General features: G+C 40.3%; 6 protein-coding genes across 8 annotated transcripts in view; 4 read left to right on the top strand and 2 right to left on the bottom strand.

The window, feature by feature from the left end:
* Positions 1-1813: 1813 nt before the first annotated feature.
* LOC115375210 (protein lifeguard 1) lies at positions 1814-11347 on the bottom strand. The gene is made up of 6 exons (XM_030074592.1): positions 11290-11347; positions 8694-9028; positions 7632-7832; positions 5623-5751; positions 4125-4268; positions 1814-1977 (listed from the first exon to the last, which is right to left on the bottom strand). The coding sequence occupies exons 2-6, from the start codon at positions 9015-9017 to the stop codon at positions 1843-1845; spliced, it is 933 nt and encodes a 310-aa protein (XP_029930452.1). The 5' UTR covers positions 9018-9028; positions 11290-11347; the 3' UTR covers positions 1814-1842.
* Positions 11348-12883: 1536 nt separating this feature from the next.
* On the bottom strand, positions 12884-20611 carry LOC115375268 (E3 ubiquitin-protein ligase ZNRF1). Its single transcript, XM_030074679.1, has 5 exons — positions 19784-20611; positions 18587-18682; positions 18280-18385; positions 16558-16660; positions 12884-15552 (listed from the first exon to the last, which is right to left on the bottom strand). The coding sequence occupies exons 1-4, from the start codon at positions 20301-20303 to the stop codon at positions 16603-16605; spliced, it is 780 nt and encodes a 259-aa protein (XP_029930539.1). The 5' UTR covers positions 20304-20611; the 3' UTR covers positions 12884-15552; positions 16558-16602.
* A 290-nt stretch (positions 20612-20901) lies between these two features.
* Positions 20902-60477, top strand: tep1 (telomerase-associated protein 1). Its single transcript, XM_030074973.1, has 56 exons — positions 20902-21050; positions 22078-22634; positions 22790-22978; positions 23218-23367; positions 24371-24535; positions 25795-25932; positions 26198-26269; positions 26965-27089; positions 27664-27821; positions 28543-28652; positions 28982-29060; positions 29511-29703; positions 30528-30825; positions 31614-31766; positions 32408-32482; positions 33112-33233; positions 33986-34051; positions 34239-34382; positions 34832-35123; positions 36116-36237; positions 36365-36478; positions 37010-37127; positions 37385-37573; positions 38124-38311; positions 38403-38544; positions 38799-38978; positions 39654-39746; positions 40790-40925; positions 41083-41242; positions 41772-41905; positions 42016-42104; positions 42711-42825; positions 43302-43328; positions 43478-43688; positions 43886-44006; positions 44379-44503; positions 44650-44749; positions 44909-45064; positions 45880-46092; positions 46441-46497; positions 46677-46812; positions 47462-47710; positions 47851-48008; positions 49000-49107; positions 49266-49370; positions 52203-52332; positions 52416-52501; positions 52690-52816; positions 53270-53400; positions 53525-53646; positions 55222-55365; positions 55889-55988; positions 56977-57088; positions 57625-57707; positions 58326-58430; positions 59842-60477. Exons 2-56 carry the CDS (start codon positions 22080-22082, stop codon positions 59959-59961), a joined length of 7890 nt encoding a protein of 2629 aa, XP_029930833.1. The 5' UTR covers positions 20902-21050; positions 22078-22079; the 3' UTR covers positions 59962-60477.
* Positions 60478-62521: 2044 nt separating this feature from the next.
* On the top strand, positions 62522-80321 carry apol1 (apolipoprotein L, 1). Of its 3 annotated transcripts, XM_030074456.1 has the most exons (35): positions 62522-62798; positions 62981-63034; positions 63722-63790; positions 64134-64202; positions 64319-64390; positions 64651-64719; positions 64912-64983; positions 65456-65530; positions 65639-65710; positions 65838-65906; positions 66372-66443; positions 66549-66617; positions 66703-66771; positions 67598-67663; positions 67768-67818; positions 67923-67997; positions 68406-68453; positions 68710-68769; positions 68873-68932; positions 69042-69113; positions 69875-69928; positions 70553-70618; positions 70849-70926; positions 71039-71098; positions 71563-71643; positions 71770-71823; positions 72423-72509; positions 73412-73468; positions 73735-73812; positions 73951-74001; positions 74677-74733; positions 76591-76668; positions 77459-77498; positions 77750-77801; positions 77986-80321. In XM_030074456.1, exons 1-35 carry the CDS (start codon positions 62796-62798, stop codon positions 78938-78940), a joined length of 3114 nt encoding a protein of 1037 aa, XP_029930316.1. In that variant the 5' UTR covers positions 62522-62795; the 3' UTR covers positions 78941-80321. The 3 variants fall into 3 exon arrangements, with proteins under 3 accessions (XP_029930316.1, XP_029930317.1, XP_029930318.1); XM_030074457.1 differs by lacking the exon at positions 69875-69928; XM_030074458.1 differs by lacking the exons at positions 68873-68932; positions 69042-69113.
* A 1018-nt stretch (positions 80322-81339) lies between these two features.
* Positions 81340-112761, top strand: LOC115375123 (titin homolog). Its single transcript, XM_030074455.1, has 55 exons — positions 81340-81392; positions 83565-83617; positions 84147-84173; positions 84325-84393; positions 85373-85426; positions 85594-85671; positions 85933-85992; positions 86102-86149; positions 86234-86299; positions 87524-87601; positions 88128-88178; positions 88920-89024; positions 89598-89675; positions 89831-89890; positions 90636-90701; positions 90873-90929; positions 91054-91125; positions 91945-92007; positions 92103-92177; positions 92483-92542; positions 92690-92761; positions 93605-93664; positions 93928-93996; positions 94248-94319; positions 95529-95600; positions 95839-95904; positions 95993-96046; positions 96954-97013; positions 97128-97199; positions 97290-97355; positions 97447-97515; positions 97603-97674; positions 97998-98066; positions 98154-98225; positions 98518-98586; positions 98685-98756; positions 99061-99129; positions 99217-99288; positions 99614-99682; positions 99951-100022; positions 100112-100165; positions 100506-100574; positions 100713-100781; positions 100914-100985; positions 102894-102956; positions 103339-103410; positions 103496-103555; positions 104340-104414; positions 104729-104791; positions 105428-105490; positions 106687-106761; positions 106878-106917; positions 107151-107202; positions 108632-109046; positions 110066-112761. Exons 2-55 carry the CDS (start codon positions 83570-83572, stop codon positions 111842-111844), a joined length of 5604 nt encoding a protein of 1867 aa, XP_029930315.1. The 5' UTR covers positions 81340-81392; positions 83565-83569; the 3' UTR covers positions 111845-112761.
* A 5273-nt stretch (positions 112762-118034) lies between these two features.
* The window catches only part of LOC115375918 (putative ferric-chelate reductase 1), a 7239-nt gene continuing 3377 nt past the window's right edge, over positions 118035-121896 (top strand). Inside the window, exons 1-4 of the mRNA XM_030075520.1 lie at positions 118035-118067; positions 118631-118731; positions 119605-119811; positions 121580-121687. Of these exons, the coding sequence (XP_029931380.1) occupies positions 118633-118731; positions 119605-119811; positions 121580-121687 (414 nt within the window). The 5' untranslated portion in view covers positions 118035-118067; positions 118631-118632. The remainder of the gene's footprint in view (positions 118068-118630; positions 118732-119604; positions 119812-121579; positions 121688-121896) is intronic.

The raw sequence follows: 121896 nt of genomic DNA, 5'->3' as shown, positions 1-121896 counted from the left end.
TGTGTACGATCAAAATGTCACCAGCAGTGGATGCCTTGAGGAGAGAGCCTGTTGATTTTGGACTTTTCACTGGGCAGATGATAAAAAAGCCTTATCACAAATTAAGTTTCTCAGGTGAAACAAATGCAGCTGGTAATGCAGAAATGCTGAATAATGTAACAATTTGCGAAAAATCCTTCAAAATTAGGTGAAACTGTAATACAACCAGTTCATTACTTGTTTCCCACTTAATGTAATAACTTCAGATGAATATAGTCACTGAGAATTATCAAGTTTTAATTACAGTAACATATTTTGAACTGATGATGTAAAAATAATATTGACTAAAGATACAATTTATGGATTAATTAATGGATTAATTAATTTATTACATCCTGTTATTCTTATAAAATATCACATCATTAGTCAACGTAAGTATTACATCACCAGTTAAAAATATGTTACTCTCCTATAAAGTAATAAGTGCTGGTCCATGTAACAATGTGAGGTCGTCATCAGGTATTGCATTAACATTTTATTATATTTTCAGCTCATTTATTACATTTAACAAGTTATTACACTATAACATAAAGTACCATAACTTAGCTTTCAGTATTTTGTGTGTACTTTGGTGTATAATGTATCATATGTTGTATAATATATATAGACTGTATATGGATGTTGTGGTAAATAGATGTATATAATATGGATTAAAGCCCTTTGAGACATGATGTGGTGTATAAATAATACAAATAACAACTGAATAAATAAACTCAATATTGCCTAAACATTTGTTTCTTGCCGATACAGATATACGCACATATTTTTTCCACCTGGTTGCAGAAAACAAATCAAATTTCTCCTGCAGTGGAACTAACATATTATTATGGCAACTCTTATTGTGAAGGCCTGCTAGCAGATACAGATATAAAACACAATGCTTCTCAAATATGTAAACTGGGCAAAATAAGAAAACTATTTCAGTTTAGGTGATGGAAAACCTGCCATATTCAACGATGCAACATCCCTGTGTGTGTTTGGTGTATATAGGTATACTTTTTTACATATGCTCAATTTCTTATTTCTATATTTACTGATGTCATATTTTGTAGGATTAATGCACATATTTAGACTTGATGCACATCCTTTTTTTTTTCTTTTACACATTTGTAAGGCACATATTTTTATATTTCGCATTTCTTTTTCTATGTCTTATAATTTCATTCTCTTGAGAATTGAGCAACAGCAGCTGACCCAGTTTCCCCTCAGGGATCAAGGATTTCTGATTATGATTCCATGTTATTTTTATGTAACATTTTCTTTAAAACAAAATTGTCAGATTCATCCGCCTCAAACTGGCTTGGACGATGTTCTCCCTGCGAGTAGCCACAACCAGGACAAATCTGATCTATTCCACAAGTTGCAAAATGTAATAAACAAAATATAATCTCTGTCTGCTGCACCTTTACTGTCATGTGCATTAATTAGTTTTTCTGTGGTCTAGTAATGTATTTAAATGATAATAAATGATAATGTAATTAAATGATTTATTTTTGTCAAATGTTTGCCACATCAAATACTCACGCGGCCTAACATGCAACACTCAAAATAAATAAATGAAAAAATATAAATCACAGAACCATTTTTTGTTTGTTGTTGATACATAAGCACTTTTATTAATAATGATAAAAAAAATCATTCAGAGATTGATATTCATTCATTTGCTGCATGTGAGATGAACAGGATGATGAGCGTATTTACAAAATAAAGGGTATTTTCAGTGCAGGTACTCTTTGGAGCGTGTGTGTGTGTGTGTGTGTGTGTGTGTGTGTGTGTGTGCGTGTATGTGCTGTGTGTTTGTGTTCACCTCCTCCCCAACAGGTAGAGGAAGATGAAGACAATGTCCAGGTAGATGGTGAGGGCGGCGCTCACATAGTCCTCTGGGCTTGTACGGTAGCTCATGCTGCCCGTCAGGAGCTGAACGTCTATCATCAGGAACTGAGAGAGAGAGAGAGAGAGAGAGAGAGAGAGAGAGAGAGAGAGAGAGAGAGAGAGGGCAGGATGACTTCCTACAATAACTCACCAATTTGCTAAGTTTATCCTACAATATTTTGACATGTACCCATTCAATTCAGTTCAATTTAATTCAACTTTATTGTTATTATAACGAGCAGCTGTAATGAAAAGCCGACTGTAACCTCCTGACCTCGCTCATCGAACAGCGTTACTGCGTTTGATTCTGTGGCATCGAGAAAAAAAGATGAAAATATTCCACAAATTTAGGGGAGAGTAGGAAAACTAAAATACAAATACCAGCCATCGTTCTCTAAAACTTTGTGTCCTTTGATACTAGAAACGGGTTTTTCTCTTGCCTGCCTCCACAGAGAGGTCAGAGGTCAGGTTCAGCTACAATAATCACCACATGAGCTGGTAGGGATTTGCTGTCTTGCTCGAGAGCACTTCGGCACCTGTGACATTTTTTATTCTGTTCTGGAAAGCAAAGAAGCGGCTAAAAGTTGCACTTGAGATGTTTTTATTATTCTTTTTGATTCTTTATTGTTACTCTGTGTTTTTGCATTGAAGATCAGCACTCTGATGCACTTTTCCTTGAATTTTCTGTTGATGGAGTTAGAGTTTCTGTAGGTGGCGCTCTTTCCTGCTGAAACACATAACTTCCTGTCTGTCTGAGGAGTTTTCCAAAGACCGAGCCACCAGATACTGGGTGTGTAGAACTGAAAATATAAAACCTTTTCTGAGTTAAGTATACATTAAATCACCTTTGATATGTACAGTACCAGCTGGTGATACAGAGAAGAGAAACAGACATTTATTTTGATAAAAGTTTAAGGATAATAACTTCATCACAGGGACCCTCCAGACGTTAGTTCACCACCTGGACTGAGGCTTTACGTCTCCTCTCTGATCATGTAAACTTGCTTGTAAACTTGATCACACTTTTTTTTTTTTTTTTTGGAGCTGAACAGTTCCTTGTTGTCTGATTGATTGTGGAAGTGATTCTTGGCCTCTGTTTGTCCCCCGGAATTGAAGTCACTTTGCATTTGTACCAAAACATTAAGTGAAACTGTTTTTTAAGAGAAACTGTTTTTTTTATTGTTTCCACAGCGAACCTCAGCCTGAGCTTCCCTCATCTGATGGCAGCGGAGCGACCTGTCAAGACGGTAGTGTCACACGGGCTGACGAGGAACCCACCAAACGGGAAGTAGGGGGGCATTTCACAAGATTACTTACAGTGTTATGAAATATCTTCTGAAATGTTACTATTGCCAATGATGAGTACGCATTGCTGATGCATGTTCCTAATCGTAATATGCAAGATTCAAGTCAGTGTCACTGGGATGCATATTTCTTTTTTCACTCTTTCCTCCAACTTTGTGAAATAACTTCTTGTGCTCAGAAGAGGGAAGTACTACAACACCAGCTGGTGGGCACGACTTAAAGCAAATTACAGCACCATGAGTGTACACAGTGTCAACGGGTAACCCTCAGTGACGCTCTCTACCCATTCAAGCTAATCAGGAATATAAAAATAGATAAAACTGGGATTTTGTTCCCCTATATTTCAATATTTCCGATTCTGATTCTGATTCTTGATTCTGATTCTGAGTCTGTTTCTGATTCTTAATGCTGATTCTGTTTATTTTTCTGATTTGTGATTCTGATTCTGATTTGTGATTCTGATTCTGATTCTGATTCTTGATTCTGATTCTGATTCCGATTCTGATTCTGATTGCCTAGTTCCTCTTCGAGTGGCATTTTAATAACATGCTGTGTCGCTTGACTGTGGGGGGCCACAGTCAAGCGACTTTTATCGATTCTGGTCCAAGAATTAGCAGCGGCCTCCCGCAGGATCACAGGTTAGAGGACAGTGCAGAAAAAATTTAAACATAAACTTAAAAAACTTAAAACATTCCTCTTTAACTGGGCTTTTAACTAGGATATGTTTAATTTTATCTTGTGAAACACTGTGTTGCATTGGATTTTAAGAAAAGTACTATATAATTAAATTTTGATTGATTGATTAATTGACTGATTGACGAATATGTCATCCATGTTTACAGTTTTAGCCCTCGCTGACTTCTCATACTCAGTAGTGTGATTTGTGTTATTTTTGTGTTGTGCAGTACCAGTGCAAAGAGCAGCGCTCCCAGACATCCATAGACGATATCCAACATGCGGTAGTAGTAGAAGGAGGAGAAGATGGCAAACATGAGCAGGTCGACAACCAGAACCACCAGGAGGCCGGAGCAAATGGTGAAATCATAACGATTCTGCAGGCAAAACACAGATATGGTGATGAATTCTCTGTGCTTTTACACTGAAAATGCTTTGACGAGCTATTAAGACTTGAGTCCAGAGTATTTTGACTGTACTGTAGTAACAGGAGTATCAGCAACACAATGTGGTCAAAACAATGTCCTCTCACCCACATGGAAGCTCATGTTAAAGGAATACTCCAATATTTTGGGCAGAATACCCCTTTTCCATCCTACTCAGACTGACTTCCAAGACGTGTATTTCAAATCCACATGATTTACTGTGTAAATCAGACACTTCAGAGTGGCTGTAAGGTTGTTTTTTTCACTTGGACAGAACCAGGCTAACGACTCCCATAGACTTCAAGTCTTTATGCTAAGCTAACACTGGTGAAAAGGGTGTCCAACATCTTGTCTCAGTCTGAATGAGTCAGAAAAGGGGTATTTTACCCAAAACATTGGAGAATTCCTTTAAGCAAAGCAACTGACAAGCATCACACTGAATGGTATAGTAATATGAAGTTGTAATATCAAACCAAAACTAAGTAACTCATCTGATAATCCCTGAAATATGGCAGATGTCATCAAAATTGCTAGCTCAATCTCACAATATCATAATTTCATCATAACACGATCCCATTGAAAGACACATTTTGATAACACTGAATTATGACCCAGTCTTATAGAAGATCTGGGACAGTGGACATGAGCAGCAGAGAGAACAAATGTCTAAAATTTAAATTTTCCCTCAAGATCAGATTTTGGGGTGAATCTGAGGAGTTGTCATTTTCAGTGAAGGAGGAGAAAAAGATGTTAAATCCTAACACACTATTTGTTTATGTTGCCTTTAAAGCTGGTGAAACTGTCTGAGAGTTTTGACTTGTTATATGTATGTCAGGGTTGTTATAAAGATACTTATACTGCTAATGTTAAAGAATAAATGCATTGCCATGTCCATACAATTCCCTATATCTTTCCTTTTTTGTTGTAAAAACAGTGAAGTTGATGGATGATGCAACTCACTCACAGGTTTAGTTAATTTAATCAACTAGGCTGTACTAAATTTTTTCACTTACAATGAAATACACATCAGAGAGTAAACCCAACCCAAATTTCTTGACTGTTTCTTGTAGGCTCTACTCATTTTTATCACTTGCATATGCTGAAGTTCACCTAACTCCTAAAAATGCTTGGAAAATGTTGCCTCGTTTTTTGAAAGTAACATGTTTTAGAGTGCAGAGGAGAAAGAGATTAAAAAAAGGAAGGAGGAAAATGTGAGAAAATAATCTGCCACCTCATACAAATGACCTCTCCTGCTCAAAAGTGGTTGATTGACGGTATTTTTAAATGTTAGGTGTGTGTGTCTGACCTGGATTGAGAAGCTGATGATGGCCAGGGAGATGGCCAGCGTCGCTCCCATGGTGAAGACAACGGCGGCAGTGTCATGGTAGGAGGCAATGGTCCCCACCATGTAGGACATGCTGATGTTGACCACGGCCTGTGAGCACAACACAGATCATTTTACAACCAAAATGTCACTGTGGCCGCCATTTCCTCCCTTGTTGCTTTATCACATCAGCAGATAGCATCACAGAGTCCAGTTACTGTAAGTTCTGTCATAATAATGTTTACAAAAGCACATTAGTGAGTCATATATATACATATATATATATATATATTTTTTTTTTTCCACTTCAGTGAAATTGAACTTGCAACCCTGTGCGGCGGTGTTTGAGCAGTGACACGTTTACACACCACAATACAGGAAGAGGTCTGGCCTACTTCAACATGCCGGCAGTTAGCAGGGAGTGTGAACACAGCTAAAGAGGAAACTGAGGTTTTTATTTGAAGCAATAAAAGGCACCAGCTTCTCCAAAATACAATGCAAATGTGAGATTTGAAGGTTGGCGAAGGGGAAGTACTTCCTAAAACAGCAGGTAAGGTAAAGTAAGGTGGGAAGTACAATGGCCTTTTTTTTATTGATTTCTCTGAAAATCGGATTAAGCTTTTCTGGCCAGGTTTGCTTATGCATACAAGGAACTTGACTCAGTAGCTTCTATAGCACTCAAAAACAGAGAAAAACAGGAAGACATGAATAGGAATAATAAATTAAATACTTTAAGTAAGTATTTATGTTAAGGTATGTCACATTGATACAGAGTATTGTTATGGCTGAGTGATTTATGTAGCATTTTTATTTTGTCTACAGCAGCCTTTTCTACAGCCTTTTTTTTTTTTTTTTTTTTACTCGCTCTTAATTTGGGTAATATTTCCAGAAGGTGCTCTAACATGAATAATGTTCAGCTGAGGACACATTTCACCATCTGTAAGAACAAGCTGTCTTCCCCTCACATATTTCATAACAACACTCAGATAAAAATCGACATTTTTTTCCCCATTGTGTCCCAGTTGTAGTATTTAATAAAGATCATTTTTTGTGGCAAGCAACATCGCTCATGTTTTTTAGATTTTTTGATTCTGTCCACCAGTAAATCAAGATATAGATGTGTATAATAAATCAGTTGCTGCCTGACTGCTGTTGGTTGTATGTGTGTTTCTAAAGAGAAAATATTGATTTGAAGATCTATCAGGCCAATAACGGCTTTGCATTAATGATCAGATATCCAGAAGTGCTTGACCTGATTCTAATGCATCATTTGATTTCCAAATGACCTAATATGAATTTGTAATAATAATGATGATGAAGAAGAAGAGTACAAATTATTATTGCCGTTGTTATTGTTGTTGCTGTTATAATTATTATTATTATTATTATAAATAGTAGCCACACTATTACCAAAGGCTTCTCCACCCTACCAAGAATTTGTTCCCAATTTTTTTGGTGATAAAAATGGTCACATTTAAAGATTATTATTATTTGATATCGACGCATTGTAGCTTTAGCAGAAATGTGCCAAAGACTTTTATGTTTTTTTGTTTGTTTGTTTGTTTGTCTGTTTGTTTTTTACATAAAAATAAATCAGCAGGTCTGTGTCACTGTTACTGTGTAAATCAAGTAACCCTTTCAAAATCCAGGAGCCTATACTATTCACAATAATTGTAGATTAATTATAAATTGTTTTCTGTTTTTTCCTGTAATGTTTTACTAATTGTCTGTAATTCATTTTGGTAATTTTCTGGTTATTTCCTATATTTTTTACTAATTTCCTGATCATTTTAATTTCAAAGGGTTATGATGGCTGCAGTAGGGATGAGTTGTGGGGCTTCAACAACCTCAACCCAACAACGATGAGCCAGAAAACCTAGAGCCAGTTTCAGTTTCCACCTTGTTTGTGTGAATTTGCCGCCCATCAGATTTGTCTCTCAGCGTGTGTGTCTGTATGTGTGTGTGTGTGTGTGTGTGTGTGTGTCACCCACCAGCGCCACAATGTTCCAGGGGTGCCGCCGGCTTAAGGTCTTGCAGAGGCTGAGGCTGAGGAACACCACCAGGAAGACGATGACGGAGCTGACGTAGACCCAGATGTTGCGCTGCACCGCCTTTCTGACCACTTGGGAGAAGGTGAACACACACACCACGGTGAAGGTGAAGAGCAACATGAGCGTGACGATGCAGAACACCTGCACAGGGAGAGAGACGGCCTCGATTAAAACACAGAGCCACGCTGTCAAAACCCACAGTTTCATTAGGAGAAACTAATCTGAAGCGTTCACTGTGCTGATCAGTTTGATGAGACGTTTACTCATTTGTCAGTGCAGGCTACTACCCATCATGCACTGCATTTGACTCTAACACCCAGAATCCTTCCCTACTTTGCTTAAAATAATAATCTAGACATTTTTTGTATATGTTATGTGAGTCGTATGTCTCTGATGTGATGAAAATTAAAGTTACAGCAACTGGTGTCCTTTTCAGTCTTGTTATTCAATCTGCATTTTTTTTTTTAGGTTTATAATATTTAGATCTTTGACAGGATGCACTTTCCCAGTGTTTGTTTGTGGTGCTGAACCAAAATTATTGAAGTCCCAATGTTAAATACCCAAAAGTAAAAAGGCAGCACACACACATATCTTCAGGACAAAGCTGACTAATCTCAATCTCATCAATTTACCCCGGCCATGTGAACAGACACACTAACGTTTCAAGATCTGATTATGGAGGGAAGTGTGCACCATTAATTTTTTTTATGATATTTCTTAGCTGAATTGGATTTCCTGTGTCAGACATGGTATCCATCTCATGTGCTCATAATAGATTTAGTTGGTTTACCTCTCAGAATACATGAAAATAATTTTCTGGCACATGAAAAGCTGACACTTAAAACCCTTCTAGTAAAAAAAAAAAAAAAAAAAAAAAAAAAAAAAGCACTGGAATACAGTTAATAAATTCAACATTCAACATTAAACACTGGTTTAAGTTGACTCAGCGAGCCTTAACCTGAGTAATGAAGTGAAAACTGGAGACAAAGAGAGGAGACAAACCTTTCTGATAAACGCCCTTCGCACCATCTTGTCCTCAAAAGGAGACGGGTCCTCTGGGACGTCCGGGTTGGCTTCGCTGCAGCTCTGAGGTCCCGTGCTGATTTGGGTGCAGATGACCCCGGTTTTGTCTGCAGGGTACATGACCGGGGCCTCAGAGTATGGCGGGGGCTCTTGGTCCTCGGCCGGCTGCGGTGACGTCGGTGAGGACGGGCCGGAGCCAAGGTCGATGTCCTTCTCCTCAGATGCCGGAGGGTTCTCTGACGGGCTGGAGCCGAGGTTGATGTCCTTCTCCTCAGATGCCGGAGGGTTCTCTGTATCCGCCATTGTGGAGGAGTCTGGGCCAAGGAGAAACATGTGTCAGTGACTTTTATTCTGAAATTCAGAGCCCATGGTCGTGTATCACACAAAAAAATCTCTTGTTCCATACTGGAGGCCTGGAGGATTCAAACAGAGTCCCGGTTCATATGTCAAAAAATAATGTACCAGTCCACATATGATGACCACAGACCACACTTGAATTATATATGTGACATAATGCAACTTCTACATTATCAACAATTTCAATTAGGCTAGTCATAACTCCAGGGTGACATATCCATAATGTAATCTTGACCAGTCATATGTTACCATTGACTTTTACTGTCCCTTATCTACAATTCAATTTTACTAATAAAAGTCCAATTATGGATTTGGCTGCATATTTGCTTGTTAAAATGCCAGATATCGGCGTTGTTATTTTAACAAGAAAAAATTCCAGGCCTTCATTATCAATAATTCAGTGTTGACTGGATAATGATTTGAAATATCTCTCATTTAGCTCTGACTATTTGTAAAAAACACTCAAAACGTGTACTTTCACATCTTTAATATATATACTTGTTGTGATCTGGTGTTCAGGTTTGACTAGACAGAATACACATGACTGATATGTGAAGCAGAACAACAACAAGTCAGAAGATGGCAAATGATAACTGGAATTACAGTTTCTACTAAAAATCTAATTGTAGAGACAGTATCTGTAATTGGACTTTTACAAGTAAAAATTAAAGTGTAGATATATGGACATGTTGCTCTGTAGAATTAGGACTTTCTTTATGGATTACGCAGACCTGTTACGACTGGAAAGCATTGTAGATATCTTGAATTAGAATTTCTCTTCAGTTGAAGGATTTTCTTGTAAAATGTGAGATATGGCTTGGAAAGTTCATGGTTTTTAAGGCTAAAATGGTTAACCACACTGTACGTGGGTAAGTCAAGTTTATTTATAGAGCACATTTAAACACAGCTCGGGTTAACAGCACCAAAATGCTGTGCAAAAGACCTTAAATACAAAATGAACAATGAAAAATAACCAGCTACAACTGACAACAATGGACAAATTAAAAGGTTGGGATAGGGATGGGAAACATTTTGGTCGAGGTGGATAATCATACCACACTTTAATTTAACTTGAGGTGTCCACAGATATCCAAATATGTCCTGCTGAATTACAGGGAAACGCAAAATATAATAGAAATCATGCACGAGATTTTGTGATACTTTCTATTTGATGTAATGGTGCAGCCATGAAACAACGGCATTTGAGTTTTTGCAGCTTCAATGATATGTTTTTTTTTTTTTTTTTCTAAAATTCTGAAGCAACTTTGAGGGAAAATCCAGCAGATTGAAGTCACTGCTGTTGTTTTATGTCACTGTTGTTTGTTGATGTTGTTGACCAGTCTCGGTGTAAGAGCTGTCTCAGGTTTTTGCAGATGTATTCATGATGTTTTTTTGTGTACCGAATGTGAGTCCAGGCCTTATCAGTACATAGAGTTCGAAGAGTGGACAGTGATATGACAGCTGAACTTCCTGTTGAGCTTCCTGGAAGTTGCATCAAAATGGAGTAAACGAGCAATGAAGTAAAACTGACACTTTTTTTTGAATGTAACACACACTCTGGGAAAACTGATGTTTCGTCATGGCGCTTACAGAAAATACAATAGGTAGAGTTTTGGAATAAAACTAAAAAATTTCTAATAAATTTAACAAAAAAATCTCAAGATTGACTTTGCAATATTTGTTAACACTGGATTAAAATATACTCTCACTTTCAATTGGGAAAAAAAAACAGGTGCAGAGGTCAGAAGGGCACACATGATTCAACATATCAAACATTATTTTAGTGTTATCCAATATCTTGTTCTTATGCCATCTTTAATGAGTTAACCTCTGTATAACAAATTTTAATTAGAGCATTGCTCAAACCACAAAAAAATAAATAAATAAATAAATAAAAAATAAATAAATAAATAAATAAAGGCCTCATAAAAACAGAACCCTAAACGGTCCCTAATAAGGGTCCTTTAATTTTTGCAGTGATTACTTTTCCTTAAATTGGAAGTTAAATAAGGATAATTTGTATGAACTAATCAGTGTATTCTGTTTTCCTAATAGTAAGAAATACAGGTAAAATAAATGAAATACATATAACTAGCCTAGATGTAAAAATCTGAATGAACAGTGAGATATTCCATTTGAAATTGTAGGTATAATTAATGTTCAGTTCATCATGCTGTTTAAGTTATAAGCAGAAGCACAGGACCAGTGACCTGCTTACCTTTGTTGCTGGTGTGCAGTTGAGCCAGAAAGCAGCGAGAAACGTGCAGCTCTGCAGCGGCGGCTGTCATTTATTGTGCCACGGCGCGGTGTAAGATTTCACTTCCTAACGCACCGTTTGTAGTGGGAAAAAAAACAATCCATATCACACAGTATTCAGAATGGGGAAGTCGGAAAAGTCCACAGTTGCTTCACACTGACTGTTAAATTGCTGGTTGTCAAAGTGAGGGGTGGGGACATCCGGGGGTCCTTGAGGTGATTTCGAGGAGGTCCACAGCCAAGTGAGGAGAGCTTACAATCCACTGTTGATTTACTTGATTTACTTGCAAGAATTAAATGAAGTAAAGTATGTATAGAAGGGACAGTTATTGTCATGGCTTTTACTGTGGTCACTTTGGTAATTATCCAGTTCGAGTGTTGACAGAATCATAACGAACAACCAAAATCTTCATGAAATTTCTAGAAATTTCATTAAAGTCATGGAAAAGTCTATTCCAGACAGGGAAAGCCGAATAATTTAATAAATTTTACAATCATGGAATATCAGCCTCACTTTAAAAAAAATGTAACTTGTTATTCACCAAACTTAACATTTATTTATTTTTGTTATATTTACTACCTCCACAGAATAAAACAGAGTAATCAGCTTTGATAAGACCTTGGAATCTAAAGTGTGTTTTAAGATTTTGCTCAAGGACAAGAAAAGTGATGTTATGTTTATGTAGATCATAGAAATTCAACATTTTTGACATGGAAGACTTATCAGTGAATTTTATATCTGACAGAGACTGGGACCTCCGGTGTCTGTGTGGGGTATGTGACGTGAAAAGGCTGGGGAGCCCCTGTCTCGGAGACGTTACAAAGCAGGTAAACAGCATCAGAATCAAAATCAGAGATAGCTTATTGATCCTCGAGTGGAAATTGGGCAAGGTGGAAAGGTGTGTTGTAAAATCAGATAAGGAACAGCTTGAGGAGGGGGGCTCCCTGTCTGCTGAAATGATAGTTGAGTCACTGAAGTTGAGTAACTGAAGTGATTGCTTACCTTAAAAAAAAAAAAAAAAAAAAAAAAACAGCATTTTTGATGTACAGCGCTTTGGAACGCAGGACCTTAATACTGTGCATTTCAGTAAATTCACATAGAAACTATACAGAAGCTGGAAACTACTGTAACTGCACATTACAGGATGAAACATACAACAGAAGTTTGCAAAATTGTACACCAACATGTTAAAACGTGACTCAGGGAAGATGTTTTACGGCCTGCTAGACTTTGGCATAGAAACATGTCAAAGGTCCAAGTATTTAGGGTTCTATACAAGAAATAAACAAAACAGAGTAAAATAAACCACAACATTGTGGGTTATGGAGAGAACATTACTTTAGATTCATTATCTATAAATTCATTATCTATAAATGGTGTCAAATAACCCATACATTTAAAGTGTGGTTTGTTTTGTTTGTGCTGTCATAAATCATTTAGTAATAATGTATGTCATATATTGTTGTATTTACAATGTGTGCACGGACTCACTTCTATACCCTGATGGCTGCAAATACATCATGAACAGTCAAAACACAACATCCACAAAGACAGCTGTCACACATAATATATTTATTGTAAAAAATACATATAAAAACAACTTCTGAGACATACAAAAGATCGGAGCTTAGAAACAGTATATTGAACAGACAAAGACCAAGCCATTTTTTGAATTGCATTACATATTTACAATTTAATAAATAAAACTCAATTTGTTTCTATACCAGAGTAAAGGCAGATTGTCCATATCTTGGGGATGCAGATACCGCTGTGGTGACTCTTTTTAAAAACATTCGTGTTACTCTCATCTAATGGATCGGCACCGGGCAGACGAGGGATCAAACACTCTGCGATTCGAAACCGAGGATGGAGGAGCATCATACAAAATGTCATCCTTGGTTGGAGAGGAGCTAGTTTACACAGAGTGTTTAGTTAGCATTGGTAGAAATTGAGGTATTGCACCACACAGCTCACAGGGGGGGAGAAAGAAAATGACTTGACACTCGGGACCTCAGATTGTCCATTATCTTTACTGACAACCCAACGACCCTCCCACCCCGTGCTCCCCACCCCTCCCACTCCAAGTATACAAGGTCATTACTCATTATCACAACAAATGTAACATCTAATGATCAATGTATCTGCTCATCTTCTGCACTCTCAACACACAGCTCCCAAAGTACAGACTGTCTTTTGGCATTGTTCTTGTTTTCTCAATACATAAAAAGGGAAACATGCACAGGGCTGCCCTCTAGTGGCAGGACAAGTCATAGCACCTCAGACTGCAGAACACGTGGGATTAAAAAAAAAAAAAAAACAGAAAGAAAAAAAAAAGCTTGGGGGTGGGGGTGGGGGGGACTAGCCAATGGGAGACCTTTGCACAGAGCTGACCTTTATACGGATCCACACCATGGTAGGATAGATATTTGTCATGTGGAACAGACATGGCCTTAGAGCAGGCAGCAAAAGCAATGAATTCATGATTTTTTTTTGTTTGTTTGTTTTGTTTTGTTTTTGTTTAACCCCTATCTGTGCGGCTGGTCTGTCCACAACCTAAATCAGACAGGCTCTGCGTCTCAGCAGCCTTACTGCAAGGCTAGCATCTCATCTCACCCCTAAAAACACTACAAATACTCGCTTGCACATGAACCCCTTCACCAGGCAAAGGCAATCAACACACAAAAAAAAGGCAAGAGAAGCCATTTAACACGTTTAGCGATAATCAAAATCACAATGGTGATGATACATGTCTATAAATCTTAAAAAAGGGAGGAGGGGAGGAGATAATACAATAATTAGCCATCAGCTGTCCATAGCCTCCAGTGTTGGGGAGAGTGGCAGCTGCCACATGGCGTAAACATGCCCCAAAAATACATCCCTCAATCCATCCCGCCCCTCCATCCCTCCCCGATCCGGCATTAATGTAACCAGATGGCCAAACTACCGCTCGGGGTCTGGTCCAAAAATCCGGACTACTCCCCAGAGAGAGTGTGTGAGTGAGGAGGGAGTGGGACGAGGCCCAAACCGCATTCTTTTAACAAAGTTGAATGGAACCAATGAGCCGCCATGTCGCGCAGCACTGCCACATGTGCCGAAATATGTTGCCACTGTGACTGTCGTTTAAAAACTAGCATTAAAAAATTAAAAAGGGAACCCTCTTGACCAGCAGACCTCCGGGCAATGTACTGTAAACACACACACACACACACGCACGCATTCTTGAATACATAAGTCATCATCGGGACACTTCCTGTCCCTAGTCGTCATATGAACACCCACACACGCACACTCACACAACCTTATCTGAGACCTTATTTTAGAAAAATCAGCCTTGAGGGACAAAAGTGCTCAAATTGGTACCGACACCAGCGCTACTATGGCCCTATGAAATACCTACAGCCTTCCTAAACCACCACCAAGTAGCAGCACATTAAGTTCAGCGCTAACTAACCATCTGCAAAAACTGACCTACTCAGTAAAACAATCAATCAACTCGCCCCCCCCCAAACTTCCACTGAAATGTGTACAGGTAATAACAGAAAACACCTAGTAACAGCAGCCCCCCGTTCACAAAAAAACAAGCCCTCAACCTCCAGCTATTTCAAAGTAAAGCAATACGATATTTACGTGGTAACAGTTCACTCTTTCAGCATGAGGTTGGTTCATTGGGGTTAGCCGAGGAAAGAAACATTCATCCAATGTATAACATGGAACAATACTTGCTTTTCTTTTCTTTTTTTTTTTGCAAAACGGTAGATAAAATGACTGATCCCATTTGTGGGGAAAAAATACACAGGGGAGGATGCAGAGTCACAGCTAAGACAATTTTTTTTTGCGTTCCTCCCCAAGTTCAAAAGATATTTCTAGGGGATGTTGCATCGTTCTGGGATGATAGGATTTATTTGACATGTTTCTTAACGTCCAGCGGTTTCAAGCCAAGTCCATAAAGGAGACAGAGGAACCCCCTCCTTCTGTTCCAACAATAGTCTGGACCACAAATTAATGGAGCAGCTGTTTGTATTGTTGGGAGTTTGGCTTGAAATGGTCTAGACCGAGTTCAAATGGACTGATCCAGACGGAGAGGGTCAGGTGTTACCAACCGGATCTTCTTCTTAGGACCGCCTCTCCTCCTCTCAAATACAGGCTCACGTCTGGAAGTGGGATTTTGTTTGTTCAATCAAATATACATTTTTTTTCTGCAGTATTGGGATTCAGTGTAGTCTCCTGTAAGGGGTTCAAAAAGGAGAAAATGACAATTAGACAAATTAACAATCATACTAACTAGAGAAAAGAGAAAGTCTGCACAAGTCAAAGCCAAAGTGGATTTATTGCTACCAAATGTGATGTGACGTTTCGAGCCTTAGCTCTTCATCAGATATGAAGTATAATCTACACTGAGATATAAGCACTGATGTGTATAATCTCCTGTACGCCTTGTACGGTCCCTGAGCACATCTGAGTTCTTACACTGTGTCAGTGCTGTACTGGCACTGATTAGATACAGATATGTGCGATCTGAATGTTTGTGACTGCAGTGCAGAGGAGAAAGTCATATCTAGGCAGACTTTATCATCAACACATACTGCTATTCAGATTTAGCGCTGATCATCATGTTTAAGGACGACATCAGTGACTTTGCATGTACAAAATGTATATACTTCATGTTTCTGCTAATGTTTTCCCAAAGCAAGCAGTCATATTTTATAACTCTGATATAATTTTCCTCCCTTTTATTCAGTCATTGGTTTCCATTCATTCCACTATGACATAAAAATGAACTTTCCGAGATTTCAAACTTTCTTCACACCGCTAATCCATCACAGAAATAAAGTCATCCACATTCGTTTTCCTAAAAGCAGCAGCACCGGTGTGTTTTGATGACCTGAAATTGGGCGGAGAGAATCCGAAAAATAGTCCCTGGGGAAATATTTGCCTTACACAACAAATTATTGGTCCCCCAATTTAGAAATGGTGATGACTTTGTTAGCTACAGAAGCAGAACATTATGAGGTGGGTACTTCCACTAAAAATTAAAATTTCACAATTGAGGGATTTTGATTATATGTTGTAAAATCTTTAAGATGGTTAGTTGCGATGTAAAATAGCAGTTAATTGTAGTAAACATTCATAATCACAGGTATGGTTCTTTAAAGCTAATGGAGTGTCCTTTTCATTCAGTCAATTTAATAGAACACAGACACACACACATACACAGACACACATACAAACCTGAGTCAGGTTGGTCACTGTATGGAATACATGTGACCCCTTAAGTCAATCGAAGGGATGTTCAGGACAGCAGGGCTTCACCTTGGACCAGGAATCAATACAACTGGGAAGAGAAAAAAAAAGTGTTGGGTGGGTGATGATACAGAGACAACATTAGGTTTTGATTAACTCATGTGAATGTGCCCATTGTCTGCACTAACACTCAAAGGAAGTGTGGCTGTTACTGTGGTGTCTCACACAAGGCTTAATTCACTCATTCAGCGTGAAACACAATTAAATGTGATCAGAGTGAGAGGCTGTAAATGAGGCTGAGGCCTTTCTGGCTCCTTACACGTGATGAGACCAATGTCATAACATCAAGAGTGACAGTGGAACATCTATTTTATATCATGTACTTGTAGTGCTGCAGCAGTCAATTCATTCATTAGTTCTTGATAGATGAAAAAAAATTATGTATATATATATATATATATATATATATATATATATATATATATACATACACACACACACACACACGTATACATATACATACCCACTGTATACATATGCATTTATGTATGTGTTTATCTGCATCATTAGTCTGATTTGTATTTTAATTTAATTCGATTTTTATTTTGATTTGATCATGAATTTGCTCATCTGATCATAATTAACTGTTTAGTCACTGATCAAGTGACAGCACCAAACATTTGTTAGGTACACCTTCAGAAATAGTAGGTTTTGTTTGCTTTCCTTGTTAATTTCATTATAAAATGGAAAATTTGGGTTTTTTACTGGCTACTGATCGGACTAAGGAATCAATTTTAAAACTTAATGTGAGTTTTGTGACCTTGTGATATTTATTTTGACATCTGATACACAAAATGATTCATAGATTAATCACAAAAGTAATCGGTAGAATGAGAATGATTCATTGCTGCAGCCCTTATTGGCCGTGCCCTTTCTGCATTTGTTGTTTTCCCCCTGGTTTACTGTTTGACTATAAACTGTCTTTGCTCGTCATCTTGATTTTTTTTTTTTTTTTGAAGGGGCGGGGGGTTACTGGAAAATGTTGGCATTTGTTCAAAATGTTTTATACTGAAATAGCGTAGCAGTGGCTGTCCAAAAGGCCGTACCTTCCCTTCCCTAATAATGTTGAACGTCACCGCTAGGAGGCTCCTTTAGTTAATGCCGCACCATCCCTCACAATATTTAATAATGCCACTAGGGAGCTCCACTATCTCATCAGAAAAAAAGTCAGAAATTAGTCAGTCACGCCAGCTCTAAAAATATTTTCGCATCCTATACACACACATTCAAAATCCTGTGAGTTTTTTTTTTTTTTTTTTTTTTTTAAAAAGCTCGTTTACAGCAGGAAATTAATTTCGCTTCTCAACTTGACGTGTCAAAGTTCAATCAAGCTGAACTTGTGGTTTTACATCTGGCAGTCGCCCAATTTCAAATCTGACAGGAAACCTTTATTGTTTTGGTGTAGGATGCACCCACAACCTGTTCTCCTCGGATGCACTTAATGTTCGAAGTCTCTTAACAGGAACTAAAGCCAGAGCCTTCTCTTCATGTGCAAATTACCACACTTTTCCAGAACTGAAAAGTACTGCACAGCTCCAGATCTGTAAGGAAACTGTTTATATATCACCTTGACAAATTTGTACCCCCTCCCCCTGTCATTTCACTTCTTTATTTCTGTCCATGTACTGTAAATGAACAAAACAGGTTTACCTCTTATGGTAGACACAGAGGCAAGCCAGCCTGGCGATGGTCTCTCCCTGCACCAGATCCTCCAAACAGATAGAGCACTCGCCGCTATCTTTACTGAGCACATCCGCTGTAAATAAAGCAAAATAAAATAAACACATGCACATGAGCACAGCTTGAAATAGCAGTGTGACCATAAACACAAAGGCGGGGACAATTCAAGAGATTTCTGACTAGGTTTTTCTCCGTTTATGTAAAAGGAGCTGCCAACCATGAGCATGTTCAGCGTTTCCAAAATGTTCGTGAAGGTTTTTTGAGATTTGACACTTACTATTGTATGGTAGAGGAGGAGACGTGAGGCAGCTCAACAGGTGATCCTCAATCCGACCTCCGGGGAAAGGCTTTGAGCAGAAAGGACAGCGAATATCTGCACAGAGGAGGGAGACAATAGAGCTGAGATTAACATGTCAAGTCAGAGTGGGACATAAATGATAGATGATGCGCATTACACTGAGCACAAACCCTGTGTTAGGACATCTATCTTACACTAACTTGACTCGCCCAACAAAAGAGAGGACTGAAATACAATCATCCAACACAAGGATTGTATTGTCAGTGCTAAAGATTTGCAGGATTGATAGGGTGATGGTTACCTTAGGTTGCAGTTGACCTAAAATTACTTTTTCCTGCCGGCAGCAGTATTTGACTGCATCCATCCACCATACAAAACACTGACTGGGGTCGCAGGGATAGCCAGGGCCATGGCTATCTGTAGATGGGACAGGAGGGGAGAAACAGTGCCTGGTTGCCCTACATTCTCCTCCTCTATTTATGAGCCTCTGCCAGCAGTGAGTGGGCACGTGAAGCCTTCGACCTATTTCCCTACACTTGCTAGAGGGCTGCCCTGGGAAACTCAGCCCTTTGTTGTGTTTTGGCTTGAGATGTCCTGTTTGCCACCACAACACCCCCAGAGTCGGGTGCCTTTGGTTAGGCAATGTGGAGTGATCATGTGTTTTTATTTCCTCTTAAAACTCACCTTCCCTTTTCTGTGCATTTCTGAAACAACAGACTGGCTGCATCGTGTCATGTTTTTAAAATTACACGCCTCATTATTCAACTATCCGCACTATCTGTAGGCCTTGAAACATAATAAAGCTTGTATGTCACCACCTCCTGGTTTATGCCATAGGTCTACTCCGTACAATGGGGTCTCAGAAGATTTTAGTCATCTTATAAGCACGAGAGAGGAGATTATCTGTTCAGGAATGTAAATTCCCCGAATAATCCATTTTAATTTCGCAATGGGAAGATTGAGGGTCTCGTTGTGGAATTCCGTGTAACTTTAAATCTAATTAGGCCTGTTTTGAGTTTTATCTGACATTGAGCCTGTCACAGACATATGTCCATATACACTGAACTCCTTCACAAAACATAAAAGCTGCATGCATTTTATGCGCACAAATTAAAAAAAAAAAAAAAAATGAAAGCATAAATCTCACTTTTGCTATGTAAAATTATTTTGACTTACTGCCATGACGGTTGTTGACGCGGTAGAGGCCGATCCAAGCCTCTGACACCGGCCGCTGGTGTGTGCCTCGGACCCGGGCGGATCTTGCGCTGACATTACGCCCGGAAGAGTGCCGATTCCCGGGCAGGCGCTCAGAAAAAGTGCGGTGGGGTATGCGGCCTGTCTCTTCTCCGGGTTGATGTTCCGCATTGACAGGAGCCTCGGGGCTTATATTCCCATCTTCCTCCGGTTTGTCTTCGCCGTTGTCGTCCGCTGGCGATGCTTGGCTGATGCTGGAGGGGAGGCTGTGGTGGTCGGCGGGGCTTCCGTCGGCGCTCGCTTGTTGCCCGATGTCCGAGTCGCTGCCCTCCTCCGATCGGCTCCGGTTGGCCTCTGTGTCCTCAAAACTCCCCGAGAAGTCTACCATGAGACTGGTGGGCCTGGCACAGCGGGGTCGCCGGTACGACTCTCGCTTTGTGCCATCTTTTCCGAAAGCTGAGGGAACTGGGTCTTCTTGTAGGCGACTTGCTCTTGTCCCCATCTCGGTTGGTGGGAGCCGTTAAACAGCTAGCGAGCTAGCTACCGCAGCTGGCTAGCGGACCTGCTTCCTCAAAGCGAACCGCAGAACAAGGGGACGAGTCTCAACTACGCCTGTTCACCACGAAACAACCGCTATATTCGCTAAACACTCGATCGAGACGTCCAAGTAACAAACAATATCGATCTACCAAGCTGTGGAAAGACGATGTCTGTAGTTCAGCGTTCCTTCCCCGGCCTCAATATGTCCTTTCGCCACACATTTTTCTTTCTTTGACGTTCCCGTTCTCTCTACTGCAGCGGAAATGGAGTGCTTTCGCTTCCTCTTATGCGCCACAAAACCGTTATTACGGTAGAATCCGCACGCCCCATAAACACCTGGATCCCCACACATCACGCAACAAATATGCACACACGTGTTATTATTTTGCACGTTTTGGTTCGTTATAATTTTCAGCCGGTTGCATCTTTAGCAGTCTCGGTTTTATTATAGTTAAATTTGAGATTATTTGAAGGCAGTCGCCGATAGTTGTTGTGTTACGGTAAAAAGGTACACAATAAAACTGACCAATCAGCAGTGGCCTGTCCAGCAGTGTGTCTGAATGAGGAAATTTACTGTAAATCAGGAGACACACCGCCTGAGATTAAAAATAGACGCTTACACCACATTAGGGACATATCTGACAGTATACACAGGAGGACACGGGGGGACAGAGTCACTCTGCCCACCGACGTTAAATTGAGGTTTCCGGTAAGTTTATTCGTTTCTGGCTCGGCTAACTAACTACCACGCCTATTCAAACTCTGAGTCATAGTCGTAACAAGGAACTACATCAGGTACCAGCTTGCCTCAACTCAAATTATAGTATGTAATAGTTATCTGTTTGCAGCCAAACTGAGCTACTGTCTTCATATTACAGCTCAAATGTTTTCCCCTAAAGTGTAAGCAGTGGACTGAAATCCATAAAATACAGTTGCCCTACTTAAAATAATGTCATTTTAAGATAGTTCCATATTCATGCATAATTTTATCCATGTTACCTTTGCATTATGCTGTTATTAGGGGTATAATAATAAGAGGAAACCACTTGTGTTTTTGTATATGCGCTTCAAATCTCTGTATTATTTATACATGTATTTTGCTTAGCTATGTGGTCTCATCTGTTTGTTTTTGTTTTGTATGCTTTGATATTTGCCCTTATCAGATGCCTTGTGAATCCAGGGCATGGAGACTGAAATAAAGAAAAAACTGATCACCGAAAAGTGATAAAAGCTCAAAAGTAAATTTGACTGGCAAGCTCATGATAATGGGTCTTTGGCAGTATGATTCAGCAGGTTTCCATAGTCCAGTGTGTGTATGTGTGTGTGTGTGTGTGTGTGTTTAAGGTTATCCAAAATCGCACAGTGTAATAATATCAAATTGCAATACTTGCAGAATCGCAAGCAATGCAAAAATTTTATCCATGTTACTTTTGCATTATGCTGTTGTTTGTACTGAGTGACAGTTCATCCATTCTTGTGGGAGGCTGGCTCTTTGTAAACTTTGTCCTGTTTTTATTGATGCCTTTGTCATAAAACTGACCTGCATGTGAACGACACACCTCACCTACAGCAGTATGGTGCCTGCTCACACAGTTGCAGGAATGCTGCTGAACAGCTTATCTCATTAGTTGGTACTGTCAAGGGTGGTGTAATTGTGTTTTGTGTTTATTTGAGATTAGAGGAGCAGCTCACCTTTGTTAGTGGGCTTTCATGCTGACAGATGTCTTTCTGAACAGGCATGAAGGCGCTGAGTTTGCTGCATGTGGACGTAGCAGCTGGACAGCAGCAGGCCACAACAGGGAGAAGCCTCTCGTCCAACTATGTTCCTCCAAGTCTGGAGAATAAGCTCCTGGCCCAGGCCTCGCTGTTGATGCCCCGGCTCGGCTCTCATCTGTCATCGCTGGAGCTGCAGCCCTCCTCCTGCCCCTCTCTCCAACCTTCGAGCCTGTCCTCCACCACATCCACCTTTCCTTTCTCCACCTCTTCCTCTTCCTGCTCTCCGTCACTCACCTCTCCCCTCCTTAGCACCGAGAACAGGCTCCTGAGTAGACATGCACCCGTCCTCTTTCCATCCTCCTCCTCTTCCTCCTCTGCTGCCCCTGCTTTTGCCCCCCACAGCTCTTTTCTCTCCACGACCCTGGCCAACAGCGCTCTGCTTTGCCACTCCTCTCATCTCCCTTCCTCATCCCTATTTCCTGGTCTGAGAGATGAGCAGAAAAAGGATGATGGACGAGATGAAGGAGAAGAGGAAACATCTGAGGCGATGCAGTCCTGCGGTGAAGAAACAAGCGTGGTATTTGATTATTACTTTGACCGTTTTTGTCTTCCTTTTCACAATTTGGATTGAACAAACTCATTTTTAAATGGAAACACACATTTATTGTGAATGTCTGACACACCAAGTTGCATGGCTACCGTTTTCTGCTCCATTTTTTTTTGCTCTAACAGCATTCTGAGGAGGACGGCATGGTGGCTGAGCAGGCACAGGAGGAGGCTGACCTGACTATCAAACTACCTGTCCTGGAAACAGAATTGAGCGACCAGGAGCGTGACCAAACTGTGCCAGTCAGGCAGGATGAGTTTGCTGAAGTAGAGCCAGGAAAAGATGACATTGAAGAGGAACTGAAGGATAAAAAGGTAGTAAAGAGTGTTTGCTACAATGGATATCCTGAGAGGTAGAAAGAGCCTCTTTTTCTTAGAATTGTATGTGATGTCATGTTGTCCTTGCAGCCATTATCAGCTTTTATTGTGTCGCTTTTTAAGCTGTGAGTGTCTCTGTGCCAGTGCTGCTAAGACATATTCCTGTGCTTTTATTATACTTGGTGGAAAAAGGTGATTCTGACTGACAAATTCTTCACTTGGTCACCATCCTGCAGTATCTGCTGCTGAACGCGGTGTGCTGCTCCCTGGTCAATAAGAGCACCGCTCCAGGCCAGAAGGACTGGGACTCCGAGGACAGTGTCTGGACCAGGATCACCAGCCTGGCCGAGGACATCTGTGCCAGTGACCCGCAGTTTCTCCTCAAGGTGTGTGTCGTGCATCTGTTTGTCACAGGGCGTTTTATATGTGAAAAAGTAAATCCAGGATGTGTCCAGTGAGGGTTTATTTATTGGTTTTTGTTTTCTGTGGACACCAGGAATGTAAAAGTAATGCCGTGCTGACCATGAATCGCTACTTGTCCTTATTTTAGACATTTTTATTTTTTTCAAGGTGGGAAAAATGCTGTTCAGAATGCAGCCTTTATTTCTGGGACTCTGGTGTAGCATCATGGGAATCAAACCTATCATTAATTAAAAATTGAAAAGAAAAAAGATTCATGCTGCACATCCACAGGTATAGATATTGAATGATTGATTGATTGATTGATAATACTTTATTGATAGCTGGAGGTGAATTTTTTTTGTGCATCAGCACCATTTGTAACAGCACATAGCAAAATATGAATTATCAGACAAGAAAAATGCATACATTTACATAACATTAGAATCACTGAGGATGATGCTGGGATTGGGTTCCTCCTTTTAACTTTCGGATCGACTGGTGCACAAAAGAGTGTTTCAGTCTAACCCTGTTGAAACGAGGAACCCTGTATCTGTCAACATGAGCTGTGCTGTAAACAAACTGAGCCCGGAGAAGTCAACTGATTTTGATGTAACACAACTAGAGCTGTCTGCAGCCAAAATTCACAAGATCAAATCCCCAAACCTACAGATTTGGATGCAGATTATACAGAAAATGTATTGGCTATCGTGATGGGGAGATGTGGTATAGTGATATTATGGAATACAGATGTAGAGATGAGTATAAAAACAACCAGATTCAACATTTTTTCATGTGTAAGTCCAATTGGTAATGTAGGTATAAATGAAATGAACAGCTCCATCTGAATTATTAACATGTTTTTTTTTTGTTTGTTTGTTTTTGTTAAAGAAGTGGATAAAGGAGTTCGCACTGCAAGTCCATGGCCAGTCATACACAGAGTACTTGTTTAAAATGTAAGGTGTACTTGTCATTTCCTTTACTGTTCAGGTGGCTGTGTATACCAGACAGGAGCTGAACATCCGCATCACAGCTAACTTCCTGTTGGCTCTGGCTGCCCATCAGTCTCCTACCAAGCCCCATGTCCGCAGATACTTCTGTGCAGCCGTGCAGCTGCCCTCTGATTGGCTGGAAGTGGCCAGAATCTATAGCACGGTAAGTCTTAGCCGCAGTGTGTGGTTGGATGTTGATGTCCAGCCTGAGGAGTGTCATTGTATTCAGCATTGTGTGCGAAGGCTTGAAATACAAAATGGAGGAATGGGACAGGCTCTGTGGCATCACATGTTGTCTTGGATACAGAAATGCATCCTGTCAAAAGCCCAGATGAACTTGGTTGTCTGTTTTCATCCGGATGAAAACAAAATATGGGTGCAAAATATGTTTGTTTGGAGGTGCAGACAGCTTTATACACAGCAACACTCCACTAGTAAGATAGATAGTTCCTCCAGTGTGCTGCAGACCTGCAGTGAGTATGCAAACCTGCAAATTCGGCAGATTTGCATGCTCACTGAAGGTCCTCATGGAAGGATCCAGAAGTTCACATGGGAGCTGGTAAAATACTTCCTGATTTTTGCAGTGAGGCTCAGTCTGTTCACGCATGCTCACATAGCTCCATTAATACATTTATGCACCTGGTTCTTTGTCTTGGTGCCACTAATGTTCTCCCCCTTCCTCCCCCTTCTTCGGTGTGTGTGTATGTGTGTGTGTGTGTTTCATATGCATGAGTATGCATGCCCCATGCGAGTGTGGCTGTTTTCCTCCCAGGCTCCCCCAGTCTTGTCTTCCCGTGTTGTCCTCCTTGTCATCTTCACCCCCCTCTGCCATGGCTGCTCTGTGGCTGGTCTTCGTCCTGTGTCTTCATCCTATTGTCTACCACTGTGTTTTCTTGCATTTGCTTTGTGACTGTAATGTTTGTAATTTGCTCACTGGGTCGATGCCAATTGTACACCTGCCTCCAGGAATGCGGTCTCCTCTCTCTGTGCTGCTTCTCAAGATTTCTTCCATTTTTTTCCCCAATCTAGCTGAGTTTTTTCTGGGAGTTTTTTTTTTTTGCCTGCTGTGAGGATTAAGTCAGTGGTATCGTCCTGTTTGTTGTAAAGCCCTTTGAGTCTGTAAACAGTGATACTGGGCTCTAAATAAACTTGTACTCGAACATGCGACCGGATGTTAAGATTGAACAAATCGCCCCCAGTTGATTTGTTTTTTTTGTGACCACTGATATTTCAGGCAGCCCTGCTTTTGTACGTGACACTCCTCCGCATACCACAACACCACTGTGCAACTGTCCCTGTCCTGAAACTGTTGAAGTGCATGTTTGGTGGTTGACTAACCTTTTGCAAGAGGAAGCCAGCTCATATCAGCCTGTCTCTCTCAGTTTTGTCCAGACTAAACACCGTGTTTCTCTGTGTTCTCAGTGCTTCAGTCGCTGCCTGCCAGCCTGCCTAAAGAAAGCCATGGCTGACAAGTTCAAGCAGTTCAGCGAGTACCAGCTGGCCAAATACAACACACGCAAACATCGCTGTAAACACAACCGCAACAGGCCCAAAGGCAAGGTACCGAGCAGCTTGGTCACTTTATTTTTACTGGCAGTGATAAGTGAGTTTCTTTCTTTTGAATTGTTTTGTCTATCATGAAAAAATAGCAGAAACCCACATACTATTAGATGCCTGGAATCAAAATGGATTGAAGTATTGTGTGGTTCTTGTTTTGTTGCAATAAACAGTGCAGAGACTTCTCGGTGTGGATGCACTTATTGATGTGTGTCTCCTGTCTTTTCTCCATCACTTCATGTATTACCCTCCATTATTTTCCCCCCAGAAACCAACAGATAAACAGCTGAAAGAGTGGGCAGACATGGTCAGATCAGATGCAACTATACTGAAGAAGTTTGTGAGTCCACTGTCTTAGATTATTATGTAGTCCTGGTTTGAATGTTATATAATAAATACATTTTGTATGAATAAGAAATGCAGTTTTAAATGGTCTTTGTTTGGATTTTTTGCACGTTGTTTAACTGTTCCTTGTATATTGATAGGATTGTTTACCCGTGTAGTCAAGTCATATTTATTTACAGTATAGAGCACATTGAAAAAATGACAGCTGTTAACTATAGTGCAGTACAAAACAGAGCATAAAATAAATAATAAAAGCAAGGAAGATTAAACAGAAGAAGCCAAGCAAACTTTATGTGGAATTAAAAGCAAGAGGGGGAAAGGTGGGATCTGAGTTGTGTATGTTGATTCAGCAGTGGGGCGAGTGCAGGCTGCAGTGCTAAAAGTGGTGGCGAGGGCTTTGGCTTGCTTGGCCTAAAAGTACTAAATCAGCAGTAAGATTAAAGCATTAATTCTGAGCATCAAGATAACACTCCCATGTGTTTTAGAGAAACATTTGGCTCAATTTTTCTCCAAGTTTTGTGCACTTTTATGTGAATTCCACCTTTTTTGTTGCAGTGCTGATGATGGTGTTTTATTGCTTTTGTGGTGGCACACCGCTGAAAGAAAAAATGCAGGGGAATTCAATGATTTGTTATGTTTTGTGTGTGTTTGTGTGTTAATTTGTTTATGTGTGTGTGTGTGTGTTTGCAGTTGCGTGTGGAAGGCAGTCCGGCAGTGGTGGATAAAAAGCAGAGTGAGTTTAGCATGAAGAAGATGATCAAAAAGCTTCACATTAAAGAACCAGCCGAGCATGTTATGGCCATACTGGGAAGAAAGTAAGACACACACACTCTCACACACTCACACACACACACACACACACACACACACACACACACATACTCTCACACTCAGATGACACCCAGAAAAGCTTTTTTTTCTCTCTGTATCACTTTTCTAAATCACTTCACTCAAGCAGAAATGCCAGTCAATACATTTTCTGAATATTACAAACATATCCATTGCACATCCTGTATAGTAAAATCTTTACTGTGTCATTTTCTGATCTTAGATACACAAATTTCTGGGACATTTTAATGTGCATGATGGTATGTTTATCTGTTCTTGGAAGGGAACAAACATCTCTCTGTTGTATGGCATTATTATTTGTACTTACTTGGAGTAGTTTCTTGAAAGAAAACTAAGACTCTCACTCACCGTCAGCATTTTATTCTTTAATAAGACAGAGGGAAAGTAGTGAGGGAGACACAGGAGGGAAAGCTCTGGTGGGTGGCATGCATGTCTTTTCACTGGTGGGTGAGTTTGCCTCGGTACTCTCTTTGGGCGTGTCCTACTTTCAGTTTTTTAAAGGAACTGATCTGTGTGTGTGTGTGTGTGTGTGTGTCCCAGGTATCCTGCTGACGTGAAGGCGTTCACCCACAGCGGGCTGAGCGGTGTGTGGGACAGAGAGAGAGCTGGGCGCCGCATGAAGCTGAAACAGCCCGAGACGTGGGAGCATCTGCTCAGTCAGCAGGGCAACAAGGCCGCCACCTGGGAGAAGCTCATAGGTGTGTTCAGCACATACAGACACCGGGTTGTCTGTCCGCTCTTCCGTCCGTCTGTGCATCTGTTCCATTGTCCCATCTTGAACTCAATATCTCAGGAATACCTCGGGGGTTTCTTCAAATTCTGCAGAAATGTCTGCTTGGACTCAAGGATGAACTAATTAGATTTTGGTGGTCAGAGGTCAAAGATCAAGGTCACTGTGGCCTCACAAAACAGTTTTTTGGCTGTAATTCAACAATTCATATGCTAATTATGACAGGTTCACACAAATGTCGAATAGGATAAATTAATGAAGAGATGTAAAATGATGAGGTGAATGGCCAACTTCACTGTGATGAAGTGGTCTTCAAAAAAACACTTTTCTGGCAGTTAATCAAGCCATAACTCAGCGTTACTCACTTCCTCTCCCTGGATGACAACCAGGACAGGGAGCCTCCTGTTCTTGTTCCTCTGGTCGTCACCACAAGCTCACCGGTTTTGCTGATACTTAGTTTCAGGTGATGATCGTTGCAGCATTTGACGAAGCTCTCCATCAGTCCTCTGTACTCCTCTGTAAAAAATAGTCTCTTAGTGAAGACAGCTCGTTTCTCACTGGAAATTATTCACTGAAATCATGCATGTCAATATAGACTACTACATAGAATACACTTGTCTCTAATGTGTAATACATGTGGAAAACCTCAGCGTAACACACACAGTGACAAAAATGTTTATGCCGTGCAGATGACAGGTCTCTTCCCTTCATGGCCATGCTGAGGAACCTGAGGAACATGATAACTCAGGGCATCAGCGAGAACCACCACAAGAAGATCCTCAGCAGGCTCATGAGTAAGGTGAGATTTAATCCACCAGTGTTTTATGGCTGCACCATCACACCAAATATAAAATATCTTCATGCCTCATGCATCATCTTATGAGCATTTCTCTGTAAATCAAATACAAATAAAGTGAAATTCTCCAAAAAGTGTAGAGCTGCTGTTAAAGAGTTTGAGATAGCCTCTTCCTTTAATGTTCAACTTGTGAATTTTACTTGTGTGCCATTATCCATTATTATTATATTTTTTTTAGAGTAGGAGTCACATTGTGGGAATAGTGGTTTCTTCATTTTGGAGTGAAACTTGTAACTCATCTGTCTGACCGTCTGGTTTTGATCCGGTTGCAGAAAGCAGTGATTCAGAGCCGGCAGTTTCCCTTCAGATTCCTCGCCGCCTACAAAGTCATGATGGAGCTTCACAGAATTGGTGAGCTACATACACACACACACACACACACACACACACACACACACACACACATTGTCATTCATACATGAGTAGGGTTCGACAATATGGATTTTTGAGGAGAGATAGTGATATTTTCACACTGATGTTATACAGCTGGTATTCAGCATTTTCAGTTATTTAATCATTTTCATGGTGAAATCATTCTCATGACATTTGAATTGATCAGATTTTCCTCCAGGTGGAAAGATACCTGAAACAGCAATTTGACTATAACATGACACTAAAACCCACCAGTGAAACCAGTTCAGCCCCCCCACATTTTAACAGCATTGGAAGTCTTCGGCATTCTTTTAGGTTTAAAATGAAGAATTATATTACAAACAACCACTGAAGATTAAACTGGTTGAACACTCACGTATTCATTCACAAACAAAAACTCATTTCAGCAAACCCTTCCTCTTCCTCCAGCCATGTCATCCCAGAAGGCGCTCCCCCCCTCTAAGGAGATTTTGAAGGGCATCCTGAAGAAGATTCCCCAGAGCAGACGCTACAAGCGACTGGACTGGGAGACGGCCCAGAGGAAGAGGATGAGGGTGGCGCTGGGCGTGCCCTTCGTCTATCGGATGTACACTCTGAAGAGGGCTCAGCTCCAAAAAGCCAAGTTTGTACCGTATAAACTAGAGAATATTCACTTTGGACCAAAAATCTCAACAAAATTAAAAAACAAAAATTAAAAAACAAAAACAAAACAAACAAACAAACAAACAAAAAAAAAAACAAAGCAGCAGACCACTTTAAATCACATTTTCAGGTCCAGTTTCATATTCAAGCCTTTTATTAGTTTCTGTTTTTGGTCTCTTATTTCATTTGTTGCTGTGTCTTGTGGCTGCCCTGATTTGGAAGCTCTTTTGTTTTGTATAAGTGATGCACAGTACAAATTGAGTGATGATGATGTCTGTAATTGTTATTTTTTGGGCTGCAAATGGCACCTGTTGACTACTTAATGCAGTTAGTAATTTAGTCTATAAATTACTCTTCAAATTGCTTCCCATGTCTGGAAAAAACAGCAAGGTTTTAATTATATAAGATTTTATTTTATAAGTTGTCTTTTTTAAATGGCTAAAACGATTAATCGGTTATTTGATCCATTTTCTGCCCACTGGCTACTCGACTAATTGTTTTAGATATTATATTGATTTTCAGTGTAGAAGAGCAATATCACTAATAATGTTGGCTGTTTAGTAGGAAACAGGGTGTCATATGAACTGAATTCTTATGTAAAAGAAGTAGGAGCAACAGACAGTAAGTGCTAAACTGTACAGTTACACTTTATTCAGCCGAAGGGGAATTTTCTTTAGTCATACAAAAAAGGACAGACATCTATATGGAAAAAAAGAGTAATGAAGAATGTTCTTCTGAATAACAGCTGTGTGTGTGTGTGTGTGTGTGTGTGTGTGTGTGTGTGTGTGTGTGTGTGTGTTCCAGTCAGAGGCAGTTCACCGTTGCTCTGTTGGACCGTTACCGTAAAGCTCTGGAGGCGGCGGTGCAGATCTCCTGCCGGTACAACGTGCCTCCCCTCCCTGGACGAACCGTCGTCTTCCTCTCCACTAACCTGAGGGCCGACAATGCCTGGGGCCAGAAACACGACTTCTGCTGCCCGCCCGACCCGGAGGACGAGAAGAAGGAGGGAGAAGAAGAAGAAGAGGAAGAAGAAGAAGGAGGCGAGGAAGGGAAGAGAAAGACAAAGAAAAAAGGAGACAAGGATGACAGTCTCACTCCGTCTGTAAGGACCCAGTGGCAGGAATCACAACTGTGTTCTTAAGAAATTACATAAGAAGAAATTTTTAGGAAGTTCCTACAAACATGCTGACACTCAGTTGTTCAATACAGTCTCATGTTTCCAGATTTCTTTATTTTTCCTTTTTACAAACTTCTCAAAATCTAGTCTGAATGGATTTTCTTAATAAAGTTCAGGCTGACCATCAATGAGGCTGGAAGACTGAATTTGAATTTTCACGAATGAAAAATTTTCATTTTTCATTCGATGATAATGCTGTCTATCAGTCAGTGCGAGACTTGGTTTTGATATATTTAACAACAAAACCATTGTGTTGCATCATTAAACCCATCCAACATTATAACGCTTTAATTGTTAATATTAATGTTAGATGTAGGAAAATCTAAGACTTTGACCAAGACTCCTCAGATTTTCATTGTTGAAAATTTAAGCTATGCGAAGGGTTATCTTAAAGTGTCATTTCAAGAATACCATTTATTATTTTTTTTAGGATTAAGTTATGAAAATATATAAGAATTGTTTGTGAGAACAGCATTTTTTTCCTATTTCTCCTTAAGATTAAAATTAAGGGAAAAAATGGCATTTGAGAAGATTTGTTTTCTTATGAGAAGGTTTCTTGAAACCAGCTCAGGTTTTTGTCTGAGTAGTTATGAAACCATGGAAAAAATGAGACATGAATTGTATGGATTCAGACAGGGTAAGATATTTCTCAGCTAACTCTACCGTTGATAAGATTTCCCCCTTTTTTTATAATCTGGTGTAATTCCTTTCAGATGACGGAGGTGGCGGTTTTGCTGTCATTGATGATTGGCTACAGCGCTGAGGACTTCAAGCTGTGTTTAGCTGATTGGAATCACAGTGAAGAGGCCAAGCTGAAGTCAGATGTCCTTTTGGAAAATGTCAGAAGTATAATCAAGCAGATACAGGTACATTTTTTTATTTGTTTGTTAAACTCTTGTGTGACAATTTATTTGCAGTTACTTAACATCTTTTGACAGCTCCTACTAATGGTCACTTCAGGTCATTTACACTTTGATGAAAGACAGAGGCAAAGTGCTTCTGAATCAAAGTGATGGCCTTTGACAAACATCTTACCCTCAGAGATTAAATATTCAAACAAGAAACAAGATGTCCTCGGTAGTATCTCCCACCACTGCTATGCAGATGACACCCAGCTATATGTCACCATTCAAACCAACAACCCCAGCAGCCTTGATGATCTGTTGGCCTGCTGCAGGGATGTTAAACTTTTTAAAATTAAATGTCAGTAAGTCTGAAGTCTGCTAGAAATCTTGGGAGTTATTTTTGATTCAGGCCTTTGTTGTGACACTCAAATGAAAAACATTGTCCAGTCATGCTTCTTTCTTTTTTCTCTCTGTTAATCACTTTGTAAATGTTAAGAAAAGCTATATAAATACATTTTATTATTATTAATATTTTTGTTTAAAGATGAGGAGGATCGGCAGAGGTGAACTGGCTCATTTAATTTAGAAGTTAATTTACATCAAAGATGAACAGTATGTTTTCATGCAAGTTGCTTTCACTGGTTAATAATTTTCTTTCACAGGAACGTCAATCGAGCTACGGGTCGGGGGAGCAGAGGAGCTCCTTCATCTCCCAAGTGCTCACAAAGAAAAACAAGGTGCATTGATTTCTCCATCTGTACATCCTTTTATTTTTTATATGATCATTTTCTTTACTTTTTTATATGACAAACTTCCTGTATGTCATCGTTAAAAGGTATTATATGTACATATTTTGGTGGGGGAGGGTCACAGGATAAAGCCGGATTAAAAAAATCAAAGATAGAAGTGTATTTTTTGCTTGTCAAATAATAAACATTTATTAGCTTCAGTATTTTTTTTTTAAATAACAAATTTAGATATAGAGGGAATCCCACATAGTGACAGGCACTTTTAAAAAAATCAGCATGGGAAAATTATGATAGTGGTCAGGAACAAACAGAAAGTATATCTACATGCTATTCCCAAGCTTTGTTTTGTGCTCATGTTATTTTTTGGATTCTCAGTTTGTTACTGGTATGGATTAATCTTTTATGCTTGTATTCATTGTCGGCTCAATCTCCTGCCTTGTATAACTTATTAGAAATGATTGATCAGTGAATGTTTATGGCTGAAATGGCGCTGTTTTGATTTCTGATAAGTTGAAAGTGTCTGATAGTCCCTCTAGTTTTTTCTTTGAGGTCATGTGCCAAAAAATGTGTGAACTGCTGTTTTGGAAGATTTCTTTTTTTGTGTGTGTGCTACTCAGGTGGACAACATCATTGTATTGACTGATAATTGGATTCATCCCGAAATCCAATGGGCCATCAACAACTACAGGAAGAATGTGAATGATAAGGCGCTTCTGGTGGAAATCTTCCTCTCAGAGCGGTAACAAGCTCTTTAGTCACACATACAGAATGCAGGTGCTATACATTAAAGTGACCTGAAACCAATGAATCTGTTAGTTGATTGATACAGAGAACCATACTTCTAATAATCAATTAATAGCTTTATTTGTGAGGTAAAATATCAAACATTTGACGGTTACAGCTTCATAAATGCTAAAGTTTGCTTTTTTCTGTTTGATATTGATATAAAATGACAGCTTTGGAAGTTTTCCAAAGAGAAAATCCAATTCCCACCCACTTTTTTCACCTCTGCATTGATTATTCAAGCGAGTCAGTCGATGTTTTGGTTTCAAGAATCTTTCTCAAGACATCCTGCTGGTAGTAGCTGCTATCGATGTGCAGTCGATCCAATTTATCATTTCCTCAGAGATAGGTAAATAATAACAATGATGCTAAAATCCCTGAATTCCCTTTTCGTCCCTGAAGCGTCCCAAGGGAGACGTTTGTTCGTCCCAACACATTTTTTTTTTCGCCCTGGGACGGCAGGACGCTCTTAGTCTCAAGCTCTGAGGCAAACCCGTGTCACGCTGCCATGCTGTGAGCCGAGAGTCGAAGGCTTAGACCACTTAACCATCAGGATGGCAGGGAAAAAATAACAGTGACTGCTGTTTACCTTCAGAAGTGGAAGAGGAACTTATCAGCCACAAACAAAATTTACCTATTGGATGTTTCCTTCCTTGTTGTGAACACACACATGTTGAGTTTGTTTATTCTTCTGTTTATTTGTGATAGCCCTGCAGAGTCCGCCAAAGACAGGAACCATGTGACGCTGTCGGGCTTCAGTGAGCAAATGCTCAGGTAAAATATTCAGTTGTTCATACTCTGCCAAACACATCGATCTAAATGACAGAAAGATCCAAAACACTGAGCTCAGACCTCAGGAAAGTCCATGAGAATAAACTCCCTTTGTTTTGCCGTGATGCTAAAACTTTGTGGATAAATGGCAGTGTTTTTTTTGCTCACCATTGTTTTTCTGCGTGTTCAGGTTTGTGGCAGAGCGGGGATCATCCAGACTGCTGGACCATGTGGAGCATTTAGACAAACTGCACAACATCCCCCCACCTCAGGGAGCCAACAAGCCCCAGACCACCACCACCATCACCCCGATACCAGCCAGCCCCAGTTTAAGGTAACCTTTTCTCCACGGTAAACAGTGTGCTCGTCTCATTAAGATAAGAGTATGCCACAAGGCACTTGGAAAGCACAATCTCTACCAACGCTGAACAGCCAACTTATTATTATACCCAAAGCCATCACTCCACTCACTTAACTTTTAAGAGAAGATGATTTCTTGACCCTGCAAACTTGGGATTTGGAATCAAGTCTCTTAAAAAGTCAACAATTGCTCCTAAACCAAAGACCTTCCAGCCATCAATTTAATGGAAATCCGTCGATACATTTTTGAGATATCCTGCTGAGAGAAAAACAAACTAACAGGGCAAAAACATGAACTTCTTAGCAGAGTTAATAAAATCAATGTAACGTACGAGTGCAATTTGAACTTGTTGACTCTCTGTTGACTTATAACTCGCACTCTCCACAGCTTTTATGATATTTCTCGATCCTTCCCTCCCTCAGGTGGCGAGGCGTACGTGTCTTTATCTCCTCCACCTTCAGAGACATGCACGCAGAGCGCGATGTCTTGGTGCGCGCCGTCTTCCCGGAGCTGCGGCGCCGCGCTGCACCACACTGCCTCTACCTGCAGGAGGTGGAACTGCGCTGGGGTGTGACAGAGGAGGAGTCGGGTCGGGCCACCGAGCTGTGTCTGTCTGAGGTGTGTCGCAGCCATATGCTGGTCGGCATCCTGGGTGAGAGATATGGCCTGGTGCCGCCCCGACCGGCCCTGCCCGACCTGCCACAGTACAGCTGGGTGAGACTTGGCATTATGACAGTAAATTAACAAGAATAAATCAGGACTGTGTGATTACTGTTTTCAGGGATAATTAAGTAAGTAAATTCTGTTTCAGTATAATTGGCTGCTGCATACAGTAAGAATGAAGAGTCAGTTGTGCACTGCATACAATAGTGGAGCTGCTTTTTATGCAGTCCTTAAATTTAGTATTAATGCTTCTTTATTATGTCCAGGAGCTCTTTTTATTGAAATGTAGAATAAACAAGAATCCAGCCTTTTAGTGAAATGAAGCAGAATTTATGTGCAAGGTAAATTCATCACAAGTTCTTATGAGTTAATAACAGGACCTAAATAATTAAATGTAACAAAAGAGAAACTAAATGGCACTGAGCCATGATCTTCACCAGTCCTTTGCAGTTGTCAACATAGGCCACGTCCATTTTTTGCATTTTCACCAAAAGTTAGTTTCTTGCATGCCCCATTAGTTTCACATTACATTACACAATTTTAAACATTTTAGTTCTGTGGCCATCAGGGCTGCAATTCCACCACGGGAGCAAATTGGAAAACGTGTCAGGGTGATTATGTCTAAACTGGACATGAGCACTCCAGTGCCTCCATATCATTTGGTTGGGCCAATAATGGAGGATTTGTCACTTCTTATGTCTGCTGTTCACAGAGTTTCATGTTGTGAATGAATCCATTCAGAGGTTATGTCTTATTAGTAAGAGCCTACACCCACTGTTAAGCCCCCTTTGGCCAATTGATATGAAAGGTTTATCAGTTCTCTCCTGTCCCATGAATAACCTTTCTGCAAAGTTTTGTGCAAATCAATTCATGTTTTTTTTTTTTTTTTTTTTTTTTTTTTTTTTAACTAAGCAAGAACTTATGCTGAGAGGTAAAAATTAGTGCTCCAAAAAGGATGAACTATGTCTGATAATTTTTGGGTGTAAAGCAATGCCTCTTTTTAAATGTGATAACAGAAGCTTAGCTTCATTGTTTCTGTGCAGCTGGATTCGGCTCCGGACGGCCTGTCCATCACGGAGATGGAGATGCGTCAGTTCCAGGCTCTGTTCCCAGACTCGGCTCACCAACGAATGTTCTGCTACTTCAGGGATCCAAACCTCATCAAGTACGCCATACCCATATTCACACTGTCACAATTTCTAGACAATTATCCACTTTTTAATGCCTACTTTGAAAAAATGAATAAATATCTTGTGTACGGCTAGTCCCTAAGCTGTTTTTTACTGTCTCAGGTCAGTTCCTGTGGCGTGGAGATCAGATTTTGCCCCTGAGTCAAAGGAGGCGGAAGCTAAAATGGCTGATCTAAAGAAGAGGATACGGGTCAGTGATGTGAAAGTCACTGAGAAGTGAGTACTCTGTCATCTTCGCCACATGCTTTTTGCAGAGAAGCATTGGAATTAAAGCAGTCGGCACAACATTTTCAAATTTACCCCATTCAAACATCCTATCATCCAGGGTGTTGCAAACAAGCTAAATTATTTCATTAACAGGTGGATCCAGGAGAGCGAACGGCACATTATCTTGGTGTGATAAAATGGCACTGATTAAGAGTTAATTAACCATCCAGTAACTCTCACAAAATGACACGACACGACAAATGTGAGATAGCCACTATTTGGGGGGAAAAAAGTCATCTCAGGCCTCTTGGTTACAAAAAAAAATGTTTATGACTCTTCTGACATGCCACAAAGGTCCTTGGCTATATTTGAATCGTGGATGTTGTGGTTATATTATGTGTCTTAGCCAACTGATCCACCAGGATACCTTAAAAATAATCCTATTTTAGACTGAGGTCATCTAAATTACCAGAATATTAACTGGTGAATTTTAAGGAGCAGCATTTTTCCAAAGCCAAAATGTCTTTGTGTCTATTCCAGTTACCCGTGTGAGTGGGGGGGTGTTATGGAGGGGAAGCCCTATCTGAAAGGCCTGGAGGACTTTGCCAAGACAGTGCTGGAAGACCTCTGGACGGCTGTGAAGAAGATCTTTGTTGAAGTTAGTTTCTTTGATGACTCCATTATTTTTAAACCTAACCACCAAACTTCACATCAATCAAACTGATCTTTGCGAATGTCAGAGTCCCAAACTACTAGTGAAATTTAAATTCATATGGACTCTTATGTCTTGGCCAAAAGTTATTTAAGAAGATTTTAACTAATACCGGGCCTTTACTGGCCTATTCACTCAGACTATACAGTTTTCCTGGGCAGATTTTGGTATCTCATTTACTCAGTTTGTTCTCCGATCAGCAGGATGGCGATGACGCAGAGGCCGCGTCGGACGTGAGCGAGCAGGAGGTCCACCAGGGGGCGCAGCAGAGGCAGTTCTACGGCAGGGCCAAGCTGCTGGCTGCGGCTGTGGAGAAAGTCCAGGACGTCCAGGGAAAAGGAGGCCTGATGCTGGTGGAGGGAGCTCCCGGAGAGGGCAAAACTGTCTTCATGGTAAAAATACTGCTCTCACTCATGCTGTGGACCGGATGTACGGGATGTATTCAGGGCAGTAGAGTGTAACTTTGCAATAATTAAAAGACCATTAGCACCGATTTTAAATGTTAGGCCTGTTCACTACAATTTACCATGCAGCAAACCAATTTGGAAATCATGCAACATAATTCCTGATTTTAAAACTACTATTTTGACAAATTTAGTCAGGCTCTCATGCCAACCACAACACTGAACCTGCTCTAATAAAGGTTTTAAATGATAAATATTTTCGTACTGATTTAGGCAAGACATCAATTTTCGCGCTTTTAGATCTTAGTGCCTTTGAAACCGTTGATTATGATGATATTAGGTCAAACATGCACAATCACTGGTGTGGTCCTTTCAATTACAGTTACAGGTCAACAGGTGAGTCATATCTGTATACCAGCTGGTATCAAAGCAAAATAACTGACATGAATTTATTGATGACATTTCTTTGTCACTAAAACACATGCATAGACCATTTGCCGTATCACTTTCCAGCTCATTTTCCTTTTTTCCTTTGCAGGCTGCTTTAGCAAACGCCCTCAGGATGGGCGATAAGTCCAAGAGAAAACTGGGCTGTGATGTCATCTCCTACTCTACGGCGGCTAGCCAGTCTGCACGGTCCGTGGAGAACCTCCTGCGATGCCTCGTCCACTGGCTGAGGAGAAGGAAGGACACTGAGGAGGAGCCTCCTCTTCCCTTATCTTACAAGTAATGCAATCTGCTCCTTCAGTGTCTTAAGAGATTTCTTCCAACTGGTCAAGGCTTATGTCATTTTTCATGTCTTTTTTTTATTTTTCAGAGATTTACTGGCAGAATTTCACACCAAGTTGAGTGACATCAAAAAGGACCAACCGCTGGTCCTGCTGGTTGACGGGGCGGAGCTTGTCCGAGATGGCAGGGGTCAGCTCAACTCTGATTGGATACCACAGCAGCTTCCACAGGTCAGTCATTTTCATAAACAGAGCAGAAAATCAACTTAAAACATGAGATTGTACCTTGACAATTTTTTTTCCAATCCACACCACTCCCCTTGTTTATCATTATGAACGATGCACTAAGCTGATTTCACCATGTTATTGTGTCCAGTTGCATATGCAGGCAGTCATGGATCTGTAACTGCATGCAGCTGAGGTGATGTTGAATCTGTTGATTGTGAGGACATGTGGTGAAGCCCGTCTTCCCTTCCTCTTGTCAGGGTGTGTGTTTGGCAGTAAGTGTCAAGTCCAGTTCGGCTCTCTTGCAAACCCTTTCCAAGAAGCGAGGGGCCGTGCTGTTCGCCCTGGGCCAGCTCTCTGTGCCGGACCGGAAGGAGATTGTGCAGAAGCAGCTGGACGCCTTTGGGAAGAAACTCAGTGACTCTGCATTCAACAACCAGGTTCCTCAGCATTTTTCTAACCTACACAGGCAACTTTGATTGTCAATAAACAGTCTTTTCATGTGTGGTTGGATTATATGGCGGTTTGGTGTTTTGAATCAACAAATCTTACTTTTCTATTTAATACCCAACACTCAAAATTGGAATAATTTGCTCCTGACTCATTACTCTAAAAAAATTATTTTCTTCAAGTTGTTCTGAATGTTTTAATCCAGAGGTTTTCAATGCCTGAGGTCAGCCTCCTCAGGGGGCACCACACAGTTTCAGGTTAAACTCGGAGATTGACACAGAAAAAGAAATAGTTTAGCGATAGTTATCAGGGATGTAATATTACTCCAATTCACACAGAGTCAGACTAACCAATAGATGCCTTTATAGTTGGTGGACTTGGGTGCAGTTTGGAGTTATGTCGAACAGAAGTATGAGCCTAACTTACCTCAATTGCTGAATAAATATGGGATAAAATAGCAGCTGCATGATCCCATAGACATTTATAAACAGGCTAAGGTAAGGGTTGTAACTTTTTCTAAGCATTGCCCAAGGGCAGGCTCACAGTGTCAGACTTTGAAAAGTACCGGTACTTTTTTTAAAAAAATCTATCCAATATTGTTTCTTATTAGCTGATTATTCATGTTGTTGATACATCCTGAGTGTTTTCTCTCTGTGCTCGTCCAGCTGCAGACGCTGATGATGAAGAAGGGAGCGGTGAGCCCTCTCTACCTGCACCTGGCCTGTGACGACCTGAGGAAATTTGCCTCCTTTGACAAGGTCTGTTCTATTCTATTCTATTCTATTCAATTCAATTTGATGGAGACTTTATTAAAAACTACTTAGAAAACAATAAGTGTATGCATTTATAGCATGTATGACCCCAGAGGGAATTTAATCCCTAGTCTTATCCCATGACAGTGTTGGTACTGGCTCAATCTTTTTTTTTTTTTTATCAGAGTTTTTATCATACAATCCTTTCTCAAAAACAGAGCTGCTGACGTAATCTTACTGGTTGAGTTAAAACTAAGTGGACAGAGCCAAAAAACAAACAAAAACCAAACCCTTATTCCTTTTTTGACTGAGCCGACCAAACCCTCTGACATCTTGACAAAATTTTACAATGTCATGAATGAAAGAAAATAAAAGTCCAGGCCATCTTTATTTTTTATTCATGTTTTGACCAGGGTTTTTTCTTTGCCTCTCTTTAGTTTCCCAGTAAACTGCCTTCACACACAAACAAACTGTGGTTCCGCGACTCTGCCCATGAAGGATTATCTCAACCAATGAGCTTATTTATGCAGCTGAAGAGGCTCTCTTCATGAAATGTTAATATTTCTATCAAATAAACAAAAACAAGTCGCTGATTAATCCATTACTTGACCAAAAAAAAAAAAAGCCGGGGTAACTTTGATAGTCCATGAATCATTTTAGTCACTTATGTAGTAAAAAAAATACCAAACATTTTATGGTTAAAGCTTCAAAAAGTCTAAGAAATTTAATACTTTCATATTTTTATGGCTGCTGATTAGACTAAGGTAGCAATTTTGTGATCTTATTTGAGGCCTGGTAACTTGGGCTGGGCATTTCTCACACTTTTTTGACGTTTGATAGATAAAATGAATAATCGACCAACTGACAAATTAACTGATAGATTAATCAGCCATGAAAATAATCATCAGTTGCAGTCCTATCTTGACATAATGTATATGTTGCATGAGAGGATTGATTGACAAGGTGATGTAGAGTGAAATGAAGTAGCTTTGTGTGCACACTGAGGCAAACTGTAACTTGGTGATGGTGGTGTCTGTGTCGTGTATCAGCTGAAGGAGAGCATCCAGAGCCTGCCGCAGTCTCTCACCCAGCTGGTGCAGTACAGTCTGGACAGGCTGTGCTCCCAGTACAGAGGAGTGGTGGGGCTCCGCTCGGCCCTCGCGGCGCTCACCGTCAGCGCTGCCGGTAAGACATACAAAGTCACATCAGATATCTAACCACACCTGAGTCAGAAAGGTGTTTTCATATGAGCGAAATGAGTCACATGATGCCGTCTGATAAGCGTCTCAACTCGAGGAGGACACTGAAGTGACTTTTTTTTTTTTCCTCTCCTGACTCACAGGCCTGAGGGAGAGAGACCTGTACGGCATGCTGAACATTTGCAACGAACTGTTCTCACGCAGCGAGCAGGTCACATGGGAGGAAGTGCTGCACCTGTCCAGGAAGCCAAGAGGACGCGTTCCCATGGCAACTTTCACCCATATTGTGCAGAGTTTACAGAGGTGTGTGTGTCCCCCGGAGCATTTAGGGGTTTTAATTCTTAACACCTTTGGCTGCACTTAATCTCCGACATCATGAAACTGCTGTGAAATCTCACAATATATTTACATAAAAATCCACCACATAACATATAGTAAATGTGTCTTTTTTTGTCTTTCATCTTTCTGTAGTATGCAATAAATTTAGTTTTCATTTTTTGATTGGAGGATTTCAGTTTTTTGTTTTTTTCCATTGCTCTTGAGACTTAAAGTGGTCATTGTCACCATGTGCAATAAGCTGAAATTCAGTTTAAAATTTAAAAAAGAAGACAGGCTTTTCACAATATGCAACGGTAATTATGAACTGGAAAAAGAAAGATTTCCTTGCCTTTTTCCTGAGGGTTTGTGTTTTTTATCGCAGCCCTGAATATTCTGTATATTGATGTACAACACAAACTGTTTGAATCATTGAGATATACTGATGTGTGAGTAAAAACATGGACAAAATCCTACAGAAGTAGAAATTTAAAATATATTCGGTTCTCATTTGCAGCCTGGTTGGTCCGTCCCACAGCCACGGGCCTGACGACCTGCTGGCTCTGACCCATCCGGAGGTGAGGCGGGCCTTTGAGGAGTTCCTCCTCCCGGCAGAACGGGACAGAACCAGAGCTCATCTTGTGTTGTCAGGTAAAGTGCACGCACAGTTTGCTTGTATCATCAAAAATCATAATTTAAGGTTTATTTTAGAGACCCGTTTCTCTTTCTTGTATCACCACACTTATTTTTTTGCTCCACAGCTCATCTGTGGGCACTGGCAGATCCCCAGGGAGCCGATACCTTCCTCCACTGTGAGGCCAGTTCCATCATGCACCTGCCGTCCCACCTGGTCAGTAAACGTTCATCACCACCCAGCACATAGATGTTACAGGCTTTAAACAATACAAAGCTTTCATTATCCTCACCAATGGTATGAAATGAAACGACTTTGTCCGTCAAGATCTTAAATGTATATAAAGATAAAGTTTGATCACAAAATTCAATATTTCTGAATCATAATCAGAATCAAATTTATTGTCATTATACATGTAGTACAACAAAATTAGAGGCAATGCCTTAAAGTGCACATAAACACACATTAAAAACCACATTTAGTCCATCATTGATAAGATTGCACAGTGTTAGGAGTATAAATAAATAGTAAAATAAATAGTGTATGATAAGTGGCATTTGCAGCAGAGACTTTTTAAAAAGAAGACAGGCCTCTCACAATATGTAAAAGTAATTATTAATTGCAAAAAATACATGGACAAAATCCTACAGGAGGAGTTATAGTTATAAAGATGCAAGCTTTGCACGTACACAGAGAAACACCTTTTCCTTGTTCAGGTAACGTAAAACTTCAATGGCTCAGACAAATCCTCCACAGGAACACAGTCAATGACACTTACTTTACATTCTGTAACTTTGGCTGTTTGCATTTGGCTTTGGTTAGATGGGAAGTGACCAGTTGGAGGCACTCTACTCCCTGCTCTCCAGTTACTACTTCCTGTATGCTAATGTGCGCCACGGCCTCCTTCACCACATCCTGGAGATTTACAGCCTGTATGGTGAGTTACTGGAGCATAATGGAAACGTAACGTACACTGAGGATAATCTCGAGGTATTGATCATCAGAACTACACTTGGAAAACAGAAGAAATGCCACAGACTCTCACTCCATATGTATTGCTTTCATTTGCACCAAAATAAAAGAGAAATGCTACAAATGTATTGCTCTATTTATTGCTTTTTGTAGTTGGATCCAAATAAAAGAGCAACACAATATGGAACAAGAGGATTTTTTTGGGTTTTCTGAGTTACTGGATCATATCATAATCACTGTTATGGCACTAATATCTCATTAGCTGGAGTCGTCTTTATATGCAAAATCGTATCCTTTGCATGTGTATAATTTTGTACATCTGTATGGATATGGAGCAATGTGTTGCTGAAAAGAAACTTCAGTAAACTGCCCTTGGAGGAATGATGGTTGAACCAAAAAATGCACAGGCTCTCATCCTGAGTCATTCTGTCTTTTCTGCAGACAAGAAGAGAGAATCGACACCCTCAGGTATGGTGGTTTGTGTGTGTATGACTGTTGATGTCTACCTGCTTGTGTGTGTTTTATTACCTCTCTCAAAACATACAGTGAACACAATTTCCAGCTAGACACTGGGACTTTCTCATTTCCTGTGGTTATTCTGTTCGCTGTCCTCTCAGCTCCCAGCCAGAAGGATCTGCAGGAGTGCTGGGGTTTCCTGCGGCGTCATGCCATCCTCCTGTCCTCCTGGCCAGCCCTCTTCATCCAGCAGGCCCTCAGCGAGGCTCCCCACACCTCTGCCCACACCTGGGCACAAGGCCTGAAGGGACACGGAGGCGCCCGGGTTGTTCAGTGGCTGAACAACGACACTCAAAATCTGCTACGGGGCAGGTGAGCAGGCTGTTTTCAAGATGCAGTTAATGATTCTGTGATTACGGTGCAATGTAAAGAAGTCTTTGATAAATCCAGCTGAGCATTGAAAATGTCCTTTAGCTCAACGTTATAAGACTTTTTTGTGTCTTTTCAGCTCTATAAGCCTAGTATGACATTGACGTAAAGTGTTATTGATGACGTGTGTTTCCACCCAGTGAGCTGGTGTCAACCTTCTCCTCTGAACCGACGTGTGTGGCGGCGAGCCCGGACGGAGGCCTGATGGTGGTTGGTACTGGACAGGGGACTCTTCACTTCATCCACACAAAGACTGGACAGGTACGAACACCTTTTTGTTTCAGATTCCTCCCAGGATTTCATCATTTCTTTCTCCAAAAGAAGCTTACTGTTATATTTTCCTCATTCTACGTGTTCTTGATCATGTATTTTAATTTGTAACCTCTTAAACTTGGTGGTTTATATTCATAGTTTCTGTGTAAGACCAGAGGACAATCACTTAGCTGTTGTATGCTTTACATCTTATGATTATTATACGACATTAGTTGCTGTTGGTGTCTTTTTTCCAATGCTACCAAGACAAATTCCTGTGAATTTAGTGCACTGGGTGAACAAAGTGACTCTGATAGGAAATGGACAGCCTTGTACAACAATATCATCTGTCTAAAAAAATCATCTTTCTGTGATGAGCAGGAAGTGAGGTCACTGGTGAGCAACTGTGATGGCATCTCTAACTGTCTCTTCCTGAGCGACGTCCTTCTTGCTACCACCTCTTTTGACGGACGAATAGAGACGTGGGACATCGAGAACGGCTGCAGGTGAGAGGAGGGACGGAAGGAGAGTTCACAAAAACCCTCTTCTTAACATTTCTTCTTAACATTTATTCCTAGAGATTTCTCCAGATGAGCTAAGGTGGTTTGACTTAACTGTCATGTTGACTCAACTCTGTTTCTCCTCTTTGCAGGACTGCTCTTATTGATGGTCACTCAAATATGATCACAGGAAGTGATGTCAGTGCAGACAGGAAGCACCTTGCGACAGTGTCCCTGGACTTCATGCTGAAAGTCAGTATTCAGCCGCTACACATTGTTACTTTAATGCTAATAAATTCCTCTTCTTCTTCTTCTTCTCCTTCTTCTTCTTGTTATTATATTAACATAATTTATTATTATGCACTGACTCTATCTGTGCTTTATTATATAAAATGTCTCTCTGCTGTCCAGGTGTGGTCCTCTGCTAAAAATCATGAGGTAGCAACAATGCCCAGCTCCAGCCCGATGAACTGTGTGACCTTTGACCCTGAAGGTCACCTGCTCGCTGCTGGCTGCTGGAACGGGGATGTGATGGTGTGGAACTGGCTCCAGAACAAAATGCTGACAGTGAGTTTAATCAAGGAACCAAGGAAATGGTTACTATTGTAGAGAGCAAAAGTCAGCGTCTTCTACTTTTGCTGTCTGGTAGATTTTTTTTCTGAGGAAAAATCCTCCGGCTCACAGGAAGTGAAGTATTTCCAGCACCAGCAGCAGCTGGTTTGGAATAAATAGAAGAGGAACTGGGTGGTAAACATGAGCAACAGACGACACAGCACCATAATATTTGATGAGAATTATTAGGATGAAATGCTAGCTTTTTCTAAAACGTTGACAAAATAACTTCACAGGTCAATATTAAATGAAACACAAAGTAACACTTTATTTGACCTTATGTTCATAAGACTGACATGGCGTCATCATAACCATAACATGATAGCTTTTATGAACATCAGGAATATTTGACTGTTAGGTGTCATTCAGTCAGTTTCGTCACTTTCCTTGCACAGTTGACTTTGTCTCAGTTATGTCAAATTATCATGACAAACATAAATGATAGCTTTGTAAAGGAAAGTGACATAATTGATCAAATGATACTTAATGACAACAGTCAGATATTGATTGTTGCTGCTATCATATTATGATTACAACAATGTTATGTCAGTCTTATCGAGAGGATTTCAAATAAAGTGTCACCAAACAAAGTCTTGTGTTGGTAAATCTCGTCAGTCTTCCAGGCTGATGCTATTCTACCAGAGCAGCTGTGGAGCTCGCCTGCCACTAAAACTCTGTGCTGTTTTTTCATCCAAAAGCTTAAACTCGCTTCTTATTTCAGTACAACCACTTTTCCATCCTCTGTCTCCCCCTTCTCCTCTCTCCCCCAGACCCTGACAGGTCACGAGGGGTCAGTCCGGAGTCTTTCCTTCTCTCCCTCGTCCTCCATGCTGTGCTCTGGCAGTCTGTCGGGCGAGGTGAGGGTTTGGTCAGTGCCGACCTCCACCTGCGTGGGGCGTTTCCAGGCTCACACCGGGGCCACCGAGGTCCTCACCTTCCTGGAAGAAGGGAGCATACTGCTGAGCGCCGGAGCTGATCACATGGTGAGACAACACTGTCTGCACACAATCAGAGGGGAATTGTCCATGTTTGACATATATGTTCTCTGTTTAACCAGCCACATGTAGAGAACACGAGAACCTAAAAAGTTACCTGCCAGAGAATTGACAAACCTGGCAGCCACAGCAAAAACCTGAGTGACATTTGGGTAATGGCTGTGTTTAATTTTCCCAGCCTGGTATACATGCGCAGACTTACATACATGAGTATTTTTTAGACGTGTGTGCAAGACTGAAATACATGTATCCGCACTCAGAGCCGGGCCCAAATGAGTCTACACACACGATGAAACCTGATTTGTGAAATGCAGACTTTTGTTTTCTCTGCTACAGATCCACTTCTGGTCAGGGGGACTTGGTTGTTCAGTGAATGTGCTTGGAGAGGACAAGGTAAGCTAAAGCCTGCATTTACAAAAATAATTAAAAGTACAAATAATTAAAAGTATTAAATTTGTGGTCAAATAGCACTGAATTTAAGTCCTTTGTTGTTTTTTATAATATTTTTAAATAAATATAAAGCGCATTAGAAAATTCGATCCTCAAGTCTCACCTGTAATTTGGTCCTTTAGTACGATCAGGAACCTCCACAGAAGAAACTCAAGTCCACGGCCTCGGAGCCTGCCGCTCTTTGTGTGGCGGGGAACGGAGAATATTACGCTGTGGGTTACCATGGTGACGGCATCAAGCTGCTCAACTTTGAGTCAGGTGTGTGTGTGTGTGTGTGTGTGTGGAAGTCAGGTTTAAAACTCACCACTCTGAATACAGAACAAAAACAATCAAATGAATCACAAGTAAAGGGAGAAAAGGGGGAAATGTTCTCAGGTTCTTGCACAGGAGCAGCGCTGGCGTAGACCGTTAAGTTCATAATCACAGACACGGATTTTGGACGTGCTTGTGTGTCAGCAGGTTAAAGGAACAGTTCACCCAAAATCAGAAAAAGAGAGGATATTTTCTCACTTACCGCCAGTGTAATCTATCCATCCAGACAGTCTCTGTTTGATTCAGATTTTCAGTAGGGCTGGGAAATATATTAACATTATATCCCATATTGTGATTTGAGACTAAATATAGTGTGGGATTTTAGAAATAATAACATCGTAAAATGGCATAAATGTTGCCTTTTCCTGGTTTTAAAGGCTGAATTACAGTGAAGGGTTGCAGTTTTCTGAACTCATCAGACTGCTCCAGCCGTTCTAATATTTGTCTCTCGCTGCTTGATCATAATAACCAAATTACTTGTGATTGTTTATCAAATGCCAGGAGGCACATTAAAAAATACATGCCAGGAGGTATATTAAAAAAAAGATGTACTGTGTAAACAAACACATTATAATTGCAGTTAATGTGATTGTAGGTGAGACGACGTGGGCCACTGAGGACCTGCGGGTGTCCGTTCTGTGCCTGATGTGGCTGACTGTGGAACAGGAGCAGGCGGGTCCGGAGCTGCTGGTGTCGGGTGGAGGAGACAAGAACCTGAGGGTGTGGAGGAGAACGGGAGGGCAGAGCATGCTGGGAGGCCTGGCGCTGATGGGACAGTTTGGGGTGCAGCAAGGCCCCATCCTGGCACTGGCCCAAAACTCCTCCTACCTGGCATCTGCCTCTGGTAAGTCGTCTTACTCATGAGAAGAGAAAAAGACATTTGTAAATTTACAAAGACCTGCTCCTGTGAGGAATGAATTTTGTTCTTGTCGTACTGCTAAAAAGTATCACGCGGTCGACTCATTACATTTCTGTATGCTTCAGATGACTTCACCATCGCTCTGTGGTCAGTGGAAGAGCTGACCCCTGACCCTTGGGTCGACCCCACTGTGGTTTCGATGCTGAGGGGCCACAGCGGCGGGGTCACCTGTCTGGCCTTCAGCCCTGACGGTGGACAGCTCCTGTCTGGTGGAAAAGATCAGGTAGCTAAGTGTGTGTGTGTGTGTGTGTGTGTGTGTGCATGTGCTCTGTACTGTTCCAATAACAGCACCCATCTGATCAACCCACTCAGCTGCACTTTGATTCAGTTTAAAGTTGTTAAATGCTGTGAGATTGTCCTCAGCTGTCTGATTGAAGTTTGTGCTGAAGCTGCAGTCCAGTGTCATGGGCCAAATTGCCGTTCTTAGTGAAATTAACATTTGAAGAGTTCCTTTTCCAAAACTGATAAAAGCCATTCTTAAAATGAATACACCTTTTTCACTGATACTGCTTGGAGTACACACACACACACACACACACACACACACACACACAAAGCATGATTTAGGATAATAAACATTATGCCAGACTAAATAAACATATAAAAAATAGAAACAAATATAAAGTAAATTTTAATAAAATTCAAAAAAGTTTAAAAAGGTTTAATAAATTCAAATGGAGATATTTGTTTTTGCAAATGAACTCTTCATTTATAAAATCCAGTCTTTCTCTGCAATATTGAAGTAGTATAAATTAGTATAAAAAGTCTAAATATTTCAGGTTGTTGATATCTACTGGCGTGCTGATGCTGATATAAATTCCTCTCCCATTGTTCCTGTAAATGTTTTTGAGGAAGGAGGCAGTAACCCAAAAACCGTAATCTTTCAGAAGAAGGCTTTCGATTAAAAGGTTACTGGTTCAAATCCGCAGACTGGCTGGCAGAAACTGGGAAGGGAAAGTGAACTCGATGTTCCTCTGTCTCTGGCACAGTTCAGTTGGTTTTCAGCAAAACGTTTAACCCCCAACTTCTCCAACAGAACTGCTTAGTTGCCATAAAGTAAGACTATTTTTTGCTCCACAGTGTCGGTGTGATTAACGATATGAGTGTGGGGAGTGGGGAGCTGCTGAAAACGGCGTGCAAACTCAGCAAGCTACCATTATATAGCACCTGATTAAAACGGCATTGTTGTAATCATATGTGTGTCTTGTTTTCAGGCCCTGATGGTGTGGGATGTGAGTTCCTCTCCTCCTGCTCTGTCTAAGTCGCTCCCTCACTCTCACAGAGACTGGATCACCGGCTGTGTGTGGACCCCAGACTGTGTGGTGCGTCTCCCTTACATTTTTTCACCAATGTACTTCACTGAATATGTCATTTGCATTGACCTGGATGAGAGATTTCTCCTAATCGTTGCATGTTTTTTTCACTTTAGTGATTAATTAACTGTGTGTTAACCTGTGTGTGTTTGTGTCTGTCTGTCCAGGTGAGCTCTTCAAATGACGGTAGGCTTTGTGTGTGGGACCTGCAGACGGGCCGCAGTCTGAGTGAAATCCCCTGGAGGTCACCTCTCAGCTCTATCTGCTGTCTGGTGAGATTCATCCATCATATTTGTTACTCATTTGTTAATGAGTTAAAGCAAATTGTGCACCAAAATGTAGTCTCTAAAATGTATTGATTGAATAGTTTTGAGAACAGATGCATTCATCAAGTTCTTCGTTACATCTCTGTATCAAGAGAGAAAAAAAGCCTAAGAAGTGAACCATGAGAAAGTAACTTGCTGTGACAGCATGTATGTGACAGTATGAGGCAGCAGGGTTGTGCAGTGGGTGAGGAAACAGATCATAAATTGTAAAGCCCGGGTTCGAGCCCCTGTGACAGCAGCCGTGAGGCCAGCTGAAGTGCCCTTGAGCAAGACACCAAATCCGTACCAGCTCCACAAGCACTGTTTAGACCCAAAAATCATGACGCTAGAACTAAATTCAGTTTTGTTGCTTCCCAGTAAGCAATAAATCCAGTAGGTGGCATTACATATCCACAGATAAGTGGATATACACATACATTGTCATGCATCATCACATCTTCAATATTTACACAGTATTAGATAATTCTGTATATAATGAATCCTACAACAAGCCCATGTGTATCTTGATTGTGTTACATGAACTTTTCACTATATGGGATACAATATCTGCATGATCATTTTGTATTTCTGACTAACCCGTCCCATCATCTTTTGTAAAACAGTGTAAACCAGTAGCAAACTTAGGGCCAGCTTAGAGCACAAACAATACCATATCCATATATCCAGAGAAAGGTTGAGGTGTTTGTGCACAAAAAGAACAGAAAAGGGTTTAATTTTACACAATATTTCATGGTAAAATGTGAGGGAATTTGAGTGTATGCTCCTGTCAATGGATACTTGCTGTTTTGAAAAAGGTTTTGAGGCACTGACTGAACATGCAGGTACCTCGGCCATGAGGACTTCCTCTTTCTTCAGGACATCATAACAGCAGTTTCACCACTAGTCTCATTGTGAGCGCAGATCACAGCCTCCTCCAAAGCAGCTTTCTCAGGCTGACAAGTAGGCGTGTAAACTGTTTACTTTTATGACGACAGCACATTGCGCCATTGGATGTTGTGATTATTTTGGATTCTACACAGAAGTTTGCTGCACATGGGGGTGAATTAAACCGTGACTTGTTGGCACATCTGGCTGAAGGGAGCTAATCCACAGTGCCGCCTGGTACAGCCTGATTTGTCCTGGGGATTGCCATGTAACTGTCTACTGAACCGTCTGTTTTACCACAATGCCACCTATCTTGAGAAAATAATCATGGGGGAGAGGAATGCACCTTACCACACTGACCTGAATTTGCCCCACATGGGTTTGTCTCGCCACATTTGGATTCTGCCTTCTTTGCAGCCAGAAGCCTGGCAGTAACACAGTCTGGCACAGTCACATCCTCATCAGACTGAACAGCAGATTCTGCTGCCTCACTATGAGCCTGGAAAGCAAATAGAAATTTCTGTAATTAGAAATAGTATGGATGAAGAGATTCGCCTGAACAGACAACATATAGTCCACTAAAGCTTTGATAAGCCAAACATTATTTTGCTTTACCATCTGTGGAGGGCCATCCTTGTTCCTTGTACCAACATCCTCATTAATGAGCTTGTCCTTGGAGATGATCATGACCTGCTCAGTGATCCTCTCAGCAGTCTTTATGTACACCTGTACACACACCAGGGGCTCCTCAGGGGTCCTAATAGTGTCGCTGCTGCTGCCAGGCTCATCATGGAGCCGGGCCTCCTGACAGGCTGTTAGACTGTTTGTGTCGGCCTCAACACAGACCTCCTCTCTGACCGTCTGCTTTGCAGCTTCTTTCACCCTCACAACAACATTGTCAGCAGCTGTGGTCAGGGTCACATCCAGGCAGTCGGGCTCTACAGGTGTGGGAGCTGCCTGCTGTTCAAACTCACTGCCGCACTCTGAGGCAACAGCTTCACAATCAGCCTGGAAAACAAGTACAGATTTCTAAAATAATTTAAAAAAAAATGGTTCTTAATAGTTTCACTGTTCGAGTGCCAGCACCACCAGGGTTTGAGGTTATAGGTACACACTATAAATGTACATACTATTTGTATGTATGTATAACATGTACATACTATTTGTATGTACATGTTATATTGTGGAATATAATGTCCATTAGGTCTAATATAATGTTCAAATTTGAACAAATTGAGTTTGCAGTCCACAGACCAATTGGCTATCATCAACATAATATTTGTTCTCATTAGTGTTAGGAGCTATGGAGCATTGACTGAGCAGTCAGGTACCTGGACCTCAAGGACTTCCTGCTCCTGAATGGTGATGGAAAAAGTAACACCTGCACACTTTGCTCCAAACCACAAATTTTTACTTGACTAAGATCAAGTTCAGATCGAAGCGTGCTCTCATAAAATTAGTGTGCAGGCGTTATTGTTTCCTTCCCATTTGATTGCCTTGCATCTACTATATGCAAGGTGCCCTCTTTCTACTCGTAGTAGTGTAATAAGCCACGGGCAGAACTGATGTTGCAATTTTGGTTATAGTTAAATCATTGCTATTGTCTAATCTCAGTGCAGCATCTCTCCTAGCACTACATCATTTAAATGCACCACCCATACAGTGCACCCCCCACTTGTGGGCTAACCCCAGCATGCAAGCATGAAAATATCACCTGAACGGACAAAGCATGTCTCCAGGTCACCACATTACCTATTCATCATAGAGCTGCATGTGACAGTCTTTGTGCACCCACAAAAATAGCTGGTGGTTATTCTCATACAGATTAAGAGGCACAGATTAAGTTCCAGACTTTCTGAAGCACTGAAATAATTCTCGTGGCCAAACTGTCCTTGCTGATGTGTCTGTGTGCAGGGACGGTACGTGGTGGCAGGCTGTGCAGAGGGAGTGCTTCACGTGTGGAAGTGGGAAACGGGTGTAGAAATCAGCCACATCTCTGCCCACCAGCAGCGCATTAACCACTGCTCTGTGCTTCCAGACGCAGGTAAACCCTGATTGACAATAGAGCATACAGAATGACTGACTCATATCTATTTTGATGCCAACACTTTATTTATTTATTTCAAGACAAGAACAAAGAAGTCGTCGCAGAGGACATGATAGTCGCCACTACATCTGATGATGGTACTGTGAAGCTTTGGAGGCCCTTCCAGGTATTTGTGTTGCAGATCTTGGTCAAAGAGTAGCCTATATTATTGTAAAAAAGGAGACAGCCTTTCAGCACTGTAATTTTATTTAGCAGTGGCACTTGTCAGGATAGCCCATCATAATCAAACAAGAGACATTCTCAGTTTTCCTCGCTTTTGTGTTTTCAGCTCAGTTCTGTGATGTTTCTGTGCAGGTCGAGCACTTCAGCACCTTCCAGGGTCACAGCGGTGGGATAAATGGAGTGGTGCTCAAGGAGGGCATCCCAGAATTCCTCAGCATATCTGAAGACTGCTCGTTGAGGTGTTACTTATGGGCAATAGGTAAAAGAGTCTGCCCTCAGCTAATATCAGTAGACTGGAAAATGATCAGCATGGCAGCTTGATCCATTCCATCTTTGTTGGTGTGAGTGCTCCAGATGAGAGTGATAGAGAGTCAGTAGTAGTTCAGCAGTATTAGTTTTAGTTCCTGCACTGAACATCCCTGCAGTTGTCAAAAACAATAAAAATGACTATTTAAAAGTGACAAACATTAATAAACTGACTGCTGGTCTGAATGTGAAACACTTTGAGATTTCTTTTGAAAAATGTAACATTTGAGGATAAGATTGGCTGTTAATTTTGGGATTGGGTGGTGAATTACTTGCAGTTCTTTACATAATATCCCAGTTTTATTTTTCTTTACCTCTTATATAACCTTTGTTTAACTACTAGGGTATAACCAAATTAAAACTGACATCTCTTTTCATTTCCCCTCTATTCCTCCCCTGTATGCAGATAATCCTCCCGACACGAGAGGCCCTGTCACCGCCTTGTGCTTTTCTCAGAGCGACGACCTGCTGCTGGCTGGCTATGAGTCTGGCTTGTTGGAGATATGGCTTCACAACAGGATGGTCAGCCTCAAGCAGGTAAATGAGTGAGGAGTTAACGCACCGGAAAAGAGACTTATACATATAGTATGTGTATGTGTTTGCTAATGTGCAAACTGTGTGTGTGTGTGTGTGTGTGTGTGTGTGTGTGTGTGTGTGTCAGGGCTCTGATAGTGCCGTCACAGCAATCTGCTCCATGCCGGATGGCCAGTTCGCTGTCAGCTACAGGAAGCCCTGCATCCACGTGTGGAAGCTACAGTGGAATCATCAGCACAGCGTCGCAAGGTAAACCTTAAGGCATCTCATGATACGTATCAGGATGCATGGGTCATGATCCCATTTGTATCACAATGCACTGCAGTACTCTGACTGAACATGAATAAACAGAACTTAATACACAACCTGTTGAATAACACTTGGGTAGACTAATAAAATAGAACATTTTACATGATAAATCGTTTGACAAACTGATTCAAAGCAGTTTATTTCAAAGTTATCACAATGCATTTGATGAACAAGACAGGTAGAGGAACATGAGGGGAATGGGCAGATTTGGAAGACACACACACTGGTTTTGGTCTGTGACTGCTGCTCTAGTGCGACATCTAGTGGGGAAAAATGTCATGTAGCTCCTTAAGCACAGTGGACTACAATGTCGATGTCATAAATTAATTAAAATGAAGTGAATAAATTGTACATATTGACACAAGGGACTAGAGAATTGATTCAGTTGATTGAAAAAATATTACCATACTTAGATGTCTTGAAAATTTTTTATCTTATTAATGAATGAATGAATGAATGAATTTATTTTTTGGGCCTATTCATCACCATGCTGATCAGACTGTTGGTCTGTCAACAGTTAGGTGTGGATGTATCTCAAAAAATATATCTCAAAATGAATTTGATGGATCACCATGGAATTTGCTTTTGGTTAGAGGGTGAAACTTGGCCATTTTAGTGACCCAATGACCATCCACAGGTCCTGTGGGGCATCTGTGTTAATATAAACACTCGTCGTTGTTGTTGTTGTTGTTTTTGGTTTTTTTTTTTATTTACACCAATCTGTTGTATAGTATAACAGCTCATCAGCCTGTTCATGAGGCGCTGTGGTCATTATCTTCTACTTCTGTTATTATTGTCCCCACCCAGTGAAATCGGAGGGGGGAATATAAATCTGTGTGATTGTCTGTTCATCGGTGGCATAACTTCCAGCTGGATGCTCAGATTACAACAAACTTTTTTGGGAAGGTTGGCCATAGAGCAAAGAGAGAGGTGTCTAACTTTTTGCGCCTCCTATTTGAAAGGAGGTGGAGTAATGGATGTGGCATAACACAAAAAGGGTCACTTGAAAAAAATATACCAAAATGTCCTGCGCAGTCTGGTTCGGATGGCTTTCAACTCTTTGCAGCCCTAGAAATTTTCTCAGCTCAAAAAAAAAAAAAGAAAGAAAGCAAAACAAACAAAACAAAACACTTTGTTTGTATAAATGCTCTGACTTATTTTTGTAAAACTGTGATTATGAGTGATCATTACTGTCAATAACAGGGATTAATATAGTTAGTAGAAAATCTGCACACTATCAAAATGTAAAAGCAGATTTCTTATGCAAGACATGAGTCCATTTTGGTCATCTTTCTTCGCATGGCTGACTCAAACATTTGCATCTCTCACTCTCTGCAGTTTGGGATAAAATTGTCTCATATTTCACTGACTCAGACTTCATATTTCACAAAACAAATCTCATCCTCATTTTTGACAGTGTACCATTTTCAGAGCTTTGACATCACATAAAGTATGGCACATCTTTTCATACACACCAAGCCATTTTTGCCCATTTTACTTGCCTTGTGCTTGCAGCCTGGTGAAAGTGTCCACATACACAGCGCAGGCTCCAGTGATGCACCTCTGCTACTGCTCCGTCCTGATCGGAGCGTCTGACAGCGGAACCATATATGACGTCACAGTCAACAATGAGAACGACTGGAGACACATAATCAGCAAGTACAGCAACATAACAACTTCCTTGACTGTGTTTTTATGGGGTCATAATTCAGGTCCATTATGAATCTACATATTTATGTATAATGCACATTATGAATCAGGGTTGGAGGTCAATATCATTTTAATTTAGTGTATTCAGGAAGTTCGTCCTCTCTTACAAGGTCATAAAAACTCAATATTTAATGAAACTTAAAAATTTTCTGCATTTTTCAATGAGTGGGCAGTCATGTAGAAACGATGTTTTGAATGTTTTGTCTTTTGGGGCTGAGCAAGAGTTAAAACCTGTGCTTGGCTATCAGGGAAGAACAAATCCTTTAAGGGATCATTGTGATTTTGATTTGTATTTGTTGTATTTTTTTCTACAAAGAGGTTTTTTATGAGCTACTTCTTCTTATCTTGCGTGTAGCTCTTATTTATTTTTTACTGTCAGTGCAAATGCAAGCAAATGATGAAACAACACATGAAAAGTATAAGTGAATGAACATCTTAATGCCATGTATGTGTGTTTCTGTCGTTCTTGCAGCTGGACCCACAGTGTGCGAATTCTGGGGATGATCCGTAACGATGAGAAAAGCATGTGGCTGGTGGGCGAGACCGAGGGAACGATTCACCTCGGCTTCACCGTGAGTTTTTATTTGCCAAAACAAATTACCTTCTCTGAACGCTTAAGATATGCTGATATTTAAACAGTAAAAATGCCTGTTGTTGCACTCAGGTTTGCACAGATCACACTGTAATGTCAGGTGGTTATTGTTGGGGAAAACAAAATGCTACATGTACCTGCACTAATTTATAAGGACAACCAGAATATAAAATCTCTAAAGACACAGACACGGGCGAGTAAAGTGAGATTTAGGGTGAGCATCAGAGAAAAGTGCATCTTATGGTTGATGAGTTGAGAGTTTCTGTCCATAGGAGAAATTTATAGTTTTGTAAACAACGAGATTTTTATTCTGAATTGCAGTCAATGTCTGTTTAAGAGAAACAAACAAACAGAAAAGTGCTCTGTGGGGAAATTACGATCAGGTGAATGCCGAAAGTCATGGCAGTACCACAGAACAGGATACAGATAGAAATACAGCAAATTAAAAATATATGGATTAGAATACAGTTTGAAGTAATATTACCTGCTGTACTTTCTGTTGTTTGAAAGTGTGTTAGTAGTTAGAAATCTTTTTTTAAAAATTCAAAAATTGTTGCTTTATGAAATTTGCCATGAAAAAAATATGCAGTGTCTGAATTTAAATGCAAAAAAAAAAAAAAAAAAAAGTATCTGCATTGGCAAATGTGATTTTAAAATATATTTCCAAGGTAAAGGTAAAGATAATTTCATTTAGCTTTTTGAGGGTTCACAGTGCATGAAGAGATTTGGGATTGCTGCACTTTTCATTTTGCAAAATCAAATTAAATGTCTCTGTAGTCAGCTGATGTGTGACTTAATGACAAAGGACAAATGTGAATCCTTAGGCTACACCACTGATCTGAGCCACCCTTATAATTTATGTCTCTATTTAAAAGGGAGCCAAAAATCAAAGGGAATGTCTTTATTTAACTAACTTTCATTTTTGCCAATTTCCTTTATCCAATTAAAATGACCTCTCCTCTGTCCAGTTTTCCATGGGCTCCAAAACCGGCCTCCACTCGGGGTTCAGCTCCGTGCTGCTGGAGAGGGACCAGCCGGAGGGGAAGGGCAGCTTGATAACAGCCGTCACCGTGGACAAAGGTACAAACAGGAGGACACCACTGCTACTGCAGGTGGCACTACTAGGAGGAGCACTACTACTACTTCAACTACTAATAAACCACCACTCCCGTGATATTATGTCTTCTAGTCAACAGTAATAGTTTTATAGATCTGTAGTAACAGTAATACACTTTTGTAATGCCAATCAAGATACTGACTCTTACATGTGATAATATTTGTGTAAAAAAAAGGTGTACAAATACAGAGCTTGAAATATCTAGACTGTAAGAACCAATGATATAAGGTATAAAAGCAAATAAGGTAAGGACAGGTAAATAAAGCAAGACACAAAAATCACAAACAGAAGTGTCTGAGTGGTGGTGATTAGTAAGAAAGTTGCAGTCAGTGAAACAAAAAGGGGAAACACTGAAACATGAAGGAACAGGAGGAAAGAAATTCGAGCATTTTCAGCAGTTTTTACCAAGTTACATACTGTGTCAAACATCTAAAATTTAGACTTATGAAGAGAATACTGTCTCTCACAAAATAAAATAACGACTGACGTGTTGTTACAGAGTTTGTGGTGTGTGGAGACGTGAAGGGCAACATGTGGTTCAACCAGCCTCCAGAACTTTCTTCATGGAGCAACAGAAAGCCTGTAAGATCCTCCACACTCTCCATAATCATCATCTGGAAGAAGAAAAGAATAGCACAGTGTCTATTTTTACATGGCAGATTAATATAAAGGCTGTTTGAATGGACCTTTTCTGTTACTTTCCTAAGCACTTTTGTAAAAAATATTGCCATTTGCTTTAGTCCACTTGAACGAGCAAGGTTTACCGCCTCAGCTAGTGTGAGATCAGATGTCCAGTGATAGAAGGCAGCCTGTCTTGATGAAAACCTCTTCTGTCCGAAGTGTCATGTTTTCTGTCTCTAAGAAGATAAAAAAACCTGTCTTTTTATTTTTATCTTGACCATGGTAAGTTTTTGAGTTTATGCAATGTGTCTTGTAAAGTGTTTCTCAATCCCAAGCTGTCACTGAGCCTTTCAGCCCCATAGAGGACCGTGCAATCCTTCAGCTGAAGAAAAAAAAAAAAACATAAAAAATATAACAATGTATTTAGAATGTAAGAAGTTTAGAAATTTGATGTTGTAATACTAATTTTCTGGCCCTTGTTGCATCAATTTGTATGCAATCACTATGACCCAGGTCTGTACTTTGTGATATTTTTGTTGATGATGATGATGATGATGGTGGTGGATGTTTGGTTCGCAGGCCCACAGTGGCAGGATCAGCGCTCTGAGAGTCACGAGCAGCACCATCGTCTCAGCTTCCTATGACAGGACAGTGAAGCTGTGGGACAGGAGCACCAAGAAACAGGTGGAGCAGTCATTCAGATAAAAGAGAGGGGAAAAAAAGGGATAGTTCACTCATTTTATTTCAGTTAACCCCCAGCTGTTATGTCGGCAGCAGTGGTTCTGTTTTCCTCTTGTTACTGAGTGCTGGATATTGACGATATGCTCCTGATGCTAACCCCCTGACTATCATTCTTAAAAATAACCACCTCCACCACTGAGATAAATTTATTTTTGTAGTATTCAACATGTAGCAGCAGCCACCACAGAGAAGGATGCAGATTGCTTGAGTTTGCTGTTTTTTTGTTTGTTTGTTTGTTTGTTTGTTTGTTTGTTTGTTTTCTGAAGACATGTAAGCATGTTGGAGAACAAAACAACAACTTTCTCTGGAGTACTAAAAGATAGATGGCAAGTAGTGTTGTCTAGTTTCTTCTTTATTGCACACATTTACACATTTCACATAGCTCTTAGGTCAACTTTTTTTGCACCATTTTGGGCGGTCAAAATTCTGCTACACATCATCAAACTCAAACTTTGACTTTAGCGGACTATGTTCAACAATTTCATTCAGGCGGCTGTTTTTATAAAGGTCAGCTGGGGGGGGAGGGAGGCTAATGGTTAGTATTTGGAGCGCCCATCCAGTATCCAGCACTCTGTAACAATGAGAGGAAGATAACACCACCATTGTCCAACACAAAAGCAAGAGCAATTTAAAAAAAAAAAAAAAAAAAAAAATGGGTGAGCTATCCCTTTATAAGTTGACAGTAAACAGACTGTTCTTTTATGCAGGGAGCTCACAGGTTTGCTCCTTATGTGTAGTTTGTTCTCTTTCACTCTATTGCAGTGTGTATTGTGGCCATAAATAGTTTTTTCTCTGATTTTTTTTTTTTTGAGTCAAGCCTCTGTTGTTTGCCAATGGGATTCAGGCATCCGCTCGAATAATCCACCCTGCTTCGTTTTAAATATGGCAGTGACATCTTAGAACAAAATAACCCAACGCCGTCTGAGTTACTTCCAGTACCGGACAGTTTCTCGACCTCATGCACTAAGGACACATGGCCTGAGGTGTGGGAGAGTTTGCACGGTGTTCACTACAGAGGACACACTGTCAGACAGACTCTGCCTCTTCTCCGGAGGTACGTCGCCGTCTTGCTTTTGTCCTCGCTATATTTAAAAGAAGCGGGGTGGAAAACTCGAGTGGATGCCGAATCTCATTGGCAGACAAGGGAAGTGTGGCCGGTGTGCGGCTTGAACATTTAATGAGAGAAAAAAACAATATATCTTGCAGATTGCCACAGTATGTCTGTCTCTCTGTATATCCCTGATTCTTCATTTCTGTCATTTTTTTCATGCTCCTTTAACTTTCACTGTCTGTCATCTTTTGTGCATCAATCTGTGTGCATTCTCTTTGACTCTCTCTCTCTCTCACTCTCCAGGTGGGCATGTTTGTGTGTGAAGGTCCAGTGCTGCTCTTAGAGGTGAACCAGCAACACCCCACCCAGCTGGTTTGCGGCGATGGACTGGGAAAACTCTACTTCCTCTCCTGGAAAGAATAATCCTGCTCAATCTTGCATCGTATACACCCACAGGCACATAAAACTTCAAAGATTCAAAGCTTTACTTATCGAAGTTGGTCTTGTGATATCACTCACAGTCAATATGCAAAACACATGCTGGAATCTGTTGGGATTCATTTACAATACAAGCATTTACAGTAACACTAAAGCTCTGTGCTGTGTCTGATTAAAAACCTATTGCTCTTCAACGTGTACGCTCACACTTAATAATCTCATTGTAATCTCTGAATACGTTTACATGTGCCTTTTAATCTGGACGGGAAGAAACTTGTAGGAATGACACTCAAAATAATTGTTACAGCATTGTGAAAGCTGATTTTTGTTGCGACTGTTATTTTATTTTATTTTATTTTATTTTTAATTCTCCTGTTCATGCTTGTTCTTGTGTAAAGAAATCAAAATATCGGCTCATTAAGTACTTTGGTAATGATTTAATGGGGAATCTTATGTTTACCAGTAACCTTTGCTTTGGCATTAAATGAAGTTGCAAAAATAGTGACTTTGCTTATGTTTTTTATTCTTTTTTTTTTTTCTTTTATACACCAATAGGAAATGTACGGTGAGTAATACAGTGTTTTTTTAGGCTGCACATACTATTTCAGATGCAGATGATGGGCTACAGGCTGTTTGTTATGTTTGTTTTTTTCCATAATGCAGTGAAAAAGACTGATACTTAGAATGGTATGACTTTAAATGGTATGACTATAAATGAGGTTTAAAAATGTTAGCAATATAATTGTTACTGTGTCAGCTGATTTAAAAATACATACAGTGTAATTATTTTGATTGTTTTATTCTTTTATAGTTAGTTCATATTTAAAGATATCTGGAAAATAGGGTAATGAAGCACTTCTGGTGAGAATAAATAGCAATCTTGACCTTTGATCAATGACATTTGCTTTAAAAAATAAATAAAAATAAAATAGCATTTTTCTCTTTTTTTTTTTTTTCAATTTAAAAAATATACACCTACATTATCAGAAAGATTGATTGATAGATAATCTTATCTGTGCCAGAATGTCAGAAAACTACTGTTTAAAGTCAATTTAATACAATTTTTGGGTGAACGATGACTTAGTTTGCATTATTAAACCCATAAACTGTAAATCCCCACCAATCTGGTTCTTCAAACAGATTAAAACAAATGCAGAAGTAGTCGTACTGAACCCATGGCAAATACACTAGGAAAGATCAAAGCCACAGGTAAACACAGCTTATCATTTAATGGTTTTACAACTTTGCTCTCTGTATTGAATTGCCTCTGACAAGTTGATTATTACCCAAATTCAATAGCAATCAGACAAACAATCAATAAAACTACAAACCGTTCTACACACAATTTTAGATTCACTGATTATGAATCATGGTGGGAAAGTAACTATCACACGATAATGTTTGATATACTTAATTGTTTTTTATTTCTCTGCTTGCACTTTTAAATTCAATACATTAGAGTGAGCATGACCTCAGTGAAAAGATAAAGATGGATTAGGCTATCTTGTCAAAACAGTACAGAGAAAAAAAAAACAAATTTATGAGGAAAAACTCTAAAATTCTGAGATTATATATTGGAAAACAACCAAATCTCCAGAGTTAAAAGAATGGGTAAACATCATGATAAAAACAGCTTCACATGAGGTTATGCTGAACGAGGTAAGTAACAAAAACAAAAATAAACCTCCAGATCGGGATCTCTTTTGGACGTGTATCACTTAAACTGTAGTATGATTGATGTCTCTGAATTGTACTCAACATTATCATATATAATGCTGATACTCTTTCTAGTCATGTTGTTGCTATTGTTATTGACGTGACCTTCATATTACTGTTATTGTTTAGTATCTTTTATTTTTGTTTCCTATGCTGATGCTGTCATGTTAGAAACAACAAGAGTTGTCTCACAATGTGATTCACTGTGCTGTCATACACCAAAGGAAAAAGTAATAAAAACTTGGAGGTTATAGTCACAAATTTGCGAGCAAAACCTCAGAAATTCTCTGAGATTAAAAATTAAATTAGCTTGTTGTTTTCTCCTGGATACGCTCAAATCAATGACTCTTCAAAGTCCAGATTACTATGATAATACTGTGATTCAAGGCTGAAATCAGGAGTATGTCTTTATTAATAAATCCAGTTGCAAAGTATATTTTGATGACGTCATGATACTCGGCAAGAAGAAGCACAGTGAAGCGATGCGTTTCCTTGACCAAAAAAAAACAAACAAACAAAAAAAAGAGTTCTTCTCGTAAAATTAAATTTAATTAAATCTCAGAATTTTTTTCTTGGAATTAATTTACTCTCCCAACAATGGCTCTCATATGCCGTGTTATTTTGAGCCACTTTCATTTGTAGCCTTTACTTTCAGCGTCTTCATCCTGAGAGGGGGAGTTTACGAGGCGCTCCTGAAGGCACCATGAGGCTGAGCTTTTAACGGTCGTAACACGAGCTCGCAGGTGAAGCGGCCAGGCCACGCCCCTCAACTGACCGACTACATCTTTTTTTTTTTTTTTTTTTTTTTAATCCCTCCAGGTGAGAAGAAAAACTTGCTCCGCCGGTTTCCAACACTGACTGATGAACGTCAACACAAGCCAGGACACCAAGAAGTAGTGCGTGTGTCCTACATCAGCCTTTTTTTCCTTTCAACAGGGAGATATTTACAGCTGTACAGCCGCGATTCAGGGGTAAACAGACCCTACATCGCTACGGGAACCTCCGGTTAGGAGTTGGAGGTGTAGCATCGACAAATCTCTGCCAACTTCAGTTCAACTAGCTAAAAAAACACACAGTTTACCTCGTCGACACCAAAGGGCGTAATGGTGAGTTGACACCGAAACTTTTGTTTGGAAAGAAGTCACTGTTGTTGTCGGTAGCTTCCATCTCTCACCCGTAAACATTAACCTTAGCATCATAGTTGGAAACGTCTGTGTCCGCTAACGCTTTGGCTCTCTCCCAACGGCCGCTTCGTAGTTAACGTGAAGTTTTGATATTTTGTTGACAGGAGCGCTATGATAAGATGGATTTGGATCTGGAGTGTGAAGGAGGAGGGGTTGCTGTGAGTAAAGCTGTGGGATGTTTTTAATTTGTTGCTATGGGAGGCTTCAGTGTTGTGATTCACTTTGTTATTGGCAAAGGGCAGGAGTGTAGTTTGCTGTAAAACACTTAAACCCAGTTAAAGTAGCCCTATACCTTATGCTACAGCATCCAATAGGGTTTTCTAATGGAAAGACATCGTAAAGGTTTTTGTTTGCCTGAAGGCCGCCTTTTTATGCAGAATTACATCACAGGGTAAGGCTGTTGTTAAATGATAGTAACTGGGAGACTTCCTGAATGCCTTGTCAAATGAAAATTAAAGACATGTGGAAAGAGAAAAATAGGCACGAATGGTAGGCCTAATGCCACATTGAGTTTGTGTTCATATATTCAAAAGGCCATCTATTCAGTGCCCCAATCTCATTAGGCCACTGTGTGTGGTTAATTCTGCTCTAGAAAATTGATCTCTCTTTCCATTAAGTCATCAAGGAACTGTCCAGTTCAGTCTCCATACAGATGTTCACCTGTGTGACAGATTAACAGTGCTGTCTCATTAGATTACTAAAGCTGGTTGTGAATATTCAGCATATTTATTCATGTGTAACAAATATAGCTTTGTGTTATTGATGTTACCGGTGTTAATATATTTAAAATATGTGCAAGGTTATAGCATTTGTCTCAAATGTTCACCTCTTCACTGCTCACTCAGCAAAAGGCATCATTATTTGGTGGGATGTTCAAAAGATCCTCCAGGTCCATTGAACCGTCAGTCCAACAGGTGAGGTGGTGGTAGTGAATTGTCAAGTTTTACTTAAAAAAAATATTGAAAAAAAAAACCTTACAACTACAATGATTAAAAAAAGTTGTCATGAAGATAAAACTCACTGTTGATTACTAAATATTGATTTTGACTTGAATACCAATATTATCTAAGGTGTTTGCCATTTTAGAACAATGAAATTATGGTAAATACAATTTAAAAAAATAAAATAAAATAAAAAATAGATTTCAAATGCTTTGGAATTAAATTTGAAGCATCATGATGGATTTATACTATTTGGTTCACCATTTAGTGTTTATTTTTATTTTATTTTATTTATTCTATTTATTTTGGTTCACAGGACAGTTTGCCAGTGAACAGTGAGCTTTCAAAGAGCAATGACAGTTTGACGGATAACAACAACACTAAGGTGAGGTTTATGACACAGTAGCTGGATTTATCCCGTTTTTTCTTTTTATACTTATATTTATGTTGTAAATCAATGGCAATTTGTAATTCAGTTTGGCATCTTGATCAACATTTCAGGATAAAGGAGGCATGTTTAAAGGAATCCTAAACAAGACCACCAAGCCTGCCAAGGAGGGGACATCTGCTCAGGTGTGTATTGGTTGGTCGGAACTTATTGTGTTTGCAGTCGTACATTTTTTCTTGTGTGTGTATATAACAAAAGTGTAGAGGTCATTTTGCAAAATGGGAACAAAACTGAAGAAAGATTTAAAACGTTTTGGAGCTGAATTTGAAGCATCACCGTAATTGATTTGACCATGATTTGAATCTCCATCAACTTAATCCACATAGTCCTTATTCTGATTTTTAAATTGTATTTATTATTTAATTTTATTTATTTTGGTTCACAGGACAGTCTGTCAGTGAACAGTGAGCTTTCAAAGAGCAATGACAGTTTGACTGATAACAACAACACTAAGGTGAGGTTAATACACGTGCTGGATTTCTCACTTCTTTTTTTTTCTTTCTTTTTTTTTTTTGCCACTTTTATTTATTACGTATTTCTGATTATATCTCTGATAAACATGACCTGGATAAATATCTTTGTGTCATAAATCAGTGACAATTTGTAATTCAGACTGGCATACTGATGGACATATTTAATATTTCAGGATAAAGGAGGCATGTTTAAAGGAATCCTGAAGAAGACCACTAAGCCTGCCAAGGAGGGGACGTCTGCTCAGGTGTGTACTGACTCATCTGAACTTATTGTGCTTGCAATTGTACATTTTTTCCTGTGTGTGTAACAGAAGTGGAGTCATTTTGTAAAATATGAACAAAAACTCATGACTATTTGTTATTGCTTGAAACATACTTCAGTGTTGTAGTAGCAAATTAACAAACACTCTGTTGGCTCTCCATTACTATCACAACAACAAAAATGTGTCTTCCTTCTGTAACCTCCTATTTGTCAGAATAATGATTTTTTTTTTATGTCTTTGTTTCATATTTATTCTTTGACATTACTGTTGTTTTTCTGCTTTACTTATTGCAATGATGCTATTTCTGAAAAAGGAAAGTAAAAATAAATCATTAGTCACAAAACAAGTTAGGAAGATTTTAAAATTTGACAGTGTATCTTCACTGATGATGGAAGGCCTCCAAAATTGTTTAGAAATATGAAGTTGATGTGTTGAATTTTCATTTCTTTTACAGGCAACCCTCTCTGTGCACAATCCTGAACTGTCTGCCAGTAGTGACAGCTTACCAGACAACAACAACGCAGCTAAAGTGAGTTTATTTTCTGGTGTACGTTCTGCTTTGATAACTATTGTTGTGTCCCACCCATAAATTCTTTAGTAATTGAAACTAAACCCTTCCTCGCACTTCTGTGTTCAGGAGAAAACAGGAGTGCTGGGAGGAATACTGAGACGATCACCCAAACCAGGCCATGACCGCAGGTCCTCACAGGTGAAACATGAGCTTCTGTTATATATTCTCGGCATAGCCGTACTTCACCTGAAAAAGTAATCTTGTTAGTCTGGGTAAGATTTCCAGTTAAAAGTTTAAAAATGAATTACATTCTTGTATGTTTCAGGATAATTTGTCTGTAGACGGTGACCTTGCATCAAGTACCGACAATCTGTCAGAGAACAGCAACACTAAGGTGAGTCTCATCAGCCAAATAAATACTTTTAATGGTAATTTTAGTCACCCAAAATAAAATAAAAAAAAAAACAATGATAAGTAGCATCCCTGTGAGCTGAATTGAATGGTTTAGTTCACAAGCTATATAATTAAGTCTTTCTCTATTATTAACTAATTTGAAACAAAGGAGAAATCATGTGATCCTTGTTTTATTTAACACAAGTGGATAGAGCTTGACTCACTGGATGGAGAGTTTGAGAAGTGTGTGTTTTTGGGGTGAATGAGATGTATAAGGTGAGTGGACCTAAATGAATCTGCAAATTAGACCACAGAGCTGCTATTTGTATGAAACACTAAATCCCAGGCCTGGCCATTTGACAGCTGCCTCATTTGGAAATATACCAGAATGGGAAGCTGTTTTTAAAATCCTTCTCTGGATGAAATTGTCAAATTTGAATTGCTGTTTGCTTTTTTTTTTTTTCAGGAGACAGGAGGAATATTCAGTGGGATGTTTAAAAAATCCCCAAAACCCCTAGGAGCAAGAACCCAATCTCAGGTGAGAGACATGGGGTTTGATTTTCAAAATGTTGTAGTTCATTTGTACAACTTTTACCCATGTTAGAGTTCTCGATGTTGATTAATATTAATTGGTTTCTCTCAGGATGATTTGTCTGCATCCACTGAGCTCTCAGGCAGCAATGACAATCTTTCTGAGAATAGCAACACTAAGGTGAGGTTCATTAAAACCAGCCAAGTTCTTAATTGGCAGAATATTATCAGATTTATAATTGTGTTCCCTCACATTGTCTTCCCAGGAAAAAGGAGGGTTCTTAAGCGGTGTATTCAGAAAACCTAAGCAGCTAGGTGCCAAGTCTCAGTCTCAGGTGAGGTGGCCATGTTCATGGATGTCTTCATTGATGGATTTCAGCCCAAAAGGTTAACAATCCACTTTAAGGGATATTTTGCTCCCTGAAAATGTCCCAGCATCACTCATAACCAAATTAAGTATTTTGCTCATTTTCAGGGACATTTTTATTGACCTATTTAGTAATACAATCTACAAATAAACACACAGTTTTTAACATTAACATTTGATCTAATCTCTTTTCCATTGCCAGAAACTATTTTTACCTCTTTGTTCCAAACCACTCCATCTACCATCCCTTCACTGATGAAATACTTTAATTGTGTTTGTGTTTTTTGTTTTGTTTTGTTCATTTTTTTTTTTTTTTTTGCACGGTGTTGGCTTTGTTTGACACAATGGTTTGTTTATGTTTGGCATTTTTTCATCCTCAGTTGTTTTCTGATCAAAAGCCACCCATCCAGAACACGCTGAAAATCATCCAGTCACAGGCTCCCAGGAATCATCTGAAATGACCCTCTGGGGACAGTCCAGTTATATCTGAATGTTTGATAACACATCCAATAAAAAAAGAATGGAGTTACTCCTAAAATGTACTCCTAAATATTTTGGTAATTTTTTCCCCCTCATTTTCAATTTTGCAAGCATTTCACAAAAAAAGGTCATCTTTGCCCCGAGCCTCGCTAGTTTTTTACACTGCTTTAATAATTGCCCATAACCTACCTTGCCTTCATGGCCATGGTCATGAAATCATCTTTAGCATGTGTACTTTCATCCAAACATCTGATCGTGTTTGTTTTGCCTTTGTGTATAATTTTTATCATGGATGTTGTATCTGTCTGTTTCAGGATGACTTGTCTGTAGACAGCGAACTCTCTGGTAGCAGTGATAATCTCTCAGAGAAGACTTCAAAGGTGAGAGATGAGTCCTGCCATTTGTCTGTTTTGTTTGAACCTCTATACTAGGGTGTTGGCTTATTTGTACTGCTTCATAACCTCTGCTTTAAATTCTCTGTCAGGGTGGAGTAATGGGAAAGATCCTGAAGAATCCATTCCACTCTTTAGCTCAGGTAGTGTTTGTCACACAGAACCTGGTATCATACACACAAATCAGCCACTAGTTTATATTGTTTGTCATGCTTTGAGACTGATGTTGTGCCGTGTGTTATATCAGGATAAGGAGAAGAGTGAGGACGCCACAGTCTCCCATGAAAAGATCTCTTCAACAGAGAAGACCAAAGCCAAACAGGTGGGCACAGCACAGAAACTTGGCTTCCTCTTATATAGGGCATAGGCATAGGGTCTCCTGTGACATTACCATTAGTGTTCAAGTGAGGACACAGAGTACGCTGAGCAGTTACTCAAAAAATATTATCAATAATATCAAATATGTGATATCCAAAGGAGCTGCAGTTTTTTGATAGAGATAAAATGTGTGACAAAACATCCTGACCTACAGACTGTATTTTCCAGATACAAGAAAACGTGTGAATCATATTGCAGTTACAATATCTGTAAAAGTAATTGCAGTATGATTTTTTTTTGCCATGTCGTTCAGCCCTAGCATAGAGGCAGCTTTTTAAGTTAAAATTATAGCAAGTTACAGCTTTGTAGTATGGACTTTGAAGCAACAACTCTGTCTTTGCCTTAATTTCAGAATGATTCAAGTGGAAATATGAAGAGCACGTTCTACACTGACGGACAGGTAACAGGAGACACGTACTGATGATTCATACCACAGCACACAACTTTGACATCCACTGGGCTAAAAACCAGTCTTTGTTGTACGTCGACATTTCATATTTCTCCACTAACTATTATCTGAACCAAAAGTGCCCCAGAAATGATGGGAAGAAAATGTAAGACGCAATCTACAGATGAGATGCTGCTAGTAACAATACTGATACTATTACTGCTGGTACCACTTCATATTGTACAAATAACTTTGGTTTCACCTGCAGGAGAAGAGCTCTGACGAAGAGATGTTCAACAATGGAGAGAGGCCTTCTGGTCACAAACAGGTTTGTAAAAATACAAATAGCAGCTATCTGGTTTCATTCATGTTAACGGTTTAGCCTCTCTGCATGGTCACATTTGTTGTTTTCCTCTCTCTGTTTTATACAGTATCAGAATAAACTGGCTGGAGCGATGACAAAGCTGAATCCATTTCGCTCTGGAAACAAAGTAAGAGTGGTTAGGTCTGGATTGTAATCACTTGACACTGCAAACTGAGGTTTATTTTGAAAAGATGGATTCTTAAGAAGGGAAAATTATTAATTATATCTTCTTACAGCATGAGAAACAAACAGGGTCAGATGATGAGGATCCACCTGCCAGCATTGAGAGAACATCAGGCCACAAACAGGTGTGAGTCTGATTCAAGGATTTTCCCATGTGCTATTTTGGACGGGGCGATGTTCAGCTGTTCCTGTTTCACTGTGTATTTGTAAAAACACAACTTGAGTTATGATTATTTTTATTCACCAGGCACTTGCCACACTTAGGGGGAAAGTTTCTACTTTTTACACTGCACGTGCATACTCAGCTGATGGGTTTCTGTATTCTTATCAATCAGGGAAACTTTAAGAGGCTTCAGTTGCACCTCCGTAGTGGTCTGATGCAGCCTCACTGTGGACAGGCTAATTATCTACTTATCACTGCTTTGGTTTCAAAATGGTTCATTGTTTTAATGAAATTCAGTCCCCCCAAAAAAACACACATTAAAATGACCATAATTAAGCCTATGAATGGATGCAGCTGTCCTCCAGACATTTTTTTAATCATGTATTTTTTTTTCAAGTAAGAATTGTAGAGAACGTTTGAATGTGCCAGAGAGATCTATTGTTCATGAAACAAAATCACGTTTTTAACGAAACAAAAGAAGTGCAGAAATTATTTGTGTACAACTAGTGACCTCAAAAAGTTTAGCTGTGGCCCCCCTCTCTCTGCCAACAAGCTTGTTGACCATCCACAAAGCTGGGTCCTGCTGGTCATTCAGCTCTATAGGAAGTGAACAGACTGCACTTCAGGCTTCCCTAAAATATTAGAAGTCTTCACATTTCCCATGAATTAGTTCATGTTAGGGTATCCCTTTAAATCTCATGATGATATGTCCCTCCCTCTCAGAATGCAGTGGCTGGAGTGATGTCCAAACTGAATCCCTTCCGTTCTGCACATAAAGTAATGATGTTGGTGGATGTGTTTGTGTGTGGTGGAGGTGTTGGTGTGAGGGGGAGGAGGATGGTGATGCTAGTTTGAGGGTGGTTTGAATTCATCATGAAGTGGGCATAATGGTGATGGGACTGTGGTGATGTTGAATTTGGTTCTAACAAGTGAGTCCATGTTCACTCATACTGTTTTTTTTTTCACTTGCTACTGTCTTTTTACATGGAATGCTATGGGAAGTAGCCATTCCACAGCCCAAAATGTGTCCCTTTAAAAAAGGGACACATTTTGGGCTGAAAAAGATGCTGAAAAAGTGTTGCCACTGGCTTTTTTCCAGTTGAAACAAGTGCAACTTTTCAGAAAAACAGCTTGTTAGATCAGCTGCTTTTTTATAGGCAGAAAAATCACGCCAAGAAGATTGGATACATGAGTGCATTGTCATGGTTACAGGGTATCAACAACATCACTGGTCATTTTTAGTTATACCAGCCTAAAAAGCACTCTTGGCAGCACTTCATTCACTTTAAAAAGACAGTGCTGAGAAATAAAGGCAGTGTGTGAGAACCTCCTGTGTTATGTGCTTTATCTGACTGTGGTTAGTTTGATGGCTAATATTTAGTATGCTTTGTGTTTGTTCAGAAGGAGACTGAGGAGACAGAGACTCCCAAGGAGAATGAGAAACAAGGGGAGGAGAAGCCAAAACCGGTCAGTCTATTTTTTGCATCATCTCTGCGTCACCAGCAACCACACACACACACACACACAGACACAGCTGATCATGCTCTTTCAAAAATACCCTCTCTCTTTTTGCTCTTCTTCCGTACCTCCACCACATCCTCTTTCATCCTTTTACCTCCCTTTAAAAGCCGATTGGCTGTTGGCAGAGCCTCCTGTCCATCTCAGGCATCGTGTGAATCTGTGTGTGCCCTTGCCAGGTCAAAAGCAATATGATCCAGTGCGAGAGGAAGGAAAGAAGTGAAACGCCAGCTGTCCCACCCAGACCAACAGACGAGGTTGGCATAGTCTGGCAGAACTGCCCCTCATTGCCATGAGGTTCATGTGAGACTTCTGACTTCTCCTCTGTCGCAAGTATGTCGTATTGCTAAGACTGCTATTTCTCTACAGGAGCTAAAGGGAACAGCCACACAAGCCAAACTAAAACCAAGTGGGACTGAGGATACTCAGGTATGATTTACACTTTACATGTAGTCAAACTGATATGTAGGTTATCTGCGCATTATTGCTGTCTGTAATGTTTATAATTATGATTCTTCAGTTCTTTCAAAGCTCTCAAAAGTATATATGTACAGATTCAGTTTAAGTCTCCATTATGCATTTTGTAAGATAGTTGTGAATCTCACTTCTTACTCAAGGTAAACACTGAATTTGGCAATCTCCCCTCTTCTTAAAAAAAAAAAAAAAAAAACCCATGTGGAGAGAAAATCCAGTGTGAAATAATAGCTGAAAAATCAATTGTTGTCACACTTTGAACACGAATGAACTGTGTCATAAATATAGTCTGTCATCATTTATATCATGCCAGTAAAGCACCACTGAAATTAAGAATTGAACCTGAAAATTGGGTGCCCTTTTTTTCAAATGCTAGCTATCTAATTTGAGAACATACATCTTCATTTTGTCCTTTGCAGGAAAACAAGAAGATGATCCCCAGAGAGAGAAAGGGAAAATCTGCAGAAACTCCCGTGGTTCCTGCGAGACCCACGGAGGAGGTAGGCTTTCGGTGTTGGCCAATCACAACTGTGCATGTGGCTCATCAGTATGGAGCTGATGTGTATTGATGAGATGGTGCATAGTGTGCCTTTGTGGCTGAGGAAACTGTTGTGGTTTAATTTCAGGAGCTGAACAGAACAGTAAGAGGTGGTCCACAAAAACAGAAGAAGGAAAATCAGGTATAGATAATCAGTTTTGTCCACAGCCTGTAAATCCTCTGGTTAAGTTGTAATTCTTTCAGCCCAATATTTCAGGTTGATATTTCTAATATCTTACTGAAGTTTTCTGTAAGTTAATTTAGCTTAAATATCATAGTCTGGCCCAGAGTTTGCCTACCACTGTACCACTGAGTCGTGGGAGTCAGTCACTCCACCGTTAAAAGCTGCTAACCTTAACAGAATTTCATTATTCTGGGTATCAGTGCAGAATTTTAGTGTGGCTGTTTCACAGGCATTCACACCCTGATAAGAATCTAAAAATTTGGGGTTATTACCAAATACTTGTGATTTTTTGGCAAAATAGTGGTCAAATTTAAATTCTTTAATATTGGCCAAACATGTCAGCCTTTGGCACTTTCGGTAGAAAAATACAATACAGCCTTAGCACATACGTACAGTGCATGCAGCTAGAATACAGACAAGACAAACACACAAGTCAAGACAAACACACAGACACACACAGTCTCACTTTGACAAAAAGACAATCTAAATAAAATTTAAAACAACAATTTTTATATGCTTGTTCTTAATTTTGATTTCTTTTCTGACATTTGTTTTAGTTGTCCCAGAGCCAGTCAGATGATGAAGGCCTGAGAGGTGAATCAGTCTCCACTGAGGCCAGAGAGGGAGAGGAGGCCAACCCTACTGTAAGTCCATATTTTCATCTTTATGGCTGAAACAGTATTTGCCAAAACCTCTCAGCACTTGTTTTTGCTTCCTTTAAGTATCAGATTAATGGGGTTCAAGATATAGGACAACACAATGATCAGCACAAACTTAAACTGGTAATATACTTTTTTCCATGTTAAATTGGTCGGCAGGATCTAAATTACTTGTTTGTGATAGCCCCCATCCATGTGCTGTTCCTTTACCTGAAAACAAACACTGAGAATTATTTGCAACAGGGATTTTATCAGGCTCCGATCCTTGTTATGAACTCTTTCACTCGAGTAAAAAAAAAAAAAAAAAAAAGTACACTATTTCAGTTAAATAGTTTAATAAATAGTTATCAAATCATGGAACTGAACTCTTTTTGCTCGATGTCACTGTACCTTTCAGCACAGCACCTTGCCTTTCAGTTTGCGTTTCAGCTCTGCATCGTATTGTTCCTTCAGCCTTGTGCTATACAAATGATCTGGCTTCACTCCAATACATTATCACATCCTGAAACCGATCGCTATCAGTTTGATCACATTTGCCCATAAGTCACGTGGGTGTTGACATGGAAATTTTCAGTATGAAAGCGTTCAGAGTAGACATTTTGGTCCATATTGAAATCAAACTACATCTGTTTTTAATATATAGTAAACAAAAGTATGTGTGTGTATTAATGTACAAAAACATACATATCGCATATTCTGTATTCAGAGGGTAAATAAATAAAGAGCTTTTTAACAAAGCTTTTCATATACCAAGATGGTTATGTAGCAGCCTGTCTGAGCATATCGACTGTTATTTCATACACATACAAATCATCAGTTCTAATGAAATCGGTTCATTTAATTGATTCTCATGCCATCTTCCATGATGTCACTCTGTCATTTTACAGACTAAGGTGAAAAAACCCAAACGTCATAATCCATTTATGCCACGTACTGCAGCCAAGGTACATGACATCCTTCATTTTTCTTTACTCTGCATTTTTTGTTTATCATCTGTTGGGTACATGCGTATGGCTGTTATTTGCATTGCACCTGTTCCCCTTTGTTATGTGTGTGTGATACAGATTCTGTATAATTGATTAAATATTTGCAAGTACACCCTCTAGATATGAATTCACATCAGTGTGAAGGCAGTATGCAAGTTACAAGTAATTATGTCAATATTCCTGTGACAGTTTGTCATTGCTTATTTGTTTGTTGTTTACTCCAGGCTGCATCTGATGATGAGGAACTAAAAGAAGAGTCTTCATCCAAAGAAGAAAAGAAAGAGGAGGACAAGGACAAAGAGGTCTTATAGTCAAATTCCTTGTGCAGCTGTTGTATTTGGTCAATTAGAAAGATTTTTATTCTGATTTTAATTATCCTTCCTTACCATTGTGTATTACAGTCTTTCAGTTAACAATTAAATTCTGTTGATCCTTTTTAGACCAAAGTGAGGAAACCCAAGAAAAACAATCCCTTCTTGCCTCGGATTAAGGTAAAATTAAAACACATGACTCAAACAAATGAGCTCCCTTACATTTTGACAGTGTTTGTTTTTCCCAGAAACATCTTCAAATTCATTTAACACAGCTGTGAACCACTATTTGCCTGAAAGGAGATGTTAATTTGGAGTCATCATTTTGCACCATCTGAAAGAACACTGGTACCGTTAACATAAATATCCTCTGGGCAGAGCCAAAGAACCTGGTTTTGTCACTTTACTTTGACTGACACCAAGTTTAAACAGTGAAAGGTAGGAGAGGAGGAAACTAATATGAAGCGTAGCAGTGTTCTTGCTAACTGAAAAAATGCAGTCTAGCCAGGTAAGGTTGGCTTTGTGAGCTAGTCAGCCTAGCTTCAAACTCGGCACACCAGCTTATAGATCTGCTGACCCACCAGATTTTGAATGAACCAAGAAAATAAATCACTGCCATTTGAATATTTTGCTTATATCTTTGTCATACAAGTTTGCCAGTCAGCTAACAAAAACAGCTGTGATTCTTTGGATCAGCATTTTGAGGTTTTACTAAACCATTGAGAAATGTGAGTCCAGAGATTTTTTTTTTTAGAATTAAAACACAAACAGGGAGGAAACAGTGTTTTGATCCACAACAAAAAAGTAAACTGATACTACTAGCTTTAACTGTGCTTCTTTTTGTGTTTGATTCAGGCTAAAGCTGTACAGAAGAACCAGCAGGACGGAGCTGCAGGCAGTAACACTGCAGAGGTAAAGACAGTAGCACTTTTTACACAGAGATTCCACAACGCTACCATTATGAAGACCTGTTTTTACACCGGCTTTGTGCTTTTACACGCAGAGGCGTGATGTGTAACACAATACCTTTGGGTGTCTAGGCCAGTGTTTCCAGATAGTATAAAAAAGTGTGTTGTGCACCAAGACCCTGTCCAAATAGACTACATATTTGAACTTGTCCAAAAGCCTGTTGTGCACAGCATATGACCTATCCAAATAGGCTACACACAGCATTTTAACAGGTCCACTGCTGCCGCTATAGTTGCCCTCTCTCGGTTCGCTGCTTGTGTCTTTAATCGCTTGATCAAACCTTTTCTTCAGCTCCACTGACACCAAACAGCAGCGTAAATCTGCATTGTGCACCACTGCCTCTGGTTCTGTGGCATAGGGGAGCTGGAGTTCTGCTTATTCTTGCCGTGGTGTCTGGCATTTTCAGGCCCATTTGTGAGACACGTATTTGTAAAGCACGTGCTGCTTAGCACTCAGCTTTTCTCTCCCTCTCTATGCTTGTACACACCAGCGTGTGCGGCACGCAGTACACTTCAACTTCACATATGGCTTGTTTTGCAGTTTACTTTGGCTCTAATTTTTTTGTATTTGAGCTGTCCCTTTTATTTTTCTTTATTTTTAGGGCAGAAGGCAGAAATGGAAAGTAGCTTTATTTTTGCATTGTACATTCCTATCCACATTCTAGTGCATATATGATCACAAGTATTTTATTATGCTATATTGAAGAATTTTGGTGAGCCATGACAGCATTTTTTTTTTTTTTTAATCAGTTTGGGCAGAGTGAGGTGGAATAAAGGTACAACATTCCCGTCTTGAACAGGCAGTGTAAAAGGAGCTAATAACTGAGGATTCACGCCAAGCTGTTTTTGGTATCATTCTATTGGAGGACAGTGCATTATGTCACTCCTTAGTGAAAGCACAAAAGGTAGTTGGAATGCACACAAGACATAAGACAATTAAACAAATGTACACAAAAGTTGCAGAAGAGCAGACTGCAGCTCATTCATTCAGTCATCAAACTCCCACACTTATTCTTTCTCTCTCTCTCTCTCACTCTCTCTCTCTCTCTCATACCAGCTTTAAACTATAACTACCGTCCCTGTCAGTATGTAATAAGCTCAGAGTGTGTCAAGGTTTTGTGTCTGATTCTTGCTGAGGTGTTTCAGTCTGGCACATAAAGGTCCAGGATTACAAAAGCTCCATCACATGGTTTCAGTCACCTGACTCCTCCCCTCCTGCTCCCTCAAAACAACTTCTCTACAGCGGTCATTTACAGAATTTTTCTCCAGGGCATCCGCTTTGCTCCCCCCACGGACACAATTACAGTGAACATGTGGTTTCTCCTCCTTTATTTCCCTGTCTTCTTGACACAAATCCTCCCCACCCCCCACCTAAACACCACCACACAATGTTGTGTGCGCAGTCCCTTAGCATGAAGGATGAGATGAGATTACTCTGCAATGTGCCCAAACTTGTTTCTGTGCTTCCTTTTTCTCAACATGTCCATGGAGATTTTGGCCCTCACACTTCTGCAAAAACTGTCTTTAGAACGCTTGTGCATTCAAAATCGCCATTACTACCACTTCCTCCTCCTCATGTGGATGTTTATGAAAAGTGAAACTGATGATTTCCTCATAGATATATGCTATACAATAGCATTCAGCTGTTTTGACCTATTGCTCTTTGTTCATGTTTGTTCATCTTTCTGCCCTTGCCTTGCTGACTCATCCCAGCTGAAATCTACTACATAGGTATTTTGTTCTGGAAAGAAATTCTGGTGTCAGATATGATTTTAAAGAGTGATTGTTTCTGCCCTCTCAGAATGAAGGCGGACAAAGATCCTTATTTGACCAGTTGGAAGACTTCCGTGTCAACCCAGCGGAGCCTGAGGATGACATGGTTCGTGCCATTATATTAATACTTTTATTTTATCATCCTTGATACTTCATTATATTTGATGATTTTAACTCAGCCAGGAAAAGTTTGATACTGATTTCTAATACAATGTGCATAATTTCGTCTGTCATTTATGATCCAGTGGTTCAAAACCTGAGGGAGTAAGAGCCTAATCTATAAAATTATGCACTGCATCCACTGCATATACTACAACAATGGCTAATTTGACCAGTAGTTGGCTGACTGGCTATGGTCTGATAAGCTATGGGTCAGCTTAGTAACTACATACGCTGTCAACCAATCAGAGCATCAATTAAACTTCATCATTTCCACCTTGAAGTACATGGCTACCCCCCTCTCCAGACAAGTGCAGGCATTTGCCAGGAAATGTCAAAACAAGACTCACTCACATAAATATTGTTAATGTGAAGCCATTTGAGTTTGTCTTGTTGATTTTTTTTAAAAATAAAACATTTGTACAACAGTCAGTGGGAGCGCCCTCTCTCTGAAATGACCTGTCATTGGCTTAAGTTTCCTGTTAGGCTAGAGTTTCTAAAGCCTGAATACAGAGTCAAGAGGAGGTGCAGAAGTCTCGTTTTCTCTCAGACCACTTGAATTACAATACACTGAAAGGTTATTATGAAATTTTTGGCCAGTAATACCCCCCAAAAATTGCCTACCGCAGCTTTTAATTATCATGAAATTCAGAAATGCAGTTCTTACTACACTGGACCTTTGTATCTGTGTACCTGCAAAGTTGCAAAGCTTTTTACAATCTAACATTCTCTTTCAGGATGTGGAGGGGCTTATGGATTGGTGGAATACAGTGGAGTGTAAGTTACACACAAATACAGAGATATATTCCTTTGGGTTTGGCTGTTGGGTTTGTTTTACTTGAGTCCTTTGTGGGTCAGATCAGTGGCATCCACCAGACATAATCAATACATCCCTTTCTGATACTGCCTGGCTTGTTCTGAACTCACTGTCCTGCCAAGCCTTATACAGTCCTCATTTTAACATTTACATTATAATGTGGCATAAGAAAGAGGGGAAATTATTTTCATTCAAACTTTTATTCCCGCAGCGTGGGAGGACACGCCTCAAGACGATGACATGACAGAAAAAGAAGAAGCAAAGTAAGTGATGGCACACGGTTGATGTAAATAAGATTTTTCATCACTTATGTCTCCTTGTTTTGCTAATAAATTAAGCCATTTCCCAAGTTATCTGAAGATATAGTGATGACTGGGTATGTGCTACTGACTACGTCTGCTCTACGTTAACTCTGAGTAATTCCTTGTTTGACCTTGCTCCACCCAGGGCGTTTGCTGTGACAGCGGAGAAGGTGCAGAAAGGTATCCGTGTCTTCAACAAGCTGTTCTCAGAGCGAGCAGAGAGCCTGTGGCAGCACGTCATCGACCTCAATGCCATCGCTGACGGCCTGGACAAATTCAACAAGAACACAAAGATTGCCCAAATCACTGGCGGCTCCACCAGTGCTATCGGGGGTGTGGCCACTATCGCTGGCCTGGCTCTAGCCCCTGTCACCATGGGAACCTCCTTGATTGTCACAGCGGTGGGGCTTGGCGTGGCCACAGCTGGCGGTCTTACCTCAGCCGGTGCTGGCATCTCTAACCAGGTTAACAACTCCATGGACCGCAAGAAGGTGGAGAAAATAGTTGAGGACTACCAGGAAAAGATGGCCGACCTCAATAAGTGCATGATGTTCATCAAGCAGGGAATTGAGAACCTGCGTAAGTTCGACCTGATCAAGATGAAAAAGCATGCCTACAACCGGGACTTCCCTGCGCTTAACAATATTTATGAGGACGGCGCCATGGTGGGCAAGGCTATCCTCATCAATGCTAATGAGATCATGCGCGTGGTGCAGATTGCCAACGTGGCAGGCAGCACAGCAGCCAGAGCAGTTCAGATCGCCAGTATGGCTACTGGGGTGCTCACCGGACTCTTTGTAGGTATGGACATCTACTTTGTGGCCAAAGACTCAAAAGAACTCAAGAAAGGGGCCAAATCAGAGTTTGCTGCCAAAATCAGAGAGGTTGCTGGGCAGCTGCACGAAGGTCTGGTGGAGCTCAACGGGATACGAGAGGAGCTGCAGTCCACCAGCCCACAAGAAAACAACAGCAGTGATAACACAGCTACCTCAGACAATGCCAACAAAGAGAAAGATGAGAACTCTGACAGTTCAGAAGATGAAATTGACCGCATTAAAAAAGCCATCAAAAAGGATTATGAAAACCGTGAATATGTCTGACCAAAGCTTCAAAGCTGATGAAGTCCTAAAACCATACTGCATTATTGATGTCTTCATGGGAAGACTCTTTATCAGTTGCCCTCTTGGGACATTAAACTTTTTATTTTGAAAGTATCATATATTATCCCAGCATCTCCCTGCATTGCTGATTGCAGGAGGTTGGTGCCAATTTCTCTCAAAGAATAGCTTCAAAATATTTTGAGTGTCCTAAGAGGGGTGCTTCAGTTTTTTCTTTTTAGAGACTGACGCTCTGGTTTTTGGTCTGCAGTTACACTACAGGGAGAAAATTAGTTAGCTAAAGTATCAAATCTGTTTCTGATAGAAAATGTGCCAGTGCCTAAACACTGCCATGGTGTCTTTTCTTAAGATGGGAGGCTAACAGAGCCAAATATTTTGACAGCCTAATTTTAGATTAGTAAAAGAACTAGAAGCAAAAGATTGTTATCTATAACATGGTTTAGCATTTGACTTAATTTGCTGCTTAGAGATTCATTCAGATGTATTAGTTCATATTGAAATACTGAGATTTTACTTGCCAGGTGTAACATTACAGATTGTGTGTACTGTTAGGGAGCAGTGCCTTCATTATTTATAATGCCTTAGAAATCCAATGCAGTTTAATCATTCTATTTGTAGATCCTGGTTTTGTGGGTTTCAGAGCTGCTATGCAAACCAATCCTCCATTTCCTCTCCTCTGCTGGAGGTTATGGATCTGACTTGCTGATGTGTCAAACCTGTGGTGATTCTACCAGTCGGTCTGTCTGATTGAACAGCTTTTGATGACACCAGTCAGTTTTAAAGCTGTTTGGAAAGCTGCTGTATAAAAAGTACTTTTTTCCTTTCACACCAATAAAATCAAGGTTGGGGCAGAACAAATCAGGCAAAAAATAGCTGATAAGGAATGTAGTAAAAGCCTACCTGATGTGTTTTTAGAGGTGATATGAAAGCTGACGGTGATATTGCCAGCCTAAGCTACAGAGTATTTCTGGTTTACTGTCATACTGGGTTACTAATCGCTTTCTCCTGGTATCCCAGGTGTAAAATCGTTACTGTGTGGTGGCTTGAGTGAAAACCAGCTGACAACCACTGCATTTCTGACTTTTGTCTTTTCTCTTTAACATGACACTGATGGAGGAACTGTAATCCCTCCTCATTAGACTGCAGTTCCAAAGAAAAAGTCCAAGGTGCTTGAACAGTGTTCAAGGTAACACTGCGGACATCAGAATGTCCCATTAATATCAGCTCTGTGTTCTGTTTAATAAACGTTATGCATATGATTTCATTTTGTTCTGGGTGGAACTGTGTGTCACTATGTGTGGTACCTTTTATGTGCAATATTGGACAATATGTGTATTACATGTGTGTAAAGTTGATAATAAAAGGTCAGACAAAAATATGTGTGTTATGGGTTGACATTAAATGACTGCACAGCACTTAAACACTTCATTTCCTTCTACTTACTACTGGGGCTGAAGTCATTTCTTCACTGATTCTGTATTTGCTCACTTACAACCAAAGTAAACACGTTTGTTAAATTGTCCTTCAGTAATGTTTGCTGTTGCTCAGATACCGCCATGAACAATGGAGGTGAAGAACAAGTTTCGTGGCTGTTCTGGTCCTTTGTTTGAATTATTAAGTCATAAAACAGGATTTACACACAAGATTTAACACTGCCAACACAGAGCTACTGAGTCTCGGGCTCCACTGATATGGATTTTCAAAGGCCTGACGCCGATATTTTTGAGACTGAAGTCACTGAGAGCTGATATTTCGCAAGGATATGAAATTTCCTCATATCTGACAATTTGAAATGTTAATTATCCAGTGTTTCCCCAAGAATTTTAATGTCAGGGTGAAGGGTCATATTGGTGGTGACACTGACACTGATATTTATTGTAAGACCAATATTGAGAGATTAGGTTTTATGGTTTTACAATAAATTACAGTTACACAACAGTTATCTTGTAGCTGCTTAATTGTATTTTACAGTATTTTTTTTCTTAAAGGTTTAATGAGCTTGTGTGAAGGCTACATTTTACACATAGTCGATGAATGATATTGTAATATTTTGATGTTTAGGATATATAGCACCCCAAAATGTAGTGTACTGCACAAATAGACTGCTTTGGGTGTTTTTAATAGATGATGACAGGTGTGTGACTACCTCTCCTGCTCTATTTTTGGAACCAAGTCTCTCCCTGTGTTTTCCTTACCAACCATGACAAGCAAGACATCATCCTTGGCCTCTGACGCCCGTGAAACTGGCTTTGATGAGTCAGAGTCGCATTTCTTCCACTCCCACACACACTCACACACACACACACACACACACACACACACACACAGGTAGATCTCAAAACTAACCACGCCCCTTTCACAGGTGAGTCCGCACCCACACAGTCAGGAAGACAAAGGTTTCATGTCCCACATCCTCTCCGACTGCAGCAACTCGGTAAGATTGTCACTTTTGATGCTGCTTTTCATCTCTAGATCACTTGGCAGACGATGATTGTGAAAATATAATATATATATTTTTTACGTGGCAGTGACGAGAAAGCCAGTGCAGATACGCAATTCGTTGTTTTAAAAGGGAATATCTGTGCCGCAGAGGCTTGCAGGGCGTGTTTTAGTTTGTTTGGGATGCGCTGGGGAGACCTGAAACTGATGCTGCCTTCGAGTGCTATCGGAAATCACGAAATAACGAGTTGAGCGCACTTGATCGAGACATTTAAGCGTTTAATACCCTGGATGCTCAGAAATATTTTGCGTACATCTTTCAGATATTGAGACCCTTTTTGCGCATCCATGTCTTAAATGTCGCATTTTTTATGTCTGTAATTATCAGCCTCTCTTTAGCTATAGCTCTTCCTTTGTAACTGGTGTAGACTTATTAATGGAAAACGGAAGGGATAATTGATAATAATTCAAATTTATATACTCCAAACAGTAAGTAAAAAGTAATAATGTCAGACACGATGGATACATAGATAGAAGTACAAGTTCGGAGCTTTCGAGCAGCACCTGAATGCAGCATGAGTGCAGATGTTGTGTTCGTGGTGCGGGTGTGGTTCAAACTCCTGGGAATGTGTGTATGTTTTTTTTTTTTTTTTCCAGCTAAGGAGCGTCTTTCCCTGTACGAAAACAGATTAAGTTGCCAGTGAAGTAGCCGTGAGTCGACCTCAAGCCTCTGGAAGGTGAGCCGCTCAGTCGGACAACAACTCGTTACAAAAAAAAAAAAAAAAAAAAAAGGGAAAAGAAAAGGCAGATGTAGGCGAGTCGGTGCCGTTTAAGTTCCCGGTCCCTTTAAATAACAAGACGATCCTGTCCTTAAGGCATGTCAGCATGTAAAATACTGTACTGAGTGTGTGGAGCGACGCTGACTAAGGAAATGTGGATTATTGTACTTCTCTAAATGCAGCCACACAAATGGACAATTGCTTTAACATGCCTTTGTAATACTTCCCCTGCTTTTTTAATAGTTATAAACGTAGAAAATTACACATAATTGCTGGCACACGCTGGTACAAGCCTACTAATACTTTACAGATGTTAAGACTGTTGGAATATTTCGTATAAATGTGCCATTGGTGCATTAAACTTCAGTAAACATAATTTATGAAAGTATTTAAGTAATTACTTAGACTCTGCCCCGCAAAAGAAATATGGCTTTGGATGTATTCATAAGTCACATCAAGTTGCTTATGTCAGCTCAAGTGCTTTTTGTTGTTTTTGTCTACTGCTTAAACAGTGTTATCCAACTTTATTTCCACCAGGGAGGATTTACAAGGCATGCATGTTTTTTTTTTTTTGTTTGTTTGTTTTTTTTTTTTTGGCAACATCTTCTGTAGCTGCTTCTCCTGCAGTTATATGTGTTTACGTCTTGGAGCTGCGCCGTACAAAGACGAAATTTCCCCCTCTCACACTCTCATGCTCTGATGCACACTCTAACTGTTCAGCCTTAATCAGCATGTTTTGTGGCACGTGTGCATTGCATCTTGGGTCACTGACTTCACTGCTGGTGGAGAAACTCTCCCTCCTCTTCATCTCCTGTTTTTACATGATGAAGGTCTAGCACTGAAACTTTGCAGATAAAAGCATCGTTGCAAGTTAAGCCAGAATGCAGGAGTCTCTATGTAACTTCATGAAATTGGTTTGCAAAGTATTATTCTTTATCTGTCTCACTTCTGACACGGATTTCTCCCTGTGTGACTGTTGGATTTCTGTGTTGAATGTCAGCTTTACAAGTAAGCCCTTCCTCTTTTTAAGGTTCAGACACAAAAACCGGGTGATGTTTTATGTCAGTGAGCCATTTTCTGATATTAAATTTCATTGCAGCTGCACCATAAACATCTTGATGCAGCATCATGTCATCTACATTCGACCTGTAATCTGCAGGAATAGGAAAATACACAACCAAACAACAAATTGGACCCCGAAATGCAACATTTTAAAGGCCAGGGGGCTTGTCAAACACTATTTTGTGTTTCTCCGAGTGATGCAGAGATTCAGACTTTTCAGACCTTAAGGCTGCGTCGAGGTCAGAGCAACGTAGGCTTACATTTTTGGTAGATTCCACAGTTTTGATCTCGGGGCTGAGACTTTCCTCCCTGTGTTGTGTGAACAGGCAGGATGGAGCAGTGTATGGTGAAGCCAGAGGTCAAACGGAAACCCAAACCGGTGAGAGGAATCACTCACAGCCAAATATCAAACACCGGGGATGGAATGATATGTTTATCACATGATATGATGTTATACACAATATGGGGTTCATGATTCAATGAACATATTTTTCAAGCAATGGCTCTGCCTTGCTGGAAGGTAAAAAACCTAACAATGTTGTCTTTGCAAATTCTAGAATCGTATATTTTGATGGAGAGCTTGTGAGACGTTCATCAGGATTTATTTTGTGATACTACAGCAGAATAAAATGTAGCTAATATGGTGATTAATTTTGTTTTGTGATATATGGAATTTCAAAATATTGTCCCATCCCAGTCAAGTGAGTATTCACGTCAGTGTCTGTGAAAATTCACTAAAAATGATACGTGTGCAGTAGGAATCAGCCTACACTTGAAAACTAAAAGTTTATGAATTCTTAGTGCGTTTACTAGTAATATAGGTTTTAATGGTTTGCAAATGGTTTTCTATTGATTTCCTAAAACCCTGAGGTCTCACAATGTCTGTTATTGTCCTCTTCTTTTCACAGCCCAAGCCTCCTCCAAAGCCTGCTGAGGTATAGTAATAATCCCAAGACTTAGATTAGCAGGTTAACCACGTGTTCTCCTGGTCTGGTTATTTACATCTGCTTAATGAATATGTGCAGTGCCATTATTAGCAAGCCCACAGCCTTCTGTAAAGGATTTATTCTGACATTATGTGAACAGATAAATGGAAATGAACCTGCGAAGGTGGGGAAACCGACACCTGTGGTGCCTCCACGACCTACAGATGCTGTGAGTCTGATTTGAGTCATTTCTCGCTCTTTCAATCTGCTGATAAAGAACACCAGACTGTAACCTGATAGTCCAGGAGCCAGAATATCAGGGCCTTTTATTCAATATCAGATGTCAAGCAGTGAGTTTCATCCATTGTTGTTTATAATGGAGCTTCCTCCCCGACCAGAGCTATGTAATGAATCTCAGTGTTTCTCCTCCCGTTGAAAAAGTGTGGCGTTGCCTTCAGCTGCTGAACTATAAGAACCGTAGTAATTTGAGTTTTTCAGTGGACAGTCTTAGGCCTTGTTCAGACTGCCAGGCCAAATCTGTTTTTTGTCGTATCCAGATTGTGTCCAGATCGATTTTAGAAAGTCTGGACTGCAAAAAAATCAGATCCAAACCACATTTGAGGTGGTTTGAAATGTGATTCCAATCAGATTTCTCAGTCCGGGCACTCTGGTCGCTCAAATAGGATTTCAAAGTGTCTGTTATGTCTCTCAAAATGACAATGACAATGACAACGTCAAAAAGTCCGAGGACCGACGCTGAAATAAAATTTCTGCCAGCAACTTCTGGACATTTCTCCTGCTTCTTTGGTTGGAAAGCTGCATCACCGGCGCACACTGTTACTGATGCCTACGTTGTTACCATAGCAACCGGTGCAGATAGGTTGGTGATGTCTGGATGCACAAACCCGCTTTGATGTCTTGCAAAAAAAACACTGCGGACAGTCTGTCTTAAAGATCTGATTTGAGAAACAGATCTGATTTGCCTGCAGTCTGAACACGGCCTCAGTATGGTTTGGACACCAAAACAGTCAAATTCAAATAATCTGAATATCGGCATTACATTATTTTTGTCTGCCGGCACTTTTCTCCTGAACTTCATCCTTGGGTATTTTACAAAGGAGAGGAGAGGAGGAGAAAATGCCGCTTCAGATGGTTTAAATGCATTTTTTTAATACTTGTGGCGTTTCCTCAACTCTTTTTCTGCCCAGGAACTGAGTAAAACACAATTCCGCACCAAGATGATGCCACCAGCAGACAATAAGGTATCTTTTTTTTTCTTACTTTGTCTAATCTGTGTACAGGAAATTAGAAAGAAACATCAAAGATGAGAGCGAGAGCGATGTGGGAGTGCTCAAATATTCTGAGGCAACTTAAAAGCATCAAAAAATAATAAGTCTTTGACAAATACCTTTTTTTCTACCCCTACCAGGCCAACAGAAACCTGATACAAGCAGAAACTAAAGTGAAACCATCTGGGACTGTGGTTCCAGCCAGACCCACAGAAAAGGTACAGTACACCCAAACATTCAGTCACTGTTCAGGAAGTATTCTCTGATTTTCATGTGCCCTTGTGGTCTTTATAGAACTAAAATTGCAGATTTAACTGGAGTTCAAGTGAAGCTCAAACTGCGAGCCGCTGCTTTGTGTTGGCTTTTTGTTATGAGGGAAGTTTACAGTAAAGAGTCACGCTGTAATATTCAAGGTTTCATGTTTCTTTTCCTGGTCCAACTCTCTTTTGTTATGTTGTTGTGTCTGTGCATGGGAACAGGAGCTGAATGCCACAACCAGACACAGACACCACAAGAAGGTACAGGCTGAGGACACACAGGTACACACACACACACACACACACACACACACACATACACACAATGAAATAACACGTTCCTCATAGCAAAATATCCAACTGCAACTGCCTACCTCTTCCTCTTCCTCAGCAGGGCTGCAGAGAGACGGCCCCGTCAGAGGAAGCCAAAGATGAAACGGTATTTAATGTGTGATTCTGATTTCCATCTCTGACCTACTTTGTGTGTTTTGTACACTGTCTTTATCTTTTTTCCTGTTTTTAGGACAATCAAAGCGCCCTGAGCGGGATGTTTCGTTGGAGCCAGAAAGAGAAAACTCCGACTTTCACCGTGAGTGACGGTGATGTAAAGCAGAAGCTGGCTGTTGTTTTGGGGCTTGAATCAGACGAGCAGCGGTGATTTGTTATTTTTTAACACGGGGCCCGATAATAACACACCCTTTGCTCACACACACACCCAAATACACCTTCCAAAGGACACTGTTGCTGGACACCTCAGCCACAACTGTTCTTTTACTGAGTATGGACAGTAAGCATTTTAACAAAGCTTACAAAGTGCGATCAGCACAGGTTAATTTCCTCCGTCACATGACCTGCTCCACTCCCAGGTTACACCAAACATCTGTAGTAAAAACTATAACTGTCTCATGTCTCTCCTAAAATATTTTGTTATAGAGATGGCCTGGTCTGGGGTGTATTTTCAGCAGCACAGATGCTACTGAATGATCATAGAAATATTAAAGCAATATTATAGGAATACTACAGGCAGCAGTGTGTCTGTATTATCCTCTTGCTCGTCTGCGACTACACATTGCTATTTGTCACTTTAATCGTGAAGGTGCCACTAGTCTGTAGAGTATATAGGCCACAGTTCAGTATTAAATTGAGTATTTGTAGTATAGATTTTAGAGAATGTTATAAATCCAAGACTAAACTGCCAGGAGAACGGGATTGAGAGAAAAAGCCGCAATGACACGGCTGTCTGCGACTTCAGCACCACGGACAGCGTCATGGATTTATCAATACACAGCCCAGTGAGGCGGCGGATGCCTCAGAGCCGTGGTCAGGGCTGTGGATTTTAATTTGCACAAAGCTCAGTCAGATAAAGGATCAGTGAGTCAGGCAGACTAGACTAACATGTTCAGCTGGAAAACCCTCATGGCCCTGAACTCTCTCTGCTACTAGGGCACGGGTGTCAAACTGGTGCCATGAAGGGCCGAGAGGCTGCAGGTTTTCATTCCAACCGAAAACTCCACCAGGTGATTTCGCTGATTGGTTCCTCCTCTCTGCTTGAAGGTGAGGTCATCAGTGAAATCACCTGGTGGAGTTTTCGGTTGGAATGAAAACCTGCAGCCTATCGGCCCTTCATGGCGCCAGTTTGACACCCCTGTACTAGGAGAAGGAGAGGAGGGATGGCCGATTAATAAAGGAGATGCATTTTGGACATTTTGCTAACAAGGAGTGTGGTAACTCCTCCTTTTACCCTCCTCAAATCACCTGCTGCACCTGAGGCTCACCTCATGAGTCACTGTCTGACCATTCTTCTTCTTTTCAGAGTTATGTGATCAAAGACGGTGACGAAGAGGAAAAAACTGAAGATCTCCCTGCAAAACAGGCTCCCAGTGGCAAGCAGGTGTGTTTGTATGTGTGAGAAAGAGAGAGAGAGGGAGTGTGTACTAATCTGTACCAGTGTGTACCTGTATGCGTGATGAACAGAGGCTCAGTGCAGAAAAATCCCCCGCAGTGATAAGGATTGGTTTCATTTCCCTCTGTTCACATTTTACCCACTGAGTTGTCGAATGTTCACTGACAACTGGAGCAGAAAACACCCAAGTATGTAGCGTGCAAGGAACATGGCAGCGTGAAGCAGCAGAAAACGTAGAAGTAATTTCTAATTCCACATGACTATCATCTAAAAATTAAGTAACCAGTTTGATGGGGAAAAAATGAAGTTGGGGCACAGGAAGGGGAAAACAGAACCATCTTCGTCTGTAAGGAAAGAAGCTAAATCAAATCTTAGTGGTTCAAATTTAATGTTCATCTGTGCCAAGCACCAAAATGAAATCAACGGGATGAAATGAAATAGGAGAGGAAATGAAGTTCTTAACCTGTGCATGTGTCTTCCTCCCCTGTTTGTGCCGTGCGGCTGTGATGGGCAGGGCGTTCTCAAGGGAGTAATGAAAGGTTTACAGATCAGACCCTCGCCGAAGGTATGAACGTCCGTCTGCTCTGCTGTTTTCTCCTGCCGGTGGCGGCTGGGCTTCACTCTGACAACAGAGTGGGGACTTTCCTGGTGTCAGAAATTGTTTTGCAAAATCTATTTTTAACTCTTTACCTGGAAATATCCTGGCAGGGTTAATTTTCAGAGTGTGTTGTTGCTCGAGGGCCTGGAGCTGGTGCTGGTGGTGGTGACAGCTTTTTGTGTCTGTGTGGTGGAAGCTAGATCAGTTTCAATTTGAATAGGACTGAATTTTATTTGGTTAATGTGTTTATACCACAGACATTTAATGGAATTCACTTTCATTCAATATCAGTGGTTCATACACAGTGGCTTAAAGGATGTAGGTAACACCTGCTTGTGCAATTAATGGACAAGGCAATAAAAAATGACTTTTCACCTTGCTAGCTCATTATAATGGACGTTTAACTGTACATCACAAAATGATACACTCTTGTATTTTCTTTTTTTTAAATTATTATTATTTTAATCAAAAGCATCAGAAAAGCATCAGAAAGTGTAGATGCAAATGAAGGAGATGTAATGGGTTAAATTCCGGAGAGAGTTTAAGACATGGATTGCACAAACAGGGGTACAGCATGATTTTTAGGGAGGTCTTCCTCATGTTTTGAACACACAGTGTAAATGCCCGTGTCTCTTCTTGTCCGGCTGTGTGGATAATAACCCCAGGCTGATCATATTATGCTGAAGTTTGCTCTGACTCGCCCCGCAGACCAGCAGAGAGCCCAGCCCGGATCCCAGCGCCGACGAACCGCCTCCAGGAAAGGAAAATTCCTCAGAAAACACCAAGCAGGACAAGCCGGCAGAGCCCAAAGCGGTAAGAGAATGAGAAACACTGTGAGGTGTCTTCCTCGGTGGACTTTGTCTGTTCAGCCGCGGTGGCTTTTGCTGCTCATGTTGACTACGCAGCTCTTCTTCTGCTGCTTCCAAGCGAACACTATTTGTTCTTCAGAAACATAAAAAGCACCTCTTCCTGCAGCCTTGAGTATTTGTGTTTAAAACAACAAATGTAAAAACTATCGCAAACTAAGAGAAAGTTGGATTGCTCTTGTGCTGCATGAAGCGGTAGTGCAACATGCTGCCATATTGATGTGAGAATTTCACAGAAAATGACTTTTAAAAATGAAAGTCACCATATTTGTATTTTCCATAAATGAAAACTGTACTAAATTATCTGTAAAGTAGCAGAGACATTAACAACATGGAGTTTTATGATTCATACTAACACATTACACAAGGATCTTACATATACAATGAAAACTATAGGGTGCAAATGCGTTAGTATGTGTTGTGGGCTGTATAAATCATCATATCCATTTTGGGGCTGTGTAAAAAGAGCCATCACAGCTTCTTCCTACGTTTTTGGACATTTTATTCATTTTTGTTCCAGGACAAAGGAGGCCTCATCGCCGGGATGTTCAGGAAAACACCCAAAGAGAAAGAGAAAGCTCCGTCTCCTGCAGTGACGGTAACATCGGCTCTCTCCGTCGTTTGATATTTAATTTCACTCCCGGTCTCGTTCTTGCTCTCACTAACCCTTTTCCTCTCAGTGCTTCGTTTCTGAATCTGCTGCTGACAGAATATTCTGGACTCATGTCAATGTTATTTTTTTGTGTCTGCCAGGTCAGCACAGTGGACAGTGACGCCGATGACGCAGAGGAGAAAACATCTGAACACACACATGTAGGTTTTGTTTCAGCGGCTTCTCTTGTTGTAGTTCAGTTTGAGACGCAGTCAAATAATCATGCAAATTAATAAAAAACTGACCAGCGTCTGTCAGCTGGTGTAATATGAAGGGTGTGCAATGACAATGTACATCTGAATCTATATTATAATAATGATAATAGTATTTTTTAATTATATTGCACTTTTCAAGCTCAAGCAAAAGTCCTTTCCAGGTTCAAGGATTTACAGAATAAAAATAAAAAATGTGCACCATGTAACTCGATGTCAAGCACGCATAAAAGAAATAAACTCACATAAAGCAGATGAAATTTGAGTAAAGGAAATGACCACATATACAAACGCAAATATAAAAAATGATTAAATTAAAGGCAAATACATAATGATCTCATGTCAAACAAACACAATGCCACTAAAGGTGCAAACTCTTGGATTTAAAAGTACAAAAAATATGGAAGTGCATAGAAACCAGGGATAAATGATGATCCTAAAATAAGCACAATTAAGTTTGTAATGACAATAAAATAAATAAAATCAATGAGAATGTAGATGTGAATCCATGTTGGATCAAATATCAGATTTAGTTGTTCATGTGATGCGGTTCTGGGTGTATCAGTCAGGGCATAAACTCCAGATTTATGGGTCTGATTCTACTCATGATAGACATTCGGACACTCGTCAAGTGTTGTGTTTTATGCAACACTTTTAAAAACGTGTTGAAAACAATTTTTTTCTCCCTCTGCAGGAGAAAGGAAGCTTCTTTGGCATTCTGAAAAAATCCCACAGACCAGCAGATGAGGCGGCTGCACAGGTGAACTAGACCCAACAGTGATTTCTTCCCACCCTCTGAAACTAAAACGCTGAAAATGCCTTTTTATCTGGTAACATGAGGTGTTTTGGATAAAGTCTTCCACCACACAATGTATAGCAATAAATATTTCCGCCTGTGTTTATTTCATTTTACTGATGTTTGCTGCTTCAGGAGGATCTGAGCGAGCCGGCAGCCGGCAGCGACGGCCTGTCGGAGAACAACGGCAAGGTGAGCAGCTCCACATTTACCTGACATGAGAGCCGAGATAATGCAAGTCATTATAGTGCAGACATAAAAACATGCAGGCCGTCATTCACCTGACAAAAACAGTTATTTCGTGTGTCTGCCTCAGGAGAAAGGAGGAATATTCAGTGGGATGTTCAAGAAATCTCCCAGAACAACAGAAGCCGCTCCACCTGAAGAGGTAATGACGTTCACTGAATGCTTTATAGATAACCTATACATATATTTTAGTATGTTTAACTTATTTTATTACTCTTATAAGGTATGAGAAGTTTTTTTTTCTCATATTCTTTGCATTGACCTACTTTATTTTATTTTGTTCTTTGTTGTATTTACTTTTCTAAAGATATTTATTTCTCTCTTCTAGTGCTGAAAGGCATATATGTGCAGCCTTTATTATTATCCCTGTGCAATGTTGCATTATGGATCAATAAAGTGCATCTGTCTGTCTGTATGTCTATATATCCAAGTTCATTTAATGTCTTCACAGCCGTCCCATTGGTCATTTTACCATCGCTTGACAGGCGTTGCAGCTTTTGGGACTAAACAAATCTTTTTGACAGCATGTGTAGTTCGATGTCGTGACAGAAGTGTGTCTGACTAATCTTTCCTGTGGTTGTGAAATGACGGTGATTCAGTGGCCGCAGAGTGTTGCCGGCCACACCAGAGTAATGGTTGCAATAAACTGCATCCCCTTCAAAACATAGCCTATACATAAGAGCAAAAAAACAGGAGAAAATCGAAAAAAAATCCTTATCCAGAAATGTTGTTGAATATTATCTTTATCACAAAAAAGCTCTTTGTGTATCTGCCCAGTTACATTTTGCTTGAAAAGTCGTGATTTTCACTGAATCTGAATGAGTCAAGCTGCCTGCGTTTGTGTCATCAGCTGTTAAATTATTAAAATTCAGTTATTCATGCAGAGCCAAAAAGGTCAAGTATCACTGGACAAATCTTGTTGCCTGATGTTTGTACTGACTCTGTTCGTTTTGTCTCTCAGGACCGGCAGTCGTTGCACAGCGATCTGTCGGGCAGTAGCGACAATCTGTCTGAAACCTCAAAGGTGCGTTTGGAAGTATTCATCTGTGAATTCATGGGATTATGCTCATATTGTTGTGTAACGGCTTCTGCTAATACAACTAACTGGTGTGATGTCAGCAGGAAAAGGGGGGATTTTTCAGCGGGATCCTTCGCAAGTCTCCCAAGCCACCTGGAGAGGTGACACCTGGGCAGGTAATGTGTGTGTGACAGAGAAATCTACACATGGGGGCGATGGAGATTTAAGTGTGATAGTGTGATAGTAACTTCTATGCCAAAAAACATAGCATGTAGATGCATTGTAGCTGACTCACAATTTAAAGCTGACTGTAACACCTCTGGTCCAGATTTAATGATGCTGTTCTTGTTGCTGATTGGACCAAAGGGTGGATTTCCATTGATTGATCAAATCATAAACCACTGAAATGGCATAAATACATCGATTTGTCATATCTGTCTCATTTGACTCAACTGTTTTTTTTTTCTGATTTGTGTTTCAGGACAAGCAGAGTGAGCTGTCAGCCAGCAGCGACAGTCTGAATGAGAACAGCAACAACAAGGTACAGAGAGCATCCAGATCCTTCAGTTCATCACTGTCCGTATAACAAACAGTTTAATCAGATTTTTGCAGCTTTACACATCCCTGTCTCGTCTTTACAAAGAAGTTAGAGCCAAACAGACACCCAGTTTTTTTTTCTGTTCATTAGGAGAAAGGAAGTGTGTTCGGAGGAATGTTCAAGAAAACGCCCAAAACGTCTGAAGCCCCCCAACAAGACGAGGTGACTGGAAACGTTTGTCCTTAGCCCCGACTTTTGACTTGCTGTGCTCATCCTCCGTTTTCTAACTTAAATCGCTTTTTTTTTTTTTTTTTAAGAAAGGAGTTTCATTCCTACAAGATGCATGATTTTGAACAGGGCAAGCCTTTGGCAAGCCTCATGCTGACTTTTTTTTTTTTTACATACTTTAATATAAAATGAGTGTTGATGCGTCAGTTTTATATTTTTAAATAACTGCCATTTGTTCTATTCCTTTGTAATTTTATTATTATTTTATTATTTTATTATTAACTGTTTCCCAATGCTGGGGCCCAATTGCACCACTAGAATCATAAAAGTGTCAATTAATCTAATCTAATCTAATCTATTCTCATCTAATTGTATCTAATCTAATCTCATTTCAGGTGAAATGTCAATCTATGCCATCAGTACTGTTACACATCTTGACTGATTGAGATAAACAGAGATGAATCAATGAAATTATTCTAATTTTACTGTAATTATACTGTCATTTATTTCAGGACTTAAATTTTATTGAAAGGGAAAGTCGCAGCAACAAACAAACAAAACAAAAACAGTGTCCTCTGTATATTACAACACTATTAGCAATATCATTCACACAAGAATAAGGAGAACCATAAATAAATGAATAAATTCTGGCATTAAAAAACTTATATCAAGGAAATTACAGAGTGAGTTTCCTGCCGAGTGCCATTCAGTCAAGTCTTATTTTACCCAGAATTCATCCCTGTTTGTCTGCCTCCGTTATCAGTGTCATGTTTGTCGGTGTTTGTTGTGTTTACTCATGTTTGCTAACTTCTTCTTCTTTTTTTTTTTTTTTTGCAGGATAAGGCGTCGCTGCACAGCGAGCTGTCTGCCAGCAATGACAGTCTGTCAGAGAGCAAAGTAAGTCTAAATTACAAAGCTGTGTTTAAACTTTCAGAAAACTAACCAGACACCCACAGAAACCTGATGAGTCACTGTGACGAACATGAAAATAGACCCGGGGGTGGATTGTTTTTTTTTTTTCTTTTTCTGGTGGTGGTTTTGTTTTGTTTTTTTTTCCCCTGAAACCTGTCTGGGGCCGTGGCTGGAAAAATGACGTTACCTTTGAAATTCAGGAGCGTAAGTCGTCTGAGTGCTTTAAAGCTGTTGTGCTGTGTTTTCAGCCACAGGAGAGAGGCGGGCTGTTCAGCGGGCTCCTCAGGAAGACGCCCCGAGCCCCCGGAGAGGCGCAGGTGGGTCTGCATCCCACAAACACAGCAGAACGGTTCGTTTTTTTTCTGCAGACCGTCCAAACAAACCACACAGCTTCTCACTCTCTCAGAAACAGCTGCTGCTCTGTATAGATCCAACACTGAGCGAAGGGGTTTCACAACATGACAGACCATGAGCTGTTGGAGCAGTTTCCTTCGTGGATGTTGACCGCTCTTTCACCTCACTTTGATGATTTATGATTATGATTTACTCCGCTGTCGTTTTGTTTCAGGAGAATCTCTCTGCTCAGAAAGATCTCTCTGCCAGCAGCGACAGCCTGTCTGAGAGCAGCAGCAACACCAAGGTGAGTCACTGCCACCGTCAGAAACCCGTGCGTCTAAAAACCACTGTTGTAATGTCATGTATTGTACACATTACTCGTTAGTGTTTTAAAAAGTAATGCGTTGCTTTTCTTAGTTACCACCTGTGGAAAGTACATTATTTGTGTTACTCCACAACATCACCTGAGCTGCATCTTCATGTTCTGCCAGTTAACAGTGTGATGATAAACCTTACATCTGCCTACGAATCAGCACAAATCTCCATCTTAATGTAAAGGGCATACACAAATTATCTCTTTGATGCTCTTTAATAATTAATACCTCAGTTCAACAAGTTCTCAGTAATGTGCAGATGGCCGCACCTCAGAAGTTGTAGACCGCTCTGTCATTTTGTCGTCTCTCCCACCTGTTATGCAGAGAACTTATGTAGCTCAAGAAACACCACAATTGTTTGATTTGTAACTGTAATGTGATTAATGGATTAAGGAACGGTAACATGTTACATTACTGCGTTACAGATGAATGTAATGCGACAAGTTAAAGACAACACTGCTTAACAGAAATGTGATTTGTTTGAAACACAGTCAGTTTTCATCAAAGATGGTACTTATGTAGTGTTTGAAGTCTCTATATCTCAGGCCACACGTGCAGTCCATGATTCTGTCTTTCAAAATGAAAACTACACTTCCCATGAGCCTTTGTGATGTTGCTGCCAGTCAACAGCAAGAAGGGTCTCGTTTCCTGGTGTGCATTTTTATCCTGTTTTAAAGAGGATCGACATGTTTGAAGTGATTTTTTTCCACCATCAGCCTTTCACTTAATCCACCATCGCATAAAACTGAAATTCATGTTTTCCCTTTAAGAACAGATCCCGCTTCTCTGTTTTTGTGCCCTAAAGCAGTTTTCTCATGAAATCTGAAGCCTGGTGGTAAATGATTTGAAATACAGCAGAGCGGTTGATGGTCTCCTCCACAATGATCTCATTTGTTTGTGGTTATAAGGTGGAATGATACTGATTTGGTAAAGGATACAGATTTTTAAATCAAATTTCCATAAAGGAGACAGAAGTGAGAAGCACAGCAGTAAGTGGTAAACACCTCAGTCGTTTTTGGCCTTGTTTTTTTTTTTTTTTTTTTTTTTACCAGTTTTTTACCCATTTAAAAAGGGGAAAATGTAGCTTTAATTCAGGTACATTTCAATTAATTCAACTGAGCAGCTCCTTGGTGTTTCAGGAGAAAGGAAGCGTGTTCGGCGTAAAGTTGAAGAAGACGTCCCGACTCGCAGATGATCCTCACACAGAGGAGGTGTGCAGTTTCACCTCTACTTTCATTACAGTATTTTATTTTTTTTATTATTATTATTATTTTTTACAGTAACTGAATGACTAACTCTCTTTACTCCTGCTCTTGAGCAAGGCATCCTTGAGAAATTTCTGTGCTTCCCTGTTTAAATAAACCTTAAGAGACTGTTGTAATTATTAAGTGGAAGGCCATTTTTAGCTGTTGTGGGTAAAAATTCCTGACTGATGTGATCTCCTGTCAGGACAAGCAGCCCGGAGACGGCAGGCTCTCAGCCAGCAGCGACAGTCTGTGTGAGAACAGCACCACCGTGAGTTTACCTGCATCCTTTTACCTGCAATTTACACTGATCAGCTTCACATTTCCCCAAGATAACCCTCATCGTGTGTGTGTTTCAGGAGAAAGGAGGAATATTCAGTGCAATGTTCAGGAGGTCTCCTAAACCTGAAGAGGTAAGTACATTTTTCTGGTCCGCTGTCTGGAGCAGTGCTCAGTTATAAAGATAAACTGTTACACTGCATTGTTTCTATTTCGGTTTCATTTTCAAAAGAACCCCTCCTCCTCTGTTATCCCAACCTTTATATTGTTTGTATCCTCATTTACACTGTTTGTGTTGTTTTGAGTGGAAAAAGCAGTGGATTTTATTTATTTATTTATTTATTTTAAATCATAATTGCAGCATTTTTCCCTGGACACTGCAGCAGCAACTCCATTTATTTCCAAATTTTGTTTGGAAATTTGTTTGTTCTTGACTGCATAAATGTAGGAATAAATAAATAAATGTACATGAAGGAATAAATAAATGAATAAATGTATAAATAAATAAAAATCTAAATAAATAAATGTAAAAATAAATATATAAATACACAAATAAATAAATAAATGTATAAATAAATGAATATATAAATAAATAAATGTAGAAATAAATAAATACATACATGCATAAATGTATAAATACACAAATAAATAAATAAATGCATGAATAAAAACAGAAATAAATAAATAAATACATGTAGAAATATTTATTAATTTAATTATTCGTGCATTTATATATGTGTATTTATTTATTTATTCATTTGTTTATTGTTTTGTCATTTTTCATCCTTCATAGTTTGTATCCTCATTTACACTGTTTGTGTTGTTTTGAGTGGAAAAAGCAGTGGATTATATATATATATATATATATATATATATATTTTTTTTTTAAATCATAATTGCAGCATTTTTCCTTGGACACTGTTTACAGCAGCAACTCCATTTATTTCCAAATTTTTGTCATTTTTACTGAGTCTTGACTGCATAACATTTGCTATTACTGCAAGTTTCATGGTTATTTGTGATTTATTTATTTTTCTACAGGATAAGGAGTCTCTGCATGGCGAGCTCTCTGCCAGCAATGAGAGTTTATCTGACAACAAGGTCGGTCAGGGTTTCAGACTAAATGAACTGGGTTTGTGATTCATTTGTTTCAGTAAAATGACCATTTGATAATTCACCTTTTGATATGTAAATATTTGTTTGTCTGTGCACCAGGAGAGAGGCGGGCTGTTCAGCGGGCTCCTCAAAAAGACCCCCAAAGCGCCTGGAGAAAAGGCCGATTCACAGGTGAGAGACTCGTTGTGATTATAAAGGCGCCGTCCAAGCCTCCGTTCACTTTCCTCACAGTTTCATCCGACACAAATTTCTCTGTTTCAGGACAAAGACGCCCAGAAAGAGCTCTCGTCCAGCAGGGACAACCTGTCTGAGAACAGCAGCAGTAAAGTGAGTCGCTTTGTGACGAGCTCCTGCAGGTAAAATGACCAGACAGGCACTTTTCAGTCACACCTTCAAATTCATTTCTGGCATGTTTCAGGAGAAAAACATCTTCAGCAACATGTTTAAGAAGCCGCAGAAACCAGCTGATGGAGCCACAACAGACGAGGTATTTGACCACAGTTTTTAAAATTCTAATTATTTGTATCATGAGGACCGAGCGTTTGTGTGTTCACCTTTTTCTGTCTGGACTCAGGAGCTGGAGGAGAGCAGCCGAGAGCAGATCTCTGGAAGCTGTGAGAATCTCATACAAACCACCGTCCCCAAGGTTCATTTTCATTTTTGTCTTTTTTTTTGTGAATACTGAAACCTGATCATGCAGAGATAAGAGTGTAGTGATGATAATAAGAAGAAGAATTTAAATGTACATAGCGGATTTCAAGAAACCCAAAGATGCTTTCCATAAAATAATGCAACATGAAACAGACGATATGAGATGATAATTCTGTTTCCATTGCTTCACTGTGTTTATAGTAGAGATGTTAAAATATCATTTTTTTCCCTTTCCAATACTGATTCTGTTACCTGAATGAGCTCTTGTAGATGAAATGAGAAAACCTTTTTGTTCAAATAATTTCTGTCATGTTTCAGGAGAAAAGCATCTTCAGCAACATGTTTAAGAAGCCGCAGAAACCAGCTGATGGAGCCACAACAGACGAGGTATGTGAACCAAATCTAAAAGTTGCTCATTATTTGTATCATGAGGACCGAGCGTTTGTGTGTTCACCTTTTTCTGTCTGGACTCAGGAGCTGGAGGAGAGCAGCCGAGAGCAGATCTCTGGAAGCTGTGAGAATCTCACACAAACCACCGTCCCCAAGGTTCATTCTCATTTTTTTGTGAAAATAAACACCTGACCATGTAGAGATACGAGTGTAGTGATGATAATAATAACATTACATAGCGGATTTCAAGGGACCCAAAGATGCTTTACATAAAAACATGCAACGTGAAACAGACAATAGGAGATGATAATGATAATGTTTACATTGCTTTACTGTGTTTACAGTAGAGATGTTAAAGTATCATTTTTTCCCTTTCCTGATTCCTGAACAAGCTCTTGTAGATAAAATGAGAAAACCTTTTGTACAAATCATTTCTGTCATGTTTCAGGAGAAAAGCATCTTCAGCAACATGTTTAAGAAGCCGCAGAAACCAGCTGATGGAGCCACAACAGACGAGGTATGTGAACAAAAATTTTAATTTTAATTTTAAATTCTTATTATTTGTATCCTGAGGACCGAGCGTTTGTGTGTTCACCTTTTTCTGTCTGGACCCAGGAGCTGGAGGAGAGCAGCCGAGAGCAGATCTCTGGAAGCTGTGAGAATCTCATACAAACCACCGTCCCCAAGGTTCATTCTCATTTTTGTCTTTCTTTGTGAATATTAACACCTGATCATGTAGAGATAAGAGTATATTAAGAAGAAGAAGAATTTAAATTTACATAGGGGATTTCAAGAGACCCAAAGATGCTTCCCATAAAAATATGCAACATGAAACAGACAATATGAGATGATAATTCTGTTTACATTGCTTCACTGTGTTTATAGTAGAGATGTTAAAATATCATTTTTTTGCCTTTCCTGATACCTGAATGCGCTCTTGTAGATAAAATGAGAAAACCTTTTTGTTCAAATCATTTCTGTCATGTTTCAGGAGAAAAGCATCTTCAGCAACATGTTTAAGAAGCCACAGAAACCAGCTGATGGAGCCACAACAGACGAGGTATTTGACCACAGTTTTTAAAACTCTCATTATTTGTATCCTGAGGACCGAGCGTTTGTGTGTTCACCTTTTTCTGTCTGGACTCAGGAGCTGGAGGAGAGCAGCCGAGAGCAGATCTCTGGAAGCTGTGAGAATCTCATACAAACCACCGTCCCCAAGGTTCATTCTCATTTTTCTCTCAGCTTGGTCTTATAGAAGATCTTCCCTCTTGCATCTTTTATTTTTCTGTTTTAATATTATCTTAATTTTACTTTAATCTTGCATTGCTCTTAAACTGCTCATAAAGCTTAACATTATGTTCTTATTATTGTATTACTATGTTCACAGTTCATTACCTTTCCCAAGGGATCCTCATAATTCAGTAGCAAAATGAGTTAAATCTGCTTTGTGGTTCTGATCAGATGGTGGAAACCACGCTGAACCCGTTTTCCTCTTGTTTTTGCGAACATTAAGTTTTCTGAAATAACTGAAGTGTCTGTTTTAGGAGAAGAAGGGAGGCCTGTCCGGCATATTCAAGAGGTCCGCCAGCACTGACGACCTGTTTGACAGTGAGGTCAGTGTCACACGTCACGGCCTGGAGCAGGACTGAAAAAGCATCTTGCTTCCTTGAATTTGATTCAAATCCTGTTGAAACTGGATGTTGGGGCGGGACTTAACGAAAGGCGCTTTTATCTTAATGCAAGGACTGTTCAAAATCTGCAATATACTGTTGGTTGGAATTTTTTGATTGACCTCACCACAGTTTAATGGGAATTTCAGAATTCGCATTAAATTTACTTGTTTTTTTTTTCCCTAGTCTAACCCCTCTCTCTGTTCACCAGGAGAAAGGAGGGCTGTTCAGCGGACTCCTCAAGAAAACACCCAAAGCCTCTGGAGAAGAGGCTGCTGGTCAGGTGAGCGTGCGTCTGGTGTCATATTCACTCATACAGCGTCACCTCTGTGATTTTTATGTGCTGAAATTGAGTTCACTTCTCTGTCTCAGGACAAAGAGCTCTTTGCAAGCAATGACAGCCTGTCGGAGAACATCAGCACTAAGGTACGATGAGAAATATCGCTGCTTTTGAATTAAACAGAAAGATCTGGGACCTGAAGCAACTTTAAAATGTGTATTTTAACCTGCCGCAACAAGTAATGGAACCAAAATGTTTCATTTAGTTTTCACTGGTTGTTGTCGTGCTTTTACTGTAAAAAAAAAAAAAAAAAAAATCTGAATATTATGCAAGTTCTGTAATTTTGCTTTTCAATTCATCACGAGTCCACATGTTGCTGCCTAAAAGCTTTGGATTTCAGTTTGTCCGTCTTCTGTCCAGAGCTCCACTGTTGTAATGCTGATATATTTTGGGTAACCTGAGTATTGTTGACTGTATTTTCTTTAGGAGAAAAATATTTTCAGTGGGATATTTAAGAAGGCTCCTAAACCAGCAGAGGAGACTACAGCAGATGAGGTGACTTTATTCAACCTTGACACAGAAGTTTACAGCACATTAAACAGGATATTTAAAGTGAACTTTGCCTTTAAAGTCTTAGCCACATTGCTCATTGCACTGGCTTTAGTCTGTACCGCGCTTTATTTCCTGTTGCAGGAGTCGAACGCAGGAATGGACCGGTTGTCTGCCAGCTGTGAAAACCTCTCAGACACGACAGCATCGAAGGTACGCCCAGTAAATTATCTGGAGATGTTACCTTGTTCTCCGTTTCTCCGTCTCGGTCTGGTTTTCTCTGGTCCTTCACTGATGACGGTCAGTGTGTGTGTGTGTGTGTGTGTGTGTGTGTGTGTTTTTCAGGAGAAGGCGGGAGGCCTCTCAGGCTTCTTCAAAAAGTCTCCCAAACCAGCTCCACGCACTGTCGCCACCAAGGTATGCAAATACTGTGATTCTGTTTGGCTTGTGTTGATGTGTTTGTGTGTGTGTGTGTGTGTGTGTGTGTGTGTGTGTGTGTGGTTTATCAGGTGTGTAAATGTGTTTCTGTCAACGCGAGCTCTCATCTGCATGCTTTACGCCAGTGGTTCTCAAACTTTTTTCAGTAATGTAAAATGAATGTGACATATTTTTTCAGCCAAGTATGCCCTGACCAGTGGAAAAAAAAAAAAAAAAAAAAAAAAAAAAAAATCTGGTATTAAAAAAAACAAAAAGAGGTGCAACCGAGCCCCATCAGTGTCTGAAATAACAACCTAATACTGATGATATTTCTCAATTGTAATTTCAATTTCAATTTGTAGACCTTACCTACCTTAGCAAAGACTAATTGTTTTAGTTATTATGCCTGACTCATATTTTTTAAACTAAAAATTTAAAAAAACATCTCAGACCCCTTGTTGTGCTCCCATCTGAGAAGCAGATGCTAACCAGACCAGGGTCAAATAGTATGTGCAAATAACTGAAGCAGGTTGAAACAGAAAATAAAGCAAAAAGATGCAGGACCTCACTTATACCATTATGTCCTAATAAAGGCCATCTAGATCAAGTCGGTGCATTATTTTCACTGATATGACCAAATAAATCATGTTGTAATTGAGGTTTATGTAATATGTTTCTAAACTGTGTGCAGTGGCGGTTCTGCCCATGTTGCCGCCCTGGGCGAAATTACTGTCTTGCGCCCTACCGTTCTAGCCCCGCGCGTGCGCGCGCGCGCGCGCGCACAAGGCGAGGACTTCCAAGCGATAACGGCCGTTACCGGTGCCCCTCTGGCGGCTAGACGCGCCCCTCCCAGAGCAGGGGCGCCAACACCTGCACAAATACCTTTTTTGGAAAAATACTTTTTATATGAACAAAATCTTGTTTGCATAAAAAAAAGCCACTGGTCAGCATCAGGCGGGCCGGTCGCGGCACCGGCTTGATGCCTACAGGTGCCGCGCCCACCCGGTCAGGTCTGCCGGATCTGACAGGTGAGCGGCGCACACATACTGCCATCCTCTCATTATAAATCAACTTTTGTTCATACGCGGCTGCAGCAGCACAGCGGACAATGACACAGACAACATGGTTGATTATTGACTGCGCAATGCGGCCATTCGCCGGTAATTGCGGTATCAGGCGAGCCCACCTACTGGTTTATATGCAAGCACAATACATGTGTGTTTGCTTAGACCCCAATATTAGACGAGGGCGTTTTTTCGGGGCATTTTCAATGGAAAAAATATTGTCTTATATGCAGATGAATACGGTCATAGAAAACTGCTTTGCAGCGAGGATGATTTTTTTTTTTTTTTTGCTCTCATGCCGCCCCCCACGTGACATGAATATATGCCGCCCCGGGCGGCTGCCCGCTTCGCCCGTGCCTAAAACCGCTACTGACTGTGTGAGTGCTACGCTCCACCTTGTCATTTTCGTGTTTGGCTTCAGCGCCACACGCTTCAGGCTTTCTTGGGAAAAAAACAACAGCCATCAAGGATTTAAGGATTCAAGGAACTTTATTGTCATACCAGCTCACATTTACACGTTAATGGTACGAAATTAGGACTCAGGTCCCAGTATAAGCCTAAATAAATAAATAAAGCAAGGTAACAAAAAAAAAAAAAAAAAAAATAGGAAAAGAAAAAAAAATTTAAATATAAAATATATAAGTATAAACAGTATATATCAATTGTAAACAATATGTATAAATATAAACAGCATGTATAAACTATAAACCGTATATGTAATAAATATAAACAGCCTATATAAATGTAAACAGTGTATATATAATATAAACAGAACTAGAAAATATAATATAAATATAATGCAGCCCACATGTGATGTCTAACACCCCTGCTGTTTTTTTCCCAGGATCCTCTCAGCGACTCGAGGGAGCTGTCGGCCAGCTGGGACAGCCTCACCGACATCGCCAAGGTGAGAGCGACCTGAGGGCCACCATGTCGGGTAATACCGGCAGGACACCGTGCACGAGAACCGCCTCGTCACTGTGGCTTCACTCATATAAAAAACATCATGTTGCCAGGAACCATAAAAATGCATCTTAGGCCTATTTTTTTTTCTCTCTAATTTGCCTAAAGTGCCTTGTGTATTATCACCACAAGCAATTTTAATCACAGGAACAACTCGTGACCTTCAGGAAGCTTTGTGTCTTTCTTTCTTGCCTTTTGCTGAAATCATTTCTCTTCTCCCCTGCCCAAAATGTGCCTAATATCACTGTATGATAGCCGACAACACAGAAGCTTAAAAATGAGCCTTTTTTCCTCTTTGTTTTTTTTTTTTTTTTTTTTTTTTTTAGGACAATCTTTTAGCACAAAGTGAACTGTCAGCCAGCACCGATAATCTGATTGAAGCGACAGGCGCCTCAAAAGTGAGTCGAGCACAGTGATCCCACTTGATTTTCCCAGCACGTCTGCATGCCCGCTGTCTTACCGCCTCGTGTGTTTCTGACACAGGAAAAGAAAACGGGGTTCGCTGGCATGTTCAGGAGGACTCCTAAAGCAGTGGAGCAGCAGGTACGACGTTATCAGCACTGAGGGGAAGGAGAAACTTGTTTTCTTCCAGCACAATGTCATTCACTGTACTTTAGTAGCACTACATGCCTTAAACATGCCTTGGCAAGTCATCTGCATACCAATTGTACATGTACACTTAATATTTCTTCCCTTTCACTGACATTTTTCTTTTATATTTTACAATAACGCCGGGATATCTCTAGAATGATCATTATTCTGTTGTTTAATATGTTGTAATTGTAGGCTCTATGTTTAATTTTTGCTTGTTTTTGGTTCTTTTTAAGTTTCTGTCATGATTTATTTACTGCTTTGTTTGTCAAATTTATGTCTGTCAAAATAATGTCTTTTTCTTTGTGCTGTGTTTAGGACCCCCTCGAAAACGAGATGCTTCATCTCAAGGGGTTATCCTAATAAAAGAACTTAAACATACCAGTAGATGTTTTTACAGTAGTGGCAGTAGCTGTAATGACTTTAGTAGTAACTGTAGTTGTAACAACAGACAGAGGAGGATCAAAGCCGGATGGTCTTTATCTCTACTTGCAGATTCCCATCCAAACCTCATATTTATAATGATGTGACCCAGATCTGAACCCGTGTGTTTGCCATTTTCATTTTCCACATCATGATGTTCAGCACTTCACTGTCTCTACAGTCAGTGGATGGAAAAATGTTCAGAATAAGTGGCTGAGCCGGGTAACTGGCACCCTGCAGACGTCTGGATCTCACATCTGTGTTTGTAGAGCAGTTACAGAGGGCAGTGTGTGTGTGTGTGTTCCTCCATCAGGACAGTGAGGACATGGAGCCACCAGAGGGCGGCAGTCAGCTGAGGCGCCGGAGGACCATCAAGAAGAAGAGACGGGTGAGTTGTCATCCGGTGATGTGATGGAGAACTGCATCAACTAGAATCACTGTAATAAGCGTGTGAGATAAGAGTGTATTTCTGTGTGATTAAAACACATTTTAGTGTGTATCAGTATTTTTTTTTTTTTTTTTTTAAATAATGATGATGCAAGTGAAAGTGCCGTAACTACTTTTTGTGGGATTTTTGAAGGTCAAAGGTCACGGGATAGGATAGGATAAAGATTTTATATCTGGAAAAATGGTAAAATAAATGCAATTAAATAAAACAGACTTTGCACCATCAAGGCTTTTTTAAAATTTTTTCTCCTTCAGGTTGTCTCTTTCCGAGTCAAGAAAACTCTTCCCAGAATTCCCAAACTTAACTTCAACACTCAGGTATCGCTGCCGTCCTCTGTTTATTACTGTCAAACACCTCTGCTATCTTTTATTTTACCTTTTTATTTATTCGTGGGAAGGTGTTGTCATGCACTCAGAACCTCTTCACATTGCAAGCTTCTTACTCTGATGAATGCCTCTGAGGGGATTTTTGGTAAAGTGCCTTGCTCAAGGGCACATTCATGTTAGTTTATAATGTTTATATTGCTTTTTGCTATTTATTATCTGTTTATACTGTTTATAATGTAAATTATGCTTCATATTTTGCTATCCACTTTGCTGCTGTAATGCTTGAAATTTCCCCACCGTGGGACTAATAAAGGAATATCTTATCTTATCTTATCTTATCTTATCTTAGTTAATGAGGAAAGAGAGCGATCACACTTTCACTTTGCTCACACAGCCTCAGGACTCAAACCAGCAACCTTCCAGTCTCATGCCTCTCTATATGTCTTAACCAACAAGAGATTATTTCCTCAATATTTCTCTTTCTTGTTTATGATGCATGGTATGATTATGAATGTGTGTGAAATACTGTGTTACTCCTAGCATCAAAAAGCAGTTTATTACAGTGTCATTGAGGAAAATTTGATCTTTTTTTTTATTTTTTTATTATTATTATTATTCCTCCCACAGAGTTCTGACAAGCTGCCGATTCTCGAGGAGACTGTGGAGATGCAGCCCGTGAACACAACACAGGTTAGACAGACAGACACCCAGTAGGACACACAGTCAGCCTCTGCTGTCACTTCTCCATCCAAAGCTGTGGCTTTTATTGTTTTGTCAACTTCATCTCATAGTATAAGCTGTTATATGTCTGCTTTTATCTAACACACCTTACAGTACCTGTTCTCATTCTCGGGGTCATGACCTTGCAAAGGGTCATAAGATCATTTTTGGGCTATATTTAGAAGTAATAATCAAGTAATAATCAAGAATAATCAAGTAAAATATGATTTAATGACAATAGACACCTAAGGAGAGGAACAAACACCGTAAAACTAGTTGGAGAAATAGTTAAGAAACAGCACATTTGTATTTCTGCTGTGCAAATGATCATCTTCATATTGTTATTGTCTCCTCTGCTTTTTTCCTTGTGACACACTGACTAGTTTTCAGCCTCTGTTCCTCAATGAAATAACCCAAAGAAGGAAAGTTGTTGCATAGGCAGCGTTCGACGGAGCATTTCTTTAAGGAGTCACAAGGGGAAGGACCGCTGACTTACATACATTTACAGCTTTGTTGGCTCCATTTATCCTCTCAGTGTTGGTGTTATGGAGCTGCACCGACTAAAAAAATCAGATGTGCAGGGAAACAGTGGTGGAAAAGAGTTTTCAGACACCCTTAGACAATAACAGATACAAACAAATACAAATTATATTTTTTTTGTTTATTGTTTATCTTCAGGCGTGTTTCCTGCGTTAGGTTCCTTGTTTTAGCCATTTTTGTGTCTGAAGAACTTTCAAATGTGTTGGCTTTATATAGACACCAAGCTTGGCAACAAAAATTGTGTCTTTTAATGAAAAGAACGACCTTCATCACTGGTACCAAAATGACCCAATACTCAAAATTTCTTATGTATTTTTATGGAACCAATCAATTTAATGTTTTTAATGGCTTTTTTTAGGATTTGTTTGGTATTTTGGCTGTGACTGTACTAATAGAAATTGCACTTGAAGATTTAAGAGTGATTCTTAATGCAATATTTCACAAATGCACGGGGTGTCCAAAAACTTTTTTCCACCACTGTACATCATGATGTAAACCATCAACTTATACATGTTAGGACGTCTCTTTATCTATAATAAGGTGACAGGCACACAGGTAACAACAGACTAAATAGTGCATTGACAAATGTGTGTTAATGTGTGTGTGTGTGTGTGTGTGTTTTCCAGGAGAGCACAGTAGAGATCCAGCCTGTGGAGATGGCAGCTTATCCTACTGAGGGCAACCCGCTGGACTCTGAGGAGGTGTGTGTGTGTGTGTGTGTGTGTGTGTGGGTGGGTGTACACATCCCACTCTGGATTGCTACGTAAATGTATTTCTAGCATGATCTGTTTCAATTAAAATAATTCTCTCCTCTCAGGAAAACGACGGCTTGATGGACTGGTGGAAATCGGTCGAAGGTGAGTGCAATCGTATTCGTCTTTGATTTGGAATAAATAAATTTTTGCTTGCAGTGTTTGCTTTGTATTAGGGCAGCACCACAAAAAACTACTGCTGGAGAAGGTGTGAAATTAAAGTTCACTTTCCCAGTTAAACACAAACCCTATTTCTGACATGTAGAGTTGATGACTTTAAAAATCACTGCTTTGTGAGTTTGTCTAATTTCTGCTGATTGTATTCATCCTGTTACCAGGCTGGACCGAGTGGAATGAAACATCCAATTTTCAGGAGGAGGATGAGGAAATGTAAGTGGGGCATCTTTTTTTTTTTTTTTTTTTTTTTAACTTGCCATTTAGGAAATCCTGCCATGAGGTGGCATTCATGCTCATGAATGTCAGATTAGATTTTAAGAAACCTCGTTCCAGGTTTACTTTGTGCTAATCTTGTTCTACCACTTTTTATACTTTGAGTATATTTCCATGACCTGTGTTTGTCAACTTCAGTGTTGAAAGTTTCGTTAAATAACTAATTTGAACGTCCCAGGTCTCGCTGTGCACAGGCATAGCGATCTCATGAGACATTTATATTCATTTATATATTTTAAAATTGTAAAATTGTAAAATTGTATAATCAGAAAATCAATCAATCAATCAATATCTTTATTTGTCCCCAGTGGGGCAATTAGTTTCACAACAGAGGAAGCACACACAACAAAGTAAACAAATACACATGACATAGTAAATTACAATTCCAAGTGCACATTATAGATAATTCCAAATGCACATTATAGAAAAAAATAAATAAATAAAAATAAAAATAAATAAATAAATGATCACTCGAATTAGAGAGATCATTTTAAAGTTAGGAAGACTATTCCACCCAGCTACCTTTTCCTCCTGTTATTTAAAAGAGAAACAGCGGAGGGTACAAAGGAGCGCTTATATCTGTTTGTTTTTGCAAGTGGGAGTCTGAGTAGTGAACCTGATGGTAAAAACTGGAACGGCTGGTGTAAAGGATGAGAGCCGTCAGACAGGACGGAGATTGCTTTCTTCATAAGTTGTTTGTTGTAGAGCTCTTGTAGAGTTTGTTGTGCAGACCCCATGATTTTGCTGCTAACACTGACAACCCTGTAAAGTATGTTTCTCTGTTTAACCTTCAAGGATTGAAACCAACAGATAAAGGAAAATGTGATAACAGACTCAATAAAAGAACGATAAAACATAGTCAGATGTGTTAGATATATTTGAAGAGTTCATTTGCAAAAACAGATAAAAGCCATTCTTAAAATGAATACACCTTTTTCACCGATACTGCTTGGAGTACACACACACATATATACACACACACACACACACACAAAGCATGATTTAGGATAATAAACATTATGCCAGACTAAATAAACATATAAAAAATAGAAATAAATATAAAGTAAATTTTAAAAAAAACTCAAAAAAGTTTAAAAAGGTTTAATAAATTGAAATGGAGAAATCTGTTTTTGCAAATGAACTCCTCATTTATCAGCTCCATCAGCAGGTAACCTTGACATTTCATGTTTCAAAGACATTATGGATGTTTCTGTTTTTGAAGAGCTTTCCAGGAGTTGAAAATGTTTGAGTTTCCAAAATTTCCTCTAGTTCATTACAGTGCGATTTAATTACACCACATTGCTCTGAGATGTCAGGCCTCGCAGCTCATCTCTCTCTCTCTCTCTCTCTCTCTCTCTCGCCTCTCCAGGGCGGTGGAGCAGGCTGCAGACCGTGTGTTCATGGCAGCCCGGCTCTTTGTGCGTCTCTTCAACCAGCGGGGGGCGTCCTTACAGCACCGCATCCTGGAGCTGCTGGCCCAGGCCGACGCCGCCGACCAGTTCCACAAGAGGACGGTGACGGCCGCTGTGGGGGGAGGGGTGGCCAGCGTGGCGGGCAGCGTGGCCACCATCACGGGCCTCATCCTGGCGCCCTTCACCTTCGGCGCCTCGGTCATCGTCACAGCGGTGGGCATCGGCGTGGCGACCGCCGGCAGCATCACCTCGGCGACGGCCAACATCACAGACACGGTTCACTCCAACATGGATCGTAAGAAGGTGGAGAAGATGATCCAGGGCTACCAGGAGGAGATCAGTGACATCAGGGAGTGTTTGGAGTTCGTACAGGTGAGGAGCTTTTACACTTGTATTTAAACAGTTTTTTGATATTAAAGATTATTTAGTAAAATATACATCTCAGTATGTATTTTTCTTACAACATTTTACTTTTACTCCCTACATTTTTACAAAAAATATCTGTACTATCTATTCCTTACATTTTCAAAACAGGCTTTCCTATTTTAGTCTTAATGCATTCAAAGGCAATTATCAATTACCTTTATTTTGCTTTGCATGCCTTCACAACTTCAAGACCTATTTCACCCCAAATCCCATGATGTATCCATCCTTGCATATCACACTCAACAGATGTAACACAGCAATTGTATTAATGTGATGTGAGGTTCAGGTCGCTTTGCACTTATGCTATTACCCCACTAATAATTAACAGAAACAGCCGGTTGTCGAAAAAAGGGCTGGAGCAATACTCGTAAAGGGCTACGTTTTACTTTTATACTTTCATTTCAGAGCCTGTACTTTTTACTTTTACTTGAGTAAAGAAGTTGAAGCAGTATGCTACTTTTACCAGTCTTTTTTTTTTTTACACAAGTCTCTGTACCTTTGCTTTAGTTAATAATGTGTGTACCTTTGCCATATCTGCAGCTCACATAAGATGAAGAGCCAAAGTGTTTTGTGGGTTTAGATTAAGCTATTTCAATCTATGTAGTGCGGGTCGCTGCCATTTTGGCATGAATGGCTAGGACCATAGAGGAAAACGAGCAGTGCTTCATATTTTGCTATCCACTTTGCTGCTGTAATGCTTGAAATTTCCCCACTGTGGGACTAATAAAGGAATATTTTATCTTATATCTTATCTTCACACTGGCAATGACAAAAAAGCATATTTGCTTTTATGGAGCAAAGCAGCACAGACGTTTCTCCATTATGAGTCACTTATATCAGATTCAAGCATCACATGTAGCCAAATGTGTCATCATCTCAAACTACAAACACAGATGCATCAAAAATGGCGCGTTTCTTTCTGTCTGAGAGTGTCCTGACCCTCTCGTCCTCTCTGTCCCCTGCAGGAAGGTATGGACACCCTGCAGGAGTGGGACTTTGAGAAGTACTCAGAGAGCGCGGCCAAGAAGGCTCTGAACCACAACATCAAGCACGTGATGAAGGAGGGCGGTCGAGCCGGCAAGGCCCTGATGATCAACACCGACAAGCTCATCAGCACCGTGCAGGTCCTCGGCGCGGCGGGCGGCGCCGCCAAAGCCGCCCAGGCCATCAGCGTCACCACGGGCGTCATGTCAGCCCTGTTCCTCGCCCTGGACGTCTTCTTCCTGGCCAAGGACTCCCACGAGCTCCGCAAGGGCGCCAAAACCAAGTTCGCTACCAAGATCCGTGAAGTATGTAAAGACCTCCAAGATGGCCTCCTGGAGCTAAACAAAGTGAAGACTCAGCTGCAGAAGACCATGGACGGCATCGAGGTGGAGGAGTATGAGGAAATCGAGGAGGTGGAGGTGGAGGTGGAAGACGATTTGGAATCGGACCCGGTGAAGCTGGCTCAGCTGGAGCAGGAGCTGGACCTCCTGGAGGAGAAACTGGACAAAAAGGTCGAGGAGGAGCAAAAGAAGAGTCAGATGAAGGAGAAAGGACCTATGGAGAGCAAGAAGGAGGGGAAAGAGAAGGAGAGCAAGAATGATAAAGCAGAGTCAGAGAATAAAGGGGCTAAGGAGAGGGAGAAAGCACAGGAGGAAGGAGAAAAGGATGCTAAGGTAGAGGGAGAGAAGGAGAGCAAGAAGGAAGAAGGCATCATGGAGGGTAAATCTGAGTCCAAGCTGAAGAGGCTACCGGATGAAAATAAACAGGAGAAGAGTGAGAGTGTCAAATCTGAGAAAGAAAACAAGGAGAAGCGTTCCAAGGAACGACCTGACAAAGGAGGGAAGGAGGAGAAAGAAACGGATAATCAAATGAACACCGAAAAGGAGAAAAACGAGAGTAAGCGGGAAAAGGAAAAACACACAACTAGCAAGAGGGAGAGGACAGAAGAGAAGAGGAAAGAGACGGATGAAAAGAGCACGAACGAAAAAGACCAGGAGCGAGCTAAAAGCAGGTCGGGCGGCCCAAAAAGAGAAAGCTGGAGCGGAAAGGCGGATCCAGAGAGGGCGAGGAGCGACAGAGGAGCCGAAATGAGGAAGAGCAGCACGGAGAGCGAAAGAGCGACGAGCGAGAGGGATCGAGATCGGCACGGAGCCGACCGGGAGAGGAAGGAAAAAGAGGCGGAGAGAGGGAGCTCGAGCCGGCACGGCAGCAGGAGTGAGAAAGACAGAACGAAGGAAAGGAGCGAGAGACGGAGCAAAGATGAAACGAGAGGAAGCAACCAGAGAGACGAGGAGAGACGGACCGAGAAGGCTCCAGCGAGGGACTGCAGGGCGGAAAGGGCAAGTAAGGACGAGAAGCACGGCAGCGAATCAAAGAGAGAGACGGAAAGAGACTTGAAACAAGCAGAAGTGGGGGGCCAGGCGAGGAAAGAGACATCGCGGAGTCACGAAGCCGCGGCGAGGAGAGAGCGTTCGGACAGACGGGGGGAGGAATCGGACGCGAAGAGGAGCTCGCACACGAGAGGGGCGGCGCCACACAACGAAAGAGCGGCAGGGAGGAGCCAACGGGAGCGAGGGGAGGAGAAACGAGGGAGCAAAGTGGAGAGCATGAGGATGCAGTTTGAGGGCGGCGGCGGCAGGGCGAGTCAGCGGAGGGAGAGAGACAGGAGAGGCAGTGACAGGGAGAGAGGGCACGACCCCACCCGCCGAGGCTCTCACACTCGATCAAAAGGCACCATGGAGGACGGACTGTACATTTAACTCGGCATTTTTAAACAAAGATGCTGTAAAAAAACACTAAATGATTTAGCTCTTTTTGTGCCAGAGCGCCCTCTTCCTGTTTTGTGCCATATAGCAGCCTGGCAGATTTCCCTCCGGCGGCTCAGAGTGTTTGGAAGAAGCGGTTTTGCTCTCGATTTGTGTGACGTGAATAAATCTGGACTCCTTCCAGGTTTCATTGGTTTTGAAAATGTAATCATCCATTCTGTTCCTGTGAAATTTATTTATCTTTGAGCGACGTGAGGTTTGCTTAGATGAAACACTAAAATGCAATGCACACACTGCAGTTTTTCCTCAGGGGTCTCTCGTGTGTTTCCGGTTCTTAAACTGATGTGTCAAAATGTGGTAATGATGTATTGATGCCATATAGCACCTTTAACTTTTGATTCATCCGTTTATAACTAACATGGTGTTTGTTGCTTTATTGTTGGTGTTTCAGTGGGATTTTTAAGTGTTTTTTTTTCTCTACCAAAAACGCCACTTATGAATGGGAGATGTACCAACTCGGTGGAATCGTATAAGTTATTAACTCTATTTAAGCCAAACACTTGGTCGACGCCTTAAAATCTCACCGTGCACAAAACGGGCCTGTTATGGAAACTTTTACACTTAACTATGCACTTTAGCAAGTTGCTGCTGCTCTGCTCTCAGGTTTACTGTCAGTCATGACTCCTCCTTTAAATAAATGTAAATGTGCGCCAGTATGAAAAGGTCGGTTTTGTAATGTTAACTGGAATCGGTTGCGGCGGCAGATGCAGCCTGGTCAGTTTTCATCACTGGTGTATTTTGATATCTGTATGTATTTTTTTTTTTTTATGGGTCAAATATTCTTCTCTATGGTGCCAGTTTTTCATTGTATAAATAAATAACTAAATAAATAAATGGATGTACAGAGGTTATTTTGGGCGTTTTGTCTCAGTTTGTTCAGTGTGAGCTCCATGGAAAACTGAAGTAGCCTCTTTTCTGTTTTTTCAGCAGTGATGCATGATGACTCTTGACCAGGATGATAGAAGTCAGGGAGTAAGAAAACAGTTTCATATTTATAATGAAGTAAATATAAAGTATACAGAGAAGCATTATAGAAATTATTATATCCAAACTGACAGGAGACAAGAACAGTCATGTTTGTGGACACTCAATAGTCGTTCAATTTTCTACTGTCCTGATGTGAAAGAGGAGACGTGCGGTGCTCTGGGCCAAAATAACTCTTGGGAGCGTCAGAAAGCCGCATGAGCAGGTGAGCGCTTCATTTGTCACTGTTTCCTTCTTCCTGTTTATTGCTTTTATGTGAAATTACTTTTCAATCATGTATTAAAACCCCTTTTTGCAGACTTCCTGTTACGTATTTGTTTCCCTTTTTCTCGCTTCTGGCCACATTTTCACGACCCAGGCCCGCATGACCTTGATTTTATCATTTTTGGCTCTTGGTTTTTATGCTTTTACTGTAAACTGTTATATAATATTATAAAAGTTAACTCTCAAAACGCACAGCACAAACCTATGTTAGTTACCTAGTCATGAAATGCAGTGAACTGTGTTTTCTATCAAAGTACAGCAGATATCAAGATGATATTTTACACACACAGACTTTTACTTGTGGTGATCCGTTTCAACTTCAAATGGAGTTTGAAGGGCAAAGTATGGGGGAGCTGTGAGGGTTTGAAAATGTGTGGTTTTCCCATTTGTGTGTGTTCCGTCCCATTTAATGGACATTTAATCTGCAATCATGAAAAAATGGTTGGTCGGATCACAACGAAAACGCACAACGGCCTTCTTCTCCTCAACAAGACGTAGATTTTTTTAATTTGTCAACGTAGCGCAAAATCTGTGTGATATCGAGCTTCACACAAATTCACCCATTCATTTCTAATGGGCCGAAATTTGCATATAAATTGAAGTTGCGAAAAATCAGTAATAGCATCGTTGTCGAAACTTGACCGCACGTTTTTTTTTTTTTTTTTTTTTTTTTTTTTATGTTTGGTGTTTGTGTGTTTGGGTGTTGTGCAAAAAACCCAGGGAAATTTTGTTCCGAAGTGTAAGCGGCCACAATAATTAGAAGTACGCAAGAAAATGCGCCGTGTTACCAAAGGCGCGCACCTAAGAATGTGAAAAATGTGGATTGGTGGAAAACACAAACAAAACAGGACAGTATCACCTTTCATAAGCATGATATCGAAAGGTGTCAAACTAGAAATGGGAGTTTTATTTGTAACAGCTGAAGCATGCTCGGAAAATACGTTGCTTTTTAAAGGTACAGTCCTCTCAACACAAAACTGCAGGCACTGGGTACCCTTTAATCAGAATGTACACAGTAAGACAACAACTTTAGGTCTGTGTGTAAGAGCTAAATAAATAAAGATTACTATTATTATTATCATTATCACTTAAAAACAGTATCTGGAAAGTTGCAATTGACCCGAATTCCAGTAAAGAGGGGGGCCTCATAACCGGATGGTAATTTTGGGAAAACATTTTGGTCTGCGTCCTGTTGGTGCAGCCTATTTTAAGACGAAAGTCACCCTTAAGAGCAGTCCAGATAAAATACAGTAAAATATAAGTGAGTCGCTGCGGTTCAACCACGACTAAGATAAGCCACTCGTGCACAAGCGCATGGCCCCCTTCATGACTTTCTTCATTTCCAAACGTGTGAGTAAGGGGAGAACTGGCACTTACGGGACTTTTTTTCCCCCCACTTAAAGCACCTTATTTTTTAATTCACACTCATTGCAGGGAACAGGTTCTGCAGGTTCTCCATTGGTGACAGAAACTGGCAAACCACGGGGCCAATGAACAAACAAGAGAAGAGTAATCTGCCTTTAATTTGTACACTAAACTCCACAATTTCCAAATTTTCCAGTTAAAAAAAAAGCTTGAGCTCTTGTCCTCTTAGATTTACATGCACCGTTTACCATAACTACATTAACTGACTACATCAAACAGACTTTTACACCAGTATTTTAATTACATCAGCAAATTGTATTGGTATTTGGTATTTTATATTTACTGTTTCCCCATACCCCTACATATTTCCGCCTAAGCGTCTTAGTCTTATCTACCTTGGAAGTGTTGTGCAGCAGCAGGCTGGGTGAAGCTTTACTGTAAATCTGCTCTGCAAATGCCTACCAGACCGAGGTAGGGGGAATCCTCGCCTCTGGGAATGGGGAAGTTGTGGCCACAATCCGGTGTGACAGATTCTGGACGGAACACAGTCTTCATTGTGTGCATGTGTGTGTGTGTGTGTCACTGTAGGTCATATGTGTTTGTTTGTGTATTCATGTTCTGGGGCTGCAGTTTGCATGATGAAAGTCCATCGGGTGAACTGCGCCTTTCTCTCTGTCAAATACATGCAAACACACACAGACGCGTCATGGCACAGAATAAAGGAGAACGTTATGCATCTATGCATCTCCACACTACTGATCCAAAGAAAAGATATTGTTTCATGGCACAGTGAAAGTATGGAGTCCTGTTGACATGAAAAAAACACATTGCACAACCCAGATATTCTCCATGCCCGTTTGTAGATGGATCATTGTAGTTAATCATTTTTTATCATTTTTCATATTTTTTTTTTTTTATCATATTTCACTTGCAGGACTAGTTTTGCCGCTTTCCTTTTGTCCAGCTCCTCTTTATCACCGTGCTTTTCAAATCTAAAATACATTCAGAGGCCTGCCATGACGCCCGATGCAGTGGCTCCTTTGTTCCTTCGTTCAAAACATGAAGCCTAAGCTGGTCAGCTGGGTTTTCCACGGGCCGGCAGCTCAGCAGAAAACCCTCACAGATCCACTGAAAAACGGAGCGGATTGAAAACATCGGTGTTGGCGGTTCAAGAATCGATAACGCTCAACGTTTGATATTCAGATATCAAAATATGGTTTCTTCGTTTTGTTTTTTTTTTCCCTTCAGAAAAGAATGAGTGAGATTTGTGGAGTGTCGATTGTTATGGTAATTAAGTCACCAAACTGTGATGTAAAATCAACCATGACAGATGCAGTCACATTTTCCATCAAGCAGTCGGTGGCTTCGGTGTTCCGCTCTCTTCCCAGCAGCAGCACCACCACGGAAACATCAGACTTCCTGTAGGAGCAGCAGAGGGGCCCGGCCCTGCTCCGACTGCAGCAACATGACTGTCCCATCAGGAATGTTGCAGCACGCAGACGAGACGTGATGAGGCCCGACGTCATGATGCTACAGTCACGGTCAGCTGACACTCACACAGAGACGCTCAGAACATTACTGAGATGTATTAATCATGGAAAAAGGGATTATCATGCCATTTAGGCCTTCGTACACAAAAGCTTTCATCTTGAAGGAGTGAACATGGCGGTTTTCCATCACTCAACATGTCATTTTCGAATTAAACACTTCATTTGATAATGACAATTAATTTAAAGTCTAACTTTTCCTGTAAACTAGAGTTCTCAAATTCTGCCCGAACCCAACCTTACCCGACCCTACCCGACATTTTCAGGTAGGGTCGGGCCTAAAATGTATGTGAATTGGTCGGGTAGGGTAGGGCTTCAGGTTCTGGTTCTGTGTCTCTCACTGCGACTAGAATGTGAGCCACCTGCGCTGCTAAATAATGGCGAATTTAGCAATTTTTTTTCCCTCTCCTTTCTTTTTTTTCGGGCTTTATCGGGCTGTCAGGCCTAAAGCTCAGCTAATTAGTAGGGTAGGGCAGGGCCTCGGGCTGGCCCAGTAGGGCCCGGTTGGGGTAAGGTCTTAATTTTCAGGCCCGATGAGAACTCTGCTGTAAACCTTTTCTCATTTCTGGAACCCTTTAGTTTAGTTTAGTTTAGTTTAGTAACACCATTTAAAGGTAAACAGCACACAATATTAACATTAACTGTATTTGAAAAACCCAGTCAGTCCAATTAAAGTAACCTCCAAAAACATCCTGATGATACAGTGAATATGACCATAAACACTTTAAACAAGGAACATGGGGAGGCGGAGTAACTTAAATCAAAATATACATAATATACACAGTATTTCAAGGATATACTGCATTTTTCCATAGTAATGGACCTAGAATTTGAACTGAAAACTGTCCCTGAGGTGGTAAATATAGTGAAGATTTTGATATACTACCAGTGGCCACTTTATTCGGTACACCTTGTAATACAATCCAGTACAAATATTCTGCCATAAAGTTTCCTTTTCTGCTACCTATAATGCTCAGCTTTTCTTTTTGTAGTAATAGAGGTGTTCATTCACTTCTATGTTTGCCACTGAGCTCACAGTTAGTGCTGCTGTTGGACTGGACTGCATTTTATTGAAGTGTTTCCACTATTTTGTCCCACCATATTGTATATAAGTAGGGAGGACAAAAAATTAGAAACACCTCTCAATATAATGTAGTCCAGTACAAGATCTCTGCAAACTACAACCTCAATAATAAACATATAATTAAATGTACACATTCTCCACAATGTCAACAAGAACTGAACATGATTAACTTTGTTAAAAGGTAGAATTTATGGCAGAGCTGTTGTGTTGAACTGCATTAGACTGTACAGGTGGAGCGGATAAAGCGGACACTGAGTGGATATTTTGAGAATTTCAAAGAGGAATTTGTGAAGTAGCTTTTTTTTGCCAGGAAAACAGAAACTGAAAAGTGATGTGATGAAATATCAGTTAAAGGAGGTTATTTTTACTGGCTTGAGCACAAGCAACAGATTAATAATTACAATCCTAAACAGTGCGGCTGAACCTTAGAACAGACTCGCTTACTTCCTTGTGCTTTGCTACATGTTTTAAATTTTTATCCGTATCAGTATCAGTCACTTCTGAGCTAAAATGCACTAATTAATTTTACCCTAAAGGGTTTTGTGAGGTCAACACATCGAGCTATGCATGACAAAAATGGATTTCCTCCAGACAATGACAATGCGTCTTTGACAGAAAACCACAAGGAAGTAGTTTGGATCCACCTGTCAGCCACATTCCCACACACACACACACACACACACACACACACACACACAGACCCGCCCACTGCAGGATGCTGTAGGACGGACCCTCCCACTGCATCACCTTTAGCATCACCACAGACCTGGACTGTCAGAGTAACCCGGCAGGCTTCACACACACACCACACACTCACCGAGAGAGAGAGAGAGAGAGAGAAAGAGAGAGGAAAGCAACCGTCAAAGAAAAACCAAAACAAATCCACCTCAACAGCTGATTTTCAAAAACACAGGTAAGTCGGTCAAGAAAATGAACCTGAGAGACGTGATCAAAGAAAATTTTTATATTTCTGGGTTTGTTTTTGCTTCACTTTATAGTTTATGTACCACAATCTGTGATGAGACACTTTGATTCTCCATGACAACTTCTTTTACTTCTTGTTTAACCAAAACAAAAGTAATTAGTGAGAAAAAAATGAGGATATTTTGAATTATATATTTCTGATAAATAAGGTTAGTCTCAGTGGAGCTTCGAGCTGTATACAAATCAACAAAATTGTACAGAACTTGTGTTATTTGGGCTGTTTCCATGGTTATACTAGTATTTGATTCATCAGTTTACTTAAATATGAATCAACCTAAAGAATGGAAGAATGATTTTATATGTGAAGATGAAAATGCATATTAATTATTGATAGGATCCACAACAGAATTTGAACTTTAAAGATAGTATATTGATGATAAAAGTACAGTAAGTGAAAGTGTTATTGTGGCTGTTTAAAGGCACTGAAAAACCTCGCTTTTTTGTTTTTTTTGTACTTTATTTTCTCTATAAATTTACTTTTCATCCCGGCAGGAATGGAGCGAGGACTGATCTTGTTGGCCGTGACCCTGATGGTCTTCCTGGCGCCCGGCGTCCACGGCACATCTCATTTGACCTTTGACAACACCACAGAGGTAAACTCCTTTTTGATACTCTCAGCTCAGCTCCACTGTGACCTTTACAGCCCGAACAGGAAACAAAGCTCTTCCTCCGTCGTTGTTTTCTTTTTTTTTTTTTCGTCCTTTGCTTTGCTGACCTTCCCAGTTGGTTTAACAGCTTAAAATTACTCTGAAAAAAATCTTCAAAATTATGACCGGCTGCTATCGAAAAAGGCTGGAAGAGTAAAGTGGAATAAAACAACAGCATACTAGCAGCTGCCTATTGGGTGGTGCCATGAGGCGTTGTGGGGTTTTGTTTCATTAATTTTTGACTCACAAGCACATTCAAAAGTAAGAGAGAGATTAAAATAAATAAATAGCAGGGTAAATTCTCCATTTTGACATGATATAGCAGGTAAACACAGGTGGCACTGATTCAATTAATTAAGCTTCCAAAGCATTTTGTCAGACACATTCTCAATATCATTAATAGTTTTTTATTTAGGGATGCATGATATTGGTTATTTGCCGATATCCGATATGCCGATATTTTGGCCAATGCCAATACCGATAACGATATATGCAGATATTTTTTCCACCTAATTGCTGTGGTGGAATTAACATTTTATTATGCCTACTCTCACTGTGAAGGCCAATGCACAATGCTTTTCAAAATGTACACAATCGCTGGGCAAAATAAGAGCACTGTTGTGACCAGAGCAGATTTGATCTATTTCTCTTATCAGCATGTCATATCGGTAGAAATTTTCATTTCAGGTCGTTACCGGTAATGTGCCGATATTATCATGCATCGCTAATTTTATCACCTATATTTGAGCGTAAAGTTGTTTTCATAACCCTGTGACAGACTGGGAGTGCAAACCCAATTCTCCAACTTGCGTCTCCTAGGTGAACGTCACTCGTGCCGGCTGTGGAACGAAGAAGCTGTGTGTGGAGACACCAGACGACTGCGACCCCGCCAAGAACAACTCCTGTCTGTTTGGCTCTCTGCAAATCATGAACACGATGGCTCCCAACGGCTCCGACCTGGCCGTCGGGCTCCAAGGAAACTCCTCTGGATACGTCGCCCTGGGACTCGCTAAGGACCCTTCTCAGGTACACACACACACACACACACACACACACACGCACAAACACACACAAACACAGGGTATGTGGCATAGGAAAAAACTATTGAAGACTAATCTTTTTGAGTAAAACAGGAGAGAACACGTACACCATCATCATCAACACCTTCAACAGATAAATCCAGAAAAACAGATAAAACATAAGAATAAGAAAGGACAGATATGCAGATAAGACACATTAAAATTAAAATTAAAGGTAAGATGCTAAATGCACAATGAAGAGGTATCTCTCAAACATGTGAGGCAATGGGTTCCTCATGTCCTCACCAAAAGATACAGTGTTTTCCAGGAACAAGAAATAATGAGATTTTATTTAAAAAAATAAATAAATAAATAAAAATACATACATACATACAAAAACAAACAAACAAATAGATAAATAACATTTTGGTTAATTCTTTTTAAATTCATGGTTAAATAGTGTGAACAAATGGGTTCCTCATGTCATCATGACCAAAGATGCAGTGTTTTCCACGAAGAAGAAATGATATTAAACAAAACTAATACATACATTCATGGTTAATTCATGGTTAAATAGGGGAATATTCTGGCATGGAAACTTTTTTGGGGCTTCGATCGCCGTCCTTTTTCATTCTGGAGTTTCAGTGGGAGGGGCTCTGAGGCCTCCTGGTGTTACTGAGGGCAAAAAGATTGATAATATTGTTTGATGCTCAGCCATGTGCTGCTTTAAAAACTGGTAAAATAATTTAAAACTGAATTCCAAAGTGGACGTGGAGCCTAAGTGGTGATGCCAGGGTTGGTCGTGTTGGTGCAGTGTGGTTTATGCGCGTGTGTGTCATGTATGAAAGGGATGTTTTGAAGAATTATTGGAGAGAGTTAACATCACCCTCTTATGTGAAGCCCACGGGGACTCCTCTCTACATCCCCATGCCTTAATTCCCTCACACACCTGTGGCAGGTAGCAGCCCCTTCCTTTGATACCCTCGCTCTCAGGTGACTTTAGTTTTGTTCCGGTTTGTTGGCTTGGCGTGGTCTTTCTTTACCTGGCAGATAAAATAAGCAAATCTTGTTCTGCAGGAAATCGTTTGTTCTGAGATACTAACATAACAATGAAGTGAACTTCAAACCTTACTTTCGAATTTCAAGTAGAGCAAAGTGAAGAGAGGGAGTGTAATTTGTTACTTATTGCTTCCTACATTTAAAAAAAAAAAAAAAAAAAAAAAAAAAAAAACTTAGCACCATTCTCCAGGTCTTATTATCCTAGTTTTAAGATTGTGGTGATCATTATGATTATTTTGCCCCTTGTGTTAAGTGCACATCACTTTACAGGTTATAATTATCCCACAGCCACAAATGTCAGAACATCTGAAATGACAGCGATCTTTTCCTTTTGTGCAATTTCTCATCTTAATAAGAGACCTGGAAATGTCTCAATTCTGTGTTAGAGCCTTTGATACACACATAGAAACCCATGTACACACAGACATAACAACAGTTTCAGAGCAACATGAACACAAACACACACACACACACACACACACACACACACACACACGCATACACACAGCAAACAAGGAAACACATCCATGCATGCAGTCGGGGAAGTAGAGGCAAACATGAATGCACAATGTTTGCTCAGGCATAGCTGAGCACAGACTAACACAGACAGAGACAGACAAACAAGAAAAGCTGGAAACTGAACTGTGTGATGTTAAGAAGATCACTGTTGTTTTCATTTCATGGATTAATGTGCTCCTCCTCTGCTCTCTCCTCAGGGTTACACCATGGTTTTCGTCTGTGGTCAAAACAACTCCATGTTCTTCTTCCGCACCGGTCAGACAAACAACAGCGCCAACAGCACCGCCTTTATGGCCAACGAGAGGGTGAGGCCTTCCCTTCCCCTCAGTACCGTGTAGAGAGGGCGTTTAGGAAACTGCCTGCAAAATAAAATAAATTTAAAAAAAAAAAAAAAAAAAAAAAAAAAAATGAATGAATAGATTTTAAAAATTTGTGATTAAAAAAAAAATGACCGTGGCAATGTCTCCATCAGTTTATGCACAATCATGAAAGGATATATGGTAAACAGCAGGGG

Source organism: Myripristis murdjan, chromosome 17 (assembly GCF_902150065.1).
Source record: "Myripristis murdjan chromosome 17, fMyrMur1.1, whole genome shotgun sequence".
NCBI lineage: Eukaryota > Metazoa > Chordata > Actinopteri > Holocentriformes > Holocentridae > Myripristis > Myripristis murdjan.
The sequence above is the reverse complement of the archived record's forward strand: the minus strand, read 5'-3'. Positions and strand labels throughout refer to the sequence as shown.

What these genes read in the sequence shown, in the direction of transcription:
- LOC115375210 (XM_030074592.1), bottom strand. Translation starts at nt 9,017, where the DNA reads ATGGCGGATACAGAGAACCCTCCGGCATCTGAGGAGAAGGACATCAAC. An exon ending in CCTGGAACATTGTGGCGCTG is followed by an intron (nt 5,752 to 7,631) that starts GTGGGTGACACA and finishes TTGTGCTCACAG; the next exon opens with GCCGTGGTCAACATCAGCAT. An exon ending in TCATCAGCTTCTCAATCCAG is followed by an intron (nt 4,269 to 5,622) that starts GTCAGACACACA and finishes TTTTGCCTGCAG; the next exon opens with AATCGTTATGATTTCACCAT.
- LOC115375268 (XM_030074679.1), bottom strand. Translation starts at nt 20,303, where the DNA reads ATGGGGACAAGAGCAAGTCGCCTACAAGAAGACCCAGTTCCCTCAGCT. An exon ending in TCCTCCTCTACCATACAATA is followed by an intron (nt 18,386 to 18,586) that starts GTAAGTGTCAAA and finishes CTTTATTTACAG; the next exon opens with CGGATGTGCTCAGTAAAGAT. An exon ending in CTCTGTGTCTACCATAAGAG is followed by an intron (nt 16,661 to 18,279) that starts GTAAACCTGTTT and finishes TTCTCTTCCCAG; the next exon opens with TTGTATTGATTCCTGGTCCA.
- tep1 (XM_030074973.1), top strand. Translation starts at nt 22,080, where the DNA reads ATGAAGGCGCTGAGTTTGCTGCATGTGGACGTAGCAGCTGGACAGCAG. An exon ending in GCAACAGGCCCAAAGGCAAG is followed by an intron (nt 25,933 to 26,197) that starts GTACCGAGCAGC and finishes TTTTCCCCCCAG; the next exon opens with AAACCAACAGATAAACAGCT. An exon ending in TCAGCAGGCTCATGAGTAAG is followed by an intron (nt 28,653 to 28,981) that starts GTGAGATTTAAT and finishes ATCCGGTTGCAG; the next exon opens with AAAGCAGTGATTCAGAGCCG.
- apol1 (XM_030074456.1), top strand. An exon ending in AGGAGGGGACATCTGCTCAG is followed by an intron (nt 64,391 to 64,650) that starts GTGTGTATTGGT and finishes TTTGGTTCACAG; the next exon opens with GACAGTCTGTCAGTGAACAG. An exon ending in TTGGTGGAATACAGTGGAGT is followed by an intron (nt 77,499 to 77,749) that starts GTAAGTTACACA and finishes TTATTCCCGCAG; the next exon opens with CGTGGGAGGACACGCCTCAA.
- LOC115375123 (XM_030074455.1), top strand. Translation starts at nt 83,570, where the DNA reads ATGGAGCAGTGTATGGTGAAGCCAGAGGTCAAACGGAAACCCAAACCG. An exon ending in CTCCTCCAAAGCCTGCTGAG is followed by an intron (nt 84,174 to 84,324) that starts GTATAGTAATAA and finishes TTATGTGAACAG; the next exon opens with ATAAATGGAAATGAACCTGC. An exon ending in TGTCGGAGAACAACGGCAAG is followed by an intron (nt 90,930 to 91,053) that starts GTGAGCAGCTCC and finishes TGTCTGCCTCAG; the next exon opens with GAGAAAGGAGGAATATTCAG.